Source organism: Trematomus bernacchii, unplaced genomic scaffold (assembly GCF_902827165.1).
Source record: "Trematomus bernacchii unplaced genomic scaffold, fTreBer1.1, whole genome shotgun sequence".
Taxonomy (NCBI): Eukaryota; Metazoa; Chordata; class Actinopteri; order Perciformes; family Nototheniidae; genus Trematomus; species Trematomus bernacchii.
Window position 1 is genome coordinate 2343429 of NW_022987714.1, and position 108441 is coordinate 2451869.

The 108441-nt window shown below is 39.9% G+C and overlaps 9 protein-coding genes across 11 annotated transcripts; 6 read left to right on the forward strand and 3 right to left on the reverse strand.

The window, feature by feature from the left end:
- Positions 1-1295: 1295 nt before the first annotated feature.
- sema7a (semaphorin 7A) lies at positions 1296-11009 on the reverse strand. Its single transcript, XM_034141414.1, has 14 exons — positions 10806-11009; positions 10428-10567; positions 9697-9738; positions 9457-9552; positions 9091-9193; positions 8802-8912; positions 8442-8584; positions 7148-7326; positions 6275-6383; positions 5635-5830; positions 5327-5439; positions 4917-5062; positions 4714-4772; positions 1296-4618 (listed from the first exon to the last, which is right to left on the reverse strand). Exons 1-14 carry the CDS (start codon positions 10909-10911, stop codon positions 4188-4190), a joined length of 1974 nt encoding a protein of 657 aa, XP_033997305.1. The 5' UTR covers positions 10912-11009; the 3' UTR covers positions 1296-4187.
- A 3129-nt stretch (positions 11010-14138) lies between these two features.
- Positions 14139-17150, forward strand: commd4 (COMM domain containing 4). The gene is made up of 8 exons (XM_034141709.1): positions 14139-14191; positions 14468-14539; positions 14629-14694; positions 14784-14823; positions 15345-15464; positions 16210-16290; positions 16410-16586; positions 16700-17150. Exons 1-8 carry the CDS (start codon positions 14189-14191, stop codon positions 16738-16740), a joined length of 600 nt encoding a protein of 199 aa, XP_033997600.1. The 5' UTR covers positions 14139-14188; the 3' UTR covers positions 16741-17150.
- Positions 17151-17435: 285 nt separating this feature from the next.
- neil1 (nei-like DNA glycosylase 1) lies at positions 17436-20725 on the forward strand. 2 transcript variants are annotated; one of them, XM_034141524.1, is made up of 10 exons: positions 17436-17629; positions 18067-18533; positions 18614-18733; positions 19507-19615; positions 19713-19800; positions 19882-20003; positions 20088-20115; positions 20190-20260; positions 20336-20501; positions 20583-20725. In XM_034141524.1, exons 2-10 carry the CDS (start codon positions 18079-18081, stop codon positions 20636-20638), a joined length of 1215 nt encoding a protein of 404 aa, XP_033997415.1. In that variant the 5' UTR covers positions 17436-17629; positions 18067-18078; the 3' UTR covers positions 20639-20725. The 2 variants fall into 2 exon arrangements, with proteins under 2 accessions (XP_033997415.1, XP_033997416.1); XM_034141525.1 differs by having other exon boundaries at positions 20592-20725.
- Positions 20719-27905, reverse strand: man2c1 (mannosidase, alpha, class 2C, member 1). Of its 2 annotated transcripts, XM_034141523.1 has the most exons (26): positions 27721-27905; positions 27259-27384; positions 27040-27163; positions 26883-26953; positions 26624-26801; positions 26352-26541; positions 26003-26109; positions 25796-25906; positions 25582-25674; positions 25360-25476; positions 25177-25272; positions 24923-25068; positions 24463-24586; positions 23838-23959; positions 23667-23752; positions 23428-23574; positions 23258-23337; positions 23077-23171; positions 22875-22979; positions 22614-22770; positions 22384-22527; positions 22134-22243; positions 21960-22039; positions 21320-21462; positions 21131-21234; positions 20719-21046 (listed from the first exon to the last, which is right to left on the reverse strand). In XM_034141523.1, exons 1-26 carry the CDS (start codon positions 27819-27821, stop codon positions 20935-20937), a joined length of 3069 nt encoding a protein of 1022 aa, XP_033997414.1. In that variant the 5' UTR covers positions 27822-27905; the 3' UTR covers positions 20719-20934. The 2 variants fall into 2 exon arrangements, with proteins under 2 accessions (XP_033997414.1, XP_033997413.1); XM_034141522.1 differs by having other exon boundaries at positions 26624-26953.
- A 7108-nt stretch (positions 27906-35013) lies between these two features.
- Positions 35014-46347, reverse strand: ca12 (carbonic anhydrase XII). The gene is made up of 9 exons (XM_034141526.1): positions 46247-46347; positions 45926-45946; positions 43230-43409; positions 40981-41123; positions 38646-38741; positions 38503-38566; positions 37658-37815; positions 37414-37540; positions 35014-36774 (listed from the first exon to the last, which is right to left on the reverse strand). Exons 1-9 carry the CDS (start codon positions 46308-46310, stop codon positions 36128-36130), a joined length of 1500 nt encoding a protein of 499 aa, XP_033997417.1. The 5' UTR covers positions 46311-46347; the 3' UTR covers positions 35014-36127.
- Positions 46348-48263: 1916 nt separating this feature from the next.
- Positions 48264-51142, forward strand: si:dkeyp-73b11.8 (inter-alpha-trypsin inhibitor). Its single transcript, XM_034141527.1, has 6 exons — positions 48264-48416; positions 49314-49505; positions 50113-50289; positions 50425-50469; positions 50609-50687; positions 50812-51142. Exons 1-6 carry the CDS (start codon positions 48353-48355, stop codon positions 50903-50905), a joined length of 651 nt encoding a protein of 216 aa, XP_033997418.1. The 5' UTR covers positions 48264-48352; the 3' UTR covers positions 50906-51142.
- A 3132-nt stretch (positions 51143-54274) lies between these two features.
- Positions 54275-62781, forward strand: usp3 (ubiquitin specific peptidase 3). The gene is made up of 15 exons (XM_034141947.1): positions 54275-54758; positions 55343-55403; positions 55903-56040; positions 56285-56368; positions 56569-56650; positions 57267-57346; positions 57911-58024; positions 58348-58461; positions 58646-58795; positions 59111-59217; positions 59387-59467; positions 59587-59705; positions 59791-59904; positions 60949-61016; positions 61658-62781. The coding sequence occupies exons 1-15, from the start codon at positions 54668-54670 to the stop codon at positions 62088-62090; spliced, it is 1836 nt and encodes a 611-aa protein (XP_033997838.1). The 5' UTR covers positions 54275-54667; the 3' UTR covers positions 62091-62781.
- Positions 62782-65574: 2793 nt separating this feature from the next.
- fbxl22 (F-box and leucine-rich repeat protein 22) lies at positions 65575-70585 on the forward strand. Its single transcript, XM_034141882.1, is given in 3 exon segments — positions 65575-65855; positions 65858-66209; positions 69656-70585. Coding segments are annotated over 3 exon segments (807 nt in total). The 5' UTR covers positions 65575-65749; the 3' UTR covers positions 70005-70585.
- A 22837-nt stretch (positions 70586-93422) lies between these two features.
- Positions 93423-103345, forward strand: LOC117491718 (circadian-associated transcriptional repressor). The gene is made up of 6 exons (XM_034141807.1): positions 93423-93571; positions 95868-96300; positions 96632-96707; positions 98869-98947; positions 100815-100941; positions 101728-103345. The coding sequence occupies exons 2-6, from the start codon at positions 95908-95910 to the stop codon at positions 102109-102111; spliced, it is 1059 nt and encodes a 352-aa protein (XP_033997698.1). The 5' UTR covers positions 93423-93571; positions 95868-95907; the 3' UTR covers positions 102112-103345.
- Positions 103346-108441: the final 5096 nt, after the last annotated feature.

The window sequence follows — 108441 nt, forward strand, 5'->3', positions numbered from 1 at the left end:
TGTTACCTTTCATTGGTACTTATTAATCATGCATTGTGTGTTATTGTCGTTCATTATGATGATATTTTTGTTGACACAAAATCACACACACGGTATAATCCCCACCAAAATAACTGGAAGATTCTCAAGATTTGATTAACTTTAAAAGCTAAAGAATACTTTCTTAATCCCTTGAGGGGAAATGTATTACTTTCTCTTGGGGATAATCAATGTTTACTTTATATAATTTAACATTTTTATCACACACATATAGGCTCAAAATAATTGTAGAAGATATACCTTGCTCAAGGACACCTCAACATTGCCCAGGCTGGAACTGGTAACATGTATAAATGGGCATGTATGTTGTTTTAAGACTCAAATTTTTTTTTTTTTTTAAATGTGACCCTATCTTTTAAGACTTGGTTTTAGGGTTAAGGTTGAGTTTAGGGTATTTATTTGTGTTTCTTCAGTCCTGTTAAATAACAGTGACCTCTGTTGTCAAATGACTAAAACAACTACACACATAAACTGCTGAATTGACTGTGTTGTTTGACCAGGCTGGTCACTGAGAGACATGTCTGATAAGAGTTCATTTTATGCTGAGGGTTAGGTATTATGCTATCATAGATTGATATTTGAGGTTGTAAATATGTCAATCCTGTTATGACTGTAGAATGAATCTGTATAATTATTGTACACCTAACAGTCCTGTAGGTACATTTTACAGTATACGTTTTACAAATGGTAAATCTATTTTATGTAGTGTTGCTTTTCTGTGTTAAGTTTGTTTTTAAACTCAGGGTGGGGTTCCCTTGCTTGAAAGATTTATTTGTTTCTTTTTTTGTACCACAATTACTTGGCAGTCTTCCAGTCTTCCTTTTCCTGAGGCACAGCAGGAAAACGGGGAGCTGTAAATTGTGGCCCAAGTGGGATCAAGGTCTCTTCAGGCTCGTATCAGAGCACAACAGTGACCAGAAGTCCCTGTATCTCAAAGTTTGGACTGTGCGCCATCGAGACTCAGAGCTGCTGATACCCAAAGTGCATCTTAAAGGTCAACAAACACCTGAGAAAATAATTCCAATATGTTGTTTCCATTGCCTGGGAAAGATCAATCAATCAAGTCTCAAACTGTTGCCTTCATCAAGTATAACATCTGGACAGGCTTAATAGACTACAAGAGAGACTGTTTTTTTTTTTACCCATAGTGTACCCAAATGAGCTTTATATTATTGTAATGTTGTCATTTGTGCAACAGAAAATGTGCTCATACACTTACACCATTCCCTTGGGCGCTTCCAATGTCAATCAATTCATTGTCAATGGAGCAGTTTCAGACTTTATACATTTAAGTTTTACAACTCATGTTCTTTTGGATTTGGAAGAAAGTTGTTCATGATTACCAACATGTTTTTACTATCTTAGATGATAGGAATGAAGTGCATACATGTACCCCAGTGATGCTTATTCATATGCAGCCAAGGTTACATACAGCTTTAGCAGAGAGGTTACAGCATACATTCAACAGGCTGGAGCAAACAATGACTAATAGTGGTGTAGTCGACCGCAGCTACATGAAAACATATTTTGAATGTCTCGCCCTGAACTACAAGTAACCATGTCAACTGTCTGCAGGCCGACAGACACTGAACTACAGGAGGCAGTGAGCTGTAAGGTCAGGTGGCGCGTCAACTGCAGCTTAAACAAATGACTCCATGATCCTAATTAAAGTGACCTGATAGCAAGATTGTACAGTAGGTGACTCTTCTGTAGCCACGCTGCACTCGCTGCTGTTTAAGCTACACAATAACAGTTTTAAACAGTGTACATGAAGCTAACTCTTTCTCAACTGTGTTTTATCCTCGGTTGAACACAACTGACTCATTTGTGGTATTGGTGGAGCCTAACACCGCACTTTCTATGACTTCATATTGATTTGGAACACATTGTGTTGAAAGATTGTTTCCTAAATTTAGGGTGACACCCTCACATAGTACAAGCAGGGTGTGGTACCAAAATAGGAGAGCGAACACGCTGCTTCAATTTTGTTATTTCCTCAGTAACAACAAACTCACATCAGTTTGTTTTTGTTTCATGCCAGAGTTAAGAAGTATTCATTATCTGAGAAAGGAAATCAGATTTGACTGTCCAAGTAAATGTGTGATCTGGGTGTTGATCTTAGATATTAGATGCTGGAAAAGAAAACTGCAAGATCAAAACACTTTAAAGCTTTTGAAGTACAATTATTTTATCTGAAAGAAAATCTACAAGAATGCAGGATCTCCACCCATGTTGTCGTGCAGTAATGTTGTTGTGCAGTAATGGCCAAAGAGATAAGTAGTTGTGTTGTGACTAATTATTCTTGTATCAACAAGATGCCGTCATGAGCAGGGTTGAGACTTTGGATCCCGGAATAAAACAGATTAAGATAAAGATCATTACTTCTTGTCTGTACTCTGCTCAAGCTGCAAGTGGTTTACTGAGTCTGATAAACGCATGACCTACTGAGGACTAAATCAACTCCTTTCCCGAAACCACTTACAGGTGTAGAGGAATGACAACACTCCCTTTAGTTTCTTTATTTAGACTTCCCAAGAAATCATCATACAAAAATATATAATCTTTGAAATGATAAGGACACTAATGCTAGCACATTGTACCAAAATATATATTTTTATTTTTAAAACATTTAACGAATAGTTTGTATTTTAAATTAAGACAATGTAACTTTTGGAAAAGCAGGTATTTCTCTACAATAAAACATACCACTGCTTAATTTAATCTAATTAGGATTTGCTGCTGGAGCCTTACTAGGTCTTGATGAGCTTTTGGATGCTAGTGTTTGCTAACTTTAGCCAAATTGCAGTAATGGACATACCAAGCTGGTTCTCAAACTTGTATCTATTTTCTCGTAATACAGTATCACTTGTGGCAACAGTGGCTACTGTGCGACAACATTTACATAGTCTTACTTTAATATCTTACTTTGTCTATTGTTTTAACTTGTACTTGTTTTATGGTGTGTGAGCTTTGCTGTGTGATTTGTTGTATGTTTTGTGTTGTTTATTTGACTGTACAGCACTTTGGTCTAGAGGTTTTAAAGTGCTTTATAAATAAAACTGTATTGTATAATATCAATAACTTACTGGAAAAATAGCTTATATATGAAACTCCAATACCAGATGTATAGATGTCGCAAAAGTATTACAATATGGGACTAAAATAAATAAATGCTAACCCCGAAGCTAATATTGATGTGTTTCTGTATGTCAATGCACATTTTAACTTGATGAACTTTCTCCAAAATCGATTGGTTATAAATATGAATAAAGTAAACAATGTGCCTATTGTTTTTGGAGTCAGATATTGTCTCCTCTGCAGCAAAGCATTTTCATTGCACATTCTCCAAACGCCTCTCTGACCACTGTTTCGACAGAGGGAGAGTTTAACCAGGCAGGTCCCCAGCTGCCTCCACCCTTCCTTGAACACAAATAATCTGTCAACAGGATTGTCACAGGAACTTAAAAAAAAATTCTGACCTCTAATAGATATGGCCTCAACATGTGCACACTCTTCTGCCCCACAATACATACTCACTGTGTGCTGTTCTGTCCGTGCACACGCTTTGGAGCCCAGGATGATTTTAAAGGCTTCGGTTTGGACTGAGCTCTGGTTGAAAGGAATTCACTTCTTACATCTTCCCTGTTCCCCTAGCTTTAAAAAGGAAGATTATTACTTACTCAATGATATTGCAGTAATGTATGAAGGACACTGAGGTTATTGACGGATATTGAGATGATCCAAACACACCCTATTATTGACCCTCAGTATTATTTAAGCTGGGCCCTGCTGCTGACTGGTGGTGCTGCTCTTTTGCTCCATCGTACACCACCTCTCTCTTCCCGTCCAAGCTTCTCTTTTTACAAAGTAACCTGGCTACAGCATGTTTCTGACTTATATCTCTTACGATTCTTCCAAACACAGCGACCACTGTGAGGGTAGGTTCACAGCAGGTGTGTTCCTGCTTCGATTGTTGAGTTGCAAGCTTCATGGAAGTGAGTTAGCCTTAATGCTGCTAGCATCCTGGCCAAGGACAAAGGGGCTGAGGATGTCGATGCTTAGTTTGAAAAAACAGGAGGTTTGGCCCAACACAAAAGCATTACAAAAAGAAAGGAATGCTTAGTTTAAAATAGTCAATTGTGCAAAGCCTATCTGAAAATCCCAGACACTGTTACAGCCAGTGTGAGGGTGATCCATGTTATCTGCGGCACAACAGCTGATGCATATTGTATTCTTGAATGGCCATTGCTTCCATCAGTGTTTCTATTTGTATCCTGGATCGTTTGCTGTTTAAGCTGATATGTTTTCACCACTTTGGTGTAGTCTCTCTCCTTGGAAACACACTCATAGCCACCATAGTTCTCTTTCGTCATGGCGGGGATCAGGTGCAGGCAGTTGGACTGCATTTGTAGACATGGGCTGCTCTGGCCTGCATGCTCCCAGGTGTACACAGCGTGGTAAGAGTCTATAGGACAGGACAAATAGAAGGGGACACTAAGGGGGACCGAGTGGGCTGTCCTCAAATCCACCGTAGATAATGAATCTGTCTCCCGTTTGGTCCGGTTAACTTGCTTTTGCTCTACAAAAAATAAAAAGAAGATAAAATAAAGATGAGACCAAAGGTTGCTGAGACCCCAGCAGGTGTGCACTATTAATAGTCTTATCATAAGTTACCTTCGTCAGATGGTTGACACACACTTCGGTTCCCATCACGGATATTTTGAATGCCTCCACTGTGAACAAAAACATAATATAATCAAACAGGTGCATTTCTTTGTGAGAGATGAATGACTTTGTCCTATTTTTATAGTTTTTCTATGTAATCTTATGTTATAATGCAATATTCAGAAGAACATGCACATGCTGTTCAAAATTACGTGACAGTCTTGGTGCATCCAAACTCTGTCCAGACACAGTAGGGGTCCCGGGCCAGAACACAATCTGCACAGGACTGGTTGTACTCCTGACACCTCTGAAGGTCAATGATCGAAATCTTCTCTGAGAAACCCACCACTAACTTTTTCTAAGAAAAGGGAGACAGTAACATGATTTCACTTTAAATCTGCATTAATAGTAGTTTTGTGTTCCTTGCAGCAGTGCAAGAAGCTGAACAAAATGTGTTGAGTATCATAAAGGTGTGTTGGCAACAAAGCTTATTTTCTTCCATACAGCGAAATCCAATGGGGAAATCACATTGCATTGGTCAAGGGAGCCCTTGCAATGCTTAATTCTGGGTTGGCCTACAAAATACTTCTTCCTTGAGCTTTATTATCACCATTTAAAATACCTTTTTAGAGTCAAGCTTCATTGATTGTACAGTTGAGCGGCTGGAGAGCTGTGTTTCGGAGATGATGAAAGGCTCTTCCCCGGCCTCTAAGACTTTATGGATCTTCCCAGAATCTGTTGGGACAGCACACAAACATTTTCTGGCATATTCTCAGAGGAATGCTGTATTATCAGCACGTTTTGTCTCGCCAACATTACAGACGATGATGACAAGCCAGATCAACAGGAAAACACTCAGACCTGAAGTAGCTAAAACAAAAGTGTAAAAGACCAAGAAAAATCTGGTATTTCTTTCCAACTAGAACATACCAGTAGCTAGAAGCAGAATGTTATGCATGCACCCATCTGCTGCCTGCACTCGGTCCACAGCAATCTTGGTGTAGTTGTTGCTGCTTACATAAAACGGAGCTGTTTGATGTATCGATTCAACCCAGTCATTCATTTCCGGGTAATCCTTCACCATATTGACGGTGGCCAGTGGCAGGTTCCTGCTGTTTTTTACACACTGACAAATAAATGCACAGAGTTTTTTTTAATAGATTGTATACTTTAGAAAATGGGAACATAAACCGGATGTTTGTAGGAAACTCAGGGTTAAGCAAATATTTAGGTTTACAAAGCTGAAGGCATCCCCAGTTGTTTATAAATGGACAAATCATTTTTTAACTATAGGCTGAACAGATGGAAGGAACAGGGTTTTCTTTACAAAACATAGCAACAAGTGCTCCTCCTTCAGGGAACCACTATGCATGAGTCAGAAGTAGGGTTGAGCTCAAATAGATTACATTTGATCTACAGATGGAAACACTGAACCACATTTGAGAACGAGAAGTAATACAAATACACATTTTCCACATTCAAACCCATTTATGCCTGTTTTTTTTAGACTTTGTTAGAAACATGTTATTCTGTCTCTGCACAGCAACATGGCAACAAAACAAATGCTTACCGTTCCTGGCCTTGGCTTGGGAATGTCTTTGTTGTATCCCTTGAAAGTTGACTTCTCAAATACGTCTTCAATCTTTCCTATTGTATATATGCACACCGCTGTGGCGTTCCTTAAAGAGAAATAAGATAACTGAAGTTAGCATTAAAAGATACAGATTATATATGGTGGTGGTTAGGGTTATGATTGTGACCCATTGCCTCATTCTGTTTTTCTGTTAGCAGAAAGTCTTAAACAGAAATGTGAGGATTTTTGACCAAAAAAATGTTTTGGCATAGGGCAACGGAGATTTGAGTAACTTCTAAAAGTTTGGCCAGATAGGGTGCAGCACTAAGAAAATGGAACATTAATGCAACCCTGTCAATCCAACTTCGTGTATCCTACAAACCCTCCATAACACTGACAAAAACGTTGAATTTCAAGATCAGACATAAAAGCCCTGCCAATATTACCGATTTGGTGGAGTGGCCTTTGGCTATACACCTTGACTAAAAGGGCTAAGGGCTTTTTGTGTTCCCCAATCTTAAAGAAGAGTGCTAATTCTCTGTCATCTCCTTATGTAGGACTTAAAGGTAGTTGGTAATTAAATGAACTCTCATTGAATGTGTGGGTGTAACCTGTCTGGAAAATGGACCATTACATAAGAGGGTCAAAACAATACATGACAACCTCAGGAGCAGATTTGTATTAGGTCTTAGTTATTATTTTTGTAAGAAAACAAGATTGTAATGCAGATATGCCACTCTCCAGGAGAAGAGTGGTGAAAACATTTCAAAATGCTGACCTTTCAATTTAAAGTGTGAGCTGTTCTATGTCAGCGTGTTACTAATGGTGTTGCTTAGTTGCTGTTATTAAAAGGAAGGGAAAGTGTCTAACCAGCTGCTTGTAAAAAGGCCATAGACTCTCGTGTCAACCCAGTCCTCGGCGTGCACAACAAAAATGTCTCGAAGATGGTTGAAATAAAGCGACTTCTCAGGAAATCCACAAACAAGCCGGGCCTTGAGAAAAGATGTCCACATGTTCTGGAAAAATCTTTTCGATCCACCTTCATCTACCTGCAGAATAACACAAATGAATTACACCAGGTAGACTCTCTTTCACTTTTCATGCAACCGAAATTCATGAACTAAGGGTTATTTGATAGGACTGATGTTACATGGACCTTGACCTGGAAAAAAACACCTAACCGCTTTTGGGGCAGGTTGAGTGTCTCCATAGGTATCAAACATCAAGGGTATTGAAAGGTTGTGTTTCACCCCAATGACAACATGCAAAGCTAGTTGTATTGAGGGAGTAGAAGCCTGATTGATTCATGAAGGCTTAGTTAGCTTCAGATGGTTGCACTGACGCCATAAATATATGTATGCAATTGTCAAATCCTGACAGCCATGACACTGCAGGATATCACTTTACTTTATTTCCATCACCCTTTGTTTTCACACAATGCAGCTAAACAGGATATATATTATCAATGCAGACAGCTTGAGACCTCAATATGTACATGACAATATGACATTCTCCGATTATAAAACCACAATAAATAGTGGCTCACCCACCCATGGTTCCTGGAAAATATTTAAAGTCAACATCAAACAAAACCTTTCATCTCCTTTGACTGGTAAATTCAGGAAGGGCCACTGTGGGAGGCACAGCCAACGCCCTCACAAAACTTCAACGTTAAAATCTGCTGAAGTGGCCAGCAAATGAACTATCTGTTTCATTTAAAAATCAATTAAAAAGGGTAAAGTAATTTTCTGTTAGTAAATCATGCTACATGTATTTTTGTACTGCTTTAAAAACCTAATTAAAGTGTGGTTGATTTGTTTGCAGTCATGTTTAAAGACACAGTTTCAAAATGTATTCTTGAGTTTGGGAACAGCAGTTGACAAAATAATCTCACTTCAATGTCCACTTAGTAGGTATTCTGATACTTTCGATCATATTACATGACCTTCATAAATATTTCATTTATTTCCAAGAAGATGGAATAAGGAATAAGGGTTTGGTGGATTGATACAAAAATATTGACAGTGTCCATACTAAATCTTGTTTTTAATATCAATATAAGTATAAACAGAACTTAAGAGGTTTCTGGAAATTGTGTGTTGCAGTTGCAGTAAATTAAGAGCCTCACTGACGTAGGCTGAGTCCACTTCAGTGCCCAACGTACCTTACAGACTCTGGCAATCCTCGATATCCAGGGGTCAGCCTCCGGGTTGTGATCCGAGTTCTTTTCACGGAAAAATATGTATATTTTCTCATTGTCAGGTTCTTCCCTCTGCTCCACCCACGTCGCAGAGATGAACGTGGGCTCTATGAGAGGAGGACATGTTTACCAAGCTGCTTCCCTGTTTACATTTCCGTTAGCATGTGAAAACAAAACAAAATGTAATGAAAGAGCTCTCAGGAGGGGACAAAACAAGCTGACAAACTGGTGCTTATCAGGAGCATACTTTGTAATCAAAATGGAGTCAATATTTCCTGCTGATTTTCATCCAACATTATGAGTTTACTTCCGTCATTTACCCACCTGAGATCCAGTTGTCATACATCCAGACATTAGTTCTGCTACCAGCTTTCCTTCTGAATTGTAATGAACTTCCATCCGTGTCCAAAGGCGCAGCTGAATAAAGATCCCCCTCTGCAAATAGCAGAGATGTTTAATTATTGAGTAGGTATATTTCTGTGCGCTGGTTACCAACTCTTCTATCACACATGACACGATGTGGTTACATAAGTCTGTAGACTAGAGTCACAATTGTAAACCTTTAAAATCATGGGTTACTGTATGGTTGTGCAGGAAGTTGTATTTAACATACCTACAGTGAGCGAAATGGCGTTGTGCGAGTACACAAACGGAGAGATACCCATCCCCTCATAGCTATCCACTATTTCAAGAGACTGGTTGTTCACTGACGAAAACTGTAGAACAAAAGAAATAAAAAAGAATATCGGGATTAGTTTTGCTGGAAAAATATCCAGACACCAGCCATTGAACACCCGACTGAAATTACGCACAGGATGCTGATTAAAGTTTAAGCAAAACCACAGCAGCTACACCAAAGAGCTTCATGCTTTATTCATCTCCATATGGTTGCCAGTAAATTACCTAGCCACATGAACGACAGTATTTCAGACACATGTGACAAAGTATAACATTTTCCGTGATGGACGCAAACACTTACAAGCTTCCAGCACTGCGGTTTGTTTCCATTTGTTCCACAGACAAACATGCTGTCCTGAAACTTCTCAATCACTGTGATGACATTTTCACATTGGCCCTACAAATACAGAGGTGATTATTAACAAGACATCACACAGAACTGATCATATATCTCATTTTGAAAATATGTTTTTTAGAAAACCTGTCATTTGACCTGCCATTTTCTTTTTATTACAAACACCATCACTGTCGTCTTACTTACCTCTTGGCAGTGTTGCTGGTCTGGGGCTTTCAGCGAGAAATTCTGCAAGGGGACATCAATTAGCGGACAAATTAATTAAGGTTTCACTTAAGGATAGTTTTTTAATGAAATATTTTTATTATAAAGAAAGCAATACCATATTGAAAAAAATCACTTAATCACTTATTAACCAATGGAGAATGCTTCATTCAAAGCTCTGCCTAATAGATTGGCTTTTAAATGTAAGAGATAGGTGGATAATATATGGCTTTCTTGGGCCAAAACTATTTCACTTAGGTTAATGTCTTCTTCTTAAGTAGCTTCAGCCGCTCCTCCCACAGACCAGTAGCCATTAGTTTAATTAAGATGTATGTCTGAGTTACGGTCACAGAGGCCATTTAATTTCTTCAAAAACAATAAACAATCATTAGTCTGTAATTTATTATTTTTGTGTTCTCTGACTTTCCTGTGTTTTTTTATTATAAAAACGTGTATGTCATCAGGGTCTGATTGTGACATTAGTTAACCCCCTGCTGCTAAAATGCATGCCCCCTAGACTCCTCTTGAAACCATGTGTCTCTGTCAGCCATCTGCTGCAAATCTTATTATGACCCCATCTGCATCACAAACCAACTGCCACCTTCTTGAACCACAAAGAAATCAAGCTGGGAGTCCATCAATACACCATTATATAAAGAATATACAGGCAAGTGCATGTGAATAAACTAAATACAAAGATCAGAAACACCCACCTCCATAATATGAGAGCCCTCCACATCCAGTTTCAGCACAAAATTCGTGCCTCCTACATATATCTCCTCTGAGTCCTCATGATAGAAAAACACACTGTGCTTCTGATAGACTGGGTATTCAAATCCACCGCAGATTATATCTAAAGGGAAAATAACATCACGCTGTTATCATTTGACTGCATCGTTCATTGAATAAAGTTTTGGATCATTGTGGACAATACAATTGGGTCATCTAAATGAACTAGATCTTTGCGGCTTTAAAAAGGATCTCAATACAGAATTACCTCTTTAGTTGACTTTTCAAAACATCTGATTAGACATTTTTAAAGGGACAAAACATGTAAAACATTTCAGTCATAACGGCGAAGAGAAGCGTACCTTTGCTCAGAAGTCTGGGGTTGTCTTTAGATCCAAGAGTCGGTGAACTCAAAACGAGTTTAAAATCCCCAGCAAGCCAGATGAAGAATATAACAAACTGAATCATGTTGGGCCTTAGACGGTCAACATTTCTCTTCTTCGGCAGGGCTCAACTGTTCTGAATCCCTCTGCTCGCACACTGACCCAGACAGGTACCCTGCAGCAATGATATCATATCCCCACTCCCCAGCAGCCGAGACATCGAAACGCAGAGCAGTGGGCGGAGCATGCGATACTGTTTTATGTCATGAAATGAAATGAAATTACGACTAGATGAGTTTTACAACCGCAAACGTGAAGATACATTAAATAATATTACGTAGGCCAATACATGGAAATTAAATATAATAAAATGAATAGTCAATAGGCCCAATAAGAAAAGATTACCCTCAAAAAAGTATTGTATGTGGAGCAGTATGAGCAGAATATATTAGAGGTGGGAGGAGTATTCAGATCTTGTAATTGAGTAAAAATAGAAGTGCCAGAGTGTAGGAAAACTATGTTACAAGTCCTGCAATCAAAATGTTACTCAAGTTAGCACCAAAACATACTCAAAGTACCAAAAGTAAAAGTACTCATTATGCAAATTGGTCTATTTCAGAATAATATATGATATGTTTTGATTATAATTATTGATGGATTAAAGTGTTATCAAAGCTGGTTAAGGTGCAGCTAGTTTAAATTACTTCATATGCTTTAGGGTAGTTTGTGAATTAACTCCAGGTGTAACTAAAGTCTTATTTAAGTGTTGATTATATTTCATGTTATAATCCAAATGTGTAAAGTAACTAATGGTACTTAATAATTGTAGTGAAGTAGAAGTACAAAGTTGCGTAAAATGGAAATACTCAAGTAACATACAAGTATCTCAAAACTGTACTTAAGTACACTTGCACTTAGTTACTTCCCACCTCTGACTGTAAGTGATGAACTTGTTTGAAATATAGAAGTGCATTACTTTGAAATGACCTATTGCAGTAGAAACATGAGAAAATAATGTTGAGGATGTAACAAAATACAAATTGAAATCATAAAACATTTTTCCATTTCAATGCACATCTACATTTTTAAGTACCAAAGCAAAGAGATATAACCTCCTGATGAGACTAATTCTAATGAGTAAACATGTCTGATTGCTTTTGACATTAAGAGGAGACAAGGTATTGGCAATCTTATTTATTGTGTTGTTGATGTCTGTTCTATCCCACACAAAGCCCATAAAAAATGCATTAGCATGATGTAAACTATTGTATTAGTATATGTATTATTGTTTATGAATACCGCTAATGTGTCGCCCAGACTCTTTTTTACAGGATCTAGTGAGTCATCTGATCGGAAAACATTTCCACAATGACTAATATTTCCTTCCTTCTCTTCTTCCTTATTTTTCCCCAAAATATAGCAGCACAGATTTGCATACATGCTCTTTCATGTTCAGCTTCCAGCAAAGTTGCTTGATGGTCAATTGTTTTCATTCCTGTCCATATATGCTCAAGTGTAGCTTTGCATTTTGCAAAATTAATTGTAAATCTATTTGAGCTTTTGCCTGTGCTTCTCTTTTTTTTGTTATTTTCGAAACTGCATTTGAAAAATGAGCCACACACTGGTCTTTAAGGGGGTTCACCCTCATAAATTGATATTACTATTTTACATGTATCCTCCATGCTTTTATCTATCCATATTCCAAGATATTCCTATTCTTTCACTTTTTAACTGTTGGTTAAATTGTCAGGTTTTGCAGTTTTCTTGAATCAAATCAAATCAAATCAAGTTTTATTTATATAGCACATTTTTAAACGATTTTTGGTCGAGCCAAAGTGCTGTACATATAATAAAATGTTTGAAGAAACAAAAGCACACACATAACTGAAATCTCTGTAGACTAAGGAAAACCTTAATGAGCAGAGTACTGAAAGGAAATGAAGCTGCAGGAGACTGACTTGATGTATTATATTGAAGGTTTACTGAAGCTTTGCCAAGCAGAACAAATAATGAACAATACAATCCAACAATGAGATGCAGTCACGGTGTATGCCCCCATTATTTCTTGAGCACAGTCCTTCTCTCTCATTATCATCCTAAACAGGGCAAACAATAAACCTGTATATTTAAAAAATGAATCATTTTGTTGGCCATTCAAATCCCAGTCAACACATTTTAAGCAAGACATTTCATTACATGTCTTTTAGCTGACGCTTATATCCAAAGACATGCAGCCTTATCATTGCAGTCTTGCCTGGAGACTTTCTATCTCCCTGACCCTGACTAAGAATACATGGCCAGTCTTAAGTCTTATCAGCTGTGGCCCGACAGACCTGCAGACAGAAGAAATGTGTAGCCTGCTCATTTTTTCTGGAGCACAAAGCAGAGACTTGCGCAGGTAAGGATATTAAAGTCTCTAATGAAAAATGGAAGAAGAAAAAAAGCTGGCAGTGAATGCAGGGAGACAAAAAGCTTAAACCCCCCCAACCATGGGTTCTTTCAAATCAAGGTTAAAAATCTTTCTTTGTAATGCAGCCTATCCTGAGATCCTTTAACATGCCTTATCATTGCAATTTTAGCTGCAGCCAGTATTTTATCGCTTTTATGAATTGTCTTTTTTTGTTTTTGTTTGTATGTTTGTTTTGTTTTTAATTATTATGTGTTAAATGCCTATGTGAAGCACTTTGAATTGCCTCTGTGTCTTAAAATGTGCTATACAAATAAACTAACCTCAAACCTTGAACCTTAAAGCTGCAGAAAGGCACTCTGGATGGACCGGGCTATGGAACAGGTTGACGATGTCAGTGGAAACAACAAGTGTGCCTCCTCTGAAGCCAGGAAAATCACGCCCCCTGCCTCAAGCCCTGCAGAGAAAGAGAACAGAGAGGAGACGGAGAGAGATAACAAGCAAACAAAATATGAGTTTAATAAATAGTTTTAAAGCTGCATCTTTCAACCCAAAACACAAGTAATACTGTGTATCGTTATAGGACTTCTGAAACAATGCATATAGCCACAAATATATAAGCAATTATTTTATTTATTATCAAGGTGATAAAACAATGCAAAGTATCCCCATGAGGATAACCAATATTACCTAATGAAGTGTCTGACAGGGTTTGTATCAAAGTAAGTTACTTCTCTCCTGTTGGCACTTTTATTATGGTGCAATAACAAATACATATAATTATCTTCAGAACCAGGACTTAAAATACTCTATTGAAAACTGATGTTTAGAATTCTTGCTGTTCTTGCTGCTCCTGAAGGAACGCCCACTTTTCCCTCGTCCAATCGGTGTGAGGAAATAGAATGTACTTCCGGTTCCGTTCTTCTGTCTTCAACATCAGCTGACTCACACAACCATGGTAACCCGTCAAATTATCTTATTTTTTGACTGTAGTTTTATTAATAAGAAGCCGATTTATTTATAGGACATTATAGTTGCATGTTTATAAATGTTGTTTGTTTATATTTACTTTAACACGATCGATATGCACTCCTGCTTTATGGGAGCTAGCAGGCTAGGCTAGTTAGTAGCTGTAATGATGGGTAGTTAAAGCAAGTTAATGCTATCGTTACATTGTTTGTTACTGTCGTTACTGTACAGTAAAAACATGTATCTGTTGTTTTGTCTTTTGTAGCGGTTCCGTTTCTGTGGAGACTTGGACTGCCCCGACTGGGTTCTTGCCGAAATCAGCACATTAGCTAAACTTGTGAGTAATAATGTTAGGTTATTTAATTGTAAGTCTATGGTGCGTTTTATTTTTAAACTAATACATGTGTCTTCTCAATAATGTCACAGTCTAGTGTCAAAATGAAACTCCTGTGTGCTCAAGTGCTGAAGGATTTGCTCGGGGAGGGCATTGATGTAAGAGTTTGAATATATTTCCACATAATCTTTTACTTCTCTATATATTCAGAATTCACTCAAACTGATCATCTTCTCTTTTGTCTTAGTATGACAAGGTTACAAAGCTCACTGCAGATGCAAAGTTTGGTAAGTCTCCCTCATACTGCAGATCTTTTACAAAAGTTAAAGTGGCAACACTACAGATTAAACCACATAATTTAAAAAATAATGAGCCTGCATTAAAAATACTGCTAAATAAAAATGTAGTTGTATCAGTAGATTTTTAAATGTGTTCGTAGTAAAAGTAAATACTTGGTTACATTTACAACAAGGAATCATGTATTGTAAGCTCATCATGTGTTTTGTGAGTAATATCTTAATAGGCAGAGTAATTATTAACTATAGCTATAGAATAAATGCAGATTATTTGCCTTTTATATGTTGTGATGTGTGAGTGTAAAATAGCAATAATATTTAAAGCAAATTATCAGTACTGCAGAATACTTTTTCAGAAGAGTACTTGATTAAATAAGTCTACCTAAGCATATACTACTACTGCTGGAAATGTATTTAAATCTCATACTTTACACACAAGCCTAGAAGAATGCCATATTTGCATCATATTTTTGTTGTAAAATATAAATTCATGATGTCAATCCATCTTGCAGAGAGTGGAGACGTCAAAGCTACTGTGGCAGTGCTCAGCTTCATTTTTTCCAGTGCAGCCAAGCATGATGTCGACAGTGAGTCTCTGTCCAGTGAGCTGCAGCAGCTTGGTCTGCCTAAAGGTAAGTTCACTGGGGTCCTTCATGTTTGATATCAAAGAATAGGATTATGTCTTTATCTGTAGTTGCCAAATTCACAGACCTTTTTCTAAACTTCAATGTGTACAAAGAGTAGGGAACTAAAAACACGATTGGACCAATATATTTGAGTACTTTTAATATCTCAGGGAAAATGTTGGCATTAAAAAGAGCTTGTGCGGCAGATACCCGGGGCCTACTAAACAGCAAAGGGTCTCTGAAAACAGAGGTGTATAATTGTAGGATTTGCAGACTTCTAGAAATATGCAGGTCCCAAATCACAGCCTACTGTATTGTTGTTAAAAACGAAGGCATAGCATAAACAGCTATTGTGTTACTAAATATAATAAAACACTGCACTCAGCTCGCCTCAAAGGTGACCCTGTCTGTGCATAATGTGCAGTTTAGAAAGGGCTGATTATTGGGGAGGATGATGTTGTGCATTGTGACTTTGGTGCATTGATTACAGTTACAATGACAGCTGTTTAACGCCAACTTTCGATTCTCTTTTTAAAATGTATTGAAGATTTCCCCTTTATTTGATACACATAAACTTCCTTTCAAGTACTTTTTGGCAATTACTTTTGTTCTGTTACTGGTTGGATACTTCTGTGTTAATGCACCGGACAGTTCTTCTGCTCAACGTGTGTTTAAACACTTTTCTGTGATTATGCACTTGTAATAAATCTTGAATTTACTTTTAATAACTCACACAATTCCATTATTCTAGAGCACACGACGGGGCTCTGCAAATCATATGAAGACAAGCACTCTGCACTGCAAGGCAAACTAAGAGAGACCAGTCTAAGATGTAAGTATTTCTGTCTATCTTGTCCTTTTCGAAGAGGAAGACAAAAATAACTGATGAGGAGAGTTGACTCTTGGAGGTTTTTTGGCTGACCATCACTTCTGCCCTGCAATGAATTTCAGTGGGCAGACTGGAGTCCGTTTCATGGCGTATCGACTATACTCTGAGCTCCAGTGAACTGAGGGAAGTGAATGAACCTCTGATTCAGCTTAAACTGCAGTCACAAGGAGCGGAGTCAGGCTCAACAGAGACTACTGTTGTTTCTGTTTCTGCAGACAAGTTCAGAGTCTTGCTTGCAGGTCAGGTTTGCTTTTTGTCCATTTTCAGTTATTCTGTCTACGGTCCTTCACGTTAAACTGTTTTATTAGCCATGATAATGTTTTGATGGTTATTTTCCCCTCTGTTCCTGCAGAACTCAAACAAGCACAGGTTAGGATGAATGCACTACAATGAAGATGGGACGGAGAAGTCGGACTTCAATGTCTGATCAAGAGCCGGACACAAATTATGCTGATAGTCTGCCAAAAGTGCCATATTTACATGTTGTACAGTATAATTCTTTTTATATGATATAAGTCATCTCAAAAGTCATGTGAATGGCTTTTTTTTTTTTTATTTCCATTGACTGTTATTGAGTCATTGGAAGAGAGCACATGGCTAGTCTTAACTCTTATCAGTTGTGCGGTATTTTTCTAACACATCAGGAAATATTGGTACACATGTTTACAGACTGAACAAGAATACTGAATGGACCATTTTTGTAAAAATTGTATATTGATTCACACATTTTGATTTAAATTATGTTAATACGTTGTGTTGTACTTTCTGATACCCCATAAATAACAAATAAAACGTGAACTACAGAGATTTGTGTTTTCTTCCACAACGCATAGCCTACATATCATATATGTGCATAACATGCAATGGGACGGGACTGTTTGCTTCTGTTGTGATCATTAACTGTATACTATTGTGAGTTTGCTAGAAAAGCTAAATTCTTCATTGTTTTCCGTGAATTAGTACTAAACATGAGGAAAAACTAGGTTGAGAAACACATGTAAAACACCGCAAATATATCTAATTATAAATAACGAGATTATAGGCATGGAGATCTCGCGACATTTTCTGAATCTTGAATGGAACGCGATGATGTTATAAAACCAAGAACCACAACACGTTTGGTAACAAGCATGTTGTGAAAGCCCTGCTTGTGCCATACTTGCACATCTTGCAGCCCTTCGGAAACTGGAGTGACCCGACACATTCCGTGTGTTATGGGATGTTACTGAGGTTTAAGTTGAAGTGACTCGTTTGTCCGTGGAGTGGTCTGCTTCCTAGTTAAGTAAGTTGTTTTGCCCCAGCACCCATGCTCGAAACTCAATGATAACGCCTTCTTTTTATTTTTCTGACTTTTGCAAAATACTCTGAGGCCATCCATGATTTGTCATATTGTTTATTCTGTGGCAGGGTTGAAGGCATTGATGTGTCACGTTGTGTAGTCTGAGTGATTGTGAGTTATGTTAAAAAAACAAACATTTGTGTCCCTAACAATATATTTAAATGCTTTTTGGAAACTGCCTTGACATATTCTGTAGTTCTATTTTGTTGTTGACCTAAAAGTAGTGAAATGTTAAAAAAACTGTAATTTATCTTCTTATAAGCTGTTTTTGTCCAGAATGTAAGTTTCCCCAGGTTTTCTAAAACACACATCCTCGGTGTGAATTAAAAGTAGCTACAGCGCTTATGTTTAACTTTGCTCTGCCATTTCATTCTCTACAGCACAGCTTCAAAATGCCTGAGGGACCTGAGCTCCACCTTGGCAGCCTTTACGTAAACAAAATGTGTGCTGGAGTGGTGTTCACTGGCCCGGTCAGAAAATCTGAAGTCAGCAAAAGTCCTGATGTGCCCTTCACCTGTGAGGCCTATTGCATCACTGCCTCTTCCAGAGGGAAGGAAGTGAAGCTCACGCTGACGCCTATGAAAAGTGATGATTCAAAACAGAGATCTAAGGCAGGCCAAGCAGACCAGGCCATGGACGTAGTCTTCCGCTTTGGGATGTCAGGCTATTTCCGCTTCACCTCAGAGGATGAGCTGCCCAAACATTCCCATCTGCGTTTTTATTCTAAAGAGACGCCCTGCAGAGTGCTGAGCTTTGTGGATACACGCAGGTTTGGCAGCTGGCAGGCCAACGGGACTTGGCAGCCTGACAGAGGGCCCTGCATCATGTTCGAGTACGAAAGCTTCAGGTTAGTATTGATGACTTTCACTTAAGTTACCTGCTAGACCAAAAACTCACTCCCACACTGACCAGTGTTTGATTTTGCAGGAAGAACGTTGTGACGCACCTGTCTGGCCGAGCCTTTGACAGGCCCATCTGTGAAGTTCTGCTCAATCAGAAGTACTTCAACGGTATCGGGAACTACCTGAGGGCTGAAATCCTTTTCAGGTGATGCACATAAACAAACCACAGAACTGATCAAATTAGATATTGTGTAGTTATTATTTAGGGTTGCACCAATAACAAACCTATTAAGTGACATGGGTATCCACAATGACATGAGAACCCGCTTTGAATATGGGCCTGAAATTAACCATGATTTTAACAATGGAATAATCTGATGATATAATAAACAGTTTTGTCAGTAAAATGTCATAAATTAGTGAAGTTTCCTATGGCAGAAAATCCTCAAATTACTTACCAAAATAGTTGCATATACATTTTTGTGCCGACCAACTTATAATTGCATCCCACATTCAATACAAGTTCTACAATACAAGTAGTTCTCAGGGAGGAACGCCTGGTGATGACAGACATTGACTCACAGTTTGTCCGAGCACACTCTTAAAATAAACATAACAAGATGTTTATCAAGATGGGAGTATCTTTTCTTTGTTTGCATTGCTTCCTTAGTTCAAAAATCAAGGTCTGACTAGAAATACTATAAATTACTTTGTGGATATATAACATTTCGTTTTTCCTGTGAGCTTCTACTGTAGTTTAAAAGAAAAAGACGAATTGTCTGCTTTGTATTGTTGACCGAAACACAAAGCCTGCTCTCATGAGTCTCAAGGTCTGTCTCCAGATATGAAAAGAGTATCTTTGTTCTGTTTTTGGTTCCTCATCCTGCGGGCGTAGCATACATTCAGCCTCCCTTTGAAAACAAAGGAGCCTCTCTGTTTTACAAAAGATTGGTTCTAAAGTAGTTTCTTTTTTTTAAGGTTAAACATCCCACCCTTTGTGCCAGCGAGGTCCGTACTGGAAGGCCTTGAGTCAGAAGATTTATGTGAAAACGAGAAGCCTTTGAAAACTGAGATCAAGGACGAAAAGGTGACGTATCCCAGACAGATACCTTTTTTTAGATCAGACACTTGACAATCACAGCATTACATTATTCAACAGTGCCTTTCTTTCTTCTGTGCACCAGGCCTCAGACAGGGTTAAGAAGGTGAAAGAGGAGACGGGAGACCTGCTCAGACTGTGTCATACAGTTCCTCTGGAGGTGGTGAACCAAGGTTAGTTTCCTATAGAGTAAAAAACGTTCATAAAATAATTCAGAGGTCATTCAAGTCGATTTGATGGTGTTTTTGTCATAGGTGGAAAGGGCTACGACCCCAAGAAGGAGGACTACTCTGAGTTTAAGGCATGGCTGAAGTGTTACTATGTGGATGGGATGAAATCATTACGGGACCACAATGGCAGAACTATGTGGTTCAACGTGAGTTCATAGAAATAATCCAATATTTTAATATCTGGCTCATTATTTTATATGTCACTGATAGTAATATCTTCTGTTCTTCAGGGAGATCCAGGCCCCATGGCACCTAAAGGTACTTCGAATACATTAAACTGACAACTTCCGCACAAAATGTATTGAACAGATTTGTCTTTTCTCATTTAACAGATTTAAAGTCACCCAAGGCAAAAAAGAGAGCAAAGAAAACAGAGGACCATGATTACACGGATAAGAAAAAGGTATGTGATTTTTTTTTTTTCTTGATGAGTATTGAGCTCTACAGATGTGACTCTTAATATATTTGATTTAATTAGGGGGCCAAAGGAGGCTCAAAAAGCACACCAAAGAAGAAGGTGGTCAAACAGGAAACCAAAACAGCAAAGAAAGAAATCGAGAAGTCTGAAGAAATGGTATCACCTCAAAAAAAAAAGAGACCAGCTGCTCGTGGGAGGAAGACCAGCAGTGCAGAGCCAGCTGCAGGTCTGCTCATTATATTCTCTCAAAATGGAACGAATGTTTTTCACTACTGGGGGATTGTTCGAAAAAAAATTAACATTTTAGTTGTTGCAGGTCCAGAGAAGCAGAGCGGGAGAGTTACCAGACAGAGCCGCAAATGAGGAGAAAAGGGAGGCACCACTGTATTGTGTGTATGTTTTTATACTATGGAACAGTTTTTAATAAAGCACAGGATACTGTAAAAGTTCTGCAACTGTTTATTGTTTTAATGCATAGTTATCAAATCATTTTTTTTTCACATTCTCATCTATAAGTAGCTCACAAAGAGGCAGTCCATGTAAAGTCTCCTTATAAACTGCATCGCCATATGACACATTTGAGACTAGTTTCTAACTTTTAGGATTTGGTACTTGTGACTACCCTGAGGTTGGTACAAAAAAAGGAATGGTGTGTCTTTTTAAAAGACGAGGAGAAGGGACACAATTTGAAAGGGGCTGAAGTCCAGAGTGATTCCCCCTGACGTAATGTGTGCCGGACGGGTGGGGTCTGGTTTCTCCAGAAGATCGCAACTGAATGGGGGAAAAAATGTTGTTCTTAGAAGACAATAAAAGATGCCAGACAGAAGTAAACATGATAAAAATAGAGTTACTCACGGCCAGGCTTCCCTGATCGGAAAGGTGGTTCTCAGAGTTGCAGTGACGCTGCTCCCATGTGACTCATAAAGTCGAACTACGAGTGCTCCCTTCCTGTCCTCAGCCTGTTATGGTAAATGGAGTAAATAGCCATTAGTGGGCTGATTGGATTAAGGCACACTATGTCAAGCTTAGCATTTAATTGGCTACCTGTTTAATGGTCTCAAGGATCACTGCAGCAGTGCTGATGGAAAAGGCACTCCAGGGCTCGGTGTCAGCAGGGCACCGGATTGGCCTCAAAGGGAAGTTGAGGTTGTACGCAGCCTGGATGACAGAGGCATCTTGGAAGGATCCTATATAACACAGAACATATTATCACACCAGTTTCAAAGTCGGGGTTTGAAATGGATTGTTCATAAAGATTGCAGTGGAGTTAGTGGGGTTCTTTTAATGGAAGTTAATTGCCTACAGTAGACAGCAGTCGGTTTGCCCCCAGTTTGTGGAGCAATCGGGGGTTATGGCTTAGAAGTAAAGCAATGTACTGCTGCAGGCGGGGGCAGCAGTTAACTCATTTTCAAGCCACTTAAACATTAGTATCAGTTTAAGTGTTTGCTTTATTAATTTGTATTTCTCTGTTAGACAGGGAAGTGGTAAACCAGCAACTGCAAGGTTAAATTACTGCTTTTTTTTTTCAAAGGGCATAGGATGTCTCATGTCAAAGTAAAGTAGGAAAAATATATTAAATAAAGCATATACTTGTATATTATATACTATGATATTGATTACTCTAAGACACATGTTGTTGTTGTTGCCCCTGTCCCTTTAAGATTTATTGAGAACTCAATCTCACCTGTGTGAGGCATGATGGCGTAGGTGAACTGATGAGTCCCCATGTCAGCGTTGACATCGGGTGCCTTAGGTGCTCTCAGTCTAAAACACAGACATTTACTGTTAGCTGCAAGAATGATTGACAATTTGAGAAACTAAATTGTACCATTTGTATGAAAACAGTGGGAAACCTTACAGGGACAGCGTCATAGTGTTCTTGTGCACTGAATAGCCATATTTGCAGTCGTTCAGCAGTGCAACCCCAAAGTTGGGCTCCGACAAATCAGCCCATTTGTGACCCCAAACCTAAGAGAGAGAGAAGCCATGATGAAAAACAACAGAAAAATACACATAAACCATTGTTGTTGTGACTGCATCTACAGGACACTTAAAGTACATTAAGCTGTACATTAGCTACTTGTGTAGTTGATTCCCCAGAGGTGTACCTCAAATCTGGCCCAGTCCCATGAAGTGTTCCTGTGTGTGGGTCTCTGCAGATGGCCAAACTGGATCTCATATGTAGCGTTGGGGCTGCGTACCCGCACAGGGAACTCCACCTTAAGAAACTTGTGTGACTCTGCCCACGTCACCTGAAATAGAAGGAGGCAACATTGGGATTTTCTTGCGATCAGTGATTCTTGCGATCTCTCCAGATATCATAAATGATATGAAGTACCTTAGTGTTGAATTTGATGTAAGGACACATGGCATCCATGATAATCTCCTGTGTGATGGTGCTCTTATCACTGATCCTGAGGGTGAAGCGGACACTTCCTCTGAGCCCGTCTGAGTACACCAGATGAGGAGGCTGCACCACCTCCACAACCGGCTTCCTGTAGGGTCAATCCTGCAGTCAGGCTTTACATCTAAAAAACCTGCAAATACTATGGTGTGTATCAAGGGGGCAAAAGATGGATGTAAGAGTAATAAACGACACCTTGTCTGCAGATGGTAGTCCATTACATCCCAAGCATCCCAGTACAGAGGGACATCATCAAACATGACAAACTGGTTGCCATGACAGCTGTCAGAGATGGCTTCTCTGAAAACAACCAAAGTGTGAGTCATGTTAATACAGTACATAATAAAAATGAATTCAGTATAAATGTAGTAGTTGAAAATATGTGCTCCTACAGTACCTGTTGGCGTTGATCAAATACAGAGACGCCAAAGTGCCATCTTTGTTTACGACAGTTCGTAAAATCCCATTCTCCATGAGCAATGTTCCGTCGGCCTTTAATGTTACACAACATCTTGGTTAGCCAATTAAAATGACAACAAAGCTAAATGAATTAAATGCTCTCTATATATAGCACATACTTGACCAGTGATAGTCACTGGAGCCACAGGCTTTGTGTCTCCAACAGGAGACACACCAATGCTGGGAACTCTCACCAGAGCTGCAATACAACAGACGCCACATTACAACATCACATATGCAGTTGTAGTGTGGAAAGCAACAACATGAATTCTGTAAATATGTAACATACCCAGATCGGGTGTACCAGGGCCTTCGTGCATCTGGACGACTTCATGGCGCTCCCATGGCAGAGAGTTGAACACACCAGGGGAGTTTCCTTTTGAACCGAGGGCTCCACAGGCATCGTGCAGCAGGGCAGCACCATCAGTGCGGATATCTAAAGACACAATGAGTGTTCTTTTTAATTTATTTTGGAAAAGAAAATATGTATATTGCTGTGGTTTTGACGGACAACTATTGAAAACTAACCTTCGTAATATCTGAGTGCATCATCCACAACCATCTCTATACAGCTGCCAGGAATCACATCATGGAATTGGTTTAGCAGAAGAAGCCTGAAAGGGAAAAATCGTTTTCATACTGGAACAACAGAGACAATTTATTTATTCATCATCAAACTTTAAAAAGGTGCATCCGGACCTCCAGAGCTCCTGCAGTTTTTCCACAGGATATATAAAAGTCTTGTCCCGACAAAGCACCAAGCTGCTGGCTATCTCAATGTCATGAAGCAGCGTCTCACACTGACGGTTCCCCTGTTTAATCTGGAGATAAACAAAACATAAAAAAAGTAACTATCTTCAACATCTTTAATATTTGTTCATACTCCACACATTGTTTCATTGTGTTGCACTGTTGGAGGAGCCTGTGACCTAAGATTTTCATCGTCATAACTACACTGTAGCTATGTACGCATGACCAATAAAAGCCTTAAACCTTGAACCTTGATTTCATTTGTATTTGTGGTAAAGTAATACCCTTTTCCTCGAATGCTTTGCATATTTGATGGTGTGTTTTGCTTTTGTTATACTTCTATATTTATTAATGTATATGTAGATTTAGCAATCAAGACTATAAGTATACTGTTATAATTGGTCCAAGTATATCATGCATGTCAATAATATATACTATTTCCCATACTGTTGTTGCTATGTGTTTCTAGACTATTTGTTTACTTGGATTTTTTCCTTTTTCTCAGATAATTTGTTGTTATGGCAAAGTGTAATTTCCTCTATAAATGAAGAATCTGAATATGGTTGTATTCTACCTTGGCCTGCGTGGTGTATGTGCCGTTGTGCAGCTCAAGGAAGAGCTCTCCGGTCCAAGTGCAAAGCAGGGCGGAGTCAGCCTGCAGCTGAGAGAAAAGCTTGTCAGGACTGGACATCTGGACCCTGAGAAACACAAGAATTGGACATGGAAGTGACCAACGACGTCTTTGGTTACTCCATTGTTACTCATACTGACTAAAGCATGATAGCATTGACTATTATAATAAAACCACACCATAATGACATCAGTTGAAATCACTCATATCCTTTTGAATCTAACAAGCTGGGTGGAGTCCACTGTCTACGTGCTGGCACTCCCCATTACAGCAGTCCCATAGTGCATTACAAGTCATATAAAACTCATGACAAATGTACTCGCGGGAATTATTTCCGCTTCAGTTTGGGCCTGGTTTTTGTAACTGACAAGTGCTGGGTTCAAAGTGTGTGACAGGAACTGACTTGGGAAGTCCATCTGTGTCCTGGACCCGCTGCAGTCTGTCCAGCATCAGCTGTGTCGGTCCACCGCCTCCATCTCCAAACCCAAACAACACGGCACTGTGGTTCGCTCTGCCCTTGTCTTTGTTGTTCTTCACAGTTTTTACCAGCTGTGGGCAGATAAAACCCCAGATGTAAGCTTTGTAAGGATTGTAAATATTCTTCTCTCAGACTCAACATCACCATGTTATGTGAACTATAAAAAAAGAAAAACTCACTTCTTCAACCTTCCCTTTCATTTCATAGGAATTTCCTGGTGGGAAATGTGTTAAAACCTTTGAGCCGTCCAGACCTTCCCAGAAAAATGTGTTGTGCTTAGAGAAAGAGAAATCAAAACTGAAAATCTAAACAAAACAATTTTCTTTGTTTTTAAATTGGTGCCCAGCACCTACTTTACTTACAGGAAATGTGTTGACCAGGTTCCAGCTAAGCTTCTGTGTTAGGAAATTGGAAATGCCAGAGCCCTGCATTATCTGAGGAAGTTGGGCAGAGTAGCCAAACGTATCTGGAAGCCAAAACTAAAGAAAACAGAGAAAATAGTGTTGTATCATGCAAATGTGAGGACAAGCACACATAGGTCAACTCAGGTTACAGTATGAAGACATCTTTTTATGAATCCATACCTCGTTGCAATGGATCCCAAACTCACGGTCAAAGAAGCGCTGGCCTTCCAGGAACTGTCTGACCATGGACTCGCCTGAAGGCAGATTGCCATCCTGACAGGAAAATGTGGAATTAATTCATCTTAACTTGAGATGTTCATAAAATAGGGTGTATTCATAGCAGCCCAAATAATAGAGTTAAACCCTTAAGATACAATAAATGTGATTGCTTTACCATTTCCACCCATGTTCCTCCTACTGGAATGAACCGGCCTTTCTTAACGTAATGCTGAATCTCAGAGAAGAGTCCTGGGTACCAGCTCTTTACCCACTGGAACTGCTGGGCCTGGACGAAAAGCAAAGAAAAATTCCAAACTGTAGAGGCTGCTATGATTTGTAAATTCTTCATGGCCTTTACAACACTTTGTCAGTGATGAATTACCTGGGAGCAAGTGAATACAAACTCTGGGTTCTTCTCCATTAAACGGATCACTGTCACCCAGCTTCGGCCACATTTGCGAATGGTCTCTTCGTAGGGCCACAGCCAAGCTGAAAATGCAGAAATATTAACTAATTTGACAAAAATATTGAAAGATTTTATATGCAATTACCTACTGTAATAGTTTTCTACTTCTAGGGCAGAGTATCCTTTGAAAGTACAGATATAGATAATTGTGGTACCTAAAAATGATACAGTCAACCCTTTTCTAAATTATGATTGAAATCGGTTAATATCTAATGACTATTTAGTGAATTAAACTAAAACTGAATTGCAGACATTCATTTGAGACCTGAGTCTATGTGGCAGTGACCCATCGCATGAGCAACATGCTGGCTGTCTCCGTTTCTCTGGCTGAAGAAGGTGTGAGCCAGGCTGTGAGCTCTAGAGAAGGAGCTGGGGTCCGATGGGTCGCACAGGTTCACCATCTCATTCACAGTGAAGAGCGCCTGGAAGCCCCTCTGCTCTCCCTCTCCAAGTTCCTGTGAAGGAAGAGAAAAGTTTACCGTCAATACGTTTGAACTAAAGTAGCATACCAACATGTACTGATTTGTGTGACTTCACCTTTACGATGTCAATCAGCATCTCAAAATCAGTCAACATCTCCTGTACATCACGGTTAAATACCACCAGCTCCGCCTTTTGTACAGAAAACTTCCTGTTTGGATCCGGGGCTGCAATCATGGATCCTTGACCAGCTCCAAAAAGCCCATTACAGGCCATCTCTACATAAAGGGTGACACTGGAAAACAGGAGAAAATATAGACATTCAGTGAGCAATTGATTACAAAAGCAGCAATGAACTTGTGTTTTAGGAACTGACCTGTGTGGCTCCTCATCCTTCAGACAGTCAGACAGGATATAACTAGTCTTTTCACCCTCTTTACTCAGGCCCTACAAATAAAAGATGTCAAAGTGAAATCTTGTCATGTGTTCAGAACTGAATTGTGTTACTTTAATGCAGGCTGCTGCTACATTACCTGCACTGGCTGTTCATCTCTCCAAACCATCGCTTCTCCATCACTTTCCCACCGAAGATGCACCTCTTTCCCTCTCCAGGACTCAGGGATGTTCAGGGTCACTTTAAACCAGCAGGTCCACCACCTTCAACAAGCATCAAGCATGGGTTATTGCCAAGATAGGAGGCAACAAAACTATCTGAGAGTGATGCAAAAAAAAAAAGCTGAAATATTACTTACGTTGGTCCAAAGGAATCACCCACTTTATAAGGTGCAAAGGTCTGATTGGAGGCCTCCGTGAATGTGATCCGTTTAGAGGACAAGAAAGAGTCAATGGACTGCAGTGGGCAAGAGTCTCCATAGAGTCTGCAGAGAATAATCATTAGAAAAGTCACTTATTTGTAAAGCCACTAATCAAAAAGTTAATTAAATATGAATATGTCAATGTTAAGTTAAAATATGTATCATAAAGAAAAACTCCCTGAAGATACTTTACAGTTTTGTTTTATTTTCACTATTTTGCAGATCGGTGAAACTGGTACTGATCTACACAGAAACACCTTAAGCAATGATAATAATGTGCATTTTCGTGTAAGACATGAATAAATAAGACATTAAACATTTCTGTCACAGAAAGCACCATAAAGCCTGCAGTGGAGTACTACAGTTCAAAGTGAGTGCAGCTGTATGAAAGAGACTTACCGTCCTCTCAGGTTGCAGTCTGTGAAATAAATGTCAGAGATAAACTTCTCTGCCCTCTCCAGGAGAGTTCGCCTGTTCTTCAGCACAGGCAGGTGATACATCACGAAACACAGAAAACACCTGCAGGCTTGCAGACAGATAAAGGTGAATCACGGAAAATGCACTGAAGTCCGAAATCTGCAGAAGACCCGGAAGTGAAACGTATTGTTATTGCAGTTCATACAAACAGCCACTAGATGGCAGTGCTGTTAAAGGGCTGGCCACTAGATAACACGTTCTCTTTCACGGTCAAGTTCTCTTTTTACATCCATGCTCATAAGGGTAGTGAAGTGTGCAAAGTGTGGCCAGTGGGCATCCTTTTGCCTTTTACCAGGTAACATTAGACGTCTTTTTTTCCTTTTTTGGGAGAGGGTCAAAATATTTCCCATAGACAGTAATTTAATGGTATTACAACATCTACTTACTGTACCTGTAAGACCAATAATGAGGTACTTTACTGGAGTATTCATTTATATGCCATTTTATCCTAACATTACTCCACTACATATTGGAGTCATATACTTTTTATTTTGTAACTTATTTTTTTAAATCTAAATCTGCAAAGAAATGTGAGTGATCAAATTAATCAATTAATTGATCAGATTAATCCATTAATTTGATCACTCACATTTCTTTGCAGATTTAGATTTAAAAAAAAATAAAAAAATCAACAAATAAATTATGACTTAAGTTACAAAGTAATTTAAATGAGCTCCCCCTTTACCAGCTGCAACATCATGTTTTAAACAAATGAATTAATCCATAATTAATGTAATGCTAATTTATTTAAGGTTTTGGATGCAGGACTATTTATTGTAACAGAGTATTTTTACACCGTCGTACTGCTTCTTCTTATTAAATTAAAAAAATGCAACGAAGATGACATTTTAGTTAAGAAATATTGATTTTATTCTGCAATTCTTTAAATTGAATACACAAAAAGTATGCTAACAGCTGAAGAACATTATGGCACAAATACATGTACAACAAAACTACAGTTTAACACATGATTGGCACATTGTTTTAAGATATGGCAACAGTATATCAACTATGTGATGAGGCTAAAGCAGCAATGATCAGGCAACATGATCTTCTGCTGGAGGACTGATAAATGTCATGGAAGATCGTGTGCGCTGTTGTTACATTTTATTATGGAGAAACAGTCACCCTGTGCTTCTGTTTTCCAAAGTAATTTCCTCATTTTACGAGATAGCTTATTCGATCAGTGTAAAGTAATTGCAGTCTTCTCTTACAGTAAGTCTTGCCTTCTACACTATAGGCATGCAAATACTGAACATAAACTGTAACATCTAAAATGAAATGTATGAATATAATAAAGGCAGAAGAGATGTTAATGGCTGGGGGAAACCCTGTGACGATGACAAGTGGTCCCGTGGTTAACTGTACATGCTGTGGTCTAACTGAGAGGCTGCAAGGGGGGCTGGGGAGTTACAGTAGTCTTGTGATCCGACAGGCGGACAGAGGTCAGGGCTCAGCCCACGTATAGCCTGAAAACACAAAAGCCTTTTTTTTTCTCAGCATAATTCACCAGGAAGGAGCTGTGTGTTTCTGTGTTTGTACTGAGCCAAGTGCCCTTTTATTATAAAATCCATGTAGCAGCTCTAAGTGCAGGGTTGGTGGAATAATGTGGTGCAGCCCATCCCTCTCAGGCCACCCTACCATCAGGGATGTCTGTCGGGTCTGTCCCCCTATTGTTTGGCTCGTGGTCGGGCTTTCCACCGTGCGGGACAGCCTGAGGGAACGGGTGCCACAGTCCGACTTGACCTGAGTTTCTCACCAGTTCAGCCGCTGCCTAACTGAATTTGCCTGGAAGCTCTCCTTTAGATACTCACCACATCATGTCAGATAAATAAAAGGGGGATTAGAGGGGACAGCTGTTCCTCTTGCTCTAAGGAAGTAGTCATACAGCATAAAACACCCAGCATGAAGGCCGACCATGTTCCGCCTGCCACAACACAGCAAAGGGAGTCCAGACTGTGGCTTGATAAAAAAAGAAGTGCTGCTTCCCAAAAACTCTGCATGCAAACTAAATCATGTGATCTACCAAAACCATTCATGCTTCCACAACGCATGGGAGAATTTCACAAATACAGGATGAGGAAGGACAATGGTCTCATTTGAAGAAAAATCCAGAACTATGGTCTATACTCTTGAGCCGTACTCGTCTTTCTCGCTGCCGTTGTATCCAACACCTTTGCTTTTGTCCTGTTCAGCACCAGCTCTAAAGGGATAAAGAACCATAATGCAATCAGAATTTAATTGTACCTTTAAATACATGCAATTTGCATTCTGAAATGAAGTATTCTCCCTTAAGCTGTAGATTTATTCCATTACCGACAAAGTTTTTTGCCGTCAAGATTATGTTTGTTATTTAGTTCCAAGATATATGAGTAGGAGGTTAGCCGTGTATAAACAGAGATTTGCTTGATGTTGGTATCATGATGTTGGTATCATATGGTAATAACTCTGGAAGCCGGAAGTAAGAGTCAGAGAAGAAACATTGTAAGATGAGAGGAACATTTGACAGAGTTTAATGCTGACAGTGTGCCAGAAACCCGACTTACACCTCCAAATGTGGATTTTGCATAATTAGCATAAAGAAATGAAAGCGGGGAAGCTATATCCACTGATGGGGAGACAGCTTCAAACCTCTGGAGGGCCTCTAATTTTCATATTTGATCTCAAATACATTTTCAGATACATTTTATGAAAGCAGAAGTACTTACAATGTATGTCTTTATACTTCAGCCTAAAGATGCATTTAAACAGTTGTGTATGACATTTGGTCATTTCACCACCACAATCACAACAACTTTAAAACCTGCCTGTCAGGTTTTATTCTGAAGATTATGAAAACAATATATTAAAAGGCCCTCTGTTTATAAATAAAGTCAATCAGGTTTTTACATTTATTTTTATTTTAAACATTCTTTGATTCTATTTTCAATTCAGTAGTTATGCCACTGAAGTTTAACATATATTTATATTTTCATCCTCTCCATATTTTTTCCTCCTGAATGTAGCAGTAAGTCATCTTTTCTCTTCCTGTCAAAAAGCAACAACGTCATCCATCTCATGCTATGAACAGCTTCAGGTTTTATTTATTTATAAAGCACATTTTTATAAATGTAGCTTTATAACAACAGCTTCAGTTGTCTCTTGACAGACAGATCAGCTGACGACTCCGGTAAGACCAGGGGAGGGGGGCTGTGAATGTATGTAAACAAAGCATGGTGTACAGACTCTGCTATTGTCGGCAGTCACTGCTCAGCTCATCTGGAATATATTTTTATTAAATGCAGACCCTTCTATCAACCCAGAGAGTTCACAGCAATCCTAGTAATAGCCGTATATGTACACCCGGATGCTAATGCTAAAATTGCAATGAAAGAACTGCACACAGCCATTAGCCAACAACAAACTGCACACCCTGAGGCAGCTTTCATTGTTGCGGGTGATTTCAATCAATTGAAGACTGTACTCCCCAAATTCCGACAACATGTCTCCTGCCCCACGAGAGGCAACAAAACATTGGATTATGTTTACACCAACATGGCCAATGCATACAGTGCCATTCCCCACCCCCACCTGGGTCAGTCTGACCACCTCTCACTGTTCCTTTACCCCACATACACACCACTCATCAAACGTGTGAAACCCACAGTGAGGACTGTCAAGGTATGGCCTGAGGAGGCAGACTCTTTGCTACAGGACAAGTTTCAACACACAGTCTGGAGTGTGTTTGCCACCCAGGCCACCTTGGATTCCCATACAGACATTGACCACTACGCCTCCTCCGTACTGGACTACATCAGCACCACCATCAACAGTGTCACCACTCATAAGCAGATAACAACGTACCCAAACCAGAAGCCGTGGATGAATAAAGAAGTTCGCCAACTACTGAAAGCGCAAAACATCGCCTTCAGATCAGGTGACGAACGGGCTTACAGTTCATCCAGGGCTCACCTAAAGAAGGGCATTAGGAAGGCCAAGCACTGCTACAAACTGAGAATTGAGGAGCACTTCAATAACTCCGACCCCCGAAGAATGTGGCAGGGCATTCAGGGCATCACTGACTACAAACCCACCACCCCCTCTCTCCCGTCAAACGACGTCTCCTTCCTCAACGAGCTGAATAATTTCTATGCTCGCTTCGACAGGGACAACCAGGAGACAGCCACTAAGGCTGTTCCCCCTGCAGACCACCAGCCCCTCAGACTCTCACCTTCTGACGTCTTCACCACACTGAGCAGGATTAATGCACGCAAGGCTGCTGGACCCGATGGCATCCCAGGCCGCGTTCTCAGGGCCTGTGCTGGGCAACTGACTGAGGTCATGACGGACATTTTCAACCTCTCCCTGGCCCAAACTGTTGTCCCCATGTGCTTTAAAACCACCGCCATAGTGCCAGTGCCCAAACACTCTGCTGCAGCAGGCCTGAATGACTTCCGTCCCGTTGCACTTACACCCATTCTCATGAAGTGCTACAAGAAGTTGGTCCTAGCACAGCTTAAATCCCGCCTATCACCGACACTGGACCCCCATCAATTTGCATACCGGACTAATAGGAGCACGGAAGATGCCGTTTCCATAACACTTCACACCGTCCTCTCACATCTGGAAAAAACCAACTCCTATGCAAGATTGCTGTTCATCGACTTCAGTTCAGCCTTCAACACCGTCATCCCCTACAAGCTAATCACAAAACTCAATGACCTGGGCATCGACGCCCCCCTTTGTAATTGGATTTTAGACTTTCTAACCAACAGACCCCAGCATGTCAGGTTGGATAATCTCTCCTCCATGACTGTACCCCTGTACATGGTTCAAACACCATCATCAAGTATGCAGACGACACAACGGTGATCGGCCTCATCCACAACAACGATGAGACGGCCTACAGGGAGGAGGTTCGGCATCTGACTGAGTGGTGTGCCGACAATAACCTGGCCCTCAACACAACAAAAACAAAATAACTCATTGTGGACTTCAGGAAATCGAAAGGCAACACACACACTCCCATCCACCTAAATGGAACGGCGGTGGAGCGTGTGTCTAGCTTCAAGTTCCTGGGGGTCCACATATCCGATGACCCCTCATGGTCCAACAATACCACCAGCTTAGTAAAGAAGGCTCACCAGCGTCTCTTCTTCCTGAGGAGACTAAAGAAAGATCACCTCTCTCCTCAGATTCTGGTGAACTTTTATCGCTGCACCATTGAGAGCATCCTGACCAGCTGTATCACAGCCTGGTATGGGAACTGCTCAATGCTCAACAGGAAGGCATTGCAGAGGGTGACGAAAATCGCCCAACGCATCATCGGTGTCCCACTCCCTGCCATCGAGGACATCCAGGGGATACGGTGTTTGCAGAGGGCGCACAACATCTTTAAAGACACCTCTCATCCTGCAAACTATCTGTTTGTCCTCCTACCCTCGGGGAGGCGCCTCAGGAGCCTCCGGTCCAAGACCAGCAGGTTCAGGGTCAGCTTCTTCCCCAGGGCTGTTACCCTGCTGAACTCTGCCCCCTGATAAACCCAAACCCACCACCCACCCGTTTTTATATTTCACTGTCAATGCCATTTATACTGTACATATTCATCTGTTTATAGCCTATTTATAATTATTCTATTTATAATTATTCTTATTATGTAGACTCCTGCACTGCTATTTTGCACTTCTGGTCAGATGCCTAACTTACATTTCGTAAGTACATGACAATAAAGTTGAATCTGAATCTGAATCTGAAATCACACAGCGCTGCAAACCAAAGACAGTATTCCCAGGGTATTAGTCTTTTATAGAAAACCACATTTGTACCAAGTTGGCTCGTAATTTATGCATCGTAACTGTCGAGAATGAGGGCAGCACAAGTCTCAACTAATGAGGACACAACTTCTTTGACTCTTATTTTTAAAAACCCCAGATGTTTGAGTCAGTTAAGGTTAACTCTCCTCTTGAAATACCCTTTGCAATTGTCCACTTTATAGAAACTGTAAACATATCTCCCCACCTAAATTAAATCAAGGAAAATCTAAATTTGTGAGCTTGGATTCAGACAGACAAATGTCCTCAAACAGGGTAATGGACACTAGGTTTCACAAACTTTAATCTACATATTAATGGTGGAAATTATGACAGAGCATGAGATCAACAAATGTAGCTGTGGTCTTGATTTGTTGTTTTCGCCCTTTGCTTACCTTTTTTGCTTAAATAGACAGCACAATAAAGGGACAATGAGAACAAGGCCCAGAGCAGAGCCCACCAGAATGGTAACCAGTAAACCTGCAGAGCATGAAGCAAACCAAGCAGAGAGATTATGTGATGATCTGTGTGTCACACTCTTCTCCATGTTTTCATGTGCGGCAGTATGTGTGCAGGTGAGTGGTAGTTTTATTATTTTAAAGCAGAAATATATTATTGTAAATCAAAACAATATGCAAAAATATTCAACTATTAATTGTATTATTTATGCATGTTTTGTTATGTTAGTATACACCACACTAATGTATCATAGGCTGCTCTATGCAAAATATACATTTATCCCTTCAAATGGTATGGTTTAGTTTAGTTTATCTATAAACACAAGGCCATCATTCCTGATAGCATTTTCCATTATTAACAAGTTAAAGGTAGGGTAGGTAAGTATGAGAAACCAGCTCGAGATATACTTTTTGTTATATTCCATGGAAGGCTCTTAACATCCCGATAGCAATGAATATCTTAAGTGCTTTGACAAAAAATCCATAAAAATATTTCATCTGTGGAAGCCTTTTTACTGTAAAAAGTACGACCAATCATTTTAGCCGGCCCGGCTAAAATAACTGGATGGCCTACCTGCCTGTCAGCCTTCCATCTGTGCACAAACTTACCTCGTGCCCTCATTGGTCATGTGCGCGTTCGTGTGTGTTGGAGGAGGGGCTCTATAAGGAAGTGGCAGATTTTCTCCGGTTGTGTATTTTCAAATTCTAGCGATCTCGAGCCGGTTTCTCAAACTTACCTACCCTACCTTTAATTCATTCAGATGAAGAAAAGCTAGTTTTAACTATTATTTGTGTCCTAGTTGTTAGAGCTCTACGTAAGTAAATGCTGCTTATGAAATGGAAGACAAAGAAGAACAAAATATACAAAAGCAACATACCAGTGTTTATCCAAGAAAGGTCAGCTGAGTGACAGAGAAACAGGGAGAAGAAGAAGAAGAAGGTGAAAATAGAGAAATAGGCACCTCAGATATGGTACCATCAGTTGGATAAGAGCTTAAATGTAAAAAATAAAACACAATAGTTTAACTTGAATGTATCTTTAACAAACATGCTGACAGTATAAACCCACTCAAATTCAGATATTTACAAGATTTGTGAAAAGTTTTTACCTCCTTTAATCTCAACGATCTGCTCTAACTAGATGTCAGTAAATCATCTCAGCCATGTTTGTGCTAAGACATTCCTGGATTGGTCGTATTGGCACGCACTTTGAGAATGCTTCAATATTACAGTAAGTGTTTTTCCAGGCAATTTCATACAACTTTCCCAGTGTATGCTGCTGGGAACTCCAGCCCTGTGTGTTTCTGAAAAATACTTGACTTAAATGTTCACAGTGAAGGGTGCACATGTAGCAGGGAAGACATTTGCCACATATCGCTTCTTGTAAATTGCTTTTATTGAAAATAGTTTCCCGTAAACAGTATCTGTTCCTTTACTTGTTGTAAATGACATTTTGAAGAGAAGAACAAATTGTTAGACATGTGATGTAAAGCGCTGAAGCTCTTGCAAATTCTTTTGGTTTAGCTGCATCTCTATACTGTGCAAGACAGTAATTACTAGTAAAGCTCCATCATCACCACACTATAAAACTGCACTTGCTGTACTGCATATTATATATATTCTTCTGTACTATATGTAGCTTGATGTAGCTAAGACTGGAATTTATGCTTTGCAGCAGTTTATTTTAAAGCATGTCATGGCAACATATACAAACAGACCTAAAGCCCACTGGGAGAAAGTACAAGTTTCTCATTTTTGTAGACTTTCTTCGACCCATTGAGTTTGATTTGTTATTACAATTTCAGCTAGAAGCTCTCAGCACAATCACTGGGGATGACTGGTTATGCATTGGCGTTTGTTTGCAAAAAAACATAACTACAGTAAGTTACAACTTTTTCTGTTAGAAATGTTATTATAATGAAGTGTAGAAAAAATAATTTAATGTTAAATACATTTGTAAGAAAGATGGGTCAAAGAATTGCAGGGCCTCGCTTGAAAACGAGTCTTTCATTTCGTGACAGACAACTCATGACTGCTACACAAAGTGACATAATGTGAGATGCAACTATGCCAATAATCTCTCTAGTCTTCCCACTCCATTGGCAAAAGCCAAGGATGTGGATAACCCTGGCTGTGTGGCTTCCTGGGAACAGAAGGAGAGGGGAAGATGCCATGGTTTTCCCCTGGCACACTTGGTTTGATTGCTGAGGAAGTCTTTTGCTTGGTCATCAAGGCTTTTGTCAGGGAGCGATCTAACTCAAAAGCCTCATCTGTTGGTCGTCCACGGAGAATGTTTCTGATAGTGGGGAGGGCTAAGTCTGACTTACAGTCCAGGTAGCTCTTTAGATTCAGCTTGGGGAAAGCTTCATCTCTGAGAGTCTGCACCAGCTGGTTCTCAGCGTGAGATAGTTTGAGCTGATGTAAAACGTTCTGCTCCAGTGAGATGTAGCACAGTGCATCTTCAGCAAGCCCGAGCTTTCCCACAGGGCGGTGGTTCTTGCTCTTCTTCTTCAAAGATGGATTGAGCGCGTGTTGTTTGGATTTGGCCGGAGAGTGCTGGTTCTTGAGGTCTTTCTTCTTGCCAGCATGGAGCTTCTCTGAGGCACTTGGTAGGAGTTGATGGAGCCCTTCATCAGCCAGGTCTGCTAGGTCACCGACGAGCAGCTGCTGAACGACTCGCTTCCTCATGAGTGGAGATGTGACTGTAGGAGTACCTTGCAGTCCTCTGCCTGCATCGACACACAGCCAATCACAGCTTGTTAACCATCCCAGCCTGTGGGATATTTCTTGGAACGACTTTGGGCCTTCACACCCAGCATGCAACAGCACAGCCTGTAGTGTTAAACCTTAAAGCACAAGCCATCGCCTGCTAAATGCCACCCATGAAAGATAAGAGCAGAGGATTCCACACTGCCATGTCAAAACACATGTGCTGTTGGAAAAGCATAGCTCTGAGGGGAAGCTTTGAAAATGCGGAAAACATGCACATTCATACCACACTGCAGCATATGGAGCTAAATACCATACAGTGTGGTACACCAGTCAACCACATAAAAGTAACACTTTAAAGACCAATTTAAGGGCTGTAGACTTCTCAGTGGGAAGAGTTCATTTATTGTGTCATAACAGATGGCCTACTTTTCAAGAAGCTCATCAAAATCAATCACTCTTAAAGTTGTTTAAGATAGACATCCATGTGAAAGCTCAACAACAAGCAGGTGGTAGCAAACAAGTGAGACAGCGCTGAAAAGTGCCCATACATCATTCAAACCGGCCCTTTTTGCAATTTCTAAAGCAGTGCAGAGGCATTATGTGACCTTTGTATTCATGCTCAAACAAGTAAGCAAGCCCATGAAGACAATACTTACCCTCTTTAAAAGATACCAGCACCACCCGGCTGTCGACAAGCTGCGGTTTCCTGAAGTTTCCATTTAGAGGCACGGGGGACGATTCCTGGGCATGGGAGGAGTAGAGGCCTGTTGCCATGTCTAAAAACTGAGAAGACACCACAAAACAAAAGCATGTTACGCATAGAGATTTTCCACACCAATTAAAGTTAAATGTAAAGGGGAAGAATGTAATAAAATGTCTGTAAAGTTGATTAAGGAGCACCTGTTTTCGAGAAATTGTAACATGATTCCTGAAAATTGTCCACAGGACACTGGGATAGCACGGAGGAGTCGTCAGGGACCCGTCATAGCGGTAATACTCGTCCAAACGTGCCGGCAGCAGAGCTCTGATGTTGAAACCGGGCACCTGCACTCGCTGATCTGCCAGAACAGAAGTTTGTACAACTGTTAACAAAGTAATGTCAGAGTAAAATCCAGAATAGCTTCATGAATGAGCTGAGAATTTGGAGATTTTGACCCCGAAAAAAATGACTTTCTATCACAAAGGTAGCTGATATTGTTCACGATTCATAACTTAAAGTGGACCTATCATGCTATATTTGAATAATATAGTGTAGGACCATACCTATATAAGGCATATTTATACTTTTTTTTTTTCAAAATACCAAACAGATCATGCATTTTAGCCATGCCTCATTTTGCTCAATTTGACAATTTCTAGCTCTGTTTTTGCAAGGGCTGATTCTGTGAGAACAGCACCATCTACTGGCCTGGCATATGTACTACAGCGTCTCCAGCGCTTTCGAACGGCAATGGCCGTGGCTGTCTCCTCCTGATTGGTGGAGTTGGCCCAATAGCCGTAGCGCCACTGTCCTGACGTCAGGACAGTGTTCAAATCTGGATCAGTTTTTATCAGATCCGTTGCAGCCCCTTTTTTAGAGATTGAGTATGGAGGAAAATAGAGAGGGTTGTGTTTTCTGACACTTGGTGAGTTCCCTGGACACATATTCATGTATAAAAGACGTACAAAAGTGCATTTTGCATGATGGGTCCCCTTTAAATTCAGTGTGGCAAAACTACTAGAGATAATAATGACTTATGACTCACCCCTGTATTTGATACCGTTGATGAACCTCAGAAACTTTTCAAATGCCGGATTGAACTCTCCAACCTGCATGACAAACAAAGTCAGATGGTTCTGCTCCATTCAATTTCACACATCACCTTCCCCCGCTCCCACAACGTCTCACCTCGATCAGGACACCCAGCACAGCCAGGCCGTCAGATTTGTCTACAGCCATGGACATATTGGGATACTTGTCTGAATTGAAGTGTACTACATGCATCTGTGAAAGAAAAGGGAAATATGTAAAGACCCTGCGAAAGTAAAACAAATATATAAATATCACGTAGTTACAGGAGTCAAAACCTTGAGTTTGTGTTACTGTTATTAATTAATGTTTGAGATCTAATAACACAATTTGATTCTATTTTAAGACAAAAAAGTGTGCATCTGTTGTACATTTTTTAACATGATACTAAAGCACATTTTCTTTGTGTAATTGCCATGCAGTGTAGTTTCATGGAGCCTGAAGGAGTGACTAGCTGCTAATTGTTGAACTATTATAACACATTCAAAGTAGATGATAATTGGATTGGAAATAGCAGGTGGTGTTCAGGGGAAGGAACAAGGTGGGAAGTGATAATGCCGGAGATGTATCACAGTAGGTGGTGTATTACAGCACATACATACTGTAAATGCCAGACTGTCAGTTTTTTTGGTCTATTCTGTTATATATTTAGTGCAACAGAAAGGCATGTTAGTCATTCTGGCCAAATATGACGCAACTGTATCTACAGATGTCCTTCTTGTATGGGAATTAAGGGTAGACATTTGCACAATTTCTGGGAATGTTCCTATCATTACTCCCTCCATAACAACATGCCATCAAGGAACTGTGGTTCTGGAGTCTGGAGAGACTTGAAAAGATGCATGCCCTAGACGCGTCCACTCAGAGCTTCAGGTCAGACCGCAGCACTTTACATGTGGCTGTGCTGAAGCTGAGGCATGGACACATAAAAGCACCCAGGTTGCAACCATTTCAGCTCCTGTACACTGTAGTTCAAATGAAACCAAATGTCTCCTTTTTTGGTTTATATCGTAAAAGACTTACTTTTAAACTTCACTCTCTGCTTTACTTCAAGTACCAAAGTAGAGCAAACTGGTGTGTGAAAACAGCTTAGAGGGCTTGACACATTAAATAGCGCAGACAACCACTCATTTCCAGAGGTGGTTGAAAGCCAAATCACATAATAGTCTGCTACACTAATCCCTTTAAACCCTGCAGAAATAAGACGCACTGTCATAGTGTACATACTGAGGCTGAGTGGAATGATGTCTTTGCCTTTAAGTGTGTTCAACCCAGTGAGAAGATACGCTAAATTGATAGGTATGATTTATATATCTCTTTATAACCTCAGGAGTGGAGATTTTAAAGACTCAAAACCTGTTTACTATTAAAAACTTCTCACTCCCAAACCTCTCACAATCAGGTTACTTTCCTTTTATTTGTAATCTTTTTGTTTTCCTGGACTGAATATGCTTCACATTGCTATGGCTCTAAACCCCCATGCTGACATTATATTTCCCACCAAAGACAAAAGGAACTATCCATTTGTCCTCTTTTGTGCTTTTGTGTGTGTGCATATAAATAAATATATAGAGACTATATAATGTAAGTTGTCTGTACAATTGTCCATTGTTAAAGGTTGTTATTTCTGTTTAAAAAACAAATCAAATGTAGATTATAAAAAACACTTCTAGGTCACTTAAATTAGAAAGTGTTTTATACAAGTGTCCAAATAGAACTTTATAGTCAATCAAAAAATAAAGTGGAAGTTGCACAGTAAGCCTTTTCTAACTTTTGTCTGCCACAGTGTCAAGAAACTGGAACAGTCAAATGTAGATGCAGAGCTTTTAGCTTGAGCAGCGTCTGGAAGCCTTGACGGGAATCAGTCTCTGTAAATCCTCTGCCAATCAAATGTCACACGTTTAAGTCATACCATATTAAGTCATTTGTCTGGTGACAGAGATACTGTCACCTGATGCTGCAGATGTGAAATACCTGTCTTATCGCTGATAACCAACCACACATTGACTCTTTTTTTATTAAGTAAAGAAGCAACACTACAGCCATATCAAGAAAAAAGTTCTGCATTTAAAATGTTGTTTAAAGTACAGTTAGACAAGTATTATAAGCGGAAAGTACTTACAAAGTTCAAAGTAGAACAATCCAGGGTGTTATATGTATCATACTATACTAAACTAATTGTTACTTTTATTATTGGGTGGTGTATTAATTACATCATATTGTAGTGTTAAACGTAAAATCTTAATCTGCAAAGTAACTATAGTGTGTGATAAGTGTAGTAGAGAAAAAGTATGTAGTTTTACAAAATAGAAATACCCAAATAAAGTGTTAGTACATCATAATTGTACTACAATAAATGTATTAAGGTACTTCCCATTAGCATCTTCTCCATTAATAGTGGGTTGTGGTAAGACTAGCTGTTTGTGTGGTTTACCTCGGCTGCGTACTGCTTACTGTTCACCGTGTGCTCAGAGCCTGAGGGTCTGCCGGACGAGCCCCAGTGGAAATGGAGTTGAGCTGCAGTGTAGCGATGAGGCAGGCTGGAGATGTGCATCTTAGATGGCAGCGATATTTGTACTGTGGATCAGGAGACATGCAAACCCACCACACGTAACAGAGCAGGGTTACTTCAGTTAACATCAGGGAATCAAAGAACATCAACTTAAAGCAGGGTGTTCAAACTCATTTTAGTTCAGGGGCCACATACAGCCACATTTGATCTAGAAATAATAAGAAAAATAAGTACAAATTCAACAGGTATATGTTTACACATGTGCATTACAACTTGCAGATCACAGTGTATCTACAAAGTCACCGGTAACTGGAACTGAACAATATAGTATTTTACTTTATCAAAAGAACTTGTCAAGATCTAGAAATTATTTTAAATTCATTTCCACATCTGTGCAGTAATCCTGACCACCTGAACTAACACACCACCATACAAACTAAAGGAAACTATTATGGAAAAAGGTTAAGTTATACCCCTGCCTTGTAAATGTATGAAATGTATACATACAAAATACATAAAAGTTGTACAAATTCCAACTAATGTCTTCTCTGTCATTTTTACACTTTGCAAAGTCATCCCGCTGGCTGGATTGGACCCCAGACTTTATGTTGGAGTGACGCAGGGCGCTTTCCACATGTTCGTCAGTGTGTGACGAATGCTTACAGGAGAAAAACCTCTGTCAGCTTATCCCACACACACGTCACGATGATGATGCCACTTAGCTCTTGGCATTGAGGCCCGTTAGGCATGCACACATAAGCATTTGTCTGGTGGGCTTTGCACATAATAGTTACTTTGGGCAGACATTACATGTATGTTTTGGTGTTCACTTTACAGTTTCTGCATCCTGCTTAAAGTAACATGTAAGAAACAAATGACACTAGTTCTACAGCAAACTGTTTAGAGCCACAGTTCAAACAACCTCACTGAAACTGTTTTTTATCTTAAAAAAAACTAAATCATATAACATTTAACTATAATTTGGTGGAATCATCATATTCATCTGCCAGTCAAGTCATCTAAATATTTTATTCTGTGGCACAAGGGAATGGTTTTCTATGTTCTAATTGCTATATTTAGCGTATAAATGTCAGACTGTGTTCTGTATAGATATCGAACATCAAACCAACGTTGTCTTTTTCTTTTGTTAAAATACCCAGGAGAGTCAGAAGAGATGACTAATCTATGCTCATATTTTCCCAGTCAAAACATGGAGCCCTTTCTTTGGCTGGAAGGGCAGCTCAGATAATAAGAGAGAGATTATGGAAAATTGCAGTGGCAAATGCAGAAAGAAGATCCTCCTATCATTTACTTAAGGTTGACCCAGAAATTATGTCTCGAGGGCGAGAAGTTACTCCTCCACTTTATCTGGTTCCATTTGCAATGAATACACTGACTGGTGCGAAACAAAGCATGCACTTAAGCGTAAACACTTGCTTGGTTACAGTGGCGAGCCGTTAGGGCCCTCTAGGCCCTCTCTGAGGGCCTAAGATATTCTACAAAATAATATTTAAAAACATTTAAAAAATGTTTTAATTTTATTTAAAATAACATTTCAAAATAAATAAATCCTTCGAATCTGCCTATTCAGTTTCTGTTTGAATGTGAAGGGTTAAATGAAAGAAGCTCATCTCTGCGAGTTACTGTGAAGACAGGAGCTGTTGGACGTCCAGCTATGAATTCACAGAGGGCCCAGCTATAGTAACTGAACGAGAGAGTAATGACAGTACAATTGACCAATCATATCTTCCCTCTAAATGGGTGGGTTTTATTATCGCGGACTTTATGACAAGTTCCGCCCGCTGTGAAACTTTTCTTGTTTCCATAGCAACAACAACTTCCTGTCAACAGCGTAAACTCGCCTTCAAAAATAAAAGCATGCCAAATTACACTTAAGACATACAACTGCAACGAAAGTAACAAACACAATGCAATATCCTTTTCAATTTCAAAGAACACAAATTGGGTTCACAGGTGTTGTTTTGTGTGGTAGAGGGTCGCTGTCATTGATGCGTTTTGCACTCCGGGCCGTTGTTTTGATATTCCGCTGAAGTATAAGCTGTGACGTAATAACTTTTTTTTTTACTGTAATTAAATTAGTATAAAATATACATTTATTTTAATAATTTTAATAATGTCATTTGTTGATAACACTGATGATTTATACTCACCAGAATGCCCATTATTTCCAAGTGTTAGCTGCTCATTTGGTGACAGGTTGTAGTTTTGGATCTCAATTGGACGTAAAGTTGGGTCGAACCTCAGCAGCTCTGACTTGATGTCTATGGGAGACTGGAACGCTCCCCCACAGTATGGATAATGCTTTGACCAGTGGTGCTCTCCTTCTGGCCCTGCAACAGCATCAATGTCAATTATAACCAATCAAACATCTTTGCAAGATATCTGCACCTTAATGGAACTCAAATGTTACATCAAAAGGTTCAGAACACAGTGGAAATACACTGAAAATGAAAATGTAATGTAGGATATTTTAAGTGTTTCCCAGTGTGAATTTAGTAGGATTTGATTCAAAAGTGGGCCAGGGTGTCATTGGCCCCCTGAAAATGTGTTCTGTAATCAAGGTAAAGTTTTATTATCTATGCACAAGGCGGTATGGGACAGGCCGGTGGCTTCTCTTTTGGTCAGTTCTTATGCAGCGGTAGTGAGAACCAGACAGTTTTTTGCAGGGAGAGCCAGTGAGAACACTGTCTCTCTCCAAATGAGAGGTTTCTATAAAGCAAAGGACACTGAAAACGGCCACGGTCTAAAAAGTCATGGAGTTTACAAAGTGACCTCAGCGGCATAAGGGTGTCTCCAAATGCTGTGTCTGCGGATTGGCCTTGGAGATTTGAAAGTCATTGAGAAATGATGCAGACGAAAATAAAACAAGGAAGCTCTTGGTTTCTGATATTTTAATTCAGTGTATTCACTAAAGTGTAAGTGCTGAGTGTTTCAAACATGGTGCTCGGTGAGGCTAATGGTTTGTGTTTAATGAACCTAATCAACTCTGAAAAAACGTAATTGTAGGGGAATAGCAAATGACAAAGACCCCAAATGTACCAGATGTCACCACTTTTGGGATATTTGCCACTGATTGATTGTGTAACAAGACATTCAATTAAATATCTACCATTCACCAAATGCCAGCTGACCGTGGTTAAATGTGAATGACGCAGCATGAGGCCGTCCCCGACCCCGCTGTCAGTGCATGCAAATGTGGGTTTATTTTACAAGACATGTCAAAAGAAATCAAAAGAATTTGTGAAATCACTGAACACTTGTTTTAAGCAAAGTTCTACCCAGGCGAAGCCTCTCTAAACTAAGGAAGAAGGTCAGTCTTATGGCTACAATTAGTCAGTGTCCACTTCATTTGCGGTTTTAATTAGACCCAATCTGCCCTTTAATAATGGCCCTCAGGATGCTTTGGGGGCCCCTTGGCAGTTCTGGTTAGAGTGATTGTGGGTGTTTACAAAATAAACATGAGTCCTTTCCTTTGTGAAAAGAATGTTAAAAGAGTGGAGGAGGCAGAGCAAACTACACTCATCACGAGCATCATTTATTTTACTCTAACGTTAATTTGCACTGTGTTGCCTGCGGGCGTAGTGTTGAGGGGGGGGGGGGATACATCCTATGACTCAGCTGTGCCCCCATCAACAGAAAGAGCTACCAGCCCTCGAGACCATACTGACTACTATGACAAGGCCTGTTAGTGTTTTGACTGTAACCGAGGATGAAATCCACCACGCTGAACCTCAGAAAGTGCCAGAGATCATTATTTGTATATTACATCTTTCCTTAGTAGACATCACAGGCCTTTCCCCAAAGTTGACTCATAGTTAAATTGTTATTTTTAAAATAACACAGGTGTCTTTTATCCCGCATTGTTAAGATATCCTTTTTATTGACACACAAATTAGAAATGTTCCTAATTTAATTTTCCATTCTTTTTTTAATTTTCCAAAATGTCTTCAGGTAAGAGACAAACACTGTGAATAGAATCCACAAAGGGACATTTTATCCCATTAATGCCAAGCCAGTGCTGTAATCAGCCTTTCTTAGAGGTCCGAATTAAACACGTCACATTTCCTCTAACTATAATTGTTTGACCACAAATTAATATGCAGAGAAGCAGCTCTTTTCTTAACAAGCCCTGATTTGCATCTGAAAGGATTTGCACACAATACAATTTTTTTAAGCAAAGACATGGTTTGAAAATGATTCATGTAGTCAACAGTTTGTTTTATATTTGACCAAAGAATTAGTTGTGAAAAAAAAAAAAAACTTAGCTGCTAACCATACCTACTTATTGGATTTAACGTTAAGCCCCCAAATGGAACATACTTTCGGAAAGCAGTAACACAATGACAAGAGGTCAAGCTCTGAGCACAGTTTATGTAAGAGTTTGCCCATAGACCTTAAGGCGTGATACAAAAGCAGTCAACCACTTATGAAATGTTGTAATTACAGAGTCTGTAATGAACTCTAGAGTTACATGGGCTGACATGGAGAGAGATGTCAGAACTGGTTGTCTTTGCTGGTCAAACAAAAGTCACAGAGCGCTTTTCCCCTTTTAAAAAAAATCAGAATGCATTGGATACTGTTTACACTTTCGTATTATGTGCCATTGTTGAGTCAAAGCACTGCTCTGATTGCTTTAAAACAGTAACATCTTCTCCGAGACATTTCCTTGAGATTTGTCTCAAATTGTATTAAAATTCTAGTTGGTAAATGCTTGTTTAAGGCTAGAATACCATTATGAGTGATCAAGACATTCCAGTGCAAATGGTCAACAGGTGAGAACTGGATGTAAATGCCCCTAATATGATCTTCTATTGACAAATTATGAGGAAAATATTATCAGACTTACCATTGTACGTCCATTTTGCACCTGAAACAGACATAAAAGAAGAAAATGGTCTCACTGTGCATTAAAATACATTAGAATAACTTCACACAAGTTAAATGATGCAGCATGAGTCACTATAAAAAACAACAATTAGTAAACCATACATTTAGAAAATAAATCCAAAGTTGTGTCACCCTTATTCAAAGTGCGGGTGCAGGTGGATAGTGACACCTGCGATAAAGCATCTTTCCTGCTCTGCCAAATTGCCTAAATAAGTTTAACCTTCAAAGTGCTTTTAAAGTATTTGCATCATGTACTTTTTGCACCCCTCAAAGGTCTTACCATGCAACACCGCGAGGAAAGTCAGCTGTAGTAAAAGGATGGGTGTGATGCTCGCAGAGTGCATCTTGATCCCTTCAGACCTCCCTCGTGCTGCAGTCTGATGTTAACCCGGTGCCGAGCAGCAGCTGGGAGCACCGGAGCGCGAGCTTTCAAACCGGCTTTTATACTAATCACGTTGTCAGCTCCATTGTAGCTTTCGCTGACGTCAGAGCAACAACAAAACCAGCCTCCAGATCCACCAACGGTGGCAGCGCGAGGACCGCACCGCAGCCAAGAGAAGTCACTCATGTTAGGCGCGAGCTGCAGGCGGGCGAAGATGTGGGAAATGCTGAGCGGCGTGCACGTGCCACTTGGCTATACGTGCGACCCTTCGGATTTTGTGACGCTGCCTGGGGGTCAAATAAATTGAAGAGTGAGGGCTCTACAAAACAAACCTGCACAAACTGTAAACAACTTGGTCTCTATACAAATCTGCAGTGGTGGTGTAAAGTAACTAAGTAGATTTACTCAAGTAGCTACTATACTTAAGTACAATTTTGACGTACTTTACTTGAGTATTTCAATGTTGTGTTACTTTGTGCTTTTACTCCACTACATTTATGTAATACCTTTAGTTACTTTACAGATTTGGATTAATGTTGTGAAATATAATCAACACTTAAATAAGACTTTGCACCTGGATTAACATTCACAAGCTACCCTGCAGTATACAAAGTCATTCAAACTAGCTGAACCTTTACCAGCTTTGAGAACACTTTAATGCATCAATAATTATAATCAAAACATATTATATATATTATTCTGAAATGTGCCATTCTGCATAATGATTACTTTTACTTTCGGTACTTCAAGTATATTTTCCACCTCTGCAAATCTGCAACCCTAATAAAATAATCATTTCAATCAACATTTTGGATCAAAGCTATCACAATACAATAGGACTTTTGTAATATGTATTAACTTGTTTAATGGGTTTTCACTTTGCCCCAGATTTCTGCAAGTAAAAAGTCTGAGTTGTAAAATTACCCCACTGCACCGGCAACAATTCAAATTACAGGGCTGAAATAACTTTAAAAATGACTCCTTTATACCACAAAAGTTCTACCATATCACAACTAATCTTAAGTAGTCTCATTATCTATTTATTTGAAAGCCTCCTTTCACTCAAAAATGTGTTGCTGCTTGTTTCTTCACTAATTGGATATTAGGAATGATGCATGTGCAAAATGACTTCTCACATCAGATAAGAGGAGTTTCTCACCTTAAATCTAAATTGAAGATACAAGCATGTTAGTTTTGAAGGTAATTAAGGTCTAAAATGCACCTTACAAAAGTGTGTTTTGCAGGAAAAAAAATCCTAGATTTGGGATTTTTCAATTAAGGGAGAAGAACAACTTGCAATGTTTAACCAGAAAACACCATGTCGGGCAAACAGTATTCTTTATGCAGAGTATCTTTTAACACATCAGAAGGAAATCTATAAAAGTATTAGTACAAGACACAATAATGTAACCTTGGCTCATGATAAGGATTATCATGTATTAAAGGTGCAAGCCTTACATTGAAATGAAAGCTTACATGACTATAATACTAAAATAAGAGGTTAAACTCTCTTCTTCCTGGGGTTACTTTACGACATGATGCTCTTTGTAGTAATCTACATTTCTTTAGTTGTGTTGCCAACTGTCTTAATATACTGCATAACAAATATAGAACAAAACTGCAATTTAACTCATATTAAATAATAAATAAATATTAAATGCTTATTTGTGTGTGTTGTTGTGCTGGAGCAGGTATCGTGTTTAACTCGAGCGTTAACCTTCCCTAAATGATGTGTGAGGTCTTTCAAACAACACCCATCAAAATGCTATTGTTCTATTGATCGTATGCTACACTCTGATACAAAAAAACATCTCTAATTCTCTTTATGGTAAAGGTAATAAAAGAAAAAAGGAGAAGCCTATCCCTGCCATTAACTTTTGTTTCGATTGCAGCTGTCACCATTAGGGAAATGTTGGTCCAAAGGTCAGTAATGACAACCCACTCCCACTGTAGTTTACAACCCTGCCTCACTCCAGGAGAGACAGCTCGAAGACAAGCAGCAAGATGAGGCTCTTGTTGTTTCTGGGTTTGGTTTTTGCTGCATTCGAAATCAGCAATTCGATTCCAGGTACATCAAACTGTTTTCTTCTTCATTTAAAATTGTAACTAGAGATTGGTTTAATTAGTTTATAGAGGTTTATGTTTCAGAATAGGCCATACTAGCACACAGGCTCATCAAGTGCTAGCCTTGTATTGCTGCTTTTATTTAGGAATACTTTGTTTTAAAATTGGTTCTATATCATTGTTATTGTTTTATTTTACTTAAATCTAATGTTTCAAGGAGATGAAGTTTCACTTTTGGTCCTATTAGAAAAAAGTGGCGGTTACATCTGCGGAAGACTCAATAAATGGGCTGAATCATATATAGTATAAAAAAGATGCCTGTGCCATCAGAAATCAATAGACCTGATGGGATACAAGTTTGAGTAGATTACATAGTTCTAGACTGCATCTCTCAGCAGGATATAATTGTATTGTACTTGTTTTTTACCCTGACTTCCATGTTTCAACTTGCGACTGAAGCCCACAATGATTGTCTTTAGAAAGACTAGATGGTATTTACTGTACGTTTACTTTCTAAGAAATGTTATTAACACACTGCTAACAATTGTGCTAAGCTGACTGGACAATTCCCTTCTCTATAATTCTCAAACTTTTAAACACTGAGATCATTTCTGTCTGAGTCTGAGCACAATGAGCTAAACCTGAAACCGTTTGAAACCACTTCCTTGAGGTGATATCTATAAAAGGGCGGCAGGACTGAAAATGCACCATAAATGACACATGTAATTGCCATCATAAAACGAGGGAGTGGGTATCTGTTGATGGGGTTAGTTAAACATTAGTTATGTGCTGGAGATTTCTACAGAAACACCTATAACTTACCAAATACTGTACTGAAAACAAGATCATCGCCTTTTGCATAAAACATAGCTAACACCATATTTATTTTTTTATCCAACAGATTTCTGCCAATTGGATCAGGATGAAGGTGAAGGCACAAGCTTTACCTTCTCTCTGTTTTATGACCCCGTCCAAGATCAGTGCAACCCTTTCCTATACAAAGGCCAAGGAGGAAATGGCAACCGATTTCTAAATGAACGAGAGTGCATAAGAAACTGTTCCGTCAATGTAGAGGCAATGTACCCCATGAATGGTAAGATGGTTTTAAACACTCATAGTGAAAGAATAGTAAGGTTCCAGTTTATTCAGAATTACCATTCAATGTTTGTTAAACATGCAAAATGACTAATGTATATCAAAGACCGCTTACATTTAGATGAACACAGTGTAGAGAAAAAAACATTCTTCCTGTTGTCTGAGGACTTTGGAACATGAACTGGCCCATGAGGTAGAGTTTTATGGCCTAAGGGAATGCTACATCATCATAAGGCCTCTTCGATAACATATGAGGGAAAGATGGTGAGAAAAAGAGATGATATGAAGAGGGGCTTGTTGGCTGTATCCTATAAATAATAACGATTCCATTGCTTTTCTGCCAAATAACTTTTGCCGCCTTCCTTTCTTCGAGGATGCAGGAAAAAACATGTGTCAGGATGAATGTTAGCAATACGCCACCCAGTGGTTAAAAGGCAAAACTACTTTTAATAAACTGCTTGAAGTTTTAATTATATTTTCTGCCACCTGCTGTATCAATAAATGAGAATTGTTATATACATAACAAATCCTAACTTTTATATTAGTTTCATTAATAAACTCTGACCACTGTTATGACTAATAAGGATGATGTTTTATCTTCACAGTGGCCCAAGCTTGCCACTTTAAACATGCTGTAGGTGGCTGCAGTGGCAAGTATTTGAGGTATTACTACGATTCCGTCCACGACAAATGCAAAAAGTTCCTTTGGTCTGGATGCATCGGAAACGGAAACAGATTTTTTGACCATACCAGCTGCAACGCCACCTGTGATGGCATCCACGGTGAGCACTAATCTCTGTCTAATGTACACATTTACTGACATAATAAAATATCAAATTTGTTTAATGAGGCAATTATACTCTTAAATGTAATACAATGATGTTTTCAACATGATGTCAATTGTTTTTGGACTTAAGATGATGGTGAGGAAGCCGAGGAGGAGGAGCCGGACACTCCCATTGGTCAGTAGAAACACAAATAACTAATGCAAAACACATCCCTGTTTTAGTTAAGTGCATAAAACATGTTTCATATACTTTTATCTGAATATTAGTTTGTAATCTATTAACATGCATCCCGGTCATCTGTCCTCTTTAACAGCAATCATCTGTGGAGTTCTGCTTGCCCTCATTATTGCCGCTATCATCATAACTGTGACTGTCTTGACCATTCAGTCAAAGTAAGACTGTTTTTCTTTGTTTTCAGTTTTACATAAGGAGTTAACACTATAAATGAAAAACACATACCTTGCTGTCAATGACTACTCTCCTGTAATTTTTTATATATTTTTTTTTTTTCTTTAGGAAAAAGAACCCCAAGAACAAGGCAGCAGGGAAAAGTAAAGAACCCCAGTCTGGCTCACCTCTACAGGACGACAGGGATATTGAAATGTCATAGAAAATCCTGTCACCTCAATAGCAATATGCAAAGTTACCATTCATTTGGATTTGTATTCTAATTCTACAGGCCTTAATACTAAACATAACAACTTAAGATCAATTTAGATTTTTGTTACTGACATAATATAATAGCTACAATTGCATTGCAATTTTGATCAATTTTGTATTTTATCATCTTTGTGCAAAGTGATGTTTTTTAAGTTGTATTTTTCCTGGAAGCTTTCATTCAGCAATCCAAAAATAAACGTGATAAGCCGTTCTGTAATAAAAAGAAACCAGATCTTAAATCTTAGTCAATGAATTGCTTTGTTTGTTTGATTAGATACCTTTTATAAGTTAGTAATTGTCAAGATTATTGTTCCAGGCACAATGTCAAAGGTTTCCTTTATTCTAGCGTTTTAGTTGTTTAGCTGCTTTCATCTGCCTTATCTGATTTTAAAGTATAAATGTTTTCGGACTGTTGGTGGGACAAAATAATTTAGGATCCAGGAAGTATTGATGGAATGGTTTTTGACTTGATTTATCAAAAATTCTATAGACAAAATGAATAATTGAAAACAAATTGGCAAATCAGTAATGAATACACTTTATTGTGAAGTGCCGCCCTAAAAAACACACCGATAGTAACTTTAAGGGGAAATATTTCCATTTGAAGCAAGTAGGTTTCTTTTTATGAAAAACACCTTGAACATTTTACATTTTCTCCCATGTATGCTAAACCTTACGGCTGTGATGTCAAATGGCCATGCTTTGTATTTTGGATAATAAAGCAGTTTTGCCAAAAAAAACGATGGAAGGTCTTACTTTATTAAAATATGTTTCAATGTAGTTTGTTGTTATTCACTGTAGGTGGTGTAGGCCTATATACATTCATACAATTATTGATGATCATCATTAATTCGAAATAAAGTTTAAAAAAAAGAGCAGTTTCTGTGTTAAACGTTATTCTTTCAGTGAATGAATAAATTACTTTCTTAATTTTCTTTATTTTTTAACGCTGCTGTGTGGACGGGCTGTTACCCTCCTGGTCAAGATTTTATGTAGTAGGCCTATGGGGAAAAGGTGATGAAGAATATTTGACATGTTGATGTCCACAGAGGGGGAAAACAGGTGTAGGCCTATCGTTATCAAAATGGAGGACAATGCTTTCTAAATTAGTCATAGGCAGGGTTGCCAACTTTGGGTACCTGGCTGGAGTGAGATTTTGATATCATGGGTTTAATTCGGTTTAATTACACATATGCGCACGAAATGACTGCTATCGTGTCAGCAGCGGGACCTTAGCATATATATAGGATATATATACAATATATACAAATACACAATAATGGACACAGACTATAAAGGGCACACAGTTTCATTCACTAATGAAAGTCAAACATGTTTGTTTCCACTGTTTTATTGTGTGCCTGTCGCGATAAGCAATTAATTGACTTATCGTACGATAAATAAAAATGAACTCGATAATTTTTATGACCTCGATAAATTGCCATTTACATGAGGATGTGACTAGCAGTTTGAAAGGATGTACTTGAATTATTATTATATATTATCATTATGTCAGTGGTCTAAAATGGTCATACAACGGTGCCGACAATATTATCGTTTATCGCAATAATTTCTGGGAAAATGTATCCAACAAAATTAATTATCGTGAGAGGCCTATACATGAAACACACACACACAAACAAATCTACAGACTTACTCCAAACTGCCAAATATTAATTAACACACTCTCACTCTCATATACTCTTTGACTCTATTTTGGCCTAGTAGAACAAATAAGACTTTTACTTTGTTATAATTTCTACTGGATCTTAGATCTGCGCATGCGCAATACGGGTCGGCAGTTGCGGCTCCAGAGTATTTTTGTTGGGTAATCTATGGTAGGGCTAACCCATACAGTGGTGGGGCTCAAATCAGTATTTGCAATGTAATTACATACACGCTCCCCCCGACAGTGAAACGCCACGCGTGAGGTTTAGATTATTTCCCTGTCTCAATCCAAATTGAACTGTATGTAATAAAAAGGCACATTTGTCTTGTAGTAAATTAAAAGGGCGACCTGGAGCCAATCCTGCAATTTCCCCACAGGTGAAAGAGTTGACATGCTGAAGACCCAACCCCTGCAGGGGGGTCTGGGGGGATTCTTCCCCAGGAGATTTTTTGAAATACTAACATAAAATACACATTCTGATACTCTCTTGAGAAGAAAAATAAATAAATCTATTACTACACATTTAAAAAAATAAATGCCATTTTTGTTTTGTGTTACTTTGTTCTGAAAGCTGAACCTGCTGCTCCTCACAGAGAGAAGAGGCTGTGTGAATTACTTTACATTGTGGATAAGAGTGGATAGGCCCCATTGTTCTGTGTGTCAAAATGAAAGACAGCCCACACAACTATCAATCATCAAACCGTGGGGTCTTATTTACGTGTTGATTTCTATCAACACGTAATGTTGTATCGATGTATAGAGATGTACTACCGCAAAAGTATTCTCCGTCGGGACTTCCTGCAACAACACCACGCCGTTATCGTGATTCTGATTGGCCAGAAGACATTATCAAAGATGTTCTATTGAGAAGACGATCACTACGTGACAAAAGTTTTCAAAACCGTTTCTAGTCTTCGGTATTCTTGTTTTTGGCGTGAGAATAGTTTGGGCAGCGTGAGAGCGTGAGATTGAGAGTGAAAGCGTGTGTCACACGCCATATGCGTGAGAGTTGGCAACCCTGGTCATAGGCCTATTGTTTTAAATTTCCCAGGATGAGAATGTACATCGTTAAAATCCGCACATGCAAAACATTTAAGCCAACCATTTTCATCAACATGAATAGGATAATTATTTACAATCAGTTGTCTCTAGGCTACTGTCATGCCAAACTATCTTCACGTGAATTCTTAATTTAAGATGAAATAAAGTGTTATTGTGCCAGCTGGTGGTGTCTGTGTTCCAAAAAGCATGCTAAAGTACTTAACATGATAACATAAGTATAAAAGGTGTACGTTTTAGCTGTTTGAACAATGGAACTCAGTTTGGTTTAAACCTTTACAGTATATATACAGTCTATGGTTTAAACCAGGTTTAAACTCATTACCTGTGATCACCATGGTGATCGGAAGTGAAGCGGTTGTTCGTTACCACGCATGCGTGAGACTTCTACGCGAGTACAACATTGCTTAATTAGGTCTAAATCTTAGAGTTTCCCAGATTCAGTAAGTAAAAAGGCAATACAAAACACTACCGACACTAATAGGAAAACAAATATAAAACTAACGAAACGTACAGGGACCCATATGTAGCACTAAGCGGCCCGGGGAGTGTAAGCGAAACAGGAAGTAGGCAAACGCAACTCTCAGAATTTGTTCATCTTTGTTTTGTAGTTGGCAAACACTCCAGCCGCGGGAGTCACTGCGTCACTTCCTCAAGTTATTTCCATTTGTTTGTGGCAAACACCAGCAGTTACCTAGTACCTTATACACCAAAGATAACGTTACTATTCTTACTTATAATATATCAAGGCGAAAACGGCATCACCTTTGTTTTCTTTTAAATGCTGTACCCTGAAATCATGCACGAAAGATAGAAGCTGCTGCGTTAGCGGAAGGAAACAGGGAAACGTGAGCAGAAGTAGTTTGTCGGCTAACGTTAGCTAGCTAGTATAGGTTAATTGGCAGCTATTGTTAGCTGCCTGGTTCCCGGTATCGATTTGTTTGTGTAGTGCTAACGTTAGGTTAGCCTCACAGTTGTGGACTGATGGAGTGCCCTCATCTTGGCTCAAACGTGAGCTGTCCTCTTGATACCTCCAGGTTTCCTAACGGGACTCCGTCCTCCTGGTGCTGCAGCGGTAAGTGTTTGTCACTCCTTCATTCAACGTTAAGAGGTTAATGGATACACACATACTAACCGGGGACTGCAAGAGTCAATCATTTGGATCCCAGCCTTTGGTGATATTCCCACGTTTGTATCAGATACAAAGTCACAACAACAGAAATCACAAGGACACATTTCATAAACAATACGTGTGCAGTGAACAAATCATATTAAAGGTCATAAGGTCAATAATGTGGTTATAAAGAAGTGCTATGTATTTGTATGCAGAAGAAAATATTAAGTCTGGTAAACCATCTTGAAGAATTGTGACTGTTATAATGTTGTGTGTTTGACTAAATGTTGGTTAAAACGATGGGAATGTTGTTAATGAGCTGTTTTGTTTGTTGTTTATGTGGCTATAGTGTGTATACATGTGTTAGGCTGCATGTGTCAATGGAGTGACACCATAATGAAAAGTACACATTCTCATGCTAGTGCTAATGGGGCTCCCAATCAAATATAACAAGATCGTAATACAACATAGAGAGAGAATCTGAGCAATTAATTGTCTTAATAAACTGTAAAATTCTTAACCAAGACTCCATCTTCTATCTTTAGCTTGCAGGTCCAATAAAAGTCCATGGGTTTGCCTCACCTGTCTGATGGTCCATTGTGGAAGGTAATTATGCATATGTATAAACATGGAAATTAAGTTTGATTAAATTAGGTGAGTTGTCAACTGTTTTGGAAGTATTTCAAGAATCCTCAGAGACTCTTTTAATCTAATTAAACAAGGAAATATGTCATTTCTAGTTACCATATTTGTTTGGAAAAGGGAATGTAGTCGAAGCTTGGAAAATTGGTTAAAATATATTTGTGTGTGTGCAGCAGACAGACATACTGGTTTCTAACCAGATGGTGAGAGGAATCTTTGAGGATCCTTGAAATACTGTTCAAACATTAGCATTTACTGTTTAATAACTCTTGAAAAAGATTCATATTAACTCTTAAATTGATTACTCTTGGGAAAAGATGCTCTGGTTGATGAGCAGCATCAATTTGAGATCAAAACTGCAATCTTATTATTTGTGGGCAGACTTTTTAATTAACTGTTTATTTTAGGTTATTTTCTGATAGTTCCAGGTGTTGTTTTATAAAGTAATGTCTTCCTTTTATAGATATGTCAATGGACATGCGAAGAAACACTTTGAAGAGAGCCAGGTTGTTGGCATTAGCCAAAAGAAGAGCGAGAAACAGGAGAAAGAGAAATCCCATCATTCCGTTTGCATGGACTGCAGCAACTACAGCGTTTTCTGGTGAGTGTCCTTTATGACCACCCTATCTACGACTACCATCTGTGACTCACTGTGGGGCCCTGCAAAAAGTACAGTCATAAAAACAATCAAAGGATGCGATATATTGTGGTAATAGAAACCAAATGTTCCTTTAAACCTTTATAACCAATGCAACTTCCTTCTGATGAATCCCACTAACGATGACATGTTAATTAAAAGCAAAACACAGTGATCTGATGTGTCTTGACTAATGTGGATTTTATAGTTACAGATGTGATGATTTTGTTGTCAATGACACCAAACTTGGGCATGTGCAGAAGGTGAGGGAACATCTGCAGAGTTTAGAAAAGTAAGTACAGATCTCAAGAAGTCTTTACATATTTTGTTTCTGTGTTTTGATTGTTTTGACAGTGTTTGACTGAGGAAGCCAAACACAAATGTACCTGCCAAAACATATCTGCATTATCCGATGATGAACACCAAAGATGTTTGACAACATGCTTAATACAAGATCAGTGTCCAGATCAAATGTTTGATTTCCTCCTACAGCTCAGCACTGATGGGTGACAGACAGAGGAAACGGAAACTTCAGGAAAGCCTGGCTCCAGACAGCAAGTTGTTAAAAGACAATGTAAGAGGCTAAAAATATAATGATTTATTTATTTTAAAACAAGAAAAAAAGTTGCAGCCTCTCTACAGTTGTGTTCCAGCACAAAAAACTGTATAAAAAGTTTGTTTCACAAGTCTGTCTTTTCACTGGGGGAGTCACAGTTATCCTCATGGCTCATTCTCAAATATCTCTACATGTTGCTTAAAGTGCGCTTTTTAGTCTTTAGTATTTTTTCTAAGACTGTTTTAATGTGTGTATATATAATATCGTATTATATATACTATCTATATATATATAACTCTCATATATATATATAATAATATATACTATATAGATATATATATATCTATAACAAATACTTCTATATACATCTAATATATATTATAATAATCTATATAATAAGTAAGATATAACTACAATATATATATATAAAATAACATATTATATAATCCTAAACATATATCTAATATATAATACTATATTTAACATAATACTATATATTAGTACTCATTATATATAATATTAACATCTACTATACTATCTCTGATATATATATATATATACTTAACCTATATATATCATAATAATTAATATATTAACACACATATATTTTCTGTTTTTCACTTGTCTCTGTCAGAATGGCCTGGCTTTAGGTGCTACAGGCCTGAGGAACTTGGGCAACACGTGCTTCATGAATGCCATCCTGCAGTCCCTCAGGTAAGGCTCTGCGATGAAGATGAGGAATGTGGTAAACTGGGCTTCAGCATGGTTTAGTGGCTCTGCCCCTGTAGACCCAGGGCCCCACAGTCAGTCATCCTTTATTAATACAGTCTGGGGCACAGTCAGGGGAGTTTATACTGGCTGCATGGAAACAAGATCCAGTAAAAGGACAGAATTCTCAGTAAACACACGTTTCCTGGCTCTCAAATGACTGGTGTGTTTTCACAGTTGCTTTACGCAGAAATGCAAAGTGTATCAAGTATACCATTTACCTAAATGTGCCAATCGTTTGTCCAACTTTCCAGGCAGCCATTCATTTCCTTTCATTTCAGTGTTAAAATCGATTAGCAGCAACTTGATATGTGCCTCGTTAATCTAATCTGCAAAATGTACAAATTGTTGTATTTATATTATCCCAGCTTCCCGGGGAAAGTCAATAAATCTAATCACCAGTGAATCTACTGGCAGAATTTGGCAGAGGGACAACAATAATGTAAAAGACTTGATTAATTTGCCAAAATGTAATCTCAGGAGTCCAACATCATGTGTTTCTTTTGACAGCAACATCCAGCAGTTCAGCTGTTATTTCAAGGAGTTGCCTGCAGTGGCTCTACGCAGCGGGAAGACGGCAGGAAGAAGGATGTACCACACCCGAAGCCAAGGGGACAACACTGTGTAAGGTCATTTTTTCTATGAGCGAGGATTCATGGGCAGAGTTTGTTTATCTAACACTTATTTAAATAGCATAATATTGAAAAAACACTTTCTCATGAGGCTACTCACATCAGTAGTTATCTTGACTCTGCTGCAGTGCAATGCTAGAAGGTCAAAGTGCAGAAACAGTGCTATACAACAAATAACAAGAAAATAAAAGCACTGTAATGTAATCTGACACAACTTTCTTTGTGAGTGTGTGTGAATATCGATATAGCTTTGAGTTTTCGGTTTAATCTTTTTTAACGGTAGCATATTAAACAGGCTTTCTTTGTGTTGAACAGGTCTTTGGTGGAGGAGTTCAGGAAAACCCTTTGTTCCCTGTGGCAAGGAAGCCAGACGGCCTTCAGTCCAGACTCCTTGTTTTATGCTATATGGAAAATCATGCCAAGTTTCAGGTATGCCAACAGTGTGCAGAGAATTAAGCTGATCACGCTGAGCAGTTAATTGTTTTTCTTTTCAGTTCTGTTTTCTGATTATTATTGTCAAGATATTATTTGAGCATCACAGACTGGAACAACTTATAGTGAGTTGTTACATGGTAATGGTTGTGTTTGTAATGTGCTGTGTTTTTGTGTCCAGGGGCTATCAGCAGCACGATGCTCATGAGTTCATGCGGTACCTGCTGGACCATCTCCACAGGGAGCTCCAGTGCGGTCGCAACGGGGCGTCCCACCCAGCCTCTCCTCAGGAGGGGGTCCGACTCTCCACCGCTGAGGGCAAATGCTGCATGTAAGCCCATGCAACCTTCCAATTATTTTGTATATGTCTGACAAAGTGGACACATTAAGCATTGCAGGCATGTCACTATCCATTACATGGCTTATGAGAGTGTCTGTTTCCTTTTTGTTGTTTTAATAGCATATTTTACTAGAATATTTTATTTTAATTTGTTCACTTATTTCATAACTTACTTGTATTACTATTGGCCTTAAGAAGTTACAATTATTAAACGATCTAATCATTGAATGTTTACATGGGGGATTTACATGTAGAATATGATGTTTGCATATTCTTGATTGATTATAACTGCTTTATGTTTAACAGCAATGGGACTGCCAGTGTTGTCACATCCAATTTTGGTGGCATACTTCAGAATGAGGTGAACTGCCTGATATGTGGAACAGAATCGCGGAAGTTTGATCCATTTCTTGGTAAGAAAACCACCTTTTGATAGCAAACAAACGCCAACAAATTAAAGTAAATATCAGTTTTTTCCTCATTTTTACAGTGAAACTAAAAGAATCAACACAAATACTAAGGGGTATATAATGGAGGCACTTTAATGTACGAGATAATTTATTTTCATTCGTTTTTGCACAGATCTGTCTTTGGACATTCCCAGTCAGTTCAGACAAAAGAGAAGTAAGGACCAGGAGCCGGGGCCAACCTGCACCCTACGTGGTAAGTTTCCCAATGCTTGATATAAGGACTCAGTAGACAGTTTTTTGGCAGTTTTAGTTTCTCATTATAAATAGTTGAAAATAATAACAGTATTACATATTTGTTTGTTTTTGTTTTAGACTGCGTACGTAGCTTCACTGACCTGGAAGAGCTTGATGAAACGGAGCTGTACTACTGCCATAAGTGTAAGAAGCGACAGAAATCCACTAAGAAGTTCTGGATCCAAAAGCTTCCAAAGGTAGAGACAGAAATTGTCAATAATGTTACATCACTAGTTTAAAGGCTAGGGTTAGTATAACTGGAGGTTTTATTTCCAATTGTAGGTTTTGTGTCTGCACCTAAAGAGGTTCCACTGGACGGCCTTTTTGAGAAACAAGGTGGACACCTATGTGGAATTTCCCCTGAAGGGCCTGGATATGAGGGGCTACTTACTTGAGGTGAGTTAAAAGCTAAAGAATACAGATCATGGAATTCCACAAAATATATTTTTCATTTCCTAAAAGATTAAAATAATGAAAAATAGGAATAATCATTTTTGAAAATGCAAGTGAAGTTCAGACAGTCCAGTGACGCAGAAGGAACTGTAACCGGTCAGAAACCAGCTGCTTCCAGTTCAGGCCTCTGTGGAAATAATTGATAGTTGTGTAAAACAAACATCCTTACAAAGACTTTTATTTATGTGCCATTCATTTTCCTATTTCTGTTTCTGCTGTCATGGAATATTCCAATAGAAATCCAAGGGGTATGGTTTGGTATCTTAAAAAAAGAGTCAAGACAGTAGTCACACCATGGAAAGATCTCAAGTGAAATGCTTGTGAAACTAACTTGGTAAAGCATTTGGAAATATGACGGTAAACCAAAATGGCAGATTGGCAGAGGAGCCGCAGACAGCCTGAAGAAAAGACTATTTGAAGTCTTTTTATAGATGAGTATTACTATAGCTCCTTTGCCATACTGGTGATTTAGTCAATCTAAATGTTACCCTTGGTCAGCTGATGATGGATCCATATCAACAAACTGAACAAAATATGTTTTGTGAGTTCGTAACCCGAGATCTGTGTATTGCATGTTGACTATTAAACTTGGTGTTTACTTTCGGAAGTCTCTTTACAATTGCCTGCAGAGGGCACTGTTTCACAGATATCTGATTTAAATGTATTTGTATTTGATGGGGACAATGCAATTCAACATATTTCCAATACAGAGCATGACTGAACTGAAAGGATAGTTAATAGTAGTAAAAAAAAAACACATTACCTTGACAAACTTGGATCAAGGTAATTGTGTAAACTGTTCAAAATGTCCTGATATAAAACATGTGTTTTTTAGGCCTCTGACATGCTGAAGTGTTTTAGAATGTGAGAAGACTTTTATGTGTGAAACTCTGGCATGTCCAGATGCTAAATGTCTCCTTTAAGTTGTAAATCTTTGAAAAGTCTAAAAATAAAATATCTTATGTTGTCTTTTTTTTATGTTTGCAGCCAGATAATGCATTACCAGACAGCTGCCTGTATGATCTTGTTGATGTCGTGGTGCATCATGGATCTGGGTGAGTACATGAATTATTCCAGTTCAAACTCACAAATGGAGAGGTTGTAATTAATTTGCTGAAGCTTCATCCCTCTGATTATAATGTGCTGTTTTAATAAGCATGAACAGCATCTAGAGTGCTGCAGCATCTTGAATATCTCAGACTTGTTTGGGGTTGATGGGTGATTTTCCCCTCCAGCTGACAGCTGACATATTATCACATGTTCAGACACATGCAGGATGTGCTTCTGTCACTATGGCAGCATAGTTAACAGCTCAAGAAGAAAAAGTAATAACACCCAACTATAAATCTAAACATAAGCATCTGTTGACCAGCTCTGCCTATGGCTTTTGGCAGGGCTGGTCATACTATGGCTGTATTAAAGCCAAATGCAATTTTGTTGAGAGCCTTGTGGACAGCTGCAGTTAAACATTGTATGTATCCACTAAATGCTGAAAGGCATTAGGTTAAGAGTCCTTTAAAATGTAATGAGATATGCCAAGAAATGTTCCCCACACTGCTGCAGTTTTACTTTTGGCCTCTAAGTGGCGATGTTGTTCTGCTGAGCTGATTGTGTTCCTCTAGCTCTAACCGCAGTAGCAATATATGCAGCGTGGTAGACAGGCAGCAGTTCATGATATATGTGTCTGTGTTTCCAGGGTTGGATCAGGACATTATACAGCATATGGCAGCCACGAGGGCCGCTGGTACCACTTCAACGACAGCACAGTGACTCTGACCAGTGTGGAGACAGTGAGGAAGGCCAAGGCCTACATCCTGTTCTACGTGGAGAGGACTGGACAGGTGGCCTCAGAGAAGACGGACAGCAAGCCTGATGCAGAGACGGTGGATAAGGACAGCGGCCCTTCAGAAGCAGTTGCTCAGGACAAGGTTGCAGCAGACATGGTTCTGATGGACGCAGCAGCCTCACACATGAAGACAGAGGACTTGGCGGCCCCAGATAATGCTGCGTTGGAAAATGTTGGTGAAGAAATGGCTGAAGTGGCTTCAATAGAGCCTGCAACACATAATACCTCAGACAAGGCTGCATCAGAGGAGGCCAGCCAAGCTATTCAAGCCGTCGCACAATGATTTCGTCACAAGGCTTATTACCATGGCTTCACCTCAATCACATGTCTCACAGTGCTTGATTTTAAATAGTTAATTTTCACATTTAATGTTTGTGTATTCTTTTTTTTAAATGTTTATGAACTGCATGATTGCATCTTGTTTAATTTGCTGCTTGGGTTTTCTTTAGATAACCATTTTGTGTTCATTTCCTTGTTGTTGTATTCCTCAGTTGAGGTAGACTCCTCTGTGTAATAGATTCCAAAGGTGATGAAGTTAAGCTGTAGCCTTTAAAACCTCAGTTGGTCCAATGTTTAGCCGAGACTGAAGAGATTGGATGTGTCAACACACTGTCATTGTCAATAATTGGAGTTTCTATTTTTTTAAGTTTCTAATATTGTTATTTCCATTACTTAAAAATCGTGTAGTTCTGTTTTCAGTCATTTAGGAGAGATTTTAGGATCGAGAATCCAATACATTTAATGACTCAGAAGTGATCATGTAGGATCATGTTTAGAAAGTTGTTTTAACTTCTTAACCAGAACCATTGTAAAAGAAAGGATCATAATGTTTGTTTGTCTGTAATGACGTTGGGAGTATATTTTACCATTTTATGTTGATCTGAAATTGACTTAATAACATGTCCTTATTACATTTACTTTTATAACATGTGTCATGTGAACATGCTAAAATACAATGGAGAATCTTTTTCAAATTTTTCTTTTTCTGTGAAAAAAAAACCTCTTTCTGAACCCCACTGAGATCAAACCGCCCCACCCATTAACACAGACAGCATGTAAACAGAAACACAAACGTTTATTTCTACAATTATTCTTTTGAGCAGTTAAAAGTATTTTCATTCAGTCAAAGCTAATGTTTTGTTTTAGTAATATTTTAAATGGAAGGTCACATTACTGACTTAACTCCATATAATAAAGGCCATGAATCATGCCACCGCACTTTCAATTGAGGAAAAACCTCCCTTACAGTCCAAGCAGTGTATTCGTGAGTCACCCACTCTTCTGCAGGAACATTTAACTAACTGAAAACATTAAAATATTATATAACTGATTACTATTCACAAATGTCAATGTACAGCATTAAGAACAAGAAAACTCCTGGGGTAAGGGAAGCAGTTAACCGCGAACTGAAACAATAAGGTAAATTAAAATTATATTTTAGTCAATCTATTAAAGGTAGGGTAGGTAAGAATGGAGAAACCAGCTCGAGTGGCTAGAATTTGAAACTACGCAGCCGAAAAAAATCTGCCCCTTCCTTACAGAGCCCCTCCTCCAACACACACGAACGCGCACATGACCAATGAGTGCACGAGATAGGTAGGCCATCCAGTTATTTTAGCCGGGCCGGCTTTTTACAGCGCCACGGCTTCCACAGATGAAATGTTTTTATATATTTATTGTCAAAGCATTTAATCTATTCATTGCTATCGGGATGTTAAGAGCATTCCATGGAATGTAACAAAAAGTGTTTCTGAAGTGTATTACCTACCCCACCTTTAAGCATAGAAGTCATTATTGAAGGATATTTAATAGTTCTTGCTTCTCATTTACTGGTAACTGTTTTTTCTTGTCTTGCTTATTAACTGCATATTTCTGGGTTTATGGTGGTTCGTCTGGGGAAAAAAACGTTTTAAGACTTACTGACATAAGTCAGTCTGGCAAAATATCTTCAACTTTAAGTAAATTGCAATGGGAATTGTATAAGTTTTAGATTTTATTTAGCTAAAAATAATTAGCAGATTCTTTAATGATGATGAATAATCGTTGGTTGTTGCATCTCTGAGTTGAAGACAACATTTGATCCAAGTCTATAATGTCTCTTTTTCAGCAGTTTAGATCCTGAGAAGCTTTAATAGCACATCTAAAATGTAAATATTTACAGCATGCCCATTATTTGATGCACATGTGAGGAGCTTTCACATGTCCGGACACATGCTCACCAGAAGGTTTTCTTGTGTTTATTATTATCTCCAACACACTTATTATGTCTCCTCCTGACAACTTCCTTTTGAATGTCCAAATACAACCTTAAAGGAGCGAGAGTACACTTTTAGCGAGCCTTTTTATGTTGTTTTCCTCTTCCCTCTAGCATCTCCGCCCACCACAGACTCACATAAGAGCCCCCCCGGGACACGTGCCAGTCAGTCAGCCTCAGCTCAGGAAGGAACAAGCTCTCCTGTATGATGAGCAACAGCTGCTCCTCCTCGCCTGCTCACAGGTGGCTGTGGGCTCCATACTCTGTCTCCATTAATGACACACAAGTGGCCTTTTTTTTTTTTTACCCCCCTCTCTCTTTTTTCTTTTCCTCATGGAGGCTAGGTCACATGCTGCTGCTAATAAGCTCACATTGCAATGTGTTTGTCAGATCAGAGGTCTGGATACAAACATCATGACACAGTGAGTCACAGTACAGACGTAATCAGCCTCTAACAGTGGCATTTCCCAATGTCCTACTTTTTTGGTGATAACTGGAACAGGACATTACTGGCATTTGGACGGAAGACTAGGATTTAATGATATTTTGCCTTTTTTCCATGTCAGTAAGGCCTCTCTGCTGCAATTGACCAATTTCAAAACAATGAGTCATGGTTCACTGTGTTCCTTAAGGTTATGGGAGGATAAGGCTGTGTAAATATCTTGTAGGCAATAGCAGTGGTTTCCAACGTGGGGGTTGGCAAAGCTTCATGGGGTTGCAAGCCCTTCTTGATTTTGGGTTGTAAGACAACTTTTGAAAAAAAATCTGAGTTTTTTTATACTTTTAATTAAGTCAATAATGCAGTACTCCTTAGATAACAGCATAAGACAAGCCAATACATGACAATATAGGCCTTTTTTATTTTAAGGGATGTAAGACAACTTTCTTTTTTATTATACAGCTGGACTGTATCACATTGTTATTTTAAAAGTTTGGATAATGTTAAACATACTGATATGTTCTATTAAATCTCACAGGTTATAGTATTCATGCTAAACAGACTCATCCTGTTTAAGAAAGGTCTGCAGTTAAAACAACTACAGGGCTACTAGAACAACATGTGAACAGGTTTAGAAAGAACAAAACAATAACTTCAGAAAATTCTAAGCTTGTAAAAATGTACCACCTATCCTTAAGAGATGTATGATAGGGTTGAAATGGCTACTTTAAGATTCGCCCCAGACATACTTTTAGACTTTTCAAAACACTTTGCTTCATATAATAATTAGTGCCCCTTATGGTTTTCCCACTGAAAGGTTCAATTACTTATTTATAGATTCTTAAAATGGCACCCTTCTCTAATAGTAAATAAATAATGAAGGTGAAATCAGCCCTTTAGAATCAAACAGACGTATACCCTTTATAAACTAAACATAGGCCTATATAATTCTGCACAGTGAAGGTCAAACTATTACCTTGGCTGTTTTGCTGCAGTCCTAGATTCTTGAGATGTGTCTGTTTTGTGTGTCACTCAGTGTGTGTGTATGTGTGTACGTGGTGTGTCTGTGTGTGTGTCTCTATCTGAGAACTAGGCCAGGCCAGTGTAAACATCTGTTGGCTCTCAGCAGCGGTTACCACCTGTTGAGAGCCATGACAGATGGAAAGGGAGCGTATGTCTCCAACACTTCCATCTTTGACCGTGCCCCGCCAGTTGTCTTCCCAAAATAGCCTGCTCTCCCCGGCCTTATATGTGCAGGCCTGCAGCGTGTGCCTGCGGAGGCATCATGTATCTGGGCCACACAATACAGCTTGCTAGCGCATTGTTTCTGCTATCCACGAGGCCTCTCTTTCTGTCTCGGGACGGCTAACCATGCATGTCACCCAGCTTAACCACGAGTGTCTCCTCCACCTTTTCTCCTTCCTAGACAAGGAAAACCGGAAGAGTTTGTCCCTTACCTGTCACCCGCTGCGCGAGGTCTTCCTGGACCCCCGCCTCTGGACCGTGCTCCACTTCAGCTCCCCTTGTCAGCTGACCCGGGACAACTTCGTGCTGGGACCCTCGTTACGGTACCTGACGGTCTGCTGGTTCTCGAGCAGGGTCCTGCAGGTTTGCAACATCGAGGACTGGCTGAAGAGCTCGTTTCAGAAGGACATCTGCAGCAAGCACGAGAGCCTGGTCTCCACTTTCCTGGCCCATGTCTGCCACATGTGAGTGTTTGTGTGTGTGCGGTTCTCCTGCTGCTTTGTCGTGTATTTGAGATGTAACAGAGGGGGGACAAAGCGGCACTTGTACTTTACTGTAAAACTCAGGCTACTCACTGTGATATCATCTAAAGCAGTGGCTTCTTGGCTTGTGACTCCTAGAACAAAACATGTCTATTTGGGACCAGGTCACCAAAGAATGATTTACTTTGATGCATCTAAAACATATTTTAGTCCTTATGAAATAAAACTACCCTGTAATACACAAGAATACACGTTTTTTTAAAGTATTTTTGTTACTTATCTGTTGTTAACCCTTAGCTATGAACTGCTCTGGGCATATAACCTTAAGTAAATGAGCTTCAGGTACTTTGATGCACCAGTTTATACAACTTTATTCTTTACTTCACTTCTTGCCAATTGGCAAAGATTGTAATTTTGTGGCAGCTTTAGTTCGTACTTTTCAGATCAAAACCTCATATCTCAAATGTAGTGACTTTTTCTGATAATCTGAAGCATCAAGTTTTCCTTTATGTGAATAGAAAGGTTTCCTATACTATTAAGCTAAATAAACAAATGAAAGAGAAACCTGAGACCACTGCATGATTACATATGGAAATAAGGATGGTCATTTTTTTTGCATAATTCATACTTTTACTTTTGCTAGGATTAATAGACCTATATGTAAATTAAACAAATACAAATTTCACTCAGTATTTTCTCAGTGTAGCATTTTGACTTTACTTGTAAATGATCTGCATATCCTTACGACACTGGACAGTACAAACCACAACATCAAATACCCTTACTCAAAGCTGAACATGAGTAGCTTTAACTTACTTTGGATGCACTCTATAGACACACCTGATATTTTGTCTATCCCTGTAACTACTTCTCACTATGACATCCACTAGAGGTTTCCCTTTTGTGTCAAACATGAGCATTGACAAGTGTGTCTTACAAAAGCTTCCAATTTTGGTCAGATATGCCTTGAGGAAGATCATATCATTTACGCGGTTCTCAGGGCCATTCCCACCCACCACGGAGGTTGGATTGTTTTCTTTTAGAGGCACATGGCTTACTGAAACTGCCATGTTTAGCTGTAGGCAGCAGGGAAGAAAATCATTAGAAACAGACGGTGTATCTATCCAGAGCTGACTATGGAGACAGAAAAGTGACACATCTGTGGGACATTAGACTGATTCTATTAACTAACATAACTGTGGTCAAATATCGAATTATATTTATTGAATGATGTGACACTTGGATTTGATAGGTCACTGAAACGTAGCTCTGTTGGCTCTCGGCCTTGTGTGCGTGGCTGGCTGCATACAGGACTCGACCTGGAGAGGCTAATGAGGTCTCTGGATCATTTCTTCAAGGCAGCCAGTAATAAGCGTTGATGTGAGGGAGCCTGGCCACCGCAGCTGGCCTGGCAAGAGGAGAGGAGAGGAGAGGAGAGGGGCTCGCTCATTGGCTCAGTGTATGACCCTGTGAGGATTTCCTGTATTGTGAAATTTGAGACGCAAGCCACGAGAGCTGTGAGGCCATTCAAAACTAGAACCACCTACTTTGTCTGGCTGCTGTATCTCAACGCCCTTAAGGCACACTCATTGCATACTGATAAACCCTCCCAAATGGAGAGCAAGTGCACGTGACAGAGTGGGAGGGGACGCAGAGAAGCTGAGATAAAGAGTCAGCTGCAGACTGCACAGGCAGGTGGAGCTTACAATTGGCTCTTTGTTGCTGTCAGAGGACTGAACATGTGCGACTGTCTCCGCCTGCCTTTTCCTGGATAAGACTCCACGCAAACTCTGACGCCATTCTCCTGACTGTCTTTATTTATCTTCATGGAAAAAACAAACTTTAGAACATGGCACGCCTTTGGGCCCCTCATTTTACAGTGTCATGCTCCTGTCAAATTAATTGAATCAATAATCGAGAACTGTTATGGATTTTGAATATTGAGCGTTCAGTATTCATTTAAATAAATGGTACAACGAGTGCACATCTTGGGCTTATTAAGTTATGACTTCTGCCTACAAAGTACAGTTTCAGCTGATGCTTTTTGAAATATTCACAACTGAATTTAGATAGTAAAAGAGTTATACAATATGTTCACCATTCAACACAATATCCACTTGATGATTTGGCCAGACAAAATCACTGTTAGGAAACAAAAACCATTAGAGAGATGATTACAGGTTAGCAGTGTATTGTTCCGCTTTTACTCTGGTGGTTTTTAATATGATCAACATCATGGAAAGAAAGAAAGAAACAGTCAAATCCACCTACATACTTCAGGGTGGCTAATTTTAAATTGGCATATTTCTGTTCTCTGATTACAAGATTGCACTTATTTGATTAAAATCTATTTTTTTCAAATTCTGAAATAAAATTAAATCAGACTTTAATTGCAAAAGGTTTAGCTTTGTGATTTGTTGGAGTGGACGAATTATGCAACAGTGGTTGATGAAGTTTTTGTTCATGTGATGTTTACCTTCATCCACTTAGTCACAAACTGTTTTCATTAGTCTGCTGAGTCTAAATGCTGCTGGCTTTTAGCTGTTGTTGTTCCAGGGCCCCACCTCCTCTTTTATTCTTTTATTGGTTAATGTCAATACTGTGCAGTCAAATCCGCTGATAAAGCCACACTCTATGCAGCAATGTAGCTAGCAGGCACGTGGACTGACTGTGCCACCCCATGTTCAGAGGTTACTGGGGCAGCACCCTCAACACTTGCAGGCAACTGGAATATTTTTGGCTCACATGTGGTTATGTGGTAAGATTATGTAAGTCTTTATGTAATCTACATCAGGGAACGTGAATGACATCCACGATCCGTTGCCATGAGGGAGCTCTGTGCTGCAGGCCTGCCAGTAGGTTGCAGTGCTCTCCTGATACTAAGTGGAAACATGCAGTAGACACATATTTCACAGCAAACAATTCACATCCATTTATTGAAATGTTTCCTGTAAAATTGAGCATGAGAAAATGCTTTTTGGTCATCCTATAATTCATCAAACATCCTGTAATTGTTCTTCATGTATTCACACAAGCTTTTAGTGGACCGATATACATGCCCAGGGGGACAACATGTTATGAAAAGATAATTTATTCTGGGTTTTAAATGTCACTATCTTTACACAGATCATGTTGCTGCTTCGCAGTGGTGTGTTTACATCTCATCCACACGTGGCTCTGATCATACACCTGATCTCTTATCCTCTGTAATCTGATTCTATTCGAGAGATGTGAAGAGTATTCATGTGAAATAAGGACACACGTCAAACTGAATTGATAACCTAAGGCTAGTCCATGTGCAAACAAACTAATCCCTCCCTACACAATTATGTCATCAGCCTGATAAGTAACGTTGACACAGAGCAGCTCTTGTACGGATGTTCCTCCCTCACGTTGGTGGAAACCTGATGTAACTCTCTGTGCCACAGGTGTCCCAACCTGCTCTGGCTGTCCCTGTCTGGCTGTGGACACATCAGCGACCAGGATGTGATCTCTGTGCTGCAGAGCTGCAGGAAACTGCGCTGCCTTCTCCTGGAGAACTGTGTCCGCATCACCGACTGCAGCCTGCAGGGTGTGGCAACACACGGAGAAAGTCTGGTGGAGGTAAAGGTGGACTTCTGCAGGAACGTCACTCAGGCAGGGCTGCAGGCTGTCAAAGAGAAGAGGCCGTGCATCCAGCTGAGCGCAGAGAGGAGCGCTGATATGATCCCCGACAGCAAGCCTGAGGAGAGGCTGCCACTCAGGAGGACTCTGCAGAAAGTCCTGCAGTTCATCTGATAGAAGAGCTGGACCACAAGGATGGGCATTTATTTCAATGTTTAATTTATTTAAAGACTTGACTGTGAAGTATTTTTGCTCAAATTGGTGTCTATTTATTAGATGTGTTTTGCACCTATTTTTTATATACTTTTATACAATACACATTGAATATGAGTCTTCCTTAAAAATAAATGTGCCTTTTTAAGCTGTGTCTGTTCCATGTTATCCTAACCAGGGATAATTCCATTCAATCTCAAAATTAAATTTTAGGCTGTGCCTTAATCCAGATACTTCAGTAAGTACACTGTGTATACTATGTAGCCTACTTACTTGCATAGTGTGTGCAGTTCATTAGGGTATTACAGCGAAGTGAGACACAGCATTAGGGTATTCACAGGTTGCCTTATCAGTAATTCACCAGCAACAAACATTGAAATGCAGCATTGATATGATTCCATTCTTAAAGAGTTTGTCACTTGTGCAAAAATGCTTCTTTGTCAAAGGTTAGTGAGACGATCAATACAACTACTGTGGGGGAAACTTCTGTGTAGCAATGCAGTGGGAGTCACCGACTCAGGAAGGAGACACGGGATAGAGCTGGAGCTTTGATGTCAAACACTGATGGTTTATTAGCAGCTTCGGCCGGAGAATTCACAAAACAAGTCCAAGAGCCAGAGGTTCTGACTTCACGGTAGAGTTGCCACGTCAATTCTGAAGAACTCTACCCCAGACCCCTGTATTTAGCTAGTTCAGAGAGAATAATCAACATTGTGCATAACAAGATAGAATCATAACACCTCTATCAGCTGACGCCAACAGGCAGGAACAGGGAGACAAAACACTGAGAGCACAGCAGCCACGATTACAAGTGCGTGTGCTCAGTCAGGACAGTATGAACTGATAAACTGGGTCAAAGTCATGGGCCTTGGAAAATATTTCCCCAACAACTACAACTACCACGTCTACATGTTAACTTGACCTTACAGTCAGGCTAGCTATTTCCAGTTTCAGTTTCCAGTTGTTTATGCTAAGCTATGCCAAGCTGCTGCTCCAGCTATTGACCATTCAGATGCAGGAGTGGTATCCATATTCTTATCTTATGCTCAACAAGAAAACATATTAGTGTTTCCCAAGATGTCAAACTATTCCTTAAATAGAACTTGATAGTTTGATTAAGATATAACACACTTTTCCCAGAGGACTTTCACACTCCTACACAGTACGAAAGAACAAAAGGTGTGTATGATCTGTTTATGTTGCGATAAAAGATGTCAGAGCTGGGAGGAAGAGTTCTCCGAGGACAAATTGTCCCTGCGCCTGTGATTGGATTTACGTTATATAAGGTTGTGAGACATATGAAAGTAGGTTGAGTGCATCTGTCTGTAAATGCCATGTGACCAATGTACCGCTGCAGGATGCTGCCCATCCTGTGAGTGCATCTCTAAAGAATCAACATAGATTTTCACACAAGGTCAATTTAATGAAGAAGCCTTGTTTTCTATTCCTACAGGACATGGGCTCAGATATTTTTCTTGAACTGGGTGGAGCAAATTTAAACTTTCCCTTTTTAAAATGTTACAATACTGTTTTTCTATGAACTGTGTTTTTTTACTTGTGTGTATGAGTGTTGTTTATTTATATATTTAAATAAAAGGACCATTGCTTTGCTATTACAAAAGCAAGCACAAATGTGACCAGGATTGTATGTATGATTTCTACTTTGGCAACAATGAGGTGTGTATTGATCCATTGTTGCAGTATTAAAGAGGACGTATAATGCTAATTCTCAGAATCATTTTTGTTTCTTGTGCTTCTACTGTGACATGTTTACATGCTTTAAAGTTCAAAGAGGTCTTTCTTTTTCTCATACTGCCGGTGCTGCAGCGCCTCTTTTCTCCCTCTGTCTGAAACCAGAGCTCAGTCTGCTCTGATTGGTTAGCTGGCCGGCTTTATTGTGATTGGTCAACTGCTTAGAGATGTCCCGCCCCTTAGCCTAAGACAGACAATATTTTCGAGTGCTAGCCAATAGAAGCGTGAGTGTAACATAGTAATTTCACTATGTTACAGAAGTAAACAAAGGAGTCCAACAGAGGTGTTTCAGGCAGGGGGGGTAGTGTGTAAATAAATAAAAAGAGTAGTTATAGGCACTTTCTCTCAGCATCATCATACAAATGTAATTTGCTGTATTGCATTAAGTAACAGTTTATATTTTCTTAATATGATTTTTGATACGTAATGAAACATAATGAACAGTATGTATCTGGAGTCCATTTGTTGAAGACAAGCATTGAGAATACATCAATATATTTCCAGTAAAACCCAACATTAGCACATTAAGTTGATAAGAGTCAGAACACATTTACATTAGATTAAATTAAACAGATAAAATGATGTTAAATATGTATGCAATCTCTCCTTATTATGGCTCTGTATGTAAATGGTATCTGTTTAATGCAAAACAGCCATGTGTGAGGATAGCAAAGCATGTGCTGTTTTCATATAAAGAGAAAGCCCCAAACCATTTAGTTAAATATAACGGCTGTTTCACGATTACAGAGGGTCACTCTTTAGAGTCCAAACATCAAATGCTGCATTGTTCACCATAAAGAGATATGCCTTATGTGATTGTTAAGATGTATGGGTTCCAGGTGGCTGGAGTCCTGAGGCACATTCGGCTGCATACAGGACGCAGACATGTAACAACACAAGTGTATCAAAGCATAACTCATCTCCACTAGAGGCAATGAAAGGAAAAGCCGATCTTGAAAGACCTGTTGCCCAGATACATGTCCTTAAAAGCACTGCCTTTTGCAGAGCAAGTTCTTCAGTTTGAGGCAGCTGCAGCCTTTTAGTTACTTAGCAATACTGATGTGAGTAACATCGTGACTCCTTATTTATGCAGCTCCTTCTGTTGGTCTGAATTGTGAATAAAGTATCCAAGTCCAGCCTTCACTCAAAATGGAATCCATGGGAAAGTAATTAACAAAAGGACAGTTTGTGCCTGAGAGGAGTGGCCACTATGTTGATATTGTCCTTTTATACGATGATCTAATCAACCGTTTTCTGTTTGTTAGACTTTATGTTTCACCATTAACTCAATTTACTCTATCTGCTATTCAGATCAGTTTTATTTTTTTTATCTCCACTAGCAAATTCAGATAAATTGCTTCCTCTGTCTGTTCTGTTGGTCACTTTTATTTCACTTTCCTCAGCCATGGTTGGTACTTTTTTGATTACCAAAGATTATTTCATGAGTGAACTGGTGTAATATAAATCCTGAACGCCCACATGCTTCTGTCTAAACTATGGATTGTATAGGGGCTCAAACTTGTTTTGGAAACCCTGCCTCAGGTGAAACAGACTGGGTCGTGGGGGGTTGGGGCAAACTATGTCTTCAAACAGACCACACTTTACAATTATATCATTCTTTTATGAGAAAAGTCTGCTAGACAGTTCATGTTTTAAAAGTGCTTAAGGGGAATATTGTGCCAACAGTTTCCTGGTTGAAGCCAGATAAAACATTTCTTCTTTATGAGCTGCTTCATATGAAATCCCAGAGAAAGAAAAAACGCATTGCCTAAGGGGAGTTTGCAACAGGTGACACTGCCAATTTTCTCTTTTTTGTTTTTTATTATGTTACTAACACTGAGAGCGTATGTTTGTGTAAACTTTGCATCTACTCGTTTGCTGATGTACTTTCCATATTTATATAGCCAACAAGACAGGTTTAAGTCTCTGAAAAACATGTTTGATGATCATATTTGCTAAACTCATAATGTATTTTGCTGTAGAATCTTTATTTACAATGACAATTTAGAGGTTAAATCAAGAGTGGAGTAGAGTGAACAGTAAAATAGCTGTCAGTGAGATATAGCCTAGTGAAGTAGATGTTTAAAGTAGAATAAACAAGGAATACATAAATAGGAATCTCAAAATTGCACATTACTACTTGTGTACAGTAAATGTAGGTATATACACCAGTGCAGGCTACTTCCTCTGAGAAATGTAATAACAAAATTATTGCTCGACTTCAGATTATCTTCTGACCGAATGCGCATTTTAAATAATACAGCAGTAGCTCTGCATACTGGTTTAGGCCATCACTTGTGTGTGGCTGGACGCATCTGAACTAACAAAAAAGACAACAATATTTCATTCTGTTATATCTCTTTTCTACTATATTCAAAATGAGGTAAAAGGTTCATTCTAAGGAATTGATTAAATGTGAAACGCTCTCTAGCTGTCTAATCATTATAATCATCTGCTCTAATCACTACAAGTGGCTTCATGTGGAGAGATGAGAGTCTATGATGCTAATAATGTCTTTTTTAAATTTTGTTTGGAAGAACCCCCATTCACACACAAACAAACGGGTTAAGTAGGTGACAGTCACGGATATGAAGAGAAGACTGACAGTAGCATTTCATATTTTTTTGTTTTTCTCTAGCCATTTATAAAATTGCATTACCCAAAATGCAACACTGTGTTATGCTAATAGCGGTTAATGTAGTTAGCATCAAGCTGAGACGGGGAGCAGCCTGCAGGTGTCTGGTAAACTCACTTCTTTCTAACTGCACAACTCTTACAACTAGTATTACTCGGGCCCAACTTGTGGTGGATGTGGTTTAAATATATAAATATTTATATATACAGTCTATGGTTTAAACAAACACAGTTGTTGGAACCGGATATAAGGAGTACTCAAAAAGCAGATGTATTCAAGTTTTTGAAACTAAAAAGCCTTAAAAGGCCCGTTTTTACCTGTAAGGTTTTAACTATTTCATAGCACAACTTTTAAAAGATGGCTCACATTTTAATTGGTTGGATTGGAGATGGTAGAGCAACAGAGAGTCCATGATATTATGGCTCAAACGACTACAATATAGCCTGCCATCAGCAGAGCAGATTCTCTGATGGCAGGCTATATTGTAGTCGTCCACAACTATCCACAACTGTATATATACAGTTGTGGATAGTAACAAAGTACATTTACTCAAGTACAGGACTTAAGTACAATTTAAGTGTACTTGTACTCTACCTAAATATTCTCAGAGCTTATGCTACTTTATACTTCTACTCCACTACATTTTAGAAGCCAATACTGTACTTTTTACTCCACTACATTTATCTGACAGCCTTTAGTTACTAGCAACTTTTTAGATTATTAGCTAATACATTTTAATTATTGAAAAAACTATTGATATATACAGTTATAGGTTAATATATCCAGCAGCAGTATATAACATAATTCAAATGAGCTCTGCCTTTACCAGCTGGGATAAACACATTAACATCAATAATTGTAATCCATTCATTTAATATCTGAAATACGCATTAGGAGTACTTTTACTTTTGGTACTTTAAGTATATTTTAAATAGGATACGTTTTTACTTCTCTCTAAGTACGATTTTGAATGCAGGACTTTTCCTTGTAACATAGTACTTTAACAATTTAGTATTAAAGATTTAGGTACTTCCTCCACCACTGACCATATAACATATAGAGGCTTTCAGGATGTCAGCAGGCACTGAATCCAGCATCTTATCTTAAGGATTCATGCTGCCAGAAGGCCATTGTGGAGACGGTAGCGCGGGCCTATCCCCCAGAGTGACATCTGAGCTGATAAAGACGGAATGCTGGCCGTAACAGATAGAGGGGCACTGAAGCTATGGAGGTAAACGTGAACAGAGTAGTCATTTGAGCCCTGAAACTTGAAATCAGCCGTTTCCTGACATCCTTATAAGGTCAGCCATGGGAGGCATTTCAAGTATCCACCCACTGATTACTCACCCATGGATGGGAGGAGGGAGGGTGTAGAGACTTCAGAAGAAGTGAGGAAGGAAAAGAGGGAGGATTTGTGTTTTTGGAGTACTTTTTTTTGCGAGTCCGTGATAGAGGGAGAGGCTTTACTGTACTCCATCTCAATAATGGAGGAGGACGTCCTGAGCCTCAGTGTGATAACAGATGCAGAGTCATTGGGTTGAAGCAACTAATTAGTATGTGCTACTTTTTACAACCCGAGCATTTGAGCCTGAGCCTGGGCTGTAGGCAGTAAAACTCTACAGTGAGGATGAGTAATGCTGTCTAGACAGTGGAAGCATGTGTTATCTCCTTTTTCATGAAACATGTTGTAAATTCTTCACTTTCTACCTCCTTACCACGTGTGAATATTCATGTGGGCGATGAGCACATATCTTTACAGTAGTTGATTAGATAACTTTTACAAGGTCTCTGTCAAGTGTAATATAAAGGATATTATATAATATAGCAAGGGTTCTTAAGTAAGATTTATTTGCAGAACTCTGCCTTGTGATTAAATATTATTATTTTAGAAAATAAATCGTTGTAATACTTTCTCCAACCAGATTGATTTTTTATGTAGTGCAGTTTGATTTTTTTTTTATCCGGGAGATGCTTGGATGCACTTTCAGGAACATGAAATGTGGATGAATAAATTACATAAATCAGATGTCCTCCCCTTGAGGCTTATTTTAAAGGACATTTAGCTTGCTGCATCGGTGTGCTTTAACACCATGTGCTATCTGTCATTGGGATGAAGTCTGTAGATGGACTATTTTGATAACGTTTCAGAGGTTTGAAGCCCCCTGTCTTGATTTAGGATTCCTAATTTTCTATATTTCCTGCTGCAGTTATTCGAAGATATGTAGCTTGAGGCCTCAGTTGTTAATTATTTATCAAGTTATATATATATATATAGACATTTATCATTCTAGATAAGATGAATCCAAACCAAGATGCACATGATTATATTTATATTTCAAAATGTCTGGCAACACAGCAGATTCAGGTCTTTCAATGCTGGATTCAGAACCTGAGAGCTTAGATTTAGTTATTTCTCTGCACAAACCTACACAAATGATGTAAGGTGTTGAAAAGAGAAGGGTCACGCGGCAGAGGAGGAGATAGAGGGGAAAAAAGATGATGCAAAGCAGCATTGTTTAAGGAAGGCTGGCTCAAGGACATGGAGGTCCAGGGAAGAGACGATGTTTGTGTCTGTCACAATATGACAACCAGAAAAAGACGCAGGAGCCGCATCACAGATGGAGCTTTGAATCATTCGTTGACGGTCTCTCACCTCACACTTATCCATGCTGTGAAACCGGTATGAAATTGTGAGTTAGTATATACCGAATATACACTCCGTCCATTTAAAATTTTAAATATTTGTTGGTTAACTAGTGAAATAAGAAACCTCAATACAGATGAATGTATTATTCTACATTACGCTGGCCTTGTGCAGACTCAGTTTCCACTTGAGATTTTGTGCCACTTCCTTCCTCTCATCCAGAAAGCATGTCTAAAAAGGGATGCCTTCAGATCAGTAATCTGATACCACTCTAATGGCATTCAGAGATAAATGGCTGCTTTGATTTTCTCATTAAATATATTCAGAGCTAGTTTGTCTCTCAATTTATTATGCTTTAGATTAAAACAGAACCACAGGTTGTTGGAATTTGTGATGCGAGGTGAATAAAGCATCCTCATTTTTTATTGTCATTTGAAATTGAAATGTTCCAGATTGAGTTATTGACAGAATCCAAAAAAACTCCAGAAATCAACCTATTTTCACAACAACATGTATTTATGCACACATTTCTCTTCCTCCCTCGATACACCCAGTATGATCTAATAATTCCAAATTTGATTTCCCTGCGGTTCTTCGCTAACTTGTTTTGGCCCGAGGCACATGCGAAATATGAGGCAAGAGCACACAAAAGTGGGGCTACTGCTCCCCTGTGAGCGAGAGGATGGGTCTATTTGTGGAGCTATTTCTGTCTCCGTCTGTCAGAGCATCCACAAAGCCTGCTGAGCGCCGGCCAGCGCGCATGTGAGGGAGTAACAGGAGCACTGAAGGGGCAGACGGCGAAGACTCTGATGATGCTTCTTGGCTGGGCTTCAGGCAAGGACACAATCAAACGCAGAGCAGGATATGAAAGAGCACACTGAGCTGATATCCTACACCGTGTGCTGTTTTGCTCGTCCCCCATGAGGCCTGGTAATTAGACAGGCAGTGTTAAGGCCCCTCAGTGTCTGCTGTCGATCACAGCTCTCTGCAAAGAGGTTGCTTACTTGGACCAGGCTTCCTATCCAACTGGTTGCACTCTGCAGGGGATGTAGGAGGACAGCCAGCCTCCTCTGACGTGAGCATGGATGAAGGACATGGCAGCAGATGACATGTGCAGATAGGAGTGGGAGGCTGAATGAAGTACGCTTATGAATCACAGAATGGGCACACAAGCATGCTACTTATAATGACAGGCTTTCAACTTGGGTTCATATTGCGATTACTCTTTTGTTGTCAGCGCTCGAACATGGAAAGAAATGATAAGAATCTCAGTAATGGGTTTCTAACCTTGAGGAATGCAGTGGTATCGGACTAATTGGCCACTAACGTTCCCTTTCTATTATATGTTCTTTTAGAGGTCAGCGGTGAACATGTGTGCTCATTGTTATGTGAAAATGGTCAATTACCTACACCTGCCTTATTACATGGCAGAATGAAGATGCAACAATTCAATGCATACACGCTGTTTGGCACTAGTAGAAGAAGCTGTGAATCATCCTGTCCAAAACGATGTGATTGAAGCGTCATCAACGTTATCAACCTGCCTGTCCAACATAATTAATGTCAAGACTTCTAAACCGCCATGTGAGCTAAATCTTTATTGGTCTAACAAGCTTTGGTTTAGCCCTGCTCAGCCATCATTGTTCTAGTTTTCTTTAGTAGAGAAAGTAGATCCTTTGGTGAGTAAGGGTACTAAAGTCACAATGCAAAATTGTCGTATACAATAGCTCACTTATTATTGTACGTATTACTTCTACGTTTGGATTATATAATTATTCTCAGGGATGAATTCATATGTGAGCAGCATTCTTGCTGTCTCATCTAGTTGAGGTAGAGCTATATAAAATACCTTTTCAGATGGTTGTGCCTCTAAACCTGCACAAACTTAAAGGTCCCATGTCATGGCCATTTCTACTGATCATAATTCCATTGTTGAGGTCTACTAGAATAGATTTATATTGTGCAATCTTCCAAACTCACATTGGTTTCTCATACAGCATCTCTGTATAGTATGTGTATTCACTCTCTGTCCTCACGGCTTGTTGGAGCTCCTGCCCCCCCCCCCCCCCCCCCCCCCTCCCTATGGGGGGGGCAGGAGCAGTGTGCTCTGATTGGTCAGCTCGCCCACTCTGTTCTGATGAGTCCTCCACCGTTACAGCAGAACATCAGTGATTATGTGTTACAATGCGTTAGCAACCAGAAAATGACACCAGTAATGACAAACGGATGAGAATGCTGGGTGCCGTGTTGGCGGGACGTTGCGGGGCTCGCTGCTGGAGCGGACAGTGTGAGCTGGCTTGCTGCAGGGGATCTGCGAGACAGCGAGACATAGCGAAACCCAGCCTGAACCCAGCCCGAGCACACACACACACCTGCAGCCTGGCTGTGAGTCTGCGTGTGTGCTCAGAATGAGCCCAGGCCGAGCCCCGCTGCGTCCCGCCGTCTCAGGCTGAGTTCAGGCTGAGAAATCCGCAGAGCTGCAGCTGAGAAAAGATTGAGTGTGTGTGTGAGGAAGTTACGTCACTATACCCAATACGTCACTGTACTTACTACACTATAAGAAGAAAACAATGAAAAAAGAAAAATCTCCAACGAGGCGTTCTGGGGCAGCATAGACAGGTATTTTCTGTGTTAGAGTTTTACTCGCTACAGGGTGTACTTTGAGGGTTTGTGACTCTGCAGACCGTTTACATGCAGAAAAAGCTACATAACACACAAGGGGATGGGTAATAACCGGAAAAGCATGACATGGGACCTTTAAATCATATTCACTCTTTATAAATATAGGTTATCAAATTCTGAAAACACTTCTGGTAACCATTGTATGCATATTGGATCAAGAGAGAATAAAACAGGGTGAAGTACCTGTCAGTTCTAGTTATGTGAAAGATAATTTCACAAATGTCTTGAAACAAGTTGATCGGTGTTGAAAACAGGCAACATTCTTCTTACCACAATGGCAGATTTTCTTCCAGTTTTTAGAATGTAGAATATATAGAATATACAACTTTATTGACTAAATCCCACTCTAAAATTAATTGACAAGAGGGAGATTTTGGAGATGAACAATTGATTGTATTTTAAATGCTGGTCACATGTATTTGTATGACAATAATATGCACAAATAATCATTCTAAAAACTCAAGCTGATTATAGTGGAGTAAAACAATAAAGAATTCCCTGTGAAATTTAGCAGAGTGGAAGTAAAAAGTAGTATAAGATGGAAGAAAAGCAAACATACCTCAGAAAACTGTGTTTAAGTTAACTTGAGTGAATGTTTCTTTCCATACTGGTCATGGTAACGATACAGCAGAGCAACATGACGCGTGTCCTAGTGAACCCGGGGACCTTTGGCCTCATTCTCATGATTTCCTGCATGATATTTGGCTCAGCTGTGAAATTTTAGCTGGCTCGCGGTGAGCATTCTCTGGCATGTCAGGTCAGGCTTAGACCTCACATTTCACTATGTGTCTTGTTACATTCTCTTCAAAAAGGCAAAGCCAAAGGTCGTGTCAGGCCAGGCGCTTTAAAAATAACTACGAGATGTTTCCTGTCAATACAGCTTAAGTGAAAGACAAGTCACTTACTTATGCTGCCAATTCAGCAGCACCCTATTGTATTTCAATTACTGCTTACCAGTGACACGATGGAAAAAGAACTAACATGCGTGAAATATTACTTTAAACTAATACTAATACACTTTCCTTGTGGTTTGACTGAATTTGCACATTTGACATTTAGTGTCAACATACCAGAGTTGTTTCTACCTTATTACTTACTGAGTAAATTGTAAGGCACTAACAACTGTCAAGTCCAGCTGACAGTTTGAGTTTGTGTTGAGTCCACAGATTGATTATCAACGTGCAACTGTGTATTTACTCTCTCACTAATGGATGTGTTTTAGTCGTCACTGGTACAGAGTAATTAGCTGAGTCAGTCTATGCAGTAGTAAAATGTTTTATTTTGGATTCATTTGCCTATTACTGAAAGTGATTGACAAGAGGTATGGAAAGGGAAATAGAGGGAGGGGGAGCATGCAACAAATATATGAGAAGATTAATACCATGTTCTTATTTGTTGTGACACCACCTTGGATTACCTTATATAAGCAAACAATCTGCAAACAGATGCTCTGTCTGTTTTATCTGCCTGGCCTTGTTCAAAGGTAACAGGAGCTGTCTACCAGAAGCTCTAAAGCTCACTGGTTAACAAGTTATATCTTGTCTGCTTAACTTGTATAAACACATGTGAACAAGAAAAGTGTTAAAGTTTTAATTTGTCACTTTGCGTCGCTGTTATGTGCTTGACTGTTACTTGGCTCTGAGCAGTAAATAGTTGTTCCTTGTTGCCTGGCAACTCGAGTCCGATCAATAGTTGGAGTCAGTTTTTGTTACTTTTGGAGAAAACCAGGCTAGCTGTTTCCTTCTGTTTCCAGTCTTTATGCTAAGCTAAGCTAACCGGCTGCTGGTGGTAGGTACACGTGTTTACCGTGCATGGGAGTTCTATCATTGTTCTCATCTTAAAAAGCAAAAAAAGCATATTTCCTTAAAACTTTAACCCATTCCTACATCATACCCTGTATAAGTATGGACGTTGTCTCCCTGACTTCACCTACTGTATAGGTTTCTGAACAGACGTGCAAAACTCAATGGCTGGGGCCAGTGGCGGCGCCAGAGCATTTGGGTAATCTATGGTAGGGCTAACCCATACAGTGGTGGTGCTCAAGTCAGTATTTGCAATGTAATTACATACACGCTATATCGCCCCCCTTGACAGTGAAACGCCACGCGTGAGGTTTAGATTATTTCCCTGTCTCAATCAAAATGGAACTGTATGAAATAAAACGGCACATTTGTCTTGTAGTAAATAAAAAGGGATCACTGTGAACGTGACGTATGATAGTACACATTGAAGATCCAATGGGGATACTGAATGGCGGTTTCGATTGATCTCAATCAATAAGGCATGACGCAGATCCAACGTTGCGTTGCTCTGATTGGCTGTAGGTCTATTCAAATTGCATTCGGAGGCATTTTGATCTGATCGCGGCCGCGCTGATATTATAACGCCAGAGAATTTCCACACCTTTAGTGTATAAAACTCCCCCACTACTTAGACTATTCCTTGCACCCCTCTTATAGCATAAGCCCGAATGGTCTCAACCATATTGCATCAGTAACGTGCACTTGTTGTTACAGCAGGATCAGTTTGTGTGCTGTGGACACGACCCGTATATTTTCGCAATCCGTGTTCTCAACATTTAGCATTTCGCTTATTATTTAATTGAATTTGCATCACTTTTCATGGTGGGGCTAAGGTGGGGCTAAGCCATTTCTTGGTATGGCTGTAGCCTACCCCAGCCATACCCTGGCGCCGCCACTGGCTGGGGCCCTGACATCGCCATTTTGGCAGTGACGACAGCCCATTCCTTACAAATTCCTAAAATGTGCAGAGAGGTGGGGCTGAGGCGGGCCGGGGTAACGCATCAGAGAGCTAGCAGCTAACCTTTAACAAAACCCAATTTGTCACTCAGTAGAAGTGACTACGCCCTAATCTATGCAGAACTTAAAGCCTTAATATGAATAAAACAGGTGTGTTTTATTAAAATGCTCCTCTCTACTGAGTGATGAATGCATACATGCTGAAAATTGGCTACAAAGACCACATTTGTTTCTTGTACCAGGCTGTAAACTTGTTTATTTCAGCTGTTTGTGGGTCTATGGGGATTGACTTGCTTGGCATGAGGGTTGCCACTGGCTCTAAATACAGTACATACCAGGAAACTGTCAGTAAAATTAAATATGATGATTCTAGCAGCTGCTTGACAATATCTGAATGTATCTCATAATCTTAATCACATTACAGGAAGTGACTCTTAAGTGAACAGTAGAATAAAACAGACAAACATACAATGCACAGTGAGTCCTTTTATGTGAAGTCTCAGCAGCGGAGGAAATGTAAGTCGTTCTATACGCAGCTCCGACCAGAGGTTATGTTTAAATGCAGTGGCGAACCGTCAGGGCCTTCAAGGTATTCAGAGAATACCCTGGAACACTCAGATAAAACAAACAAAAAATCGATTTAATTACAGTACATGTATATAAATACAATGTAATAAAATGTAATAAAATGTATATAAAATGTATATAAAATGAATAAATGAGAATCGTATCTGTGTTGTTGATCTGTAATATTACAGTGTTACGTTGATTTGTTTGTCCTTCTCGGACCATGCACTACGCATTTCAGTGGTTTTCTGTTAGAAAAGAAAGCAACCAATCAGATCTTGTTCTGGGTCTCTGGGTAGAATATCCTTCAACCAAGGTATTCTATATCCTTGATAGAATGCCCTGGCCGTTGCACTGAATGAGAGCGTACATTTGGACTGACAGTTTGATCCACCAATCATATATTGATTTGTAGCCAATGGGCGTATTCTTTCAGAGTTTCCCTCGGTTCCAGGGTACTCTAGTACCTCATTCACACCAACGCAACTCCGGTTCAAGCTCCGTGCTAGAGCTTTTCAGGTTCAGAACCGGTTCTTCGGTGTGTCTTTCTACAGAAGGTCCAGTTGTGATAGACACGGTTCGCCACTGTCATAACACAACAGAAGAACATAAAGATCGACTGAGGCCAAGGACAATGACAGGTCACTGTGTGTTACACTTTTTACTTTAAGTGGTTCTGTATCAGCTGTAAGAGAGAAGTTGTTCGGATACAGCTCAGATTTTATTTTTTATACAAATGGAGATTTCTGTCCTTCTTGCATTCCTTTTTAGTATTGAAGATACATTCTCAGTCGTCTCTAAATGTATTACTTGACATTAATATTCAAACCACATGCCTTCAAAATAAATAATTTTGTCAAATAGAAACACTTATTTCCATTCAAAGATACACACTAAACCACTAATTAGTTGCTCTTAAAACAATTGGGAAGCCAAAACAAACACACTAATGCACGTGGGTCCACACACATAGCCTATTTTGCACGTACTCAAACAAATGTACACAAACCCGTTGACCTGTTGAGAGAAATACCAGCTCCAATTGGCTCTTGGGCTGAGCCATCTGTGACACTCTGAACCCTCTGACCTTGTGAAACAGCAGACCCGTAAATTAGCCTAAAACATTTGGCTGAAACCTGTCCTCCCGAGGATCAGATGTCACAGTCAAAGTGCTGAGCTATGCTTTGGGGTTATTTCCCCTTTGTCACGCCTCTTTACCGTCATGAACATGTGTCTGAGAGGTACCTTTTATGTTGTTTCCATTACATCATATCCTCCTTACATAACTATATGGTTTCCTCTGCTTGCTAGGCTGATATTACATGCTGCTGTCTGCTTTGCAAATAAATGTGTTTTGCTATTTCATGGTATTAAGGAGACATTTTTCCGATTGCAGACAGAGATTTATTTTTCAGAGGATGTTGTAAAACTTCATCTGGAAAATTACCCACAGTTATATGGTTATGTTTTACTGACGTTATGAAAATACCACAGAGAGGATGGGCTTAACTTGGGGGTATGCAAGCCAACAAAGAAAAAAACAATCATAAGTAAAAGTAGTTTAGCAGTAGTATGCTTTAGAGACAACAGGTCTTAGGGCTTAAAGTAGATTGAGTGCAGGATAAATGGTTTTAATGTTGAGTGTCCTTGACTGGCTTAGTTTGTGGCAACACATAATTAGCTGTGTGACCATTAAACTGTTTAACCAGGATCCCGCTAAGCTGAGGTCCAATGAATGCTGCGTGAACTCAGACCTCCGTGGAAAGTTAATGGGCCTTGTGGGGAGGCTTGAGCTAAAATTAGGTAACTGAGTTTCGTCCCCAGAATGAGATTTGTGCCCAAAGTCCACAGAACCCCCCCAAATCTCCCCCTGTCACCACCACTCTATAGGCTGTTGGCAGATTCATTTGCGCTTGACCTAGTTGGTGTCTCTAGAGATGGAGGAGTAAACACTCGCCACTGCTCCTCTCCCAATACAAAACTGGAATTTTCCATACTTTATACGCCCAGTTCACCGGCCAGGATAGTGTCCACAGAAAGGAGCATTAGTTTTCGATTTGTATACACTTTGACATGTAAAACATTGTTGTATGAAATATGCATTACCTCAATTTTACTTTCACTTATCTCAAAAGTCCATACCTTTTAGTAAAACTGTTTCATGTGCCGGGTGTACAGTAAGGTTTGAATTTACCATCTAACATCTGCTCAAATATTGACATTATAATTAAGGCAACAAGTATGACAGGAGTATGATCATTCACATGATTACAAAAACATATTTAGACGTTGCATGCATTGATCTTTCTTTGATTCCATTGAATGTTGCTGATAGGTTAATATGAGATTTAAATGTTGATTTGTAATCAGATATTTTAGAAAATAAGATGCGTAACTTATAAGAGGAAAACCACAGGTGTAATTATTGACATTAATCGTGGCGCACATCACATTGTCATGCCTTACATGTGGAGCCAGTGTTAATGAAGTATCAGGAAACATCATGATAGGAAAAGCACAGGTTTTATTAATTAAATTAATCATTGCTGCATTCAATTTGGGTGAATCTTGAGCTGTGTCTCAAATCATTCCCTGCTGATATGAATACTGTAAAATACTCATAGTTTCTGTATAGAAGGCATTAATAGAGATGTTCGTTAATGAAGGTGGGAGTGATTCCAATTAGCAATAACTTATTTTATTGCAATTTAAATTTGCTTTGATTTTTTTTGCTATCCTTATATCATATCGTTTGGTCTTTTTCAACACTTAAATGCTCCGGTCCCCAGATGTTTCAAACCCTAATTATTGAGTCACAGGTCTCAAAATATAGTCTAAACAAATATGACATAAAAATGTCTTCTTCTTATTTGCTACAATGCAAGTGGCAGCAGAAATGGCTGTCTGGATCGTCTGGCACTCTTTTCTCCTTGACATATTCGTTCTCTTCAAAAGCGTCATATCAAAGAACAGCTGTACAAAATGTACCCAAACATGTCTGTCGCAACAAAGGCTGTAAATCATGCATTCCTGTGCATGCTGCATTTGCAAATCCCTATGTACCTATGTAAGAACTTAAAGAGGACGCTCTACTGTATGACGTCACCATGCTAGAGATCACATGGAGGAAGGATGTTTGCACATGTGTCTTGTGGGCATGACAGAATGACAAGAGACAGACAGGGAGGGAGAGTGTGTGTGTGGTGGGGGTGACTGTAGGAATAATCTGTTAAAATGCCTAAATGCTAAAAGGTCAGTGAGGGGGCAGAGACAGGATTAGTTGTGTATGCAGAGTGATAGAACGTAGCTTGTGTGTTTTCTTGTGTGTCACGTGTTTGCCAGAATGAGCTCAGAGCTGCAAAGGGAGGGGTGGTCTCTGGACACAGCAGCAGTTACGCAGACCCTCTTGGCTCCTTCCACATGTCATTTCTGCACACATTGACACCTGTCCTCCCCCTTACCTTATCTAATCCCCCCCCAGGCTTTTCTCTTGGTCTCCAGACGATAATAACTTCATCTCTGTGTATACTCAGTGGGCATGCTATACTCTGCTGTATGGCTTTATGGTAATGTGTGTTGTTCACATTTGAAAGTCCTTACATATGTGCAGCCTCATTTCGGCACATGTTCCAGAGCAGGAGTGGGTGTCCTGTGGTTGTCAGTCAGAGTGCCCTCGTGGTGTTCCTGTTTCAGAGGATGTGATGGAGGAGAAGCAGTAGACTCCTCTCTGTGGGACTTGTTGAATCTCAGCTCTGAAGAAGGCTGGAGAGATGCCAAGTATTTTTTCCCTTGAAAAGGTTGGGATGACATTCAAACAAAAGAGCCTAATGTGGGCCTCAAAATGTTATGCAAGTGTATGACTGCAGCAGCAGGACTAAAAAAGAAAAAAAAGCACATAGCCCACAGTTGAGCTTTACTGTTCCTATTGGTGGAGAGAGCAGAAACCTCACACCTGGGGCAGGGCACGGGACACGTGCTAGCCACAAACAACCTGCTATTAAAGATCAGTTCTGGATGGACGTTTCTGATGACTGACTCTTAACCGACTGTAAAGTGACTCTGAATGGGTGACTCATGCATGTCTGCTGCTCTGCTACAGCAGTGAGGTGTGACTATGAGGCATCTCAAGCTAAAAGGCACTCTTAAATTCTGCCTCCTGGATAAACTCACCGTGCTCCTCGTGAGCTCACAGCGCTGACAAACATTAGTATTGACAGTCGACATAACTTAAAACATCATTGGCTTCACTGATGATTAACAATATAATGTGCAGGTGCTTGTTTTATTTTGAATGACAGACTCTATGCTTCAGTACAGTTTATTCTGCCAATTTCATTTTAAAAATACGACCGTGCAATGTACTTATTTTAATTGTACACAGATGGTAATGGGAGAATGCGTTGCCTCATGAGAGCCATTTTCACTGCTGTCCTTTACTCTTACAATTCTTGTGAATAATGGATGTGTACTTTTTGTTTTAAACGTTATTAACATGTGTTTGTCTCTTTATTTAACGGAGATCGTTGCTGAATTAGATGAGCTTTATTCAATGGTCCAGACGACATACAAACAGGAGGACACATTTCTTCGCTTCACAGTAAAATAAAGTTATCCGTCTCAAAAAGAACATAAAGAACACGGTCAAAAGACTTTTCCGCTTCCACGTCTCATCACCATCAGCTGTGTTATATCAACCTACCATATATAGGCATATACCCATGCACGTGATACTGACGCACATATCATAACAAATAAGTGAGCCTTAAATTAATACATTTTAAACCATAGTGTGACTCACAAAAAGACCTGATAATTAAGAGTTTAATCTAATTTATATTATTATTAAGCCTAACATTCAGACAATAATAACAAAAGGAAAATGGCTCTAACAATATTAGTCTACTCATTTTATGTTTGCCTTTCATCTCTCCTTTGCTGTGTGTCTGTGTTTGTGTTTTTCATGCTTATTCCTATGAATTGGAGAAGAGACTTTTCACTTATTTCAAAAACAGCATGACAAGCCAAAATACATGGTGACGAAATACACAAAGTTCGCAACCGAGCTTAAATAAGCGTTGCATTATTTAGGTTCAAGAGGCATGCAGCCAAATTTGACTTTGTTTGTTTCATCAAATGAAGTAACTTAGGTCGAATAACAAGATAGAACAAAATGTATTGCATTTGATGTTTGCAATAATTGTAGTGTTTTCTTTTATCATTTAAACATCTCTTTAAACCCCTGAAAGTACACATTTGTGAAGCTGTCTGAGCAGGCCTGTGATGAAGTTTCAGGTCAAAACTCTGCTATGAAAGCGCTATGATCATCAGCTCCTCTCCAAGTGAGGTTGAATGGCTGCCTACAAAGAAATTATCAGCCCATATCGCATCACTTCTAGATAGGATCTCTCACTAAAACGCCCACATAATGATCCCATAAAAGTGCTAGCAGACGGAGCGTGGGTAGCTCCACATTGGACATATATTTGGAGGATCGCCTGTTGTCAGCCCTCCCAACAGCTCTCCACAGGGAGGCTGAAGTAATGGTCAACCTACGGAGAAGTGTCTGTCCCGTGTCTACACGTAATGATAGCCAATTATCTGCTTATGTCACACCACGTGATCACAACCCTCAGATGAATCCAACAATGGGAGACAAGTCAGAGGGGAGCAATGTGTTTTATAAATCCGCTTATGTAACCCTAACCTTCACATTAAGATTAGATACTGCGACTAGCTCAACATGTTACATCATCTGAAATCAATTGAGAGAGAGTAGTCTATCTTAATAGACCTTTTTGAAGTGGAAACAAAGACCAAAAGCCAGTTTCTGTGAGTTGTGCACTGGCCCCAAGTTCTATCCAAGTGAAGGAATGAGTCGGTGTGCGAAGGAAATGCTTGTTTTGAGCTCACGGTGCTCTGCATCATGTGTAGCCCTCCTCTTCTGTGTGTGGAGAGCGCAGGCTGGAGCACTTACATAACCCAGTTAAAATATACCCCAGTCACATGTAACATTCAGCCCTGCAGATAGACATCCCACTGTCGCTTGAGCTGCTCTGGCAGCCGTTCAGACATTAGAGAGAGTCTAAAGACACACACAAACACACACAGAGCCACACAAGATTTGACAGTGATTAGCTGCCAGACTTTCTCAACTGACTGCATGTGAACTGTGTGTGAAAAATAGTCTTCTCTCTGAGTGAAGAGCATGTGACTGAGTGGAGTCGGACCGGGAAGAAGCCACAAAGGGAGAGGGAGGGTCCATGATGCGGCGCCGGAAGTCCAGCCCTCTAAAGCCACAAAAATGTGCCCAGTATCGCTTTTCCTCTGACTGCATAACCTCTCACACCAACTCTAAATGCTATTGGCTGTTCCTTGCCACACACAACTGGTGCTTCCCCCCCCTCACACTGCTGCAGCGTGCCCACACTACGTGCAGTCACATTTCTGCTGTGTGGGTGGGGTTAACTGGGCTGAACTAGCATTTACTGTAACATGATGACATATCTGGAGGAGTGAGCTGCACTGGAGAGAAGTGGACGACACGTTTTCTAACCGAGATTAACAGGAGTTACAGAGTCCGGACTCAGGGGAGCTTTGTCCTGATTATGTAAGAAGCTCACTTGCTTCGACTGTAAAATTCAGTCCATCATGATTTACTGTTATGTGTAACATATGTAGTGATCATTTTGAAAATAAGGGTTTTCAGAGTGGGCTAAAAGAAATGTAGTCTGGCATTCAAGCTAGAAAGTTTCTGTTTCAACTCGATTGCAATAAGGTTTAATGCATTGAAAGGGCAGACATGCTCAATTTATATATCAAAAGAGGTGACTCAAAGCAGCTGCTCCGAGGCCTTAAAGGTGGGGTAGGTAAGTTTGAGAAACCGGCTCGAGATCGCTAGAATTTGAAAATACACAACCGGAGAAAATCTGCCACTTCCTTATAGAGCCCCTCCTCCAACACACACGAATGCGCACATGACCAATGAGGGCACGAGATAAGTTTGTGCACAGATGGAAGGCTGACAGGCAGGTAGGCCATCCAGTTATTTTAGCCGGGCCGGCTAAAATGATTGGTCGTACTTTTTACAGTACTACGGCTTCCACAGATGACATTTTTTTATGGATTTTTTGTAAAAGCACTTAAGATATTCATTGCTATCGGGATGTTAAGAGCATTCCATGGAATATAACAAAAAGTGTATCTCGAGCCGGTTTCTCAAACTTACCTACCCCACCTTTAAACTTTACAGGGAGAATTATGTAATCCTGTCAAAGCTATGAATCACTGAAAAAACGTAATATTACATCCCACCATCAATTGTGTTCATGCAGTCCATGTGTCTTTTAGATGTTTTTCATCATGTCATGCCTCGCATGTTTGAAATGTTTTGTTGGCCTTCCCTGCAGCGGCTTCACTTGTCGCTCACACAGTAATGAACATACCAGCCAGTCTTCTCCTCCCTCTGAGCTCAAACACAACCCCGTGCCTGGGTAACGCTCCAGCTATTAGTGGTGAGCAGTTAAATGTGAACAGTGCCGTTGAAAGCACGCTGATTGGTGTCGCAAATTGAGAGATGTGCTGCACGTTGTAGCTAGCAGACACATACACACACGGACATCAGTATACCACAGGTCCAGATTTGGGTAGACAAAGAGAACATGGCCTTAAGCCTGGATCTATCAAGCTGAGTCATATGAACAGCTCATTGCAGGGGACAGCTGTTAGTAAGACAAGACACTCACTAACCTGTCCCCCTGCCAGCAGCACCCAAACACTCTCACACCCGTATCCACATGCAGCCTACAGGTAAGGACAAGTTGTCTTGCTGTACAGCACAGAGAGTCAACTGAGGCTATCAGCAGGCTCTCCACACTCCACTTAATGTTTTGAATAGCTAGCTATTGCATTAAACCAGCCAGCCCGTCTGTCGATGAGAAACAGATTTTGCAATACTGTAAAGTGTTGGAAAAAAAAAGGGCTTCAAAACGTTCTCGGTCCATAGGGTGAGGCGTGGCACTGATGGTAACCCACGCACACATGCTGCGTTTTCCAAAAGGGTGGGTGAGGACAGATGTTCAGTGTATGCCCTGTAATATAATGGGCGTGGGGCATTGATTTGGCTTTCATTTTTTATGAATGAGAGCGGGAGACATCCAGTCTCTGTGGAATACAGAATCAGCCAGCCTCTCTGACAAATTGAAAATCACAGCGCCAGTTTGTGTTGAGTGACTCATCCCCGGATCCTGAGAGGAGAATGCACAAATAAAAGAATTCCCTTTGTGAGGAGATTGCAAATTGCTGCTGTTGTTCTTTATGTGGATGACAAATTGCAGGGCAACTGAATGGAGCCGGATTATTGTAAATACATAAATGTTCCCAGAGATGACAAAGATGATTTACTGAAACATTCAGAACAATCTGCTCTTTAACACGTTGGACAAAAGACATTTGAATAGCTGTTGTAATCCGTTATATAAATGCAAACATTGCTTTTCTACTGTGTCTCTATAGTTTAAAGCACAGCATAGATGTGCATGAAACATCTCTTTCACCCCCCTAAAAAAATATGTAATGTCTTTTTCCTGTGCTTTGAAGTGGAAGAGATGTACTCCGCAGTGTCATGGGAGCCTTGAAGACAAAAAAGGGAAATGAGAGTTCAGCAGACTCGGAGCGCCACAGAGTCTGGGGTCGCGGGAGGATCTGGTGCTGGGGAGTACAGCAGGACAGGAGACTGTTTATGGGATGTTTAATAGATGCAGCTTACGCGACAATTAAAATTCATCACGAGTGGCTCACTGTGTCAGCAGGCATGTCGCCCTTACACTCTCTATTGGTGCTATGGTGTCTGTGGAGTATTCTACACAGCAGGGTGTGATTTTAGGCACAGCAGCAAAGAAGTAAACCCAGAGTCAGGTGGCCGTGCCCGACCTGACCTGCATGCTCCTCACGTAGTAGTTGCCACATACGCTCTTCTTTGCTCACCTGAATACAAAATGCTGTTAAAATTACAATAGAGAAGGCTCATTGAAGAAAGACAGCCCAAAAACTCCTTCTGATTTTTATTTCAGATACCTTTGCACCCAGTTGTTATAATAGTCTGGGCAGCGATTTTGGCTCTGCAAACATCTCACAGTGCTTTTTCAAACGTGACCTGTGCTCACTCTGCAGATTGCTTAAAATCTGCTCGCCCTTGTGGTGAATTGAGGGGGATGAGGAGAGGGGGCAGGTTATGCTTTCTGTGTGTGGCTGTCTCCCAAATGCATGTTGGAATCACATTTGCTGAGGGTTCGTGACTCACGGCTGGCTCCAGGATCAGGATGCTCGTCTGGCAGAGGGCTCCTGATCTCCCCCCCCTCAGACAAACAGAGGTCCTATGAGTCACACCCAGACTGTGTCCAACAAAGAAAAAATGTGCAGATAAAAAAAAAAAAACTGAGTCTGAATGTCAATTGCCTAATCAATTACTGATACTTTTGTACATATACAATTATAAACTTTTCAGGTGTTAAAGGTTTGAGCTATTAAGATTGTTAACTTGTAACAATGACAATTTAATCTACATTTTTAGGAATGTATCAATTAATCAGTCACACTGACTGTTAAAAGGGATGAAGTGCCATATTTAATAAAAAGTATTAGATAGATATAATAAAGCTTTTTTTAGATTCATATTTAATGCGCAAAAAAGAAAAGTATTTAATTGATCAATTATGACAATTTAATATAGTGGAAACTACCAAAAGGAATATAAAGTGGTGATAATTAAACACATAGTAGACTATTCTGTCTCAGGACTATTTTTGATTGTTATACTTTTTTAAATGTGTTATTGGTTGAGTATTTGGCAATGCTAATATAACTAAAGTAGCCTAAATGATGTAAAAACTTCCTCCACTGCAAAATATGACTTCGACTTAAAAATAAGACTTTTAGACCCAGCTACCTGACTTTCAGGTTCAATAAAATAGTCTGCTCTCTCATGAACCATCACTGTTCTCCCTGAATCTGCTGACTGCCTTTACCACGCTGCTCGGGTCACAGCCATGCCACAAGTCAGTCATAATCACCCGGATGATATAACGATGAAGAATGCCTGCAGAGTGACCCAAACTAGCCTTGGGTTGACTTTTCGCCCAGCTGCCGAAATGAAACCGATCCGCGTGTCCACGTGTTTGTGTCATTTCCATCTCATTTGCATATGTAAACCGGCCTAGCCTATCGCTCCGCGGCTGCTCCGGGAGCCGACGCTGATTTGTCGGTCGGTGGAGTTTGAGGAGCAAATGAGAGAGCCGGTCCCCGTTAATCCCGCCCTCCCAGACACGTTGCCTTGGGAGAAGCAACACGGGCCGATAGCTGGCTGCACCGTGTCCTCCTCACACACTCACACACTCTCTCACACACCGCACGTCCGACACATCAGCTGCTCTCTGCCCCACACTGCTGCTGGATTTACCGCTGAACAACGGAACAGTTGCTCCATCCTGGGAAGGTACGCACCCTCTCTGCTCCTCACCTCCCTGAACACATCACTGATCACCTGTCTGTGTGGAGGTCAGGCATTTACTTAGGAATTGGCCACAGGAATTTGGCGCAGAAATGCAAACGAGCAGCTATTTATTTGTATAGAAAGATTAATAGGATGGCAGATAAAGGCGTGACAATGATGATTTTTCTCATGTGCATTCCTGGTTAAATATAATTTATTATAACAGTGCCTGCTGCCAAATTTGCCATGCCTGATGAGGAAGTCTATTGTGTATGTTACCTAACTGATTTGAAACCTGCATTTAGTCTCACAGATCGGATCTTTCGCTTTTCACTAAGAAGAGATAATAATGTGTAATCTTTGAATGAGGGAAATATTCCTAATGCATTTCATGTTCATTTCTGTTTTCTAAATAGGAATGTCATGTATGTGAAGTAGTGGGCATCTCTATTCATGTGAACCTTCTACACAGGTAGATGAATACATGGATATAGTAAAGGATATCTGCTATAAGTGAATTCTATTAAGAAATGTGTATTTTTTAAACCACATGGTTAAGTAGATGTGATCAGTAAAGAGTCAGAATTTCTATTTGAAAGATTGAAGGCCTGCGTGGTGTACTCAAAGAGACTAATGGACCAAGTGTGGTATGTGAATGTGGTTTTAAAACAATGAAATCTGACAAATGCTATCATTTTCATAAATAATACGGAGTGTTATATAATGTGCATTTGCCAAGAAATTGGTGTTGGTGTGTTGCAGTCTTTTTATAGCAGACACAAACGTGGGACTGAGAATAGACTTTTATTGAAGGATGAATGATGGGATATAATGAGATAAGTAATACGATATAAGTATTTTTGAATAGTTTGATGATGGATGTTTAACTTGAATGATAAATAACTTTTTTTAGATAAACATTTATCAAGATATAGTTGTAAATATATAACCAATATAATAATAATAATACATTTTATTTTTAGGCGCCTTTCATGACACCCAAGGACACCGTACAATTTGTTAAAAAAAAGAAAACGCTAAGAGGCAACAGCACATGATAAAAACACAAACAGGAAATCATGGAGGAGACAATCAAGTATATATATATAAATATAGAGTACTATAGTGTACATTTAGTAATACATATTTTACCCTTGGATTTCATAATAAAACAGTATCAGATATATTTAATGCTGAGCATACTGAGTATGGCTATTGCTTGAATCCAAGTAGAAATGAACTCAGCATTTCATTACAGCTCTTCCCTCTAATGTTTGCTAGTCTGGTTTTCTAACTAAAATTGGTCAGCTGTGGTCTCCCCGAAGCATTACTTTAACCTTCAGACAGAAACTTTTTTGTGCCTCTGCGTACGTTCTGTTGGAGCTTGTAAAATCAGTCAATCTGTGCTCCACCCTCCTCCGTAACAATAAGATCAGAAGGTGGTCGTCCTGTGACAAAGACCAAGGGAGCAATTAACTCCCCTTCCCTCAGACTTCACAGGAGGCAGGAGACATGCCAGGCGTTAAGCACTCAAAACACCGAAAATAATCTCTGTGCTGAAAATGCTGTTCTCACTTCCTTTTATCCTCTAATCACTGAGGAAACACGTTGGGAAGATCCAAAGATCCCACAAAGAAATGAAACCTCCGTGACGAGCATTCGGTCTGAAGAGTTCCTATTCCCCAGGCATCCTTCATGTTGTGAACAAACAGTGCCAGGCTCTCATTTTCTACAATCTTTTTCCCCCCACAGTGGTGTCACTAGTGTTGATGGGAGGTCTGTCTGAGACGCTGGTCGTCATGGTGGCAGACCCCTGCCCCCTTTGAATAAACAAGCTAACAATGTTTATGAATGATTTTGGTGGTAGCAGCTGGCAGCTGAATGAAGGAAAACACTCAGGCTATCGATTGTAAAATGTAGATTTAATGTCTTTGTTCTTACCATGATGTAGAGTTAATAATAGAACACATTATATGAGTGAACATATTTGAGTGTCGGATAATTTGGGATGTTTGGTGTTTGCTATGAAAGGTGGCTAGTCTGTGCTTACTGGCTCAGGTGTTGCATCTGTAAAAGAAACAGGTCATTGTGGTTTGAACAACTGTGGTCGCACTGCCACCATCTGCTCACAGTGCTCCGCTGTGTGGGAGCCTTTATTCATGTCTGCTTCAGTTTCTTTTATTTCTAGGCGAACCTGCATTGTTTTTAGCGAAATGCAAATATGACTGGCTGCTTTTTTATTATTTTCTTTGTTGTTGCATTAGACTCGAGTAACCGTGACTTTCTTTCTGTCTGTCAGGTCAGTGATGGTCAGTGCGACTTAGAGCCTGCAGCCGAGGATGTCTGCTACAGATTCGGACAACTCCATTGACTGGCTGGCTAGTGACAATGAGGACAACGACAGCGAACAGGAGTCTGACTGCACCGGAAAGCACAACCACACAGAGGGTCCTTCATCCCCCCGCAGCCCACCACACCTGGGCCCATCTGACAGCAGTGAGGTGAAGGAGGGCGACCGTAACTGGAGCGAGGTCACAGAGGCCTCCAGCCGGAGGTTTCCCTCAGGCTGCACGGAGACACGAGACAGCACCATTGGACTGTGTAAAACACAACAAGGAGACAAAACAAATGGCAAAAACACTCAGCAAGCACTGAAGAGACCTCACAGCTCCGAGGAGGAGTGCAAGCCCCTTTCCAATGTGTCAGAGAAGAACCACATTTTCCACAGAAAGGTGAGCACCTCTAACTCTTGTCTGTTTCGCACAGGAGGTGTTTAACAGTGTCAGCAAAACTAGAGCGTGGCCTATCACCTAGGTCGTCTCCCCTGCTGGTTTTACAGTCATGCATCACATTTCCAGTAAGAATGACTTCCCCCCCCTGTAACTATAAGCTGGATTAGTCATGCTTTTCTTAAGAGGTAGTAGAGTCGTGTTATCATAAATCAAACTTCAATCAGCAGAACAGTAGGCGGAGTTTGGGGGTTATCTAAATCATTTTCTGCAACTTTTATATTAATATGAACAGCAATTTGTCACCTATAAATTACTCTATTTTTGTTTTCAGTGCATGGAGCTACAATGCTACATTCACCCACTGTCATCTATCTTGAATGGCCTTCGTGCAGGGAGATACAGAGAACGTAAGTTTTTTTATCATCTTTTACTATTTTTGTTGTTCCCAGTAGTATCACACTGTTTAATTCAACCATTCCTTAGTTGAGTCTCTGGCCGTTTCTCAATCGCGAGGATATTGGCTTCCAAGCCAATATTTCAAGGATGCTACGTCATCGAGTGCTGCCGAAGGACTGTTCCAATCTCCAGCATACTTGGAATTCCACCGAGGCCGCGTCCTTGGTTTGGGGGAAATTTCGAGGCTGCACATGGGTAGACTTCGCGTCCTTAAAATCCCCACAATGCTTTGCGCATGGACCAAATTCCCCAAATCTGTGGCGGAAGATGTAAGGCGGGGCCTCTCATATGACCAGTGGCGACTGGCACAGCCCCACCTAGTGTCAGCAGAAACTATTACAAATAATGATTACAAAAAATGCAAAAAATAAATAAATATATAAAATATATTTTAAGATCATGTTTAATCATCTGATTCGTCTGTACATTGCTGTTTTAGTCTGTGTTCTTCTAATAAGTGTCTACAGTGTGTGCCTATTGAGCTGTTTAGAGCCATGTGGGACAAAACCTGATCATACCCCTCCCTCTCACTGTCTAAGTGAATGGTGACTGTAAAAACTGCACTGCGCATGCTCAGAGTATTTTCCTATGTAATGTGTGTGGCAAAAAAATAATGACCATAGGTGCACTGAGCTGCCATCCCCACCATACGTCATCTCTCATAATTCAGAGCTGATTGGCTGTAAGTACGTGTGCCGCGGAAAGTGTGGTGTGTGAAGAGGAGACGAGAGAGGTGCAGTGACGCGTCCTAAAACCCGGAAGTAAGCTGCGCATGGCTTCCCTCGACAAAAAAGCAATGAGATCTCTATAGGATTTTAGAAAATAGCTCGAAATAAGATCTGTGGGAAACGTACCTGTTCAGCCGGATAATATCCACATGTCTACCCTACTTTTATAATTTTTGAATCATAAATCTATCGATTAGATTTATGATAGACTTTTGAAACTACAAGAAGATAAGGAGGACTTTTACAAAAAAGTAATAGAGATTTTTGTCACGAAGGATAGGCAAATGGACTTCATCTTCAAGTCAAGGTAAGACCGCAATTTTATTGAAAATGGGATCTTACTAAGAGAGAACAATTTAATATTTAAATGATAAAATTACATTTTTTGGGTATCCTTTTGTTGAACTGTCTGTTTAAAATTAATCGAAGCATCAGACAAAAAAAGCTTTTGAAAATAATATTATATTTTGGTTTAGGTCAAAAATATAATATTTGTAAACCTGAAGAGTCAGTGCCAGTGCCTCACCAGCCATGAACCTCACTGCACGTCACTGCAGAAGCTTATATATAGACATCTACGTTTTTTGTGCCCCACCACTTTTGTACATTTAAAAACACCACTGCATATGACGCACACCTGCACACTTGCTAGCCTGTTCCACTCTTTGTTTTCTGAATGCCAGGAAGTATTCTTGCCTTGCTTCTGAAGCAAGATGCTCGGCTCGGCTGTGCTACCAAGCCAGCATCCTCGCGATTGAGAAACGGCCTCTGTGTATGTCTTTTGTCTGTCTCAGAGAAATCCAAAACATTAACAATAGTCCGGATAGACGACATCCCACTCTTTTTCTGGAAAACGTGTCCCTGATATTTAAAATCAAGATGATTGAAACATGTATTGTTGTATGGCTATCAAGAAACCACAACTATTTCCTGTGTGTGCACGTGTCTGTCTTTTATAAGGGAGCTGATGATGCATAACGTTTCTTGGCAACTTTACTAAAAAATGTCCCTCTTTTAATAAGAGCACATCTAAATCGTATTGCTATGGCAGTATCACAGTTTGGACCTCCTCGTAAATTAGCTGTTGGCACAGAGGAGCGAGAACATACTGGACCACAGTCTCCATTAAAGCAGCTGCTCTTTGCGAGTCTCCTGATAGGCATTATAAAGATTTCTGGAAGATAGTGCCATGTCCAAACAGCCTCTGAAAACTGCTTCATGTGGGAACTTTGTCAAACCTTGTGTGACCCAACACTTCCTGGTCACAGAGGCAGGGAGTCTGTTCCTCCACACACACATTTCACACAATCCATCTGCTGCACAGACTCAGGCCTGCTGTCAGCACAGTTCATGTGGCTCATGGTACGACTTTATTCTTTTCCAGGACTCAGCAGTTTCCAGGAGAGCGTGGCCATGGACAGGATTCAGAGGATCATGGGAGTCCTGCAGAACCCCTGCATGGGGTAAGTGTCCTCAGTGTGACCCACATACAGACAATGGTATTCAGTTTGTGTTTATGTAGCTACAAACACATACTGGGGGATGTGTGCTTCATCCAATCTGTGTTGCCTGTGCAAGTGTGTTACCTTCACTGAACTCGGATCAGAATCACGACTACAATACGCTCAACCTCATACAGGGTGCTTGCTGTCTTGGGTCAGAGTGGTGGACAATATGTCTGTGACACATGGCTCACAGCAGGTTGCCCTGTGAGTAGCCGCTTCCCCCACACACTCGGACTACATTTACTGCAGAGAAGGCTGGGTCTCGCTTTAGCAGGGCATCTTGTTAAAAATGCATCACGCTCCACTGTGAGCAGCACACTTGTGTCTGCTTGATTAGCGCTCCACTGGCCAGATGGTATAATGGGGTATGATATCACCAATTTAAAGGAGAAAGTCTTTGTCCCTAAAATACAATCATGTTTAATTGTTTGGAGGTTTCCTGTTAGTGTTAAATCACAAAATAGCCAATTATTGCCATTATTGGGCTTGTTTGTATCTGAATATGTACACTAAAAGAACAATTCAATTTATAATTTTGGCTTAGCTTGACTCTTCAAATGTGTTCAGCCAAACCTTCAATACCTAAATAAACAATATTTTCTTTTCAATTAATATTGACAAAGGCTGCACGAACTAGCTATTTTATATTGCTTATTTTAAGGAGTAAGTTTATAAAATGTTAGAAAGTAGTGAAATTCCCAATTTGACGTTTTCAAATTGCTTGCCTTGTTTGCCAACATAAAAAAGAAAGGGATTTAGCTTACATTCAGATCAGAAGCTGGAACCGGTAAATATCAATTATCTGAATTGTTGTCAAGCCATCTAAGGTTGATTGTAACCAAACAATAAAACTATCAGTATGAATACAAAACAAAATTGTATAGAAGAATAGCTCGTTATGATCGTATTCACAATATCACACGGCTCTGACAGTATGAAGTAGCTGCTTCATGTAGCCTCTCACCTCCTCTGAATTTTAAGCAGCACTTCTGGTACCTGTATGTAGGGCAAAGCATCATGGTACACTGATATAAGATGAAATGGTAGACTGATATAAGATTAAGTGCTGCTGAGTCTGGCACAGCCTAATTGGAGCCCTCACCCACCAGCTGCTGCCCTCATATGGGAGACAAAGAGTGGGTGTGGCAGCCTCCCCACAGACAGCCGGGACAGAGGCTGGAAGGTGGACTAAACCCCCCCCCCCCCCCCTCATTGCTCCCTGTGCCTGCTCTGTATTGCCAGCTGGCAGCCCCTGCAGCAACACAATGGTTGATAGGATCAAAATGACTTTTTTAGCAGTCACTGTTGCAGATAATCTTTCACATGAATTTAACATGCGCTGAACAGAGTATAGCAGGAAGGTCCTGATCATATGACACGGGCTAATCCCTACCCACCATCTGGTTTTCACGGGTGGGAGTTAATGGGGCGCTGCCCCCTGCTACACACCTCACACGCAAACTGCGTCACCATGATTAGTTTATTTTCACGGTGACGCTGTTGGAGACCGATGTGGCTTTGGGGTTTTATATTTAGAGGCGAGCGGAACTATTATACATCAGGCCACGTGTGAGCTCGAAACATGTGAGAAATGTGCTTAAGACAATCCCCCCCCCCCCCCTTCACACACATGGAGTACAGGCTTTGCTAAGTGAGTGAAGTGTTAGTGCGCTGTGCGAGATTGCTTGTTTCCTGTGTGAGTTTGATTGTGTAATAAGATTTAACGGAAAAGATGATTGGTAGATTACGTAAATGTATGAATGATAGCTTTACTAAATGTATCCCTCTCTTTCTGTTTCTCTCTTTCTTTCCTTCATTTTTTCAGAGAGAAATACATTAATATCATTCTTAAAATGGAGGAAATGCTGAAGAGCTGGTTCCCTGATGTAAAACTCAAGGATCAACTTGCTGATCCCCGGACAGAGGAAGCCGTTCCTACCAAGAAACCGAAGGTAAAGCCTTACGAAAGCAGAACTGTTATGTAACATCTCTTTGGTGGAGGAGGCCTGCTGCCAAGAATGGTGACGATTCAGCGAAAGAGGGATACAATATCTATTATTATTTAATCACAGGTCTGGGACTGGGGGGGGGATTAGCAGCTATTTTTACTGATGTATTACCACTGTCTCATGTTGGCTAAGAACAATGACCGAGGAGAAAAGGTAATTTTGGAGGAGGTGTTCCTAAGGGGATAAGAAAGGTCAGAATAATCTGGAACATTCCTTTGCTTTTAATTGGTTAGGAGTCGTTTCTGTGGCTAATCCTGACACACCCTCCCATAAACATGGTTTTAATGTACTCTAATTTTATTTCAGTCACCACATCAAAGCTGTTGGGCATTTTGTAACGGCTCATGCTGTTTGCCACGGCAACATCAGTCAGATTATGCTAGCAATTAGCAAAATAATTTATAAACAGTGTGGAGAAGTTAGCTCAAACAAAAACACATTTTTAAATGAGTGTTTTCATAGCTTAGTCTTCTGAATTAGGCATCTGTTTGCTAACATTTTAGCCGTTTAATAAGGTTATAATAAATATGTGTCATCATTGTTTGTGCCCCTTCAAGAAGACAAAAGAAGTCTGTCTTATTCAATAAATACATCGCGCAATCATGCATACTATTTCAAATCCCCAGGGGCAATTCTAGGCTCATTTATAGTATTCTTGTTGATTAATGGACACTTAATATTAAACAAACAAATCATTAAATCAAAGTGTGTTTCTATCTTTTACACAAGCTATCTCCAGTAAGCGTCACTGCAGTCGTGTGCCCCGTCCCCGTCAGTGATCCTGCAGCCGGTGTCAAACCCCTGAGAGTCACCGAACTCACCCCTCCTGGAGCTCACTCTGCCAGTAACCTGAAGTGGCTCCACCCCTCGCCCATCTGCTCCCCCGCAGCAGAGCAGGCCCAGGGCGGCCCCGGGCTCCCGCTGCCCCCCAAAGACCTAACGCAGGACAACGCCGTGTCCTCCAGCACGGACAGCCACGCCAAGAGAGACTCGGTGCCCAGAGGCCCTCCGCCGAGCAAAATTAACGCACCCTGTCTAGAGAGGCTCCTCAAATCGACAGAAAGCATCATCTGCAAGGGGAAGGGCGGTTTGACAGACAGCAGCTGGTCCTAGTCCACACAGACGGCTGGGGGTCCGGCTGTTAGCACCGCACAGACCCAGCCTAGCCTTGCCCACCATGCCGGGAGCCGGTCAGCTCGCCAACCCATTCCAGCCTTCAGGGGAGACGGGAGCCTCCAAAAGGGACGTCACAGAGTCCACTGTAATGTGGAAGGAGCATTGACGGACATGTTGTACTCTCTGTATGGAAATGTGCCCTCTCTGACATGACAGGTGGCTGCTTTAGTTTCCCCCTTTGTTTACTTACTTTTTTTTTTGAATAGCGTGTATGAGAGCGGAGACGATAGATTTCACATGCGATTTCACATGCGATCTCCAGAGCCCCTGATTCCACAACTGAACCGTTCCCACTGACCTGTAGATGCAATAATGCAGAGTATCTGTGAAAGCGCCATTATGCCTGAAAGGGAAATAATTGCAGGAGTAGTTTGAGCTCGAAGGGATTTTTCAGATATCCAGACATGACGGTGGTCTACATATTGTTGTATGGAGAAAAAAAAGTGGCATAAATGTGATGTTTTTTTTCTCAACCCCCCCAGACCCAATGACTCCACTCTTAAGTTTATTGATGTGACTGTTACTCATTTGTATACTTTATAAATAAGTATTTTGGTACAACTATTCTACCTCAGTGGGCACCACGTCACAGTGAGTAGGAATGCGAACGCTACGCTCAAAGTCTGAACACCTCAGCAGATCTGCACAGGGAGCCAAACGGCCTCTGACACGCACCGCGAGATCTGCAGTACGAGTCGTTCTGCTTGTACAAACAGAGGATGCTCTCTCCATGGGGATGCAATCATGGGCCTGACTGGTGCCATTGTAAAGAATGTCGACTGCAGATTTCTTTTTCGAGTCTCCCAGTAGAAGGCAAACAGTGCCTGTAACGTCAAGCTGTGCCTGTAAGCCGGTTTGATAAAAAGAGAGGATCGTTCAGAATAACTGCTCCTCGGTGGGATGTACAAATCAGGAATTCTCACTCTCCTGCCATTTCCTGTAACGAGTAAATTATTCAGATCTTGCCAACGACTTTCTGTGGTGGAGTAGAACAATTCTTTTATTTTGCCACAGAACTGGACAGTATGTTAGACCAGCAGAGAGGGACAAGGTATTTCTCTGTGTAAATCTTACGGAAAGGTTGTCGATTTACCCTGAAAAGTGGCCTTTATAGTGTGACATTTTATACTTTCAAAATAAACGTGGTTCTATTTGTTTGATGCAAAAAGGCTCGGGTTGTTTCATTGTGAGTTTTTCTTTTATCTAGGCTGTTAGAAGTTATCCTATGTGCACAGAATCAGCAACAGCTCAAGGGTTTAGCCCTAATAGGCACATGTTCCACATTAAACTTGTCTTATTAGTTTTAATGTTCCACTCGGCTTTTTCACTTTTATGTTGAGTGAAATATTCAGCAGCACTTTGCAGTAACACAGAGTACAGTGCAGAGGGTAAAACACCGCACAAGTGTGTCAGCAAAAGGAGTTTGTAAGTCTCATAGATCTGATTTATGTCACCGTTAGACCAATTATTGGGTGAGTAGACCGGGAACACTCAAAGAGAGCTTACTTCCCAAAGGAATAATAAGATTTACGGTTCATAAGGCGGTATGTAATTTTCAGTACATTAGCTCTAACATAACGTGCAGAGAAATGTACCAGCTCAGTATCACTTCACACTTCCCAGAATGTGAGTGGTATTTAATGTTTTCCATACATGCACTTTCACATGCCTGTTGGCAAACCAGCCCACAGAATTAAAACTGTGACCTATTTGTACAACCCAGACAATGAGACATTCACAACTCACAGAATGATAATTACAGAGGCAATAATAGACATATGTAATACTAACAGTAAAACAAACCTGAAGAATTACAGGAATGCACGTTTCAGGAAAAGACAATGAGCCGCCTGCTGCAGAAAATGTGGAGATTAAGAGTTCTTTGTGATCTAAGACATCATTTTCTGTCTGGAGCTTCTGAGAAACTTTAACCACACTGGCAATAGACATAGAGTATTTCTGCCAACAAGAATAACATTTAAAAAACGACTTCACCAAATCGAAAACCAAATACTGCCATCTATAGGGAAAAGATAAGCATGACACGCTGACTCTTTGTTTCTCAAATTCACTCGAGATCACATGTGTCAAACTCAAGGCCCGGTGGCCAAATCAGGCCCTTGGTGGATTTAATTTTGGCCCGCAGGATAATTTCTAATTACTATTAGATCTGGCCCGCCGGTATATTGCACGCACACCTTCACTCAATCCTGAGGGTTTCCTCAGTTCAGAGCCTGACCCCAAACATTGATGAACTTGCACCCAAGATGAGATGCCAAGTATCTGGCTTGAACTAGCATCACAGAGCAGCAAACTGAGTTTAATGGATGTTTCCTTCTGCACTTTGTTTCTTGAGACAACAGGGCATGTTTGTTTTATTCTTTGAGGGAAATTGTTTTTTTGAAGCTGTTGTTGGCCTGTGGAACAATGTAATCATAAGAAATGTCTCTGGAAAAGCTGCAGATAGAGCCATAAGAAATAAATGCAACTGATTATTTAATGTTTAATGTTGTTTTTATAGGCAATAATTTAAGCTTTGTTAGTTCCAGGTTTAATATGTGCAATAAGTTAATTTCAATAAGTTTTGCTATAAACATTGAACCAGTCCGGCCCTCGACTAGTACCCATTTTTTATTTTGGCCCACTGTGTATTTGAGTTTGACAGCCCTGCTCTAGATGTATCCTCCATTGTGCATTAGCACTGTGGTTAACAAAGAATGCCATGAAAGCAGTTCCTTCTTTTTCTCCGATTTGGAAAATACACTTAAAAACCACAATATAATGCTGCTTGCTTTTATTTATTTTTTTATTTTTGAATTTAAACTTTTTATTGAAAGCACTGGGTTCCGTTTCAGTCAGCTTCCTAATGCCAAACCCATTTTATTCCCTTCAGTATGAGCATGCTGCATTCACAGATGTGTGTGGCCTGGAAAACAATCAGTTAGAAATTTAAGGAGATAAAAAATGGTCTACCTTTTTTGGGGTCTTTCTTTAAATTACGCAGTTCAGTCACGTGTCTGTTTTTCCAGATTCAAAGATTGGCAGGAGGTAGAGGGGTCGATTACCCAGACTGCATTGTTTCAGAGTTGCCGCCCCAGATTCAATCTCCCAGAGCAAGGCTAATGGTCTAGACTCACGTGCACAGACGACCTGACAGCACCCAATCCAAAAACAGCTGGCACGGATCTGCCTTGCACTCGCCCAGAAAAGGGAAGTCATTTTGAATGTAAGGAAGAGCTGCAGCAGCAAAAAGGCACCTTTCTCACAGATCCTTCAAAGGGAGTTGGACCAAAATAACAATGTTGCAAATTTTGAACATGTGATGTGCTGGGAAAATTTCACAAAAAACTATTCACAAGGAAATGTCATTAAAAAGGGGTTGAGATGTATTATATAGATGCATTACAAAACAAAAATGTGAAGGTCTACAACTACAATGTTGTTTTAAAGGTCCCCTATTATACTGTTTTTCATCAATATATTATAGGTCTCAGATATATACAAACATGTCTCTGAAGTGTTTGGCTCGAAATACTAAACAGATCATACATTAGGCGCTTTCACACAAAGGACTTTGCCGTACAAAGTTCCCAGTACTTAGTTCATCAGAACTCTTTAGTTCTGATTAACTAAAGAGCAGTTCACACCGGAATAAGTCCCTGGGGGAGGATTAGGCAAATTAAGCCGCTGACGTCACTTCTTCTTCTTCTGCTTTGGGTTTACTGGCAGGCCGCAAACTTCACGGCGTATACTGCCACCCGAAGTCCCCGGCCGGAAGTCCCCGGAGTTGGGGACTGGCTTCAGTAGAAGCTGCTGGGACTCCCAGGTTACCTTGGTTGGTTATTGGCTAATGGTTACACAAGCCAAAAAATCGTTATGACATCATAAAGTGGCCAAAATCTGATCAGCTTATTTTCAGACAGGTTTTTATATAAATGGATCAGGACAAAAAGTGAGCAAATATCTTTTCCTGAAACTTTCAGAATCTCTTTACACAGAGGGGACACGTGTTTATGTATAAAAGACAGGAACAAGTGGATTTTGCATAATAGGTGACCTTTAATACTTCTGTGTGTGTTTTAAATACTTTAATTGTAAAGCCTGATTCTGAAACAAAAAAAAGAAGACAAATTCAAGTGCAATGAAAGACAGCAAGTGCCAGAATATCCCATTATTCATAACAAACTAGACATTCATCATCACCAAAATGATAACTATAGACCTATACAACCACCGACAAGCCTTCATGTTGCTTTCCATTTTAGAGGTTCACAGAGGTTATGCTTTACAGAATTGATTGATATCAGAGTTTTTTTGTCCAGGCAACGTGTGGGCAAAACTACAAAGACTAATTATTCCTGGAGGAGCAGAGATGGGAGCCTTTTGTTGAAAGCATACAAAGGCGAGAGGGAGAGAAAAAATTGAGGGGGGGAGGACAGGTCCATGGTTCCAGTTGCAAAAAGCTCGAAGGAATAATAAATACAGCTTAATTCTCTCCAGCTCCCCTTTCATTTTAAATTGGCCCTGATTTGAGCTCCAGCTGAGTGTGAAATGACAAGGCGGTGTGGTGATGAATCAGAGCCAAGGTGGCGACGCTTGACTTCGCTGCAGTTATTTATATGTACCAAACCATGGAGTTCATTTCTTAAGTGTAGAAACATATGTGAAGTCACTTCCCCATCTGTTGATGCGTTTAAAAAATATAAATAACAAATTGCATAAATAAGAAACCTTCCATGCTATAAAAAGATCTAATTACATCAAGAGGTTCTGTAAACTTCCTCAAGCTGTTAAATTAAATCAAGAAAAACTTTAGACGTTAGATACGGTTTGTGTTAATACAGGCTGCAGGCTTTAATCTTGCAATTTTCAAAAGCAGTCACGACCAGGTTCCTCTAAATATCACATGATTTAATGCTAAAAAAAACACTTGTTAGCTTCTGGAAAATTGCAATCTGCTATCATTCACACTCAGACAAGGATCAGTCGCTTTGTTATTAACTCCAAAGTCTCAAATGTCAGGTATTTGAGTTAGCATTTAGGTATAAATATGATCATAACTTGTTTTTTTGGACATGAAATTAAGGCCACTTGATCAGAGTCATTAGATCTCTTTTCTGAGTCCATAAAAACCAAAGGAAACTCTGGTTTCTTCGCGGCCGTAAGAGCTTTGGGTGTTTTAGGGAGATGTTTCAGAACATTCAGTCACACACCAATATATCCTTCCTGCAAAGCAAGGACTGGACTCATTATGATATTATGAACTGTGATTCATTCACACCCTACAGAGATAATGGTCTCATCTGTCAGAGGACTGAACACCTTTAATTAGAGACACGTGAACCCAAAATATCCCCTGCTCAATTATAACAGGAGCAGGTTACACAGATGATGCCGCAGCAGCTGCTTTTCCCTGGGGATATTCCATAAAAACTCTGAAGACTGTGCATAAACACTGGGGAGGGCTGGTATGTCATTATGTGACAAAACAAATGTATTGTTGTATCCTATAATTTATAATATATGTTTCATTCCACAGTATATTGATGTGGATAAATCATTAAAAGGCGGACTGATGTTTTCTTTCTGACATTGCAGTCACAGTACTCTCTGGAGCCGAATGTCTACAGCAGATTGATCACAGAAACAGAAAACAGTGGCCTCTCCTCTTCATAGCATAGCATTGCCATCGATTTTGCTGTCTCCAATAGGTTATCCTCAGCTCTTTTTAAAGGAAGACCAATGTTCAAAGAGCAACATCGCCATCTTGAATGTGTTTTAGCAGCAGCATTGATTTTAAATATTTTTCAGATGCAGGTTTCTTCAGAACAGCTAATGATGAACAGTACATGCACAGTGAATTGAAAGACTTTTCAAAAGGTTTTACCATTATGTGAAGGTTTTGTCATACACAATTAGTTGTAGGGGAGACTCTTAAAGAAAGAGCAGTTTAGAACATTTAACCTATACGTGAATGAATGTCATGATTCATCATATCTGAAAGCCATTCAACAATACACAGTGAAAGGGATTTCAAAAATAAGTGATCAAATTCACTGTGTGTCTTCACAATGTGTTAAACTGTTACTGATTTTACATTTGCTTTGACTTTCATACTATCTGCATTTCTTCCGGTTTAATTTGTTTTCCGCTTTTCAACATGCAGGCCTCCGAGACCAATTAGGTGAGCGAGGCAACATCGAGCCTGAACTGAACTCTTGTGGGCTTTTGATGTTACTGAAAGATGCAAACTTGTTTTAAAAGAAC

Bases quoted from the DNA above. Each gene is read 5' to 3' on its own strand.
- sema7a (XM_034141414.1), bottom strand. From the start codon at position 10,911: ATGATTCAGTTTGTTATATTCTTCATCTGGCTTGCTGGGGATTTTAAA. The intron at 8,585-8,801 runs GTGGGTAAATGA...CTCCTCTCATAG, and splicing joins GTATGACAACTGGATCTCAG to AGCCCACGTTCATCTCTGCG. The intron at 5,440-5,634 runs GTATGTTCTAGT...CTGTCCCAACAG, and splicing joins CATTCTGCTTCTAGCTACTG to ATTCTGGGAAGATCCATAAA.
- neil1 (XM_034141524.1), top strand. From the start codon at position 18,079: ATGCCTGAGGGACCTGAGCTCCACCTTGGCAGCCTTTACGTAAACAAA. The intron at 20,004-20,087 runs GTGAGTTCATAG...TCTGTTCTTCAG, and splicing joins GCAGAACTATGTGGTTCAAC to GGAGATCCAGGCCCCATGGC. The intron at 20,502-20,582 runs GTCTGCTCATTA...TTAACATTTTAG, and splicing joins CAGTGCAGAGCCAGCTGCAG to TTGTTGCAGGTCCAGAGAAG.
- ca12 (XM_034141526.1), bottom strand. From the start codon at position 46,310: ATGCACTCTGCGAGCATCACACCCATCCTTTTACTACAGCTGACTTTC. The intron at 38,742-40,980 runs GTAAACCACACA...TTTCTTTCACAG, and splicing joins GTAAGCAGTACGCAGCCGAG to ATGCATGTAGTACACTTCAA. The intron at 37,541-37,657 runs GTGCTCCTTAAT...GTGTCTTCTCAG, and splicing joins TTACAATTTCTCGAAAACAG to TTTTTAGACATGGCAACAGG.
- man2c1 (XM_034141522.1), bottom strand. From the start codon at position 27,821: ATGTATCACCTGCCTGTGCTGAAGAACAGGCGAACTCTCCTGGAGAGG. The intron at 26,110-26,351 runs GTCTCAAATGAA...CTGCATTTTCAG, and splicing joins TCACTGCCACATAGACTCAG to CTTGGCTGTGGCCCTACGAA. The intron at 22,528-22,613 runs GTACTTCATATC...CTTCTATTTCAG, and splicing joins ACATCAAATTCAACACTAAG to GTGACGTGGGCAGAGTCACA.
- LOC117491718 (XM_034141807.1), top strand. From the start codon at position 95,908: ATGTCTGCTACAGATTCGGACAACTCCATTGACTGGCTGGCTAGTGAC. The intron at 96,301-96,631 runs GTGAGCACCTCT...TTTTGTTTTCAG, and splicing joins ACCACATTTTCCACAGAAAG to TGCATGGAGCTACAATGCTA. The intron at 98,948-100,814 runs GTAAGTGTCCTC...TCATTTTTTCAG, and splicing joins CTGCAGAACCCCTGCATGGG to AGAGAAATACATTAATATCA.
- si:dkeyp-73b11.8 (XM_034141527.1), top strand. From the start codon at position 48,353: ATGAGGCTCTTGTTGTTTCTGGGTTTGGTTTTTGCTGCATTCGAAATC. The intron at 50,290-50,424 runs GTGAGCACTAAT...TTTGGACTTAAG, and splicing joins CACCTGTGATGGCATCCACG to ATGATGGTGAGGAAGCCGAG. The intron at 50,470-50,608 runs GTCAGTAGAAAC...CCTCTTTAACAG, and splicing joins GGAGCCGGACACTCCCATTG to CAATCATCTGTGGAGTTCTG.
- commd4 (XM_034141709.1), top strand. The intron at 15,465-16,209 runs GTAAGTTCACTG...CCATTATTCTAG, and splicing joins GCAGCTTGGTCTGCCTAAAG to AGCACACGACGGGGCTCTGC. The intron at 16,291-16,409 runs GTAAGTATTTCT...AATGAATTTCAG, and splicing joins AAGAGAGACCAGTCTAAGAT to TGGGCAGACTGGAGTCCGTT.
- usp3 (XM_034141947.1), top strand. From the start codon at position 54,668: ATGGAGTGCCCTCATCTTGGCTCAAACGTGAGCTGTCCTCTTGATACC. The intron at 59,468-59,586 runs GTAAGTTTCCCA...TTTTTGTTTTAG, and splicing joins GCCAACCTGCACCCTACGTG to ACTGCGTACGTAGCTTCACT. The intron at 61,017-61,657 runs GTGAGTACATGA...CTGTGTTTCCAG, and splicing joins GTGGTGCATCATGGATCTGG to GGTTGGATCAGGACATTATA.